A 144,179-nucleotide genomic window follows, 5' to 3' on the forward strand; every position below is an offset into this window, starting at 1 on the left:
CCTGCTGTTGCAGCCTGAAGGAGAAGGGTTAAATCCCCCCACCCCTATACACACACAAACAAACAACGCTCGTGCAAACGTCCGCTTGCATACTCACACACTCCCGCCCCCCCCCAACCCCAGTCCTACACCATCAGTTGTTAGTTAGGGGGAGGGGGTGTGAAGGGGAGAGGCTAGCGGAGGTCTTTGTGAGAGAGAGAGAGAGAGAGAGAGAGAGAGAGGAACAGAGCGTTCTATTTCTCATAGATGAGCAGCTGCTAGGCAGGACTGTCTTGAAAGCAGAGAGACAGTGAGAGAGACCATTTGGTGCCTGAATGTGAGAGAGCGAGGGAGAGCGAGAGAGAGAGAGAGAGAGAGAGAGAGAGAGACGCACACACTCAGCGTGAGCTTGTGGTTTAAGCAGACACTAGCCGTGCGTTTAGGGAAACCCACAGTCTCAGCTCCCTTGGATAAAGGAGTGTTGTTTCTGGCCCTGCTCTTTTCCCCCTTTTTATTCTGTTTTGTTTTATTCCCTCCATCCTTTCTCTTCTTCCTTTTTGCCTGCGGAAAGAGCTGGACTGCTGTTACCTCCCCGAAACACGCCGAGCCGGTAAGCGGGCACTCTAACTATTTCTGTTTCCTGCTTTTTTGTGTGTGTGTGTGTGTGTGTGTGTGTGTGTGTGTGTGTCAGCCCTGTTCTGTGTCTCATTTCTGCTTCATCCGTTCTAATTGCTTGGGTAGAGAGAGAGAGAACGGCTAGCGCGATACCTAGGTGATGCTGTGCCGGCATCCGTTTCAGCCGGCTGGGTGCGGAAGAAGAAAAAGCGAGGGATTGGAGGAGAGAGGGAAAGGGGTGTTCTACTTTCTCAACCCCACGATCGGTCAACTGGGGCTCGTCCTCTTTCACTGCAGCACATGGCAGCATACACACGCACACACACACATTAACACAACACTCCGGTAGCATCACACGTCCTGTAAAACCAACCGTCCGCTTTAGTATAGCTAATTAACGCACCTATTAGCCTAATCAATACACTTCCTCTCGCATTAACCGAGGCCAGTGGTGCATAAGGTGGCGTCATGGGCAAATAGTCAGGGGCGCTTTTGTAGGCGCACTGCATGAGCGTTTTCTTCCTCTTTAAGCGAAGTGATAGCTTGATCTTCATGGAAATGACAGTTTGTTCCCAGGTGGCATTTGCACAGGCATTCGGCGCAAACCAGAAACCTCACAGGGCTAATTAGGCTGCATGCGGTTGTATGTGTGCGTGCTTGTGCATTGTTGTAGCTAAAAACATGTAGCATGTCAAGGGGCTGAGAGAAATGAATGAAAGCATGAATGGAGAAAAGAACCACTCCTTTTTTCGATCCTCGCTCGCTCTCGTGTACATGGCAGAGGAAATTCACACCTGAGGGGGGAAGAGAGCAGGGATTGTATGAATGAAGCCCTAAAAAAATGTAAAGACTGGTCATACATGTCAGGATATGAACGCTTTTGGTTGCCAGACCTCTGACATGACTTGAAAAAAAAATTTAAAATCAGGGTAAGTGGCTACAATATCTGAATAAAATCACTGTCCCTTGCACAAGTACAAAAGACTCTAAGCGTGTATTAAAAGAACTTGAATAACACAAAATTTGACGTGTAACCTACTCAAAATGAATGCCGATAAATGCAGTTGACAGCTAATATATGAATGCATGTATTTTATGACTACTAGAAATGATCAAAATGCTTTTTCAACAAGAAACTTTTCAATTTGACCATTAAATTATTTTTAATTATTAACCATATACACTTTACAGTTGATCACAAATATATGCTTTACATTTATATATAATCAATCTGGGGCTGAAAAGGTATTTACTTGTCTGTTGCTAGGACACTCCCTTTGAACATTTTATACGAGGCCTCTGATTGGTTGCAGCCAATGATGCAAGTTTCTCACCCCAAATCTTTCCCCTTCGCCCATGGAAACATGCCTGTCTGCATTTCTTCCTTTCCATCTCTCTACCTCCGTGTCAGAGACCGCCTGAACCTCATCTCCATCTCGCATCTCTCCATCTCTTCTTTGCTGCAATCAGATGGATAGCGCTGACCGGTTCCTTTGTTGCCTTCCTATTTCAGATAAATTGTGTAATAAAATCTGCTGCCAGTAAGAAAGAAAAATCATTAAAGTTTAATACAGTAGCTGTTCATTCTCGGCGTTCTGCTCTGTGCTGATTTGTGATTTCTGGTCCTGCGCTGGTGGCAGTGACTCTGACCCCCACCTTCCAAATGAACATTATATATGTGCTATACTGTAAGTGGGTCAGGGCAGAGAGTGTGGCATGTCATGTGTGTCTCAGGGAAGTGGCCTGAAGCTGGACAGTCACAGAGCGTGGGAATCAGGAGAGGAGGGGGCTGAAATGTCTCTGCTAACCTTGGGACAAGCTTCCACCATCACCGCTGCAGCTTCACCCATACGTGCATTATAATGCATATGTGTCAAGCTCAAGGGCTGAACAATGTGCAGAACGCCGAGAACTTTCTTTTGTGGTACTTAAAGGGGCAGCTCACCCAAAAATGGAAATTGTGACCATTTATTTCGTTTACCCTCATGCCACTCAGGGGCGTTTCTAGCATTTCATCAGTAGTACTGTGGCACAGGCCCTCTCAAATGGGCAGAAAATGAAGTCTGACGATGCTTTCAAGATCTTATTAAAAGCTGTTTTGGATACAAATGGATACAAATGGTCTATTCCTGCAGTCGTTTGTGCTTCGTCATTGACATTTGCAAGTTTTGCTTTCTACAATGATTGTTTGACCAATTTGATCAACAGAGTGAATCATTTGGCATACTAGTTCTGATTCTGAATCACTAAACGCTATCAGAAAAATTCTCACGTCAGTGTACAATAATGTTCATTGACATATAAAGATATATTTTACTGGGGTACAGCAGTACTTTAAAAGTGTGTAGTGATGCCCCTTCTTGCATTTATTTTCTCCAAAACACAAGAGAAGATATTTAAAAAAATCATTTATAAAAACGCTGGAGCTCAGACAACCATTGACTTTCAATGGATGGACAAAAAAATAAAAAAATAAAAAAATCTTCTTCAGGTATATGAAATACATGACTTGAAAGGAACACCTCGCTCTGTGATCTTCAGCTTGGTGCCGTTTATCTCCATGAGAATGCTGACATCTTTTATAAAAGGCGTAATGGATTAAATTTGAAACCTCCGTAAAACGTAAGGCTAATTTTAAATGGCCTGATAATTCTAATGAATCAAATCTAACCAAATCCAGTCAGCTGATAACCTGTGTGCTATGAAATTGCTGGATTAATGTCTACACCACTAACTTAAGTTCAAAAGACATTTCGAATCAAAAGATGAGGGATTACAGAGGTATAGTAAAGTGTAAAGACGCACATGCTATTTTTAATAGCTTGTCTGATCCCCTCTTAAAATCCCACTATACTTTCACTTTAATGACTTACAGGTATAATATTGCAAATTTTGCCAATGGATCTTATGGCATATTAATGAAGTTTCAAAAGGAAGCTTAAAAATTTGTCTCGCTAAACGAGGTCAGGCTTTTTATCAAACTTTCTTTAACGCCTATAATTAATTGAACGAATTTACAACTTCATTTACCCTCAATGTGCTTAACTGTAAGGAACGTAATTGTGATTGATTTTGCCATTTTCACGATCAGTGTCTCGGTTCAAGTGCGTTTTGGCACTAATCCTTCAAATAAATTAACCTCCATTTTCTTACATGCAAAAAGTAGCTATACAATATGTACGCTGCTCAAAACGGCTGTCACAGGAAATGGTTATAGATACTAAATAGGGTCACGGTGACCTGTTTCCACATTTTGATTTCCTACAGGCCTGAGGCGAGACCAACGGCTGAGACAGCGCTATGTGAGACGGTATGTCTATCTGCATCCATAGCATGCAGACTCACAGATCTCTTTCAGAAGGGCATGATGTGTCTAGATGAAAGTGAATAGTCTCCGAGACCGTTTTTATGCTTTCGCGTGCATTTTATGATCTGTGCATCACCACATTTGGAAATATGAGATTCGCAGAGGTACTGTATGTCTGTCAAAATGTCTAATGTCCACAGAAACTGCATAAATACTAACACTGAAATGATTAGGCTTCAACTATGTAGCTTCACTTATCAAAGAGAATAGCAAAAATGACTGTTTTCAGACAGGTTTTTCCACAATGCTCTACTGGGACACTGAGAGCCGCTGTAGGATTAAAACAAGACTGAGGCTTTTTATTTGGCAGACGGACTTTATGAAGCAGAGGCAAATTGAGTGACGGTGGAGCTGATACCCGGGTTTCATCTCCTCTTATCTGTCTATCTGCCCTGCAAAAACAGACCAGCGAGAGCAGGAAAGTGGCTGCCAGATTCCGCACCAAACGCTTTGATGAGCAATCAGAAGCTTGAGGAGCAAGTTAACACAAACCCAAATATCCTCGCTCCAAAGACACAAGTTTTTAAACTGGGTCATGTTGAAATTTCCATTAGTTATGGGTATCAAAAGCCTCATTGTGACTGAGCTGTGCGTCCAACCACACTCTTTTCTGGTGTAAATTTTTTCGTCGCTTAGTAAAAGGCATGCACAGAGGCATACATCACATACACTCACTTTCGAAAAAAAACAAAACATGAACCAAACCTCCAAGATCAAAAGTATATGGCATAGGCGGCATGGAATTAGGATGAAACATTTGTTTTGCGCAGTACATTCGGCTTAATAAAAAGCAATTAATTAATAGAAGGAACAGGATAGAATAAATCAATGCTTGACTATGCATTATTAAAAAAAAATTGACAAGGCAATTTAGGTAAAGCTTTAGTTAATTACAACAGTTTACATGAACAATGAAAAATATAAAGCATTTATTAATCCTACCTGTAGTTAACATTTATTTCAACAGGAACTAGTGAACAGTTGCATTTATATACTGCAACAAAGGTATTGCTCATAGTTATTGTTAGGTAACGCATTAACCATTAACGTAAACTAACAAGAGAAATGCTCGAATTATGCATTTTGATGAGATATGCTACCCTGGTAAAAAGGACCCACATAATGGCTTGGAGCACTGGAAATTCATGTTAGTCTTTCCAGATGGTTCTGAACTAAGACATCACACAAACACGTGTGATTTGAGCTTTATTCCAAGGAGATTAGAAAGTGTTCTTGCTATATTTAGCACCTGGTTTTGCTCCCTGACCTTGAGCAGGTGTGTTCAACACGGGGAGTGAGAAATCCAGAGAAATAGGTGAAACAGACACAAACTGGCAGGTAAACCTCAGTGTAACGCGGTTTGCTTGATGACCTGCCAGAATGGCTCATTCACACCAATGGCAGTAGGGTCTTTTGTTTTTCCTATCAGAGGGAGACGGCAATACCACAGTGCATAGGGCACATGCCTTTGTGCAGGCGGTCACTTTCTTAATGATGTTTTCTGGTGTTTTGCTGACAACACTGCTACTAAACACATCATACACTCTCAGGGGATGTTCTGGGTTTTAAAAACAAGACAAAAATGAGCCTGAGGGTAGAATTCGGTCATCATGAATCTGGATATTGCTGCTGTATTTCTATTAAGGACACAATGGAGCAAAACAGCGGTATCAAAAATCTATTCACTCCAGACAGTTCGTTTGATGTTCGCTCATTGTTTGGCATTGTGTTTTGCTAATAAGGTCCTCGAAATGTAATGCATTGGAAAATTTCGAAATCTAAAGCTTCATTTTGTGCTATAATGAATTCCACTGATCAAAAGGAATGAGCAAAACGATGAGAGATTCTCCGCGATCAAGACTTTTGTCTCCTGTCAGCCCTTGAGCAAAGGCACACAATGCTAATTTGCAATTGCCCTGCGCGCCATTCTCCGGTCTCAGCCTTTTTTCTTCCAGCGCCGCGGATGGAGAGAGCATGGGGGAGGGGTGGCGGTGGAGAATTGCTCCCGTCGATCCCTCTCCTCTTCCCGCTTCCTGCGCTAGCATGTTTTGCTATTCTCTAATATTGGTGAAGGTGACAGGGGGCCGATGATGGCCGAGCATCCTCAACCCTGTCAGCTGTAGCATTGGATTTCCATTCGTTCGCTTCATCCGGCGCTGACGCTGCCGTCTCCCATCAAGCCCAGCGGCGAGCCCTCTGTCAATACCCATTTCTCTTTGAGGACCTGCCATGCTAGGCTAATGCTATCTCCACACACTGTAGAAGCTATAATGATGCTCATTAAAAAAGTTGGACATGTCAAAGACTGGAAGTGAGAAGGATAGGCAGAGTAAAAAAGAAAGAAGATATATCACTATTATTGTTCCCTGACTCCCTTGTGAAATGGAAGTACATTTAAGCATACAGTACTTTTAATGGGATGCTTTTGGACACTTGTATGTTTATCGTAATGAACCAATTCTAACTATTAAGTAGTTGCTTATTAGCATCCATGGCTGTTTATTAGAACTTATAAAGCACATATTCATATTCTACATCCCTAATCCTACCGGACTACCTTACTAACTACTAATTAGGAGTTTACTAAGGGCAAAAGTTACAGTTAATGGTTTGTTAATAGGGAGAACCGGATCTTAAAATAAAGTGTGTCCAAGATTTCTTACCGTTTAACTGCAAATTATATTCAATGCAATCAACCTTAGGGTGTTTTTTTCTCACACACTCTATTAGGATTTAAGTATATGTTTATATTTAATTTCATAATTCTACTGTATTTAAAATACGATTACGATGTTAACAGTTGAAGGCACTGACAAGGATTTATGGTATACTAAAATATACTTAATTTCCTTTTATTTCTTATATGTTTAGTTACATATATAAATGAAAATCATAAATAAAAGACCCCCCTACCGAAGGCATATTCCTGAGGTGCCTCATTCAAGGTTAATAATGTGTTGGCTCGGAGGCTTTTAGTGTAGTTTGCATCTAATTTGCTAACCTATTAAAACCTATTGACATTAAGCCTGAATGTTCATTGTGACAATATTTTGAATAGAAAAATTGGACATATTCACAAATTTACATTTAGTCATTTGGCAGATTGAAAGAGACTTAGAAATGAGGAACATCAGAGGCAATTTATAGAGCCTACAATATTTGCGATGCTCAACAAATGTGTTTTTTATGTGCATAAATTGTAGTTTTTTGAGTTCAACAGCTTGTCACTGGGGTGGTCCCCTTAAAGGGCAATGTTGTGTCTAATTTATCCCTAAAAATCTTTATCATCTTACCCTAAAAGTACAAAAATGCACCTTTAGTTGTTTTGCACATTCATTTTCTGAAAGTGCAGTTTGATTAAAAACGGAACAGTAAATGAGATTTCATTTCATGTTGGTGACTCTAAAACAGTGCTCTTTTAAACAGCACAGAGTCTATTCTTACTAATTTCCACTTCAAAAAACAGAAATAAATGCACCGTAAGTGCAAATGGAACTATAAATGGGCTTTAAACAGAGCAAAACAACTTTAAGAGCCTTCTGAATGCAGAAGAGAACATCTGCTCCAGTTTCTCAGAGAGCTCTTTATTGTAATGCAAGTCCTTTAGATAAAGTCCCTTTGAAGTGACCGTGTCTTGCCGCAGCATTGTTAGGATGTTGCTGGCAAAGGTCAAAGTTCATTAAGAAATGCTTGACCTTGTGTTTTGTTCACTGTGACATGAACATCAGTCAGACCTGTATTGTACAAATCATTACAACTTTATCCTTTGACATTTAAACAGTCTTTTTCTACTGGGGGTGGACAGGCGTGATCTATGCACTAGGTACGCTCTCAAAGACATTTCTCGGTCCCTGGTGACCCCGGATGACCCTCTCCTCTGCACGGTCAATAAGTCTGAAGTCTCTTAACGCTGCAGTGAATTCAATTGAAGGCCATGTTCTGCTGGACCATAGTGAAACTCCACAGCATGCGTTTTTAAAAATATATTTCAAAGAAATGTTGTTCTTTTGATTCACTCTGTTCATCTACCAATCGTCTACTTCTTTATCTCTGCACATTAAGCTGTGTATTTTAACGTCTAAAATGAACACACTTCGGTGGAACTACAGTAGAACTGATCCAGGGTCAGTTTACATGGCGTTAGCGTGCTAAATGATCCCCAGATGTTATTCTAGATGAAGGAGGATCATATCAGTCATAAAGTCACTGCAGTGAGCAGATCTCTTTGTGTGCTGCATGATGCTGCACGCTGCTTCAGATTTATGACGGACATTGCCGCATAATGCATTGAGCTAACTGTTTACATGCCTCCTTATTTGGAGGATGATATTGAGTGTGTGTGTGAGATGATGATAGATCGGTGGCTGGCCGTGCCATTCAAGAAATGAATCAGATTGTGTGACCTGTCGAGTGTATCCCATGAATCCCTCCCCAGAGGTTTATGACTATATGGTCTGCCGGACTTACTGCTGTAAAACAAGCCACCCAGTTTTCAGATTTGTAACTAAATGAATGTTTCTGTGGCTGATTACTTTCTTCATTCTGACAAATGTCTAAAAAAAGGACTTAATTAGTCCCATTATTCTTATTTCTGATTGATAATTTTTAAAATAGTTTCATCAGAGTTTATATATTTTTGCATTATCATTTGCATTGGTTTGTGCTAACCTTGTTCTCAGACATGGGAATACAATTTGTTTGTGCTTTTTTTAAATACAGTAAGGAGGATTTGATGAGGTCTGCATAGCTGTAATGAAAATAATGTCACTAAAAGAAAAAAAACAATCCTAAAAGGCTTAATTGTCTCTTAAGCAAAACATGAAGAGAGATTTTTTTGGCAGGCAAAATGCGATGCCGTGTTTGCATTCTGAGCCTTTTTTCTGAAATATGTTAATCTGACCATCTCTTTATTTCTGGTTCTTTCTTTCAGGTAGCGAAGGCTGATGCTGTGATACCGCAGGAGAAACATACAGGCTCTCATTTGATGCAGTGAAGTGCTCCTTGAGAAAAAACGCAAGCAAAGGTATGGAACAAAAGAAAAAAAGGCATCCCTGTTCGTCAAGCCATATGGCACCATGACTGAGAAAAACATGTGAAAATACAAGGGGGCAAAAAAAAGTGTCTGAAAGCAACTGCGTTCTGTCAGCCCACTTCGTGACGGCGTAGATTTTCTCATCGTTTTCAGCATAACCAGCAGAGTCACAACTCCAATCAAAAATAGCCTATGAACAGATGCCATGCAGAAACATTTATAGATATTAGTTTCCATCTTTGAAGCTGTGCTTATTTAATGCAGCCTGCTATTCATCTCTTTATACAGTAACGAAACCAACAGATATTTGAAACAAAAGCTTTAGTGTTAAAGTTAAGCAACATCCTGGATGTGGCATTACAATAAATATGCATTTCCTCGGTCAGGTCTGGGCTAGTCTGAGCGGATCAGAGAGGGACAGTGTGATATTGCTGTGTAAGCACAAGTTTTTGCTCTAGTTTCTGTCTCAGACAGAATCCGTTTTTGGTCAGCCCGTCAAGCTGCCACCAGGGTCACTTCCTTATAACTCAGTACACTGGGGCTCTCTTCTCAATATTTAGGTCTGCTTTAATGAATTTGCCTCTTTTCACTTTAGCCCAAACAAAAAAAACTAACATCACATATACGTTTTCAATCAGAAAATAGCAAAAACGACAAAAGATTAGGTACTTTCTTTTACTGCGGAGGACAGTGTTATACTAAACTCAGCAGAGTATAAGTTTTGCACACAGAAAACTGCAGCTAGAAAGCTCAAGCTATTGATAAACCCCTGCACTAGTGGAAGCCAGCAGCTCTTGAACCTCGCACCCCTTTCTAAATCAAGCATATATGCACAGTGGTATCATGTAGAAACGATCTCACCAGGTTCTTTTAAATTAAGCCCTGCCTTTAAATAGCTGTCAGAAAAAGAGAAGTGTGAAAAGAGCAGAGCGATGTTGAATGCAGAGCTGCAGAGGGGAGCGTTGGTAAGGCTGAGAGGGTTCCTGTGGGGCTGTACGGCACCAGCCCGCATTAAGACCGACTCTTCACAGCTGGGTTCAGGGACAGCTCTGGAGGTGGAGTACAGCGGAGGAACAGACTCGGATAGGAGCGGAAAACTGAAAGGGCTAGCGCAGTGAGGCTTTATTAAGGGAAGTCGGAAGAAGGAAGGCAAACATTTGTTGGTTGGTAAGTAAAGGACAGTCATATGCGTCAGGCTGTATGCTTTTTGTTGTCGCGACAGATAGGGCAGATTAATTATTGGTTGACAGTTTCAGGTTTTCTGTGAGCTTTGGAGAGGTGAAAAATTGAGGGGTCAGAGGTTTCAGTGAAATCTTCTGTTGGAATGAGGCACAAGGGAGGCACGAGGGATGACACTAGATAGATGGATAGATGGATAGATAGATGGATAAACTGACAGACAGGCAAATACAGAGACAGACAGGGACAGACAGACAGATAGATATATGGCAAATACTGCCCATAGAGCAATTTTGAATTGAACTAAATAGAGACAGACAGGTAGACAGACAGAAAGACAGAAACACAGGATCAGACAGATAGATAAAGACAGACAGACAGATAGATAGATAGATAGATAGATATAGACAAACAGATACAGATAGAGACAGACATATAGATAGATAGATAGATAGACAGAGACAGACAGATAGACAGAGACAGACAGACAGACAAAGACATATAGACAGACAGAAAGACCGTTATATACTTCAGACTAGGATTTGGCTGGTAGATGATGAAAGCCTGAGATAAAGTACATGCAGGAGAGGCAATGTGGTCCAGCCATGGAAACAGGGCTCTACTGGTGGTTGCCAGGAGACAGGCAGAGGGGGATATATTGCCTCTTAAGTGATAAACAGGATGAGAGGAGCCATCTTTGCGTTGTGTGCCATAAGCGAAGGATATGGCTTGATATGAAAGATTTAAAAGCCTAGATATGAAACAGCCCGATTCTTATTTCGAACACTGCCAATGTGAGCATTTGTGTCTCTTGGGAAATGCCATGATAGGTTTTTGTGTTATCATAAGTGCCACGATAATCCAGCTATTTTATTCCTTGAATGTTTTTATATACTTGTCAGTCCAGAATTATTTCTCTAATGCAAGCATTTGCTTGCACCGTTTGGTGTCCATACACCAACTGCAGTTGATATTTAGTGCATGCAAACTGATTTAACAAACAAACCGGTTATGTTCACGGTACAACATTACATTCTGACCAAATGCAATGCATTTTGTTTTGTCATTGAGTTTCCATTTATGTAACGTGAGGCTGATAAGCAAAGGCCATGGTGAAATCTTAATAGTCCAAAATTCCACTTCACGAAACTGATCATCTATAAACGTGTCAAGTCAAATAGCATTTTAGTCACATCTGGTTAGAACAGGCAGACCTCAGCTAAGAGTTCGTTTATTATTACCATGCTATTATAAGTTACCGAACATCTTAAGTCACACAATGCTAGATCACCCCCAGAAGGGGTTTATTCCTGCTTGTGCAGTTTGTGTCATGATTGTGGAGTTATTTCTGCTCTTTTCTTGTTTTGTATCAAATGCTGCATTGCAACAAACAGCATGGAGGAAAAAGACTAACATAATACTCACGTCTTTAAAGGCATGCATTCATTTTACCACGCTGCCATAACAAAGAGAAGTTGAATTATTTCAGACACAAACTGCTTTTATTACAGTCTATCAACCCTATGAAAAAAACTAGCAACATTTTCTAGCATTTCCCAGTCTTTTATCACATCGTATGACAACATCCAGTGTTTTTGCTGTGAAAATAAGCACTGACAGTCTAGGAGTCTTGCTAATGAGTATCATCTAGGTTGTATTTCTTTGTACTGTATGTATTTGTCTTCCTTGCCCAGGTTTGCCGGCCATGGGGAACCTCATTAAGGTCCTTGGCAAGGATTTAGAGAACTGTCCTCATTTTTTCCTGGATTTCGAAAGTAAGTTTTTCACCGGTGTACGGTGTGTGTACGTGTGCTCGGATGTGTGTATGTGTGTGTGATCGGAGATGGAGGTATCAGGGCTGGAGCAGGTGTAGACGCAACCTCTAGGTGGATTAAGACAGGCTCAAGTTTTTTGTTTTGCTTTCTTCACGGTTGTGTTGACTCGTTTCCATTCACGTATAGAAAGAGAGCAGGAAGAAGGAGTTTCAGTGTGATCATGTGACCCTATCAACATCACTCGAGAATCTCGACACCTAAAGCCCATCCCACACCCTATACGCCCCGACCCCCATCCCAGACTCCACGCACATTCACACGAACACACACCCCACACCAGACACACGTCTGCTACATCTCCCATGACCCACGCGCTTCTCCCTTCTCTCTGTTCCAGGGGGATCATGGGAAATCTCCTGAAACTGCTGGCTTGCACCGAACTTGAGCATGGCCCAATAGTTTTCCTTGACTTTGAACGTGAGACCATCAGCTTCTTATGTTTTGAGTTTGCTTTTCTTTCCCGTTTGATCACGGTTCCTCCTCATTCGCTGTCCTCTACATTTTCACTTCCTCCGCCATCCCTCTGTCTGTGCATCAATGCCTGGCATTCAAGGGTTTTTCGGTGACCTCGATTTGTGACGTGACTTTTTTGCGCTCCTCTCCAGGTCGGCTGCGATCCTCTGAACTAAAGGTCGTCGTACGAATGCCATGCTTTTTTTTTTTTAGCAGAGTGGGATGGAAAGCATAATCACATAACACTTAACTTAACTCCTCTTTTTCGTCCAAACCTTTGCAGACTTCCATAATCTGTTCCTGTGTGTCCTGTGCATCTGGATGTGTGTGTGTGTGTGTGTGTGTGTGTGTGAGTGTGTGTGAATGCATTATTAACCAGTCTGAAGATTTAAGGAAGTGGGAATGGAAGCTGCCTATTGAAAGGGGAGCCTCAATTTCCTTTTTCTCTGATGTCGTGTTCCCTTTTAACCCTTACCTAAGCACTTCTCTCCCTCCTGAGTAATCCTTCCTTTTATGACACCTCTAACAGCTACATGCCTAACATCTCCTTTTTTATGGAGGAAATAAAACTCCTGTCCCTCAAGTGTGAGAACCCGGAAGACTTGGAGCGGTTCTTGTCCAGTCTATAACATAAAATATAGGCTGTCCTTCCTCTAAGAATATTTCAGTGCTTTGGAGATGTTCTTGAAGTAATGCATTCATCTGTAACACATTATAGGGTCAATGACATAGGCTAATTTTTCTTTCAGTTATATTGATCTGAACACACCTCTTGTATATATGACGGACATATGTTCAGTTTCTAAATATTCTATGTATTTATTTTCAAAAAAGTACAATAATTATAATATTGTTTAATTGCTTCTTAAAAAGCAATAAGACAATTGTATTTAAAAAAAATGTACGCATATAACTATTTTAATTAACTGCTAACTTATTTTAAAAAATTAAATGATAATTATTACTTGGATTATTACTCGCATGTGTAACAAAAATATGTAAAAGTACTTTTCTTTATGGTTATACCACACATACTTATAGCATTTTTTTAAATGAAAATGGTATAACAGGCAGACAGACATAAGCTGACATGTGTGTGTTTTTAAGAGGTTGTTGTCATTGACACCTATAGTAGAATTTATTAAGAAGTGATATCAAAATATTGAACACAACATGCAAAAAAACCAAACAGGACAACAGCCGCTCTCCCGATCTGTATATAGTTATTTTGTGACAGTGAAACAATGATCACCTGTCTTACACCGCACTGGTTTACATTTCCTCACTTCTGAAATGGGGTTAGTGTGCCACTAATGGCATTCACGAAAATTCAGTAACTCAAATGCAAGACACAATGGCGCAGTCTTTAAAGCTCCAATACATGTGATTGACCAAAAGATGTGTGTGGTGCGCAATAAAAGTGTGCAGAAGGGAAAGCAAACTTTCCATTGCTACTGTAGCAGTGACGGCCGTCTCCGGACTCTGTTGTTTGAAGATCACAGGCAGGATGAGCAAACAGACCCGGAGGTGACACGACTGGGAGGAGCCACTGGCAATTACACCGAAGTGGAGAGCGTGTGTTTGTTTGTGCTGAAGTATGTTTGCTCAGCTGATGGCACAAACAGCTGTGTGTGTATTCAGTCAAACACTGACAGAGAAAACGCATCAAGGACCTTTGATAGGGTTAACTGCTTCTATTTACATTACAGCCCGTCTGTTTGGATGCAGGATAAAGAAGCATGCTTGTAAATCAGGCTGAGACGCCACTGCTTCACAGATCACTTACTGTACAGGGGCTTGAGAAATAGAAATCTGAGCTAGCAGTTAACATCGTTTCCCAAAATTCCTCCTGCTGCAGTTTTTACGCAATGCACACCATGCAGAGGTTATTTGTTGGCGTTTATGGTTCCATTAAGAACCTTTAACATACATGGAACCCTTCCATTCCACGAAGGGTTCTTTATAAGATTTTTGAAACATTCCTCACACTACATGATCAAATGCGTGTTTTTCTACAGCTACAGAATCTACAGCACAGTGACACAGAAGTCACTTTCAATCCAAGCAGAGTTCTGTTGGTCAGCGAGGCCAATCTGTGTGATTGTGTGATATCCGCTTAGCGATTTTTGCTAAATTTACGATCAAATAGATTTCGACTGAAATGGCCAGATTTCACCCAGAAAAATTGTGTGAGCCACTTAAAATAGGAATAGTTCAAATTTGGCGAACTTTTACTCATCCTAGGTGTAGATGAGTAACCAGAACAGATTAGTAATGTAGCATTCCATCACATGCTCACCAATAAGTAAATGGGTGCCGTCAGAATGAGAGTCCAAACAACATCACAAAAATCCACACTCCAGTCCATCATTAACATTTTGTGAAGAGAAAAGCAGCATTTATAAGACACAAATCCATCATTAAAATGATAAATAATCCACATAATCTTCCTTCAGTAAAAACGGCTACATTAAAATCCACTTATATATTTGCTTAGTACTCTTATGGGCTACTATCATTTGTAAACAGATCTTAATATGTCACTCTTGATTTAGACAAGCTGATTTTTTTTTTAAACAGGAGAAAACATCAATAACAGAATTATTTCTTACAAACAAACCTTTCAATTTATGGATTACTTATGAATTATTAGCTATTTGGTCCCCTTTTGTACGCATTGCATACCCTATGGTTAAAACCCAAACGCTACGTAGAGATGTCCAGCAGAAGATGATATTCTGTTTGCTTTCCTGACTGCTCTCATCAGCTTATTAATCAAATGCCTGATGCTTGAAAGCTGACACCACTCTTTAAACCCATCCCAGCCTTCGCCAGCAACTCCATATGGAGCTGCTTCTTTGGCCGTGGCCTTTCATCGACATTTCCCACCAGAGCTGTTAATATCAGCCCTAACAAATCCTGATACACACCGACACAACCCAAATCCTCCTCATGTACTTCTGACTCACAATAACACCATCATCATTACCAGATTAATCCATATGGATTTATGGTTCCTATCTTCCAAAGCTGGTTGGAAAGCGCTTTCCCCCTCTGGGTGCCAAAAGATGATGATAATCCAATGTTAGCACCAAATTAACTCACACCATGAAGCTTTCTTGTAATCATTGGTCCAGCTTTCTGATGTAACTCTGACCGGTTAAACGCAATCCAATTTATCCGAAACATAACCCATCGGGACAAGTAGAAATGATACCAGTGCGATAGTGTGATAAAGGTGATCTATAACTGAGTTTGTCCGCAGAATTGAAACAAAACTGTGTATGTTTTGAGCATTTATGTCTATCTCTGACGTTCTGACCGTCTTCATCTGACTTCTGCCCACAGATGCTCAGCCTACAGAGGCAGAGACAGCCGTGTGGAACCAGGTTAGCGCTGTGCTGGAAGAGGCCCATGGGATACTGGCGGAGTTACAGTCTTACAATGGAGCAGGACAAGAAATAAGAGAGGTAGGGCTATTTTTGCATGTATTAGTTGTGCTTACCTTTGCAAAACCTTCTGCTACTATGTTAGATTGCTCTGGGTGGTTGCTAGGGAGTTCTGACTTAGGTTGCTTACTCTTCTGAATCAAATACTGTATTTTTTTTGACTGTTTAATCATATATTGTAATATTGTAAGCCTGATTAGAAATAAAACCAGAACATGTCTCCTTTAAAAGTTGCATGTTTTGATATCATGCATGTATAGCGCCGTGGTTGTGGGCAGTGCAAATCACTAAAGAAAAAGTAGACAGACAAAACTACCATTGCCTTTTGTTCACAAAGGCTGAATTTCATAAATAAATACAGTAATATTAAAATATATATTACTTTAATTGTAAGATTTTTATGCAACCCAAAGGTTGGCATTTATATGACTTGAAAAACTGTGAAAACATTAATATGGCGAAATATTTTACAGTTTAAAACAGCAGTTTTCTATTTGAATATTTTAAAACGTAATTTATTCCTGTGATGCAGAGCTAAATTTTCAGCATCATTACCCCAGTCTTCAGTGTCACATGATCCTTCAGGAATCATTCTAATGATGATTTGCAGCCGAAACATTTCTTAGAACAATTGTGTTCCTTTTTATTTCCATTGAAAATGCGATTTAAAATAATTTTTCAGTCAATATGAAGATAAAAAAGAACAGCATTTATTTGAGATGGAAAGCATTTGTAACATTGACAATGCATTCTCACTCAAAGTAACTGCATTAACACTGCATATGAAATATCTCTCTGTAATAATTCAGCAATGCAATTGAGTGATCACATATTTTTGTGTAATGACTGCTGAACTGAATATTACATGCTGATATGATGTTACTCTCATGCACGGTGATCATAAAATGACTAGAAGCTCAGAAGCAAGAAAACAAACACTGCGGCCGAAAACTAATCCAAAGTAACTTTTTTAAAAATTAAATTAAAAGACAAAAAAGCATTAATTTGAAGTAGCTTATGGTTTGAGCAGTATCCAATCTACACTCTTCCATAAACAGCAAATGTGCAGCACTTACTCAACTGCTGAATAAATCACGCAGCGTAACGTTTAAAGCCTACAGATGACCTTGAGTTTGCAGTCAGTGTAAATGAAGGTTGTGGATTGAGCTGCTCTCGCTCGTCCTTCTCTCCAGGCGATCCAGAACCCCAACGACCTCCAGCTGCAGGAGAAAGCCTGGAATGCAGTCTGCCCCCTAGTGGCCAAGCTCAAGAGATTCTACGAATTCTCTCTCAGGCTAGGTAAGTGGGTGGCCATTGTTTTCCAATTGTCTTATTTTATAGTCATGTAATGGGCCCTGCGTGCACGAGTCGTCCAACGCGCTGACCGTGTGTATAACGAGTGCTGCAAGCATCCGTTTCTGTCCTCCTCTGCAGCTGACCTCGTAAAGAGTTGGCATGGCAACCGCGGCAGCAGAGCGTAGAGGAGGCTGCGTTCCTGCCTCCCATGCGCGCTGACAATTCAGCGCACGGTTCGCAATAGTCGATCAGCTGCCTCTTTTTTCACAGCAGTGCTGACTAGTGAAAAACGCAGATCTCCGGCCAGACAGATAACATGCAGATAAGCTTCTCCCTGCCAAGGTATGGCAGTGACTCATGAGAAAAAGAGGCCCCACCCTCCTCAATCCTGCTATCCGCAATATCTGGTCCTTGGCTGATAGAGTCAGGTTTCTCGGTAGGCCTCCTGATAAAACGTATCAGCTTCTTATTTATAGTAGGGCTGCTGCATATTTAATGAGAGGAAAGGATAGTTCCTCTGGAGACACGCTTAGGCATACTAATGACATTCAGACATTGCTTAGCTCTGACGGCGAAGCTGTACCTCTTCTGGTCGCCAAACAAGAAAACAACTTTAAACAGCACAGCACAGACCCGCAGCATCAATTCACCATCATAACGCAAACTGCTGATGAAATGTCTCTCTGGTCTTATATTTCATGTATAATGATGATCAAACTAAATATTTCACTGTCACACGTGACCATATTCTGATGCTGCTTTCATATAGCTGTCATACACAGAACTTTAACATTTATTGCAATCTTTGATAGACGACTAGCTTTAGTATTTCTGAGATTCAAGAACACCAAACACTGAAACTTGGATGCACTTACAATGTATTAGGGATATATTAAAAAAAGAAAGAATACATTACACAATTATTTAAAGAGTAATTGTTAATATTTACCATTATTATAGAAGGCATATTCCTATGATTCAAAAATGAATTTTCGATAACGATATACAAAAAGGAAGTTAAAGAAGACTTCCAAGACTGAGTACTTTTAAATGTCTTCTGTGTAATGTTTTAACTTGTACTTGTAATTGTTTTTCGAGATCTGATTTTATTTACGAATTTTGGATGTGGAATTTGTGTTTTTGTGTGAAATTGTATGTGCTGCTGTCTTGATTAGGTGATTTCCTGCTTAAATAATTGGAATAATAATAATAATAGTAATAAAAAAAGGGGTAATCGCTTTCAATATTTCACAAATATTTATGAATTTGGTACAGCCAGCTGGTCATTTTATTCTCTATTAAAGCACTGGTTCGGTTATTAAAAGACTATTAAAAGCAGCCAGAAGCATGCATTAATAATCGGGGTCATATGCTGCAGTTGGAAGTCATTAACGCTTGCATCAGCTGCGGCTTCCAACGTTCTCCAGTATCCAGGCAACACTGACGGGATCACAGGTTCTTACGATAAATTGCAGCAATTACAAAAATACAAAAGAGAAGCATTAGAGGTAAACACAACGGTATCCGTCGAGCTGGTAACCATGGAGATCAAATACACACATTGCAGTACATTATGCAGGTATGCTGTAAGGTTGACAAATCAGATCAAAAGGCCAGAGGTGTGATGATACAAGTCTTTGGAAATCTTGAAGGGCGACAACAGCATTCACTTTGAATTCGTTTGAAAGAACAAAACTGTACGGGACAATGAAACGTGTGATCGATGCGTGTTTGCAGAGAACGCCCTGCGCAGTCTTTTGGAGGCCCTCACTAGCCCACCTTACGCTCCCATGCAGCATCTGGAGAGAGAGCAGGCGCTCGCCAAACAGTTCGCAGAGATCCTGCACTTCACCCTCAGCTTCGATGAGCTCAAGGTGAGCGTTTCTCATACGAGCTCAGCTGAAATATCTAGATCTGCACTCAGTTAAGACCCTCACACTTAAGTTCTCAGTAATGTTGGGTTAAAACGTCTGAACAGCAACACTGTTAGCTGCGTGGTCCGTCTCCAAAGTGCACCCTTGAGAATGGACATCTAGGAAATAAATCTTCACAGTTGGCTGTGTGATCCGCCTCAACATTTCTCTTATTCATTCCATATTAAAGTAGCAGTCAACAGTCTGCCCAGAGAGAGCCTTTGACATTTCTAAATCCTGTCTTCACTAGATGACAAACCCAGCCATACAAAACGACTTTAGTTACTATCGGAGGACCATCAGCAGGAATCGGCTGAACAACCAGCAGGTAAGTTCAGCTGAAATTGATATTTTTACACACTAAAAATATTTTTTTTCTCAGACAATGCTAGAGAGATTCACAGACAGCACAAGTTCACACGCTGAATTAAACATGAAATTCTGAAGTAGAAAATCTGACAAAAGATGTCATTCACTTTTGGTTAAAGTTGGTGACTTCGTTTGAATGATGAAGCTTGTTAAAACTCGCAGACAGTGAAGCTCGTGTGATCCGCCTCATGACACAGTTTTATAGTTTAATCCATGTGTTAGCAACCAGCAGTTTGAGCTAATCATCGTTAGTGTGAACGCCCCTGAAAGCATGTATAACCGTTATAACCGTTATTATAATTGTCTGAGCAGGGAGTGCATTTATAAGGGAAGGTCAATATGTCACTTAATTAGTTTAATCATCTGATGCAATATTTTACATTTGCATTGCAGTTAGAAGCTGAGAATGAAGTGAATAATGAAATGGCCAATCGGATGTCGCTCTTCTACGCCGAAGCCACACCCATGCTCAAAACTCTGAGCAATGCCACGACTAAGTTTGTGTCTGAGGTAATTCATCATTTTCACTCAATCTTCTGCTCATGTGGGATAGTTTTGTGAGCTTCTTTCTTCCGTCAAACACACAAGAGATTTTAAAGAATATCTGCACCAAAAGAAGTCAATGGCAAATGACGACAGAATTTTTGGGTAAACTATGCCTTCGTTGAAGAGTAGCCTATAACCAAACATGTCAGTGAGAAAATAGTTTGCATTGGTCTCAAGTTTTTACTTTTAGATATTACATCCAAATACATGTTAACGTCAGTTTTAATTTGTTCAACATCAGGTGTTTTTCTAACCATTTGACTTCCTATGAAATGGAAAAAACTGAAAAGTCGCCCTCTAGAGGCTCGTACGGGTGTTCATTTCTCTGCGTGTTGCAGAACAAGACTTTGCCAATCGAGGACACCACAGACTGCCTGAGCACTATGGCCTGCGTGTGCCGTGTCATGTTGGAGACTCCGTAAGTTCAGCAGATTCAAAAATAACAAGAAAAACTAATGTCTATTATCCAGAATACATGCACATTTTGCTTAAAGTGGTCACTATTTCCTGTCCAAAGGGAGTACCGGTGCCGTTTTACTAACACAGACACCATGCTGTTCTGCATGCGTGTGATGGTGGGCGTCATCATCCTTTATGACCATGTTCATCCAGTGGGTGCCTTTGCCAAGACCTCCAAGATTGATGTAAGAAATCACCTTATCAGTTTTACTGATAAAGAAACTGTGACATATATTCAATGCACCATGAGACTACTTGGTTTAGAGTCAAACTGCAAAACTGGAGAAGTTTAGTATAATTAATTGACATGTTTTTATCTGATAAAATCTAATGCAGTAAAAACACTGCGTTTTAAAAAAAAATTGAATGAGGCTGTTTTTGGAAATATATAAATGAACCACTTTCTTAAACGCAGTTCACCCTGACATAATTTACTCACTCTAATGTTGTTTCAAACCTGTATGACTTTATTCATTCTGTGGAAATAAATGATGTTAGACAGATTATCCACTCTTTTCCATATAATGAAAGTGAACAATGGCTAAAATGTTTACCTTTATCAAAAATGATTCTGAAAGAATGTCAATAGATGTATTATAGCTTTTGTGTGATATAGCAACAAGAAACAAGTCTCTTATGCTCCCCAAGACTGTATATATTTGCTATTATAATTGTATTACGGAAGGTGATTTTCAGCATCGTTATTCAATCCTTCAGTGTGTTACATGATCCTTCGGAAAACCTTCGGTCATTAATCACTTACCCTCATGTCGATCCAAACTCATAAAAAGCTTTGTTCATCTTCAGATCAGAAGTTAAGAGATTTAGGATAAATGGGAGGCTTGTGGTCGTCCCATAGACAGCAGAGCATACAAAAAATTATCTTGTCATTTCACGATGATACGTTTCAACCACTGACGGCGGATGGAGTACGCTGGTGATGAATATATTAAATTAGAAAACAGCTACTTGAATCGTATTAATATTTCACAATAGTACTAGTATTTTTTATTTACCAAATAAATGCAGCACTGGTGAGCAGAAGAGCCTTTTTTTTTAATCCAGCAGATAAATTTAATTCAGTTAATCACACAAAAGCTATTGTACGACTTACAGCCACAGGTCACGTCGCCTGCTTTTATGGTGTTTATTTGTGGCCTGCATGTTCATTTTATAGAAAAAAAAAAGCAGCCCCGAGTAATTCTACCTAGTATATCCACACACTGCAGTGCTTCTAAATCTAGAGCAGCGCTAGAGGGGTTTGTGGCGGATCACGTATGCTTTTTTTATTTTATTTTTTTTTTTGGATGTGTGGTGGGCGTCCGTGATCACAGTCAGGGGTGTGGGACAGAAAAGGGTGACCTTTCTTTTAAAGCTGCGTTTCTGCATGCGTGCGTTCGCAGATGAAGGGCTGCATCAAGGTGTTGAAAGAACAGCCTTCAAACAGCGTGGAGGGACTGTTGAATGCACTGAGGTGAGTGCGCCGCACAACACCTCCCAAATGTACAAGCGCGCAAGAACGTGCATTGACTAAAGACTTCTCCGTTTCATCCAGGTATACAACAAGACATTTAAATGATGACAGCACCTCTAAACAAATCAGGGCCCTGCTTCAATGAAAGCGAGAAAGAGCGACCCCAGAGAAAGAGACTTGACTGTCAGAGAACAAACGACGACGACTGGCAAACCTCTGAAACCTGTTTGTTTACAAGAGCATAATGCAACTTGATCTCAAATTAAATAAGATATTCTAGAAAAGAGAAAGGAATATGAAAATAAATAAATATATATATATATAGAGAGAGACTGTTGATGGTTCATCATGTTGTGTCATTTTATAAAAGCAGGAAAAAAAAAACCAAAAATAGAGATATATATGTATATTAAAATTCAGAAAGCAAACAAAACTACCCGATACAAATATACAGAAACGTATTAAGCTTTTAGGAACCGAATTAAACCCGCGATAGTTAAAAACCACCAACAAAATGGTTCACGTTCCAAGTTACTTCTGAGAGTATTTTTGCACACTTGAAAAAGGAAGCCCACTCCACAGGAAAGACTTTAACGTGGCTTGAATCAGTGTATAGTTCAGATCCACTTTCATGCGTTTTCGCCTCATCATCCTCGATTATTCCCAATCCGATGCATTCTAGGAATCGTGGGTTTCCTGATAAAACTGCAGTCCACGGCATTTCCTCTTCGGCACAAAGTCTGTTACAGAATAAACGTAAAGATCACCTACTTGAGACGCATCTCAAACGCATACTATACCCATCTAGCTGTATATATATATTCGGAAAGCACAGGATAGTTTTGTAAAGAAATTAAGCGTTTTTTGTTAGACTTCTTCACTAGTGCTGTACAGCAATACTCTACCGAGGCGACAACTGCGAACGCGATCATTTGAAATGCCTTCATGACAATGTAAGAGACGTCGGATGATGCTAACAGCTCTTTTGTGGAGGTTAAAGGCCAGTTGTACATATCATGAGACGAACAATCCTTTAAATAGCTCGATATTTTTTTTTTTTTCCTTTGCTCTTGTAAAGTTTGGATGCTAAACAGAGCGAGTAAGCCATGAAACCGTAATTCAGACGCAAACACACATTCTGCCCTGTGCCATAGCTGCTTCCCATTCAGAGTCCGCATATTACAAACGCCGTCTGCAGAAAGCGAGGAAGAAATGAGCCAAATCACACCATTGTGAACGACGACACAGCGATGTGGATTTGCTTTCCTCCGTATCCAAAAGCAAATCATTGCCAAACGAGACTGCGACATTGCCTTTTAGATAAATAGAAGTGGTGCGCTGTGTGACGTCCGAGTGATTCGTTTTGTCATGAACACAAATCTAAATCTTGAGATACGTTATGTACACTCACACACTCAGAAAACGACAGACTTGAAGCTGCAGAACACTTGGTGTAAATAAGAGGAGTTTTCTTGTGGAATCTTACGAGGCCTAAGCGGATGTTCAAGTAGAGATTCTTTCTGTTAGAATCGCAGAGTTAAAAAAAAAAACGAAAAAAAAAAAAAACTAAACGTACAAACAAAAAAAAAAAAAAAGATGTGGGTTGAAGAACAAAAGAATGAATCAAAGATTACCGCGAAAAAACGCAGTGCTGTATTTTGGGTGTCTCTCGCCATTAGTCGAACTTGATTTGATCTCCTAATACGTTTTCTATATGGAGTTCTGTTGCGAAACAAAAGCTCTGTATGAATATATAGATGGCATGCTGTAAAAGTTCAGACAAGACTGTAAATACGGTGTTTTTATTCATTTTTAATTGTTCGGTGAATCTGAATTGGGTATGTGTTGTCTCTAAGAAAACCATGCGTTTTGGCTTGGACCATCAGACTTGCCGTAGACATTTGTTCCAGAACTTCAACTTCATATCAGCGGGGAGTTCAAACAGGGCAGGGAGGAGGGTGGGGGGGAAGGGCTGTCCATTCGCTTGTTATTTTGTACATTTTGTGCAAGAAATAAACTTGTCATTTACTACATTCAACATGGTGTTTTGTCATTGACTCGAGCTGCTCTCTATTCTTCTCACTGAAGGTTATTTCACTTTCTGCATCAAATGAAGCACAGTATGTTTTTCTCGTTAGGTTAAACAAGGTTAGTCTTGTGGATAACGAAGCTTTGACCTGCACTGATTGAATGAGTTGCTGTCCATGGTGCTGTTTTCTGAGAACGCATCCCTGCAAAGATGGACGATTTCATTAACAGTTCAGGGAATTAATGCAATACACAATTATCAATGCAATAACGTCATGCATTTGCAAAAAACTAAACACGTAGGCATTATATTTTCATGCAGGCTCAGATACACATCATTAAATCATTAGCCATTACATTACGGGAAAACATGCGATGATTAAAAGTTTGGAGGTATCTTTTTTTCTTTAGTAAGGATGTAACTTATCCAAACTCAACAATCAAGACATTTTACGTAAATGTTACATGACTTCACAAATGCTGTTCATTTGAAGAATACTGAAAGCAGTATCATAGCAGGACGGCCGTTTTCAACATTTAGAAAAAAAAAACATTAACAATCAAATCGTCACATGAATGAGATTTCTGAAGAATCACGTGACACCAGTGACTTGAGTAATGATGCTGAAGATTCATCTTTGCCATTATTCAGCATAAAACACGCTGGAGAAACGCTGTAACTCATGTTAATGAAGTACTATTAAATGCCCCCCTGAGAGATGGAGGAAAAAAAATCTTAACAGCATTTGCATACTGAACGTTTTAAAATACATGCATAATATTTTCAGTGGAATTCAACAAACGAAAAATATTAGAAATAGGACCTAGGTGATCATTGTGCGCAGATTTGGGGAATTAACGCTAACGCTGGTGAATTTAAGAAAAAGAAACAAAGGGAAAAACCAAACACTGACACAATATTATTTTTTAAGTCGATGGATATTGCTAACGGTAATGTACACAGTTAACTCTTTAGGAGAAAACGCTAACCAGTTGCTTACTAGCATGCACATTACTGGCTGTTTACTATTAGCCTACTTATAAAAGCACATATGAATGCATTGACCATATTTTAGATGCCTTGTATGCCTGACCTAAACATAACCACTACGACAACTACCTTACTATAGTATGAGCAGAACAGTTATGGCGATGAACAACATCAAAGTGTTCAAACCTGGTTTTCAGTAGACAAAAAAAAAAAAAAAAAAAAAAAGCTTCACGTAAAAGGTATCGTTCTCCTTTCGGACTAACACTAGCATGTTGGTATTTCGGCAGTCTCACTTATTTAACCCGTTATGTTTCCAAAGACATGCCTTTTTAAATGCAGAACTAAACCTCAGCAAGCACGCGTTTAAGTCTCCCATCCAAACACAAGGGGGCAGCAAAGCACTAAAACTGAGCAGTCTGCATTCACAGCCCTACAGTGTCAGGGGGCCCTAAAATTTTTATAGCTTCATTTCGGCTCTTATTAAAACATTTACACCCACATATTTCATGCGTGCATAAACGTTACCGCGTCTTTACAAAAGCCCCAGCGAAGTCTGAGGAGGATCTGGTTGATATTAGAGCGGAGAAAGCTTTTTGCGATCTGGGACAAGAGAACAACAGGAGATGAGAGTCGATGTGCGTGCAGTTATTATTGGAAAGCTGTGAAAAGAGCTAAGACAAAGTGGACGCGTGTGAATCATACACGGGCCTTTGTAAAAAAAAAAAATAAAAAAAAAACTCAGAGAAAGATAGAGATGAATTCTCCGAAATGCTTTTTACCCTCACAGGGCACCAAGTAAGACGGCTCGTAAGTGTGCTGTTGCGACACGTCAACCAATTAGGTAATGACAAACGCAGCTAACGATTTAACCGCTTGGTTCTTGAACGCACCCTTAATGTAATTACAATCGAACAAACTAAAGCTCGCTACTCATCGGCTCCGCATTATTCATAAGTGGTTTAAATGTTTATGGCAGGCCTCGGTACCTTTGTGCGTCGAAGACTCATCCGTCTGTAAATGATCATTTTATCAGCGAGCGATTATCCTGTCATAAAGCGAGCTGACATGTCTAGACGCGCGTGTCCAGTGCTGACCCGGTACTGATGCAGGCGGTCCATCTTCTCATGTCCATTGAGACTCTCGGGATAGATCTGAGCTACGGGCCCAGGAGCTGCCTTGGGCCGTGTTTTTGACAGTTTTCCAGGTAAACTCAGAACGATCTAGTCCGAAGCGGGCCCGTACCCAACGAGAGGGAAGCAAAAGCGTGAGATTTTGTATCTGGAGGACACGGGCCCCGTGACAGTTACCGGCTGTGTTTTATCGCGGGGGCCCTTGGGAACGTGCGTCTGTGTCATTTAACTGCGTCTCGATTAGCCTGCTTTATCGATACACTCCTGCGACTCCCAGTCGAGGTAACGAACAATGCAGTTGTTGTACTTATCCTTTCTCTATTGTTGCAGGGAAATCTTGGCACGGGGCTATAATGAAGTGCGGTTATATTCCCCAACCGTCATCACCTCCACCTGCCCTGTCCACACCCACACCAACTGTAACAACGGATCGGTTACACAGCCCATCACAGCCAAAACATTCACTTTTACAAAAGGATACAAGGTTAACGTAACTTTAAATATAAAAACAATACAATAGACCACACACACACACTTCAACCTATATATAGTATAAAAGAGTATAAAATGCATGTATTGATTTATAATATTTAAACACATTTTGATGATTTTTGACATTGTGTAAAAAAAAAAAATAAAAATCAGCAAAATTATTTCCATGCAAAATTAGCTTATGTAATATGTTGTGTTTATTATGTATTTATAAACACACGCCGCATTGAAAATATTTACGTGCATCTACACATTCTATATTAATATATATATTTTTTTAAAAACATTGAAAAAGAGCAGCCTGTAAAAAGCAGCCGGTTCTTAAAAATCCCCTTTTGCATTCTATGAAAAGTAAATTACTTGAAAATGTTCGCTTTTGGGTGAAACGCTCTAATTCCTCTGCGTCTTTGACTCTTCAGATCTCATTCTAGTGTTAAAGCGCAGGAACTCGAACAGCAAACAGAAAAGACAGAGCTATCCCTGAGGTAACGCTGTAAAAACTTTGAGAAGTCTACAACAAAGACAGCCTCTCTCAGGTCCAACACAAAACATTCGCAAATCTATTTGTAAAGATCATTCGGTTTAAAACCCAGCGGACAAACTCACAACTATGAAAACCTTAAGAGCTCTGCATGCAAATTTCCTGCACTGATGTGCAATAAAGACCCAGAAGCAAGAACACGTCTGCAGACATGGCAAATGCTTTAACCTCACACCCAAGTTCTTTGTTACTTATATTAGAAGTTCACCGACACATACGTGCTGTGAGAGCTAGACTTTCATAAGTTACATAACATGGAACATAAGGGGAGACGGTGTGCTTATATAAGTCATCTTTATGAGCTGAGGGGTTACGCAGGCTCGGTTTCAGCACTGAAAGAGTTAACTGTGCTGCAAACGGCTCAGTGCCCCTCCCATCCGGGTTCATTTACATATGAGGCATTTGGCGGGAAATCTTCCTCTCCGCGCTGTCTTTGTGCCAAAGCCCCTCCCTCATGGCGGGATCTGATGGCGGGAAAGCGAGCGCGCTAAACTGCAGCTAGAGTGCAGCAGACCGGCTCTGGCCACGCCCATCCCTGTCTCCCGCGGCAACCGGTGACCAACGGCCCCGCCGTACCCAGGCAACAACTGAAAACATTTAGCCTTGATCTAACACACAGGCTCTAACGTACACGGCTTGAGGAAGGAGATAGTGTTGAACAAACACACCCATATAAAGACTCGTACAGTAGACAGCGGTGCCACACACACACACACACAGCGCTGTAGAGGTTAAAGGGAAATGTTCAAACGGGGTGAAAAATAAAAGGTCGTTTTAAAAGGAGGAGGAGAATAAGACGAGGCACAAAGGAGTGTGTGTGTGTGTGTGTGTGTGTGTAACGTCCGTCTTAAATAACAGCTCTGCACACACACACACAAAGTGTCTTTTACTGCATATTGACCCATATATTGACGAAACTAAACTTAGACGGTGGGGAAAAACTGTTCAGGTAAACAAAGACTCAGAAGAAACTGATCTATTCAACAAAGACCGCTAAAACCCGCCAATCCGCGCAGCCGAGAGATTTTTGGCGGGATTTTTGCCGGCTCGAGTCTGTGCTCGCGCGCAGTCTTTCACAAACGAGTCGTTCCAGTTGTGTTGTGCCGGTTTGGCCTGTGTGACTTTAAAATGTGGATGTGTTGTAATTTAAGGAAGTGCTTCTACAAAACGGTAGTTTCAGAAATATGATCTACTCTAGCTCAGCGTTTTTAATTATATCCCATTTACACAATAGCACGAGATGAGTTGATTGGCGGAGATCCTCTGTAACTGCCGTTCAACACAACGGTTTAAAAACTAGGGTAATAATGCAGGCTGATGGGTTTTAAACTATTGCATGGCTTATATCATCAGTTACAACAATAGTCAGTCGGTTTAAAGCGTTATAAATTATCGTTAAAAAAACTCATCCACTGAAAAAAAAAAATCTCTCCACTTGTTTAAAATTCCATAAAACTGTAAATATTTAAAATGCTTCAATAAGTCCTAAATAAAATATATAAATAGAAAATATTTAGAACAATACAGTTACAATACTGAAAAATATGTCATGCATTTCATTATACGCACTTGTGTATACATAATTACATATAAACGTGTAATGTTTTAATTTAAATTTTTATTTATGCTTATTGTTAATGTGTCACTTAAATATTTAAAAATAAATATTTAAACCTTTAATGATATAGAAGATATAGCTCACATACACATGTAAGCTCACAGTCAGGCTGTTTAAATGTTTACAAATTATTAATAAAACCAATTGACCTTCCGAAAAGATTTTGTTGAACTCTTACTGATGTGTGTGCTGTGATGGAACACATGAATTACATTAAAAAGCGGTTATCTTTTAAAGACACTGTTCACCTAAAATTACATTTCTGTCATTATTTAACATCCATTCACACCAAGATGATAAGTGATGCACGGGGTCTGTATCTTCATTGTTGGAGAAACAAGTGCAGAGTAATCTGCCGTTGAATTGGATTTACATACTGTAGAGTTGATAAATTACTATCATGAAAGTCACAACTGTCAAGATTTCAAAATGAGAATCATGCCGTGAAAATTAAAATGAAAACAATGAGTGCAGTGCTGAAAAGCTACATGTTCGCAGTTTTAAAATGTATTCTAAATTTAAAGGGACAGTAGAGTCCACGCACTACAATGATAGAGAAATTCATTGTAAACTTTCTATATGAAACCAAGATCTGTGCTTGCAAACCATTCTTCTTGCTCACTTGTAATCTCTTTCAGTTTAATGATCAAGAAAACCAATGATAGGATCAGAACTCATCCTGCTTCAGAGAACTTTATAATATGCACACGCCTGATGCTTCAGATGCTAAACAGTGCATTATTACATGGAAACTAATAGAGTTATTATCTTCATAGCCATTCTTAATAGCCATATTCTAATGTTCTAATTCTTCTATTATTACAACCCTTTTCAGCAGAACACAAGTGACACTTTGAAGAATTAATGTAAGGTGCGAACAATAAAAGTGGTTGGTGACTAAAAACATTAAGTCGTCCATATAATATCATGCCATTCTCGATCTGATTCCTGATCATGACGATATTCAGAGGAGACTTTAAACCGTTGTTGAGAGAAAATCCACTTTGCAAGTCATTCTCACCATTTGCTTACGCTATATGGAGAATAAAACCTTGGAAATTTCTCTTTTTGTGTTTCGCAGAAAAAAATAATAAAAGTGGTGTGGACCAGCTTTTTGTTAAATGCATAACACCTGCGGGACGTGGAAAAACATGCCTTCAAATCAAAGCGCTACAATTAATGAGATGAAAGAAAACTAATATACTTTTCATTTAGTAGGCTATAAAAATACATATACAATTGGGAACTGCAAACAAACTTTGTAGTAAAAATGACTTGGAGTTATGGTATAAAGTGATTGTTACTGGGCACAGAAAAGTGCTCCCATTCCTTCAGCTCTTTCCCACACTTTCTAGCCACAGGCCAACAATCACAACCAGACCGACCGCCACACCTGCCTTACCTCATCTAGTCCACATTCAACACAGACACACACTCTTACTATTACAAGTTCATACACTATGAAGCGGTTTTGGCAGTAATGCCAAAGAAGAACCATTTTTGTCTCCTGAAAGAGTCGCTTTGGTCAATGATTCTTAAGATTTCAATCTTGCAGAAAACCTTCATGGAATGGAAAGCTTCCATTTATGTTAAAGGTTCTTCATGGAACCATACATTCCAAGAAAGAAGCTTTTCTTTTCTTCTTTAAGTTATCCACCAAATATCAAATACCACTGGTCACAAGTGTCAATTTATATATATATATATATATATATATATATATATACATACATACATACATATATATATACATACATATATATATATATATATATATATATATATATATATATATTTATTTATATATATTAATATTTATGCATCACTAATAAATAAGTTTCCATTGATGTATTGTTTGATAGGATAGGACAATATTTGTCTTAAAAAAACCTGCAAGTTTTTAAAAAGTTAAAATTAAGTTAATGCATTTTACTGATCAAATTTGCATTAGGAAAATTTTTTCATCTTCACAAAATGTAAAAAACGATTTATCTTTTTGACCCATACAATGTATTTTTGGCTATTGCTACACATAGTAATAGTCTAGTAATGGACCATTCTGGTCCAGGGTCACAAATGTCATACTGATAATAAAATGCATGTTTGATTTAAAAGCCTGTATACAAGGACGGTGTGCAACCCTAAATATAAAGAATAACAACAGTGTTTCTCGCCTCAGCACTATATCACACAAAAAAAGAGAGCAGAATACAAAGCATAGGGCATATTCCGGTTATGATATCCTAAGTGTTTATGATGCAAATTATTTTTAATACATGCAGAAAGGCCGAGTAATACTCTGGGGAATTGGGGGAAAACCAGCTCTCTGTGAGTCATGGTGGGCGTTTCTTCCAGCTGAGCGCCTCTCATCCTGTCTCTGGGAAAGGGTTCAGTGGGCCACTGAGAAAACAGGAAGTTCTGGAAGAGAGGAGCTGCGCTGCTCAAGGAAGGAAAAAAAAAAAAAAAAAAAAAAAAAAAGTGCAGGAAAAAACCCACTGCCCTCGGATTACATAACACGGCAGGAAATCTGCAGAGCTGTAACAGTCTACAGCAAAGTCACACAAAACCCAGCATCTGGATGCACGCGCACGCTCTTACAGCACATTAATATGCAAATCGGCTTCCAAAAACTGTTTGGGTTCATACTGTTCCCCACCGAGACATTTTTTTAAGTGTGCAAACACAAGGTAATTAAGCTCACACAGAAAGGCGTTTAGTAAATGCGTCTAAACTGCACTCTTTGCCCTCGGTTTCCTCGTAATAGCGGCAGCATTCACACAAGGACAAACACGCACACATAAAGCAGACAGCAGAACCTCAGATGTCTCCCTGCAGGCCTCTCACATCAGATCAGCGGTATGCGTCCTCTCTGACCTAGCTGGAGAATGAAGTATTCCACTTCGCATTGCCAACACGCGTCTGCTTCACCCAATCAGAGAGCGGAACGCTCGGACACCTCCAGAAAAATAAAAACAAAAAACGCTTGCTTTTATTTACACGCGGCTTATTAAAGCGGGTTTGTGCACACCTCCGAGCCAATACACCGGCACAATAAGCAAAATTGCAACAGCACGAAAAAAGTTTTTAAAGAGCTGAATAAATGTCTCCGCTTGTTTGTGATTGGTCGATCGTAGCACTGTCAGACAGCTTTATGTAATGAAGGACTGCTAAAATCACTACGTGCTCTTATCACATGATCATTAAATAATTATATAAGTATATTTTCATAATATTTTGCAGACGCATTTGACCAAAAGTGACGTACAAATGAGGACAACAGAAGCAACAAAGAGCAATAATAACCAAGTGCTATGACAGGCTACATAGTTAATAATTGTAATTTTTGTGTGTGTGCATATATATGTATATACACACACACACACACACATACATACACATTATATATATGGAATATTGGAATGTACTACAAAATGATTATATTTTGATCATAAATTTTTAAAAATGCATCTATAGAACACTGATAAGTAGGTAGGAAGGTGTAAATAAATTACAATCAAATAAAAAAAAAAAAATTTCTATTGAAGTTTTGTAACACTACTTAAAATACACAGTACAGGCAAAATAATGTAAATGTTTATTCTGATGACAAATTTCTTAAAATCATCTTCCAGCCAGTGCAACTTCCTTCCTGCATAATTAACAGCAAAAACACAACAGAAAATGTGAAGCACTTGACGTAAAAGAGTTATGTGAGAATGCAAGTTGCTCATGAGGCGAAAATTATGAAAATCTGTGATGGAGGAGGGTGTTTTTTTTTTTGTTTTTTTTTTGATTATGAGAAAGAGAGACAGCAAGTGTGTGAGTGGGAGCTCGGGAAGAACAGAAGAGAAGACGCAGATTCAATCTCGCAAAGAAAAGAGCTAAGACGTTACTGAAACATCCAAGGCCAAGTTCAGTCTAGCATGGGTCTATTTACACCCACAGCTGCTGAACAGTCTCATCCTCCAATTCTCTAAAGGCAGGAAGGAAGTGGGGTTCGGTCTCAGTAACAGAGGGAGCAAGAGAGTGAGATGTTAGGGGTGGGGGGGACATATTCAAGTGCATCTTCAATGTGAGTTATCTCTAATGCCTAGCCAGCTGGCAGTAAGCATGGATGAAAACATATGAGTGCGGTGCATCCTGTCAAACTAAACCAGAGTGAGTCAGCAGCGTGTTTAACAGGTGGCTGCTTTCCGTAAGCTTGAGAGGGCTTCTCACAACAAACACAAGTCCACAGATATCCTGCATTAGACCAGCAGGCTTCCTCAACCGCATCGCCTGACCAAAGGACGCAAACAGTGGCCAGAAAAAGGAACGAGTCCAAATGGAAGTTGTGGGAGAGTGGCTGCGCTCGTAAAAAAAATAAAAATAAAAAAAGATTTTAACAGAGAACAGATACATAAACCAGCTTCTTGTTATTCTACTCCTGCCAAGGACTCCAAAAACAAAATGTGTTCAAACAAAGCTACTGTTCATAATCACTTAGCCACAGCTGCACGCAACCTAGTCCAGGGGTTATCAAACAGCTCCTGCCACAGGCGCCCAAATACCACGATCCTGTTCTTTATACACGAAAATATGTACGTTTTTGTGGAAAACGTCAATAAATGCATAAATAATTTTAAAAAAAACTAAACGAGGAAAGTTATATAAAATGCATAATGATGCGTTTACTTTTCTATAAAATTTTATAAATGATTTTACACATTACACAGCAAAAGTCTTCAATATTCATAAGAATAATAAAAGAAAATTTTACTCTAAATTTAAAATTTAATTTAACTAAAATTGCTTTCAAATTGTAAGAATATTTCACAGTATTAGTTTTTACAGTTTTTGTTCAACTAAAAATGTAGCCTTGGAGAACATAAGAGACTGCAGAAACACAAATCAAATATAATAAAATGTAGGTCTGTGATTATTTATTACTAATTATCACAATTTACATCGATATTTAGCAACCGCATGCCATATTTTAAGCTAAAAACTCAAAAACGTATGACTTTTCTATAGTAGTAAGCTTCAAATGTGAACTATACATCGGATTGTTTTTTTTCTTCCAATAAAAAACTAATATGCATAGTATTTTACCATATTAACCTAAAATCAAAATCCCTTAAGATTAAATGTAAAAAAGAAAAGGAACATCTCTTAAGCACACAGAATAACTTAAGTGGATTTTAAAAGGATTAATTGCTGCTTTGAAGACTATATAATTGCGGCATCCATAATTGTAATTGCGATTAAAAATTAGATTAAATGTGCAGTCCTAATAAAACTCAAAAACACTTTGTCTCGGTAGGCACATCTAGGCCAAAATAAGCTCCGATGTAGATCAAGTCTAGCTGCATGCAATTTTCCCCATTCATCTCTCATCTCATCAGATCATCTCAAACGTTTACAGGGTGTGTTCATTCCTGGGAAGTCAACTGTTGTTACTTTATGGTTGTAATGAGGTATATGCAAATCTGAGGCCTCCTGACCAGGGAAGCGCCAAAGGGAGTTTCACCAGGTTCAACAAACCACACGCTGCGGCCATAGGAACAAGACTGTAACGGTTTATGCTGAGGAAGTGCTGACGGAGGGAAAAACCACACCAGACAAGAGACAGAGGAAGAGAGAGAAAAACCACTAGGTGTTTAGAAGGGAACACGCTCCTCCGAAACGATGGGCAAGACTGTTCCCCGCGGTGCTGCTGGTAAAGGCTGTTATTGCAAACTGCTGGCTTCTTATCGAACGGGCCGTGTTAGGCCCCACCAGTGTGACCAATCCACTGTTATTGAGACATTACCAGGCAAGGTCCTTCCCTCACCACAGGAATGAGCTACAAGCTTCATAACTGAGTCTTTCTGCTTATTTTGAATGACATTCACGCTGAGAGATGTGTGGAATTCAAGCTCGGATAACAATACCCCCGAGGCTTTCCGATGAAGATACCACAGGTTGGGAAAACAGGATCCATAGAGCGTTTAGGGAATCGTAGAGTGCGTTACAGACGTAAATGTATTGTTAAGCGGCAGGACACCTATGGATCGAGGTCAAATGGGGGGCACAAAGTAGCAGACAGGCCGGCAGCCAACTCAAACAAGGAAACGGTTCGTCCCAACCACCCTGCCAGCATCTGACCACTGCATAGGCACAAAGAGGAGAGCTAAACAATGGTTTAAATGCATGCTTAATTGAGTTAAGTTGCAAAGTCCAGACAATACTGATGGGTTTCCCTCATTTCCGTCCAAACTGAACTCCAGACTCATTCGGCTGAGAAGCAACAACACGATAAACATTCAAACCAGACTAAATAGCCAACAGGAATCCAGCTGAGAAAAATGTGAAGAAATGCCACAAATTACAACCTTGAGCGCGCGAATGTGAAAAGATAGAAAAAAAAAAAAAAAAAAACCCCGGCCTTCGTTAAAGTGTGGCATTAGCCCTGTGTGTTTGGGTTAGGGCTAAATCTGAGAGATATCTCCTAGCTCTCTAATGAAGATAACGTGATGCCTTCTGCCAGGAAATAATGTGTTTTCCAGTTGACAGCACCGTTACGGTGTTAAAAACAAGCACTAGTGCTGAAGTCATGGATATTTTGAATGTCAACACTGTCCTGTATTACAGGTTCTTAATGGAGTTTATGGTGAAAACGAACATTACAAACTGCAATGTTTGTGTCAAAACCTTGCCACAGCTTCACTGCTACCCTTACTCTAATTTCTGGTAAATATTATTCACACCATCACACTACTCCGGGTAAGAACAAGGGCTGATCCACAGTGAGGGTTTACAGTCTGCCTCCACTATTTAACATTGGGAGTTACATCTAGCCAGTTAGCAGGAATTAAGCAGATGAAACAAATGCCTGTCTGTAGTCGTTGTGTTGGTTGCGTGTTAAGTTACTATCAGCGTCTGGCGTGGCGTGTATATTAGCTGCATTTGTCAGCCTAGCTCCAGATGGTCTGGTGTTTTGTCTAAGGGGATTAGGATTATCTTGTAGACTCGCAAGACGAGTTTAAGAGCGATCATACTGCCTCTGACTACGCAGGCCTAATCCAAACTACTCAGACAAAGAGGGAGATGTACAGAAGACTAGACCACAATTCAGGCAAAACTACAAAAAACGCTCTGTTCCCTACATAGACGTCAGTCTTCAAAAATTCAAAGTATACTTGGGCTTTACCTAGGGGTATAAAGGTGCACTTATGCATACCAAGTTTATCGGTATGGGCCTTTTGGTACAGTATCCATGTGTAACACATAAATGCAGCATTGTTTTAAATACTGCATGAGTGGAAATATATATATATAAATAAAAAGACATAGCTGTATAAACAGCTCTGTTAAAACAACATTGCAGGACGTAATCATCCGTTCCACTTTACTACTAGATTTAATACCAAAAAAACCCAAAAAAAACGTGAATGAACATCTCAGTGTTTACACTGTGGGAAAACGTTATGAAATGTACTATATACACTCTATAATTATAGAATATTTAGCTTTACCTGTTAGTGATATGCTAATTTAATGTATGTTTAAATAAAGCTGCCACTGTTAAATATATTTCAACAATAAATAGTTTTAAAAAAAAAATCTGTTTTGTGTGCAATTTAAAAAAAAAAAAACACGCTTTTACACCTGATTGCATAAATACAGAAATAAATCCAATAAAACCCATTCACACCTGTCATGAATAACTACCGAGTTACGGTTGAGATTGACAAACACAAACATTCTTTGACAATGCCCGCGCCACTGAACGCAAACAGACACGGTTCACTGTCAGGCCACAGTACAGCAGGTGAAAAGGCATGTTATCAGCGTTCCGGTTTATGCAGAACAATATATACACTTTAACTGGCGCTAATTCTCCACAGCGAGGGGAGCCGGCGAGCTTGAAGTGCAGTCTGCCGCATGGCTATTACTAACTCCATCACAAAGCTGACCTCTGGTAAGGACTGGGTGTACAGACTGTTCCAATGCACTCCAGAACAACATGATTCATTCTCTACGCTATCATTACTGCAAGAGAGAAAACGGGAGACAGATAGCGGAGGGAGAACGAGAAAAGAGAGAGAATATGAAGACGTGACCTCCCCATTTAAGTTGATATTCAGGTAATGGAGGAGAAAGGTAAGAGGAGAGGAGACAGGAGAAGGGGAATTGAGAAAGTGCCGGAGAGAGGGAGATAAGACAATGAACGGAAACCGAATCATGCATGTCGGTTGGGTTTAGGAGGTTACTGGACCTTGATAGGGGGCCAGTGAAGGGAATGGACTGTGTCTAACCATGACCCTCATTCACCGCACACAGATACACATCCTGATAAGCCCCGCAACAATACACAAACACATAGTATGTATTTGTACCTGCAAGAAGTACAAATAAAAACTATCATTCAAATGTTTTAGGTGAGTAAGGTTTGTTTTTTATAAATGTATATTTTTATTTAGCAAGGATGTATTAAATTGACCAAAAGCGAAGTAAACATTTTATAAATCTTAAACTATTTTTGTTTAAAATAACTGCTAATGAATTTTAAATTTGAAAGAATCCTGGAGAGATATATATATATATATATATATATATATATATATATATATATATATATATATATATATATATATATATATATATATATATATATATATATATATAATTAAAATAATTTCTGAAGGAACATGGTGATACTCAAGACTAGAGTAATGATGCTGTAAATTCATCTGTTTCACAGTAAATTATTTGAAAATGTTATTTTAAATTGTAGTTTACTGTATTTTTGATCAAATAAAGTCAACTTGGGTGAGCACAAGAGACATCTTTCAAAAAAACTAAAATCTTAGACTAAAACCTTTAAAGACACGTGTGAAGTAAACTAATATGCAAATTTTCTACTCAAATATGAAGTACTGAAACGTACAACTACCTCATGCACATTGTCAACCAATATAGCACCAGAAAACCAATTATTTTGCATACTGTAAGGGTGTTGTGAATTGTTTTTCAAAAATCCCATTCAAACCGCTACATTGTACCACATACAATGTGCTATCATCTGGGTCAAACTAACCGTAATCTAACAGATATGGCTTAGCTGATATAGACTTTTCAATGGTCTATATAGATACAGATATACTGAGATCAAAGCTGTAAATATTCCAATAATGCAATAACAAATGAGATCAAAATTAAACGAAAATAGATTTACATAACATTTGCAAGCTGGCACATATGCAGCAATTCAAAAAGGGGCTGATATGTTATATCGTAAGTAATATGAATTGAATACGAAAGTGGTCGGATTGAGCCTTATGATCAAGCACACTCGCAGTTCTTTTATAATCATGACTTTTTATGGGCTCTAAACACGACTGAACATAACAGGATAATTAAGCAAACAAACCTGACCCAATTCTCCAGTTCTCAGCGTGGCTTAACTTGTGCTATTTAAGTATTACATCAGCTGGTTTTTCTTTTATTCAAGGAATGAATCAGCAGTTGGGAGGGAAGGAGGGAAAGGGGGACGAATCTGTACTGCAGTACTAAACTGGCTAATCATCCCAGTGTGAGGTAAACAAATGTTCTTGCATAACAAACAAACTGCATATTAAATAAAACAAAAGCATGCCAAGCGTTCAAAACAAAGCACTATAGGGAACTTGTAATCACAATTGCATGTTTAAAAACAGATCACTCAATCTACCGTTTCGTGTTTTGTATCAATGTGAACCTGAACCACAAAAACAGTCATAAGGGTTGATTTTTTTAAAATATTTATTAATCTGAAAGTTGAATAAATCAACTTTCCACATATATATGATTTCTTAGGACAACTGTTTGAATGCCTGTAATCTGGGTGCAAAAAAAAAAAAAAAAAAAAAAAAATCTAAAATACTGAGAAAAACACCTTTAAAGTGGTCGAAGTGGTGATGTTTATAGCTATGCATTTTACTAATCGCATGTTTGGATATATTAACAGTAGGAAATGTACAAAGCATCTTCATAAAACATGATCTTTACTTAATCTCCTAATGATTTTTGGCATAAATGAAAAATCTATTTCAACATTTATGTATTTTTGGCTATTGCTATAAATATACCCCAGCGACCCCAAGAGCCAGTTAAGATCAGAGGTCACCTATGACTTCGGCTGTCCCTTTACAGGCAATTAAACTTCACGTAATTGATCGTTTCGGACACAAAGTGACTGTAGCATAAGCACTGAATCAAACAGACTTTCTGAAGTTTTTATATTCTTGATTGAAGACCGAAAGTCTTGGTTCTCTAATTTAGCGTCAACGCACGAAAATGAGCGACAAGCACGTAGTTCTTCAAAACACAGGCAACACGCTGGGTCACCAAACGCCAGCTGATTGCCGTTTGCCTTTGTTCTTCTTTCCATTCACTTCCATCCTTGAGAACTCCCTGATCTAAATGAGCCGTTGTCCTTCAAGAGGAAGCTCCGCTGACCCATTAAGACTTTCCCGCCAAGCCTTGGGCTCTCGCGGAGCTAAAATAAAACTCACAAGAAGGAGAGGGTGCCCGTCACCCCTTATACCGGAATCACCGGCACCCGCACAGCTCAAATCAGTGACCCACATCAGTGTAAATATGGGACAGCCACTTTCGTGCCCTCTATGTAAACACTCTCCCTTCCAGCTATTGTATGTGTGATGTATATTTAGCCTGTACAGTGAGGCTAATGAGTGTCATGCTGTGGACCACACTAGAAGCACATACATCGATGCAGAGCAGGGATCAAAAGAGAGGGAGAACGAAAAATGAGGTAGCTTGTGGCTCTCAGCCAGGGATTACGAAGTTGTGAGCCGGTATGAGCAGGTATTGATGGCTCACTGCCCAAGCAACCCTGATGACTTCATGCTAAAAGTTTTTCTGACTCAGTTGATTAGATAAGCAGAACTGTTCGTATAAATCACTATAAAAATTATAAAAAACTCTTTAATTACATTTACATAATATATGCAGTAAAAAGTCAAGAAATAAAAAACACCAACTAAAAATCAAATGCAGTTGAGTTTTAAAATGTAAAGCATCAAGTCAAAAAAATGAAGAATGTTCATGCTGCTCTTTTCCACACAAGCTCCAATGGGCCAAAACCCCTGTAAAGTAGCCAATAACATTTGTGTGTCAAGTCTTCCCACATTATAATTTTTTTATAATTATGGACATACATTTTTCAAAATCTCTTCTTTTGTGTTCCACGGAAGAATGAATGGCAAGAGAGTAAATAAAATAAGCTTTTGGACGTCAAAGTCAAAGGCACTGGGAATCCTGAGGAAAGAACGTCCACATCTGATCGAAGTCACATATGTTCTGACGCAAACTGATCAGACGATTACGTAAGTGTAAAACCTCCAAATAAAGTCCGGCATCAGTTTTAATATGCAAAAAAATAACCTTCCTTTCTTGATCAGCCGAGAAAAATGTGATCCAGTAATCCAACATCAGCAGTAATGTATTTTGAGTTCAGTCAGAGCAGCCAGAGGTTAGCGCAGCTCACCGCAGCGTGGTTTAAAAGAGCAGTAGACGCGGTTAGATGTGGTTAAAAAGTGACCGCTTAAGACAAAACAGCAGCAGGGAAGACATCTGTCCAGCGCAAGAATCCAAATCCAGACATTAGCCATACCCCTTGTTCTGTGGCAGATGGGTAAAAAAACATTCAAATCCTGGTGTCCAAAAAAAAAAAAAAAAAAAAAAATCACAGACCCTGAAGTGCATTCTGTTGCTCCACAGGGAGAGAGTTCACTGCTGCCCTATGCAAATCAATCACTCTGAAAGTACCTACTTGTGTTCATCTAAAATATACATTATTGGCACTTGATTGATTTGGTCCATCTGTGAGCTCGACCCCAAACAGACCTATAGCGCAGGTACCTGCCCGTCACTGACTTTTGGATGTTCGGTAGGCTTTGGGTCCTGATCTGAGGTTTGCTCTGCTTTTCTCCTCTTGCGGACTTGATAAAGATGGTTTTTGGACTTCTGGTGTGCTGGAGAACAGGATCGTTGAAATATTAAAGCCTGTCTTAAAACATAATTGAAAATGGATTGTTTGACTAAAGAAAAACTCACCATTCCATTCCAAGTCGCCAATGACCACCTTATCGCACAAATCGCACACGTGGTGACTCCTCTTGTTGCGAGGCTCCTCCCCCTCTGCTCTGATTGGCTGTGCAGGCGGCTGCACTCCCTGAAATGGTTTTTAAAGAAGAGATGCTTGATAAGTAATTGCTATAGGAAGGGGAATATATATATATATATTATATACACACACACACACACACATATACACACACACTATTAAAACAAATTTTGCCCTGATTTGTGCTTGATATTGTTCCTTTGTGCAGTGGCTTAGAAGATGAGGCTTTGCATCTGTTTAAAATGTCAATAAGCTTTTTTTTTTTTTTTTTAAGATAAGATAATCTTGTTAAAACTGATACCATTAAATTTGTAGCGATAAAAAGTTATCACTTAGCAACCGGTATCAAACTCAAGGTATCAGTATTGAAATGTTTTGACCGATATCCAGCCCTAGTTATTTAAAAGAGTACTTTTGTTGATCATCTTTTAAAAAAAAATGGGGGGAAAAAAATAAAATAATCACTGGCAGGAAATTAGCAACACAAACTATTAGGCAGAAACGCCATGGTTGGGTTCACAAGACAAATGAAAAAAAAAAAAAAAAAAAAAGGTTGAACCTTTTGGAGGCAGTCCAGGATCTCTAGAGCTGGAGTAAGTACAGTAGTCTCCCAATTGGTCACATCTGTCACATCCAGACCGTAAATCGGTGGCACATTGCTAGCAGGTCCTGGAGATTCAGAAGACAAATTGACAAAAAAAAACAGCACTGTTGAAAAAATATCTTGATTAAACTTGCAGAATAATCATGGTGCAATCTAAGAGTGTGAACACCATGTACCCATCTAATGTTCTTGACTAGACTAAATCTAATTGAGAAAAGTTAATGTTAAATCTTAGGCTAATGAATAAATTACTTTTCTTAACTTCCAGCTCAAGTGCACTGGGGAAAAGCTAACAAAAAATAAAATAAAATCGTGAATCGTAACATAAGATCTTTCATTCTTTTTGTTAATTACTTAAAAATGCTGAAGGTAAAAGGGAGGGAATGTACAGAATATATGGTGTTGTGGTTTGGTGCAGTGAATCAGTATGGAGAAGCGGGGAGGGCCTGCAGCAGCCTAAACGTGCTGAATCACTGCCGCTCGATAATCTCAAACAGCATTCGTCAGCAGAGACGTCCTCACTCTACCTCACTCAACGCTACTCATCCACGCAAAATACAGCAGACGTGCACAGATAATGGCCCATACGTTAAACACGCATACGTCTTGCACAAGTAAAACAGGAAATATTCAATTTAAGGGTGTTCTGGTCCCTAGATGATATTTGGGTTCTAGACAAAAGATTTTGGATCCCACAGTAACAGTCAATCTCTTCTCAGCAACACAAACGGTGCAGGGCAAGTTAGGTCTGAAAGTTCAACATTTAGGGTTATTGTTGACTGTACAATAACCCAACGCTTGGCTCAATAAGCAATGTGCTCCGAAGTTATAAAAACAATGAACAGGCATTCTGACAAACCTGTATTCTGAATTCTTTTAATACATGCCTTTGAGATACAGTCACACATTGTAAGAAAAAAAAAAAAAAAAAAAAAAAAAAAAGAAGCTGCCTGGAACACAGAAACTACCATGTCATAACTTAAAGCTCCATCTAATGGAAAAACTCCTTCTTCAAAAGAGAGGTCATGACCTTCTGTCAAGCTTTACTCAAATCCTTCAACTTCTCTAATTAGACACAATGGCCAGCAGTGTTGGGGAAGCTACTCTCAAACTGTAGCTTGACCAGCTATAAGCTACTTGTAGATGAAAGCAGTTAAGTTACATTCAATCTGCCCTCAGGGTTTCTCTTATGTTGATTAATTTGTGGCGGGCCACCACGATATCCAGATCGACCACAAAAAAAATAAAAGCTCACCACCAGCTTCCACGTCTTATACACACACACACACACAAGCATGACAATTTTTATCAACTTTCAGACCCATTTGGTGGCTTTTTTCCCCATCATAACAGGTACATAATGACAAAACTAGTGACTAGTAATAATTATTTGTAATTATTCTTCATTAATAATTACAAATAATTAATGAAGTTATAAGCAACACATTTGGTTAAAACAACATATTGTAATGTAATCATGATTTCATTAGGACAAATTTGTCAAGTCATTCCAAGACACAAAAAAATAAAATCTAGTTTCATAGTTACATTATCTCACACTGACTGTCGGAGTGGAAAAATTGCTACAAAAGTAACCAATGCAAGAACAATTAAATCAACAAATTGAATATGGAGGAGCTGTAAAATAAGCAGGTTAAACTCACAGCACATGCTGCATTTACTGACTTTGAACAGAGCTTGACAACATCCTTTAACAAATTATTTTATTTTCTCTTCGATTAGCATTCATTACAAAACTGTGGGGGGACAGATTATATTATGATGGTTCATAATTAGAAAACAGACATTTGATACAGCGCAATAAAGTATAGAAAAATCAGTTTAAAAAGCCCATTATTCTCCTCTTGTATGTGCTGCAAGGTTTCCACATAGACTGCATTTTTGCATATATCACAGTGCGTGCGAAATATCCACTCCTGTACATCCTTAGCAAAACATCCATCTCTCAATGGGTGGACAGACTGTTAAGCCACGAGATGCGTGATATCACAACAGATGGTGGCGATGAACAAATTTATGGGCCATTTACAACATTTTCAGCCAAAAAACTGGAAACTTTATTAACTTTGCATGTTCTTTATACGAAAATTGCATTTTGAGGACCGAAAAAGGACCATGAATCTTCGAAAACAGTGACAATGTACTGTCTCTGAGCTTGCTAAAGCTTCCTCAGCAAAGTGTCAATATCACAACCAACAGTGGAGACATATACATCATAAAGTTGTCACTTCTCTACAGGTATTGTTTACTAACAAGCAGGATTATGACAGTGAAGAAATTTCCTTGGTGCAGCTCCTAAAACATGGTATGTTATGGTAAAATTGCCACTGCCTTGGTGCATTGCTTGAGTTTCAATAAAGACAAGAATGCAAAAAGAGAGCAATTGTTGTACAAGTATTACAGCATCAGCTAAAAAGCAAATTGTGCATTTCTAGCCCTTTAAGTGGAGAAAACAACTTGCTCAGCAATTAACTAATGCAATTTGATTTGATCCAAGGAACTAACTTTGGTCATTGAAGTGTCACTATGACCAATTGCAGTGGTTTGGCTCAGGGAGGCTTAATTACATCCTGACGAAGACATGAGCAGTTAAAATTTTCCTGCTGTGATAACCAGTTTCAAAGCAGCATCTGTCTGCTGTGATATTATTAGAACAGCTATTTTCAATCGTTGTCTATTTGAACTGTCAAGCTACTTGAAATGACATCCTGTACTCACAAATGTTTGTTTTTCTTTGAGGAAATGTTAGCAAAGCTGACGAGCGCGCACATAATATAGAAGAGCTCTTAAGATGTGTAGCCTGTTTATTAATTCTTATTACTGGATTGCATAATGGTGCTATAAAAGTGTTTCAACTGTGATGGGTAGACACTGCTTTATATTTGAGGGTTTGTTTTTTTATGAGGAAGAGATTTTGAATGCATTTGGAGACACAAAATCAGCAAAGTAACACTAAGCCTGCTGTACAGTTAATACTGCTGTACAGTTACAACTGTACTATAATTTGTGCTTCAGCCTAAAAGAACAATAGCAGAATTTAGAGGAGCTGCCAATTCACAAAGATTCTGCTGATAATATCATCCAGCCTTCACGGCTGTTTACCTGAGGTGAATGTTGCACAAGTCCAGCACTGTCAAAAAAAAAAAAAAAAAAAACACTTCTTAAAAATGCAAGAAGGCTCATAGTGAAATAAGTACTATGCAAAAGCTTGAAAAAGATTTGCATAAAATGCAAAGTACACAAATGTTGAAGGTAGTTTGTAACCGTTTTTTTAAACGCTTATCACAGAAAATCAAATTCTTTGTCAAACAGTTCCTCAACGTCTGGCAAAAAAGGAACCAACAGTTTCTAATTTGACCCTTGGCCAACCACTGGACTGACTCCAAATGCAGTTTACTTCCTTATCACCCTGCGTTTGTTTACAATTAGAGCAGAGCCAGATGACACCAGTAAGTCTTGCATAATCCTGAAAGGCAACAATAGCAAAATCCATATTATCACAAACCTGAATGACATAAAATGTGGGCATAACATGATAAAATGCATTACAATGATGATTTAAATAAACCTCAAACACCTGGTGTTACACATTTATATATCACATAATTATATATATATAATTTATATAATAATTTTTAAACAAAATGCACTATTACATAGGCATAGTAGCTTAAAATGACCAAATATCTAAATATAAAATCCATTACTTTCTCCCAAAAAAGAACTGAAAGTATGGATAATAAAGATGTTCCAAATGAGATACAAACAGCTTTACAGGGATAAATCCTTTCCATTTGCCTGTACATGTTTTGCATTGGCATCAAACACACAGGTGTTCCTTTACACAAGCGACCCAGCATCCCATTTAGCTGATGTAAAGCATCTCTTGAGCCCAAACTAAACAGTGTTGCCTCTTGCTTGCAGTCGCTCATAATCAAAGAAAGTTCTGCAGTCTTTATATCTGCTATTGTGCTTATCAGAAAAGAGTGGCAGCAGGTGGGCCTGCACAGAGACACCTGGCCTACCTGAGCCATGTGGGGAGTGGAGGACTTTTTTTTTGTACCTTTATGTGCCTCTTTAAACCCCTCTCTCGGGGCAAAGAAATTAGAGGGAACAGGGCAACGATGGCCATCTGGGGGTAAACAGATGCTAAATGGAGGTCTCTCCCTCCCGCCCAAAATTAAAATCTCGGTGAAATCTAAGTCAAGTAATCTTGCTGGACCTGAATAGTGGAAAAGAGGAAAGAACAAGGGTCTCTAACCACAGAGATCTCAAATATCTGTTTCAATGAGGCGGCACCTCTCCAGTGCACCCACGGCAACCAGCCGCACGGCTGTGGACTTTTAAAATGTGAAAAGACCCCTCGCTCACCAACTGGCAGATCCTCTGGAGTCTCTGAAGACATGGGCATCAAAAAACACAGAGCAGTCCCACCTGCTGCTGTTTGTGTGATAAGAGAGCCTAGGGCAGGAAAGGACGAAGGAGTAGATATGGATTTCACAACAGGACACCTGTTGGACAGCTGTAGGACTTTGTCAGTCAATTTTGGTCATTCCGAACAGGAAGTGAGGGCTAACAGATTGAGTGGCCGACAGCTGTAACAATTAGACTTCCAGCTGTATCTTGCAAAACAATCTCAATTGCTTATACACCGTTACTGAGGTAAGGAAAAAGAGACTTCAAAACAGAGTCTTTCTCTGTACATCCTCTCACAAGCTCATCAAGTGCACAAAAAAAGTCACGTACGCAAGCCGCTGGCAGCAGTCTTCCAGCTGGAATGTATTTTGGGAGTGCGGGCGTAGTCCCGAGGTGTAAGAGGATACTTTTCTATGTCGCACCTGTCGCGCATCCCACTCAGGTTTCCCCTATCGTTGACAAAAGGCAGGAGATTGTTATTTAATGCTCATGTTGCCTCCCAGAGCCGTTGTCACAGTTACCCCCCACGCCGCTCAGGCCAATCTCTCTGGGGAAGCACAGACGGAAACAGCGCTCAGCGCCCTAATCCCAAATTTAGCTGTTACACTATCAACAGTAGGGTTCAAATGGCACAGTTCTACAAGGGAAGCATGCTGACTGTTTGAGCTGGCAACTGTCTGCAAGTTAATTGACTTTAATAAGGTTGGCATATCACAACTACGTCTTTTCCAAAAAAAATTGTGACTGTTCAAGAGTGATATTCCCTTCTTGGGCTAGCAAGATAATTATGCCAAACTGGCCCATATATATCAACTTAGAGCGTAATTCAAAAACAACCAACAAACAAAATGAAAAAAGAAAGGGAATTGATCGACTCATAGAGGCCAGGAGGACAATGAACCTAAGTTTGCCCTCAATGACCCCACACTCCTTATCCCCAAGAGGCCACACCAGACTCCAACCTCCTGCCACAAATCTGAATTCCTAGCAGTACACTAATGCCTGCAGGATTAGACCGGTCAGCTGAGGGCCCCATGAGGCTCTGGGATGCGTGGGGTGCGGAGGGAGGGATCAGTTAGGCCACTGACAGGCAGCCACAGGAGCTTAACCAGGCCAAAAGCAGGTCAGAGTCCAGCAAAAAGGGTGGGATAGTTGTGGGGATGGATGCAAGAAGTTCAACGAGGATGAAACAACCTTGAGTGGCAATGACTTGAGGCCCACTGGCCTGGTGAACCTTGTTAAGTAAGGCAACAGTAAAAGGTGACCCAAGAGTTTAGCTGCTGCTTAGAAATCTAACAGTAGTGTTGTAGCACTCTCACACCAGACAAGCCAAGACTCCAATCTGTCTCAAGTTCGAGTTCAATATATTTCCAGGAGCATTTGGACCTGGCATGAACATGAACTCTGAAGATCTGGTCTCAAGTAGTTGTAGAAAAAAATGGTCTTGAACTTGCTAGCAGAGCTGTTAAGAGGAACTGTAGAGAGAAATGTACGAAACTACAGGACTGATCACTGATCAAAGCACTAGACCATCTGGTGAAGAAGATGACCAAAAGGCTCCCCCTCATATAACTCAAGGGATGAAGAGAGGTTGTAGAGGAAGGCCACGTTCACAGACATCTCACCTAAAGCCAGCTGCCCTTGTGTTTAGGGTCTGGCCGCATATGGCGGGACGCAAAACTACTCTTAATGAGGGCTAGCCACTGTCTCTGCCTAATCTCATTAGGGCTAACAGGATTGCTGGTAGCCTCTGTAGGGAAGGGGAGCAAGGGGTAATCCAGTGCAGGATCCTCAGAAACAGGGGTCAGAGTCCAAAGGGAATGTCCTGGATAATGTTGTGAGGAGGCCTAAAGACTTTAGTAGAAAACCAATGTAAAACAAAGACACTGCTCCCTGTAAGCCTTTCACCAAACCAGAGTAAGAGACGCGAGTAACCTCTACTTGGCATGTTGATGAGAGTAAATCAGAAGTATCACTATCCAAGTTATGAACAAATCATTTTTAAGTCAAATCTAGTCAACAAACTGGATGGACCCATATACATATATATCTCTATATCTCTCTCTATCTCAAGTTTAAGTAAAGAAGACTGGGAGCTTAACAAATTATATTAAATAATAAAATTTATTTTAAGCTTTTATACACGAATATATACTCTCTCTTTTTTTTTTTTTTTTTTTTTTTTTTTACATTTTTCATCTATGTATATATGCATCAGTAAAACTGCTGTACAATGTCTCAATGTTTTTTCAACATCTCAAAATTGTTTAACTTTAAACACCTCTCCCTTGGGACCCTAATCCTAGCTGTTAGCGTATACACCAAGACAACCCATGTCACCTATGCCACAAGCATATACACCCTCCTTTTAACTTTACAGCTTTAATTATGTGATCAACAAACAGTGCTTGACTTGCACATTCTTCATTCTATAGAGCATCCTTCACTTCCTTTCCTTAGATAAACTTCACACCCTGACGTCACCAACACACACATACATACACAGCTGTTCATCCACTGAAGGGTTCACTGATTCAGGGTGCTGTCTGTTAGGAAATGAAAGTACAAACCGTTCAGACTGACCGTGTCTTGAAACACCCAAGCTTTACAAGCATTTGATCTTTTATCAACCCAAGGCCGGTAAACACTGAACCCTGAGCCCTTGGAATTTTGAGGCTGTCTGTGAGGGAGGGGTAGCCTTCAAACACACACATAGTATTTCTCCACAACCGTTTGTGTGTTTAATGGTCTGTGTGAAGTCCATCTCGTTAAAAACGGCTGTGATTACCTGACCATTGGACCGTACCAAAAAAAAAACTCTGAGGGCGTATGAAGCTAATATGCAATAGACAAACCACGGGTGAAGCCAACGTATAATGCGCACCAATGAATTCAGAACTTAAATGAGTGAACTACGGCTACAATTCCCTTGAGCGCAAGTGTGATCCAAATTAAAGCCAGTGGCTACGATGCACTTTGAACTAGCACAGCTGTGGTGCTACTTAGCATCCAGCAGCAGAGAACGTACCTCACAGACCATTAAACTCCCAAACACAAGCAACAGGATGGAAAGGGGAAGAGAACTGACATTAAAGGTTTCATGCATGAATTTATTCCAGGGACATATATTATGGCTGGAATACCCTGCAGTTCGGTAGCTTTTGGGGATCAAATAAGCTGCCTTCTGTACTTGACCACTACACCGCACCATCACCCAAACTAAGAAAAGAGTGTATTTAGTGAGACTTACTTTTGAGGAATCGGTTGCGGACCCATTTGTTCTGTTTTCGGGCGTAGCGGCGGGTCACCTGTTTGAGAGCCTCGATCCCTGTGAGAGGGGGAGAAAATCAAGACCAATAAACTGTGTGAGATGTTTGTGGAAGAAATCAAGTAAAAAGTAGTAATGCACGATGGGTTTACAGACACAATTTTAAGTGCTTAATAGCAAAACCTAGAGGTCAAGGGGAAGAGGAAGAGGCAGTTCCATTAAAACCCTCAGCCGCCCTCCCTCTCAAACCACTTCCCTCTTCAGTATATCCTCTTACCACTGGTGCCAGATTACATTGGAGTGTGTTTGTGTATTAAGAACAAATTTTGAACAAATATAGGGATTTGAATGTTTACATTTAAAAGGATTCAAGCAAATATATTCACTTATTTTTGTCCTTTTAAAAAAGCCAATGCCTTTTATGCACCAAAATGTACAAAAAGACACTGCAGAAGTAATCCATTTGAATCAAGTTGTTTAACCGCAAGTCTTCTGAAGAGACAATTGCTTTATTTGATAAACAGATGTATTAATTCACACATGAACACTGATCGGCGTACTTATGCAGAGCATGTTTCAGCCTTTGATACTTTTGAGGTTTTTGTACTTTTTGATGCATGAAAATGTGGTTGAATGTAAATGATTGCTTGTGAATCCTTTGAGTCTTTTGTGCAAATCTTTTCAAGTCATAAAGTTGTAAAAGGTTAAAAACAAAGACATAAAAGCACACGGAAATGCAGCTGTGCAGGTTGAGATCCAAAAAAAGTTACTACTAAAAAGTACTGTCATGCAATATTAATACATTTGTATCATTGCAAATAAATATCCACCTCCTCTTCTACACAACTATGGTGTAATCATGATATGGTAAATTTTACAGCAACCTGTGGCACCAAGAGCTGAAATGATTGCATCATGAGCCTCTCGTATGTTTGAAGTATGTGCAGTAGACAACAGAACTATACTTCTACTATAAAATATTGTAAAATGTGTTTTAAATTGTTACAATGCTGAAATTTCAGATTCATTACTCCATTCTGCAGTTTCAGATAATCCTTAAGAACGTATTCTAATAAACATTAATTTTTATTGTCGATGCTGAAAACAGCTGTTGCATAATATTTTTGTGAAAACCATGAGATTTCTCTCTTTTTTTTTTTTCTTCTTCCACCATAATCCAAATGCAGGTCCAAACGCTTCATCAGATCCCAAAGCAAACAAACACTGCTAACATACACTAACTGTGCACTGTTGTAAATCATCATAATTCTAACCTTTTTCTCTCCACATTCTTATTTGGCCAGACAGGGGTTTATCTTGAATCTAAACTCTTAAAATACTGATGTCAGGGATCACAGACAGCAGGATCCCTACAAAACATTAACACAATTCACAATCCATACCATAAAATCAAAGCAAACTAACAAAAATTCAAGAGCAGCATTGTTGACTTCATGGCCTATTGACAAGTCAGTAATGCTCAGCACTCAACAAGCAATCCGTACTTATGAGCTCTCAGCAGACAAGAGCACCGTTATGATTGCTGCAACTTTCATGCTTAGCGTGCCAGTAATTGATCTTGACACCAATCCAACTGACTGACAGAAAGCGAGAAAGAGAGAGAGAGACAGAGGCACGTTTTCCTCTCTACAGCCCCTCAGCAGCTGTTAACAGAGACTGAGAGCGTTCTGTCTTAAACGCTGAATGTTTTAGACATCTGATCAGACTCCAACATCACTGCAGCTGTCAATCCTCAACTGAAAATCACAAGACAATCCCTGCCTGTGGTAGCAAAATGGTTAATCAAATAAATTCACATATGAGTATTTAAAAAATAAAATGTTCCACAGTGAAGATAAGTCAAAGACATTGTGTGACCCCTTAATATTAATTTAATACGTTTGTTTGCACGTGTCAAACATGCTGGCATAATCACAAGCAATCATTATTATAATGAGAATTAATCACCAGCTCTTAATTATTGACATGTACAATAAACATGTCTGATGGTGGTAGTGATGTTTTTTCATTACAATTATAATTTTATTCCCTGATGGAAGTGGTTTTGTTACAAATGTTCATTTTCAAAACTAAAAAAAAAAATGCTTTCAGAATGAGTCTGTGTTTGCTCTCTTTTGTGTGAAGTCAGCAAAGATTTCATAACGGTTCTCATACAGAAAAATTTCAAGAACATCAACATTCTCACTTCAGTTCATACTCGAAGCCTGAAATGAAAGCTGTTTACAGTTTAACTACAAAAGACGAAAAGGAGGTGAATGACTCCTTACCTTTAATCTTCAGTTTATTACGTTCTTCCTGGCTGATGTCTTCACTTGCTGTCAGGTAGTCGTGAAACTCTTTAAAGCCAATAGACTGGAAGATGCCATGCTGATAGTCCTGACTGCAAATACAAAAGGACAAATATATATATATATATAAAAACAGCAATTCAGTTGAAAATGTAAAAATGAACCTAAATCTGAAGTATCACAAAAAATAATCCTCTGCTGTGCCATTTTTCTTTCATTTCCTTATCTATGCTATTGATTAATTACAGAATAATTTAAAGAGGAATATTATAATTATTAGGCCTTCTGGGCGAACTCAAGGGTGAAATCACATCCAGTGTATAATGGGACCCAATTTTAGATGGAAATGCGGTCACTGGGTGCATCAGAACACCAGCCCCTGGGGTAAAAATGAGTCATACAGCTCACAAAACAAAGATCAGCCGGTCACAGGGACACAGACAGTGCGGACGGAGAGAGGGGGAGGGGGTCTATTGACAGGACAGAGCAAGATAGACCGAGAGGGAATGGAAAGGAGAGACAGGCAGAGTCTGACCTTGCTGCCTTGTGACTGCTCCCTGTGTAAGGTGAGAGGGCCGGCGGAAGGGCGGCAGATGCAGACAAAAAGAGGAAAAGGGGGAGAAAGAGAGTGGGATGAACTGAGGAAAGAGGAGAAGAGCGCTCGGGTGGCAAGATTGCCAGCGAAGACGTCTGAGAGGGAGGCGGGGTGCGATCGGCTGGACGGAGCGTCGGGCGATTGGCCATCAATCAGAAGAAGCCACACCCAAAGCGGCCCAGACACTGCTGTGTCATCAACATCCATCCACACACACACACACACACCGCAGTGCAGTCTGCCTGCCAATATCCCTGCACAACAGAGCATGTGACAGCACTAACAATCAATAATTAATCACCTTTTCTAACAAATATTGTTAGTGCATCAGTAAATAAAGACTAAAGCACAGGACACGGCATCATGGGCTTTGCTGACGTTCTGATTGCTCCAAGACCCAAAGATTACAGCGTGAAGTGGTGTGTCATATCTATAGCCTGATCGGCAAAATGCACTGACAGACACTGCGCCATTGAACGATGCTTGTCGTCACAAAAATCACCGCTTCTAACCTACAGTCGTTAGTGGATCCTGGGGCAAGTCTGTGTGGTTGCTAGGGTGTTTTGGGTGGTTGCATTTTTATTTGATTCCTATGCCGTTATGAAGGGTTGCCAGGGCATTTTCATGTGATTGTTAGGGTGTTATGAGCAGTTGCATGAGCATATCTATGTAAAGGGGGTTATGATTGCTTGCTAGAATGCTACATTTACTTGTGATTCATAGGCTGCTATGAATGGTTGCCAGGGCATTTGCATGTGAATGTTAGGGTATTACAGTGTAAGTGATTGCATGGTCATATCTATGTGGAGATATTATGAGTGGTTGCCAGGGTGTTTCTATGTGCAGGGCTCTAGACTGCAACCAAAACGTGTCAATTTTTCATTAACGCACAAGTTAAAATTTTTCACGCACAGTTGTCATCTGCTGGAACATGTTCCTGTTAACCAATCAGGTTGACCAGCTTGTTTGTTTGTGCCGTTTTCAGATCATAGTTTACGTCGCTCCCATGAAAAATGAGAGTGTGCACATGGTTGCCAGATTATTTAAAATAAGCAAAACAACGAGCATAACGTGTATTAATGTATCAGCAATATAACTGAACTCTGATTCTGGGATTTTAACTTTGATATCTGGCACCCGCTCTCATAACATAGTAGAGCAGGTTACAATAACATTGTGTCTCCTTTTTTTGACTGATTTTTTAAAAATACATTTTAGTCTCCTCTTATTTTGTCAAAATTGCATGTTGATATAGTCATTAGTTATCGTTTGACCTTATCATCCTGTCTTCATCTTAATTATGGGAAAATGCTCAAATTAATATATAGTGTTAGAAGTAGTTGCATGGGCTTTTCAATGTCCTTTGGCTGTTAGGAGTATTCGCCAGTGTTTTCATGTGATTGTTAAAGTCAGGACACTCTAAGCAGACTTCAAAGATCTAGTGGCGACGAAAACTCACACTGATGTCACTTAGCGCCGGCAGCGTCTGAACCAAAAAGCTACATTTGAACACGCCTCACAAACTACAGCCAACTGCAAACTAAACGCATGTGTTCTGTGCCTGCATGAGAGGAATTCAATGTCTATATTAATAGCATATTTTCCTTATTTTACATGGTGGTTATTGCTTTCTATGAGTGGTTACCAAGATGTTTCTATGCACATGCCAGGGTGTCATGTCTCAAAGTCTAACACTGATGATTGTACAATCTTAACATAAGCAAAAGCAACAGTAATGGCAATGCTTGGCTTTGAGAAGCATAATAAAAAGGAAAGCACATCCATTTTCAGTTAATTTTAATACCATACATAAGTACCATACATAAGTTTATAAGTTAGTGTATGTGTGTTAATAACAATAACAACAATAATAATAAGACACATACATAATATAATTATTCTCTTTATAAATGAGAGATTTGATGAAATGTAAAAATCAATTCATTAGATAATAGGCCATGAATCTGTCTAATGCTAATGTCACGGTCCCATTAAATGTTATGCAGCAGTACAGACCAATAAATTTCCCTTTGAATTCAAAGTCATACACATTAATGCAACCTCTCATAACTCCATGTACTTTGACATTACTAAAAACACATCCGAGTCATTCCACCAGCTCAGTCTCTTTGCCAAAAACAACTGACATCTTCATGAGAGTTATTGAAAACATTTGATTTGTCAAAGCCCTGGTTTCCCACCATGACTAAACACAAGAACCCCTCCTGACAAGAACAGCAGGTGATAAACTTGCTAGAACTTGTTAACTTAAAAGGTCTGATCTGCAGAACAGGTTCAGCCAGTGAAACTTCACTTTCTTGTAATTCTTTGACAGTTGAAGAAAAGAAAAAACAGCTGTGCGGCTTGTGTGTCAGGCGGCTTGTGTGAGAAGTTTCACATGGTTCATTCAGAGGTAATACAAGGATTATGAATACAAAAAACTGACCTAGTTACAAAACTTAATAGAAGATCTTAAAAATAGAGGTGCACAACTGTTTGTTTACTGATATTTTTCACCAGTTACTAGTTAAACTATTATAGATACTGATGAATGCATAAAGTCAAAAACTAAAAACAGTCAATTTTTAAATACTTTATGGCACATTTGTATCATTGTTTTGTTCTGTGAAGTGCATGCAGGACAGTATTCAAGTTAGCATGTCCACGTGTCAATGTTCAGCTCATTGTGAATTTTTCTAAAAATGTTACACACCAGTGAATACTACCTGTTCTCTTTGATCTTCCTCTCATTAAAGCGTTGGTGAAAATCTTTAAGCTCTTCAATCACCCCAAGCGACAACATCTGATCCACACGCTTGTCCAACCGCTCATCTAGAGCTAGAGAGGAGGATGAGTGAGGAAATTAAATAAAGAAACTGCAAACATGTTACAGTACCAATTCACAACAAAGCTACCATTTGTTTTGCAATGCAGCCAGAAGATGCAAGGGTCCTTGAACCGCAAAGGCCCCCCAAGACAATCTCCTCCATCCTGTCCACGCTGCTCCTCCAAAAGCTGACTGTGTGGAACCCCAGTGTCCATGAACACCTGCAGACTCCTGCAAATCAACTGACCATCAACTCGTACTCAAGATACCATATAACCTTCAGGTAAATTAACAATGCATTTCTCAAAAACATTTGAAAGATTTCCGCATACAAAACCTCAACTGAACATATTACTTTGGAAAAAAAAACACACCGCATACCAAACAGGAACACGATGAACTACTGACAAACAACAATGGATGAACAATAAGGTTCGTCACACTGCAGAGGTGCATGGGATTTTGTCAAGCTTGTCAGTTCCTCAAAAGGAGCTGATATCAGGAGGAGACATCAGCACTGTGAACTGTGGGAGAGGAGCTCTTCCACCAAAGCAACAATGCAGACGCAGTGGCACACAGGCTGGCATCAATTAAGCATGCACACAGTGCTCAGAAGAGGTGCTAATCGGCCCCTTGATACCAATCAAACACCAATTGAGGCATGTGAAAACAGACATCAGCAGTTCTCCCACACAAGTGGAAAAAAAATAACCAAACAGATGCAAAAAGAGATGTCCAACAAATGCCAAAATTTACCATGGCGATATGATAAGGTTTCCACCCAAGTTCATGTCAACTCAACAGCATTCATTGAAAGAAGAATAAACAGTAAAGACGCAGCAAATAGGGTAACTGATATTTGAAAAGCCCAATTAACTATAACCATTGTGCATTTTAAGGACTTAACGTGATAGCTTGAATTTTAATGCTACATAATGGTTACAAATAAAAAAAATAGGTATGTTTATGTATACAGAGTTGGAGTCAAGACTAGATGTCTCATGACCAAGACCACAACCAGGCCCCCTAAAATCAACATCCAAAACGCAGACTTAATCAGCCAAGCCTGTGGGTCCGAGACTCAAGTGGTCAATTTTAATGAACTTAAACCCTGAATTTATTGCAGCATTACTTTCTAACGCTGGACTACTTCGTATACTATTTTCAGACCCACGGAATTCTAGCAAATACTTTTAAATTATACCATGTTGATCTGAGGTAGAGGTAGATAATCACAGGATTATTTTCCTGTGACTGGTAATTAACCTTTGCCTCAATGTTTTGTGCTACCACTGAAGTAATTACCTTGCAAGCTTGCGTGCATCATGAGGGTGCAATATGGCTGCCATGTCAGGATCCACCTCCTTCAACCGTCTGTGAAGTTCAAGAGCACCCAGTTTCTCGAGCTCCGTCTTTGATTCAAAGGCCACGCCCTTTTCTGACTCCGTGTCACTCCCCTGCTGTAGGTCAGACAGAGGAGGACTCTATTAGAATAGATCTACCAACAGATGCATAGAAAACCTTTTAACATTACTCAGATTTACTAGCGCTGGTTCAAAATGTAATGACTTTGGCACAGAGCAATTGTTTATAAAACATTAAAATTCACATTTACCCCAGTGACGAGGAGCACGTTCCATAAAATGGACTCAATGTAGTAGTTCGTGCCTCCAACAATGATGGGAAGTTTTTTCCGTCGATGCATATCCTCTATGTAAGACATTAAGGAACTCAAACTCCCATACAATGAATGAATTTTTCGAATGAATGACAGTATAGTTACAATCAATACATAAATTATGCACAATGATCATCATTGTGAAACCACACTGGGTTAGACTGCAAAGTGCTCGACTGAAATGCAATATCATATTTCTAGATCTATAGCTGCTCTAGCAATAATACATGTAATGTCCAGGCCTGGTGCCGTGAGAGGGCAGCCGGTTCAACATGACTGCTGGGATTCTGCTAAAGATTGTAATAAACGGCATCAAAGGCTTCCTCAGTGGAGCAATTCGATAACTGCTTCAATAAGAGAAGGCGCATCAGCACTCCCCTCGATCGAGATGGACAAACACACACACACACACACACACACACACACACACACACCCGGACACACTTCCAGGTCACATGCATCAAAATCAAAGCAGCCTGGCCACGCGCTGTCCACCCCACCCACATCACTCTGTGATCCCCCGAGATGGAGGTGGAGAAAACGAAAGAGGAGGAGAGAACAGCAAGCAGCAGGAAAGGGGTGGGGGACGAGAGCATTAAGGCATTTCTGAATGGTTATGACAGAATTTTGGGCAAAAGCAACTAAATTAACAACAAAACCTCGACTATTAATTTTGTAGGAGAAAATAGAGTGTGCTTTCTAGTAGTCATCACCGCTCTTCAGTGTGGAAGAGAGACTAGAAAGCACATCACCCGCCACTCCTCATTTCTTGTGCGAGGTGTCTGCGGCAGCGCTCCTCCAGACACTGCGAGAGCCGCCCCACCTCCTCGCAGCATCTCCCTCAGCTATTAATATCCTCCTCATCTCTCAGCAAACATCTGCAGCAGGCGGGCGGGCGGGGAAAAACGAGGACAGCGACGCGCCGTGCTCTCCGTCTCCGGTACACGCATTTCCAGTTATGCCCTTGCATTTACTGAAAGAGCATGCCGAGGGAGTACAACCCAGCGCCCACTCATAAAATGCCACAGCCATTCTTGCGGCTCGCTGGGAAATGCCATATTCCACAAAAGACGAGAAATTAAAAGATTGGGATTTGCATTCAAACAAGGCACAGTCTCACAAAAGCAGTGTCACTGATGTCAGGGAGGCGATGACATTTTAAAAGAACAATTACTCAGAATGATCATTAAGAAGTTTGCAGATGATATCTTAAAAGGCTGAGTAATGGTCCATTAATTTCATCTGCAGAGACAAAATAGAAAGCATTTATATTTAGATGGGTCCGTCAACTATACTTGTCAACTAAATGAATCCCTGCAGCCGTTAATTATGGGGAGTAAAGATTGGGCAAAAGTAGCCGACTAGTCATCCAGTTCCAGACTATGGAAGAGGCTAAAGAGCAAGTAGTCTCAGGTAGCCAGACCTTCAGACAACCAATAAAACAACTAGTCAAATTTTTTTTTGCAGGGCATCATGTATATAGGGCGTGGAAAAATCACCAAAATAACAATACAAATCTCTTGGGCACATTTTAAAGATTCTATGTTGCGAAATTAAAAGATCTCTCACATTTTGAAAATCCATCCAATTAAATGTAATTACTTTCTTACTTGTAAGTGCTTGCTTGTCTTCAGTGAGCTTGAGTTGTGTGGGATTTTTTTTTGTTTTAGTTTTATTTCAGCATTAGTTTGTGATAAAGTTATGAAATTTCTATGGAATCAAATTTTGATATCAAATCAAATTATTATTTATGTATAGCAAAAATAAATAGTTATACATAATATATAACAATTAGATAGAGTTATCGTCCTTAAGAGTGAACAAGCCTTTCGTTACAAGCAAAGTCTACAGTTGTGAGAATCTCATGACTGGCTTAAAAAAAAAAAAAAATAGTTTAAGAGTCACTTGCTCATGAATCAAGCAGAGACATGGAAAAATGCCTTAAATAATTTAATTTGACCAGGAGCAGTCTGGAATTTTACTATGAAGGGTCGGACCTTTCAGAAAGGATATGAGCGACAGAGCCTTGTTCCTGAAGTCCACCACGGTGTATCCACTAACCAATGGATCCAAAAAATTGATCATGTGATGGCGACACTGGGCTTGCTCCTCCTCTGTAACCTTATTGGTGATGATGTCCAGCCCTTTGTAAACCTGCAGTGAGAAACCAAAGAGATCATATAAACAACGATGCAGCAAGAAGACGTTTATGTACAGTAAGGTACAAAGGCAGGAAGTAAATGTTGCATACTTTATACACCACATGACAGTTTTCGCCTGATTTATCATAACATAACTACATGAATCCTTAAAGAGAATCCTTTCAAAAACTGTCCAGTGAGACAACTTTTTTGCTCCGTCCTACATAACTACAGCCACGATTCTTCATGAGGATTGTTGTGTCTGCCTGTCGTGTAGCAGCAAAAACGCATTTATGTGCACATCAACAGAAAGATCCATTATGTTTGACGAAACGCAATGAAAAAAATTATTCCAGTACACGAATGAACAAGAACCAGCTCTGAATTCAGCATCAGTCTATAAGTAGACAGCGTTGCGGTCATTCAAGGAACTTGTCAGGGGTGTCAGTAGGGTTTCAGGATCAAGGGCATGCGTGCACCACCACGGCTAAATTCAGAACAGCTTACCGTAACTCCTCTGCCCTTGCGTGCCAATTTGGGCAAGTTAGGAAGAAATGCTACTGAATTATTGAGATCTTTTCCCCTGTGCTCTCCACAGGACATCCCTGCCAGCGAAATCTTGGTGAGGTGAATGGGGAGAACGGCATATGAGGAGAGACAGGAATTCAGCCCATTCTCTCCAGAGCAGAATGGTAAACACCAATAAAGGGGCGCGATTAAGACATGCAGAAGGTCTTAATCGCCTCAGAACTTGGCATGGTACTGTCGTTCTGTTTTTTACTGCCCGAGTAAAACGCCTGCTTTTTAGAGCCAGCCCTCTTGAATGCAATACTTTGAATTTACAGGCCTCTAACTCTGTGAAAACTTGGAATCAATAACAGCTGTTTTTCAATCTTGAAATACAAATAAAACCGAGAGCTGGGTCACTATGCTTGTTAAGATAGACTAACAAAGCAGAGAGTTCACCAACAACCACATGAACTTTCATAAACACGGAGCCCGAGTACAAAATGCAACACTTTTGGTCACTGTAACACCGTTGCCAAAAACAATGCGGTAAAGCTAAAGTTCAGCAGGTTAAGACAAGTTGCTGAACAATGTTTAAATGTAAAAGTGGGTGTTCATTTGTTAATTTGCCTTGCTATTATCCATAAACTGCCGGTATGGACAATCAAATCCTCATGAGTTAACTACGAAAAGAGCATTTTAAAACCACTAGAAAAACAACAACTAAATGCTGAGACTGCCGATATGCCGCTAATAATGTTGCACTGTGAGGGATCGATTCAACAAAGCACATGGCCAGAGACACCAGCATCCTGGGAGCTCCACAGCTCTGTAGCGAGGTCAGGTGACAGACAAACAAATGAGGGTGGTGACAAGTTCTACAGATGGTGGAAACGGCACCTGCCATCTCAAAACAAAAAAGAAAAAATTATTAAAATGTAAAAAGACAGAAAAGAGCTACTGACAGAAGAAAAGTAATTATTAAATAAAGTAAATATTTTTATTTTCTTGTGCAAAAAAAGTATTCCTGCAGCCTGGCTGAACTGATGACATCATTAAAATAGTCCATGTGACCCTACATTTCTGCGTCCTATTCGTATCAGTTACGTTGCTGTCAGAGGAGGGTCAGAAAGCTCTGGGCTTTCATCAAAGACATTTTAATGTGTGTAAATTATCCCTTTTATGTAATGCATCAAAAATGAGGTATAGATATAAATCTAGCCCCAAGTGACATTTTAAAATCGGGTCGATCAAGTTGGAATAACTTAACACATATCTCCTTGCTTCAGCAAAAAAGCTACATTTTAGCATGAGTAAATTATACCAAATTATACAGTTTCAGAATGTAATTTTAACACTGTTGAAGCTGCAGTTAACACGAGAGTGAAACCAATCGGTTCGATTCAGTTTGGTCTATTGCCTCATTTAATCGTCTCTGACTGCATATTCTTTAAATCATTTTTTTTTTTCCACAACTTGAATTGTACTCTACTTTCTCACATTATTTTCTACAGTTTGAAATATAATTGTATTTAAAAAAAATACTGACAAGGACCTAAAGAACAGACGCAATAAAGTGGAGGGAGAATATGCATACAGGACGGCAACATGTTCCTTTAAGGTTAGATTTGAAAGAAAAACCATTACATTTTGATGACTAAAAACACCACATAACCAAAAACACCTTGCAACTATACCACTCGTTTTTTATATTTTTTTGCATGTGTTCATTCGTACATTTTAAGAGGTTGTATAGATCACGTATGAGCTAACCTCCAGATTGAGACTAAAATTACATAAAAGAGACACTACAAGAAAAAGGGGGTTTAGGGTGCATGTGTGTGGCAAAGGATGACAGAAGGCCCTGTGAATGCAGAGCCTGGTCATGTGGCTCTCATTTGGGGCCACGTTTCTTAGGTGCTGCAGGCATTAGCGGGTTTTGTTCCCTGCACCCGTTTGTTAGGCTCCGTACCAGCCTCTCAGTGACACAGAGCCCACCCTGTGCTTCAGGCTTCAAATGACCCGTGTGCCCCTTTACCACAGTGCATTTCATTTTTATTCGCTATACCTGATAGTAGTTTAATAGAAGGCATATTTAATCTGGCACAAATGCAGACGTGCCTGTGAGGGACGGACGTGTCAGGTTGGCATGCAACATGTTGTCAATCATTTTACAGATAAAATTGGAATATTTTGTCTCCTTAAAAATCTGTGCTATTTTAAATGTCAAGGCACAACATATAAAAGATACGGGGAAACATCTGTTACTGGCCATCTTTAATGAATACTGTCACAGTCTTGCTTGCTATAAATTGATGGCAGATTTCTTGCAAAAAAAAAAAAAATAATAATTCTAAAGGGTTTAACCCATTACATATTTTTTTTAATTATTTATTTTTCAAACAACATGTGTGTACAAAATTTGTCACAGTGTGTTGTTTTGTTGTGTACCTCGAGTACAATCATTTTACAGAAGGAATACTGGAACTGGAATATTCTGTTCACAAAATATGTGGAGAAACACTTGAGTATATTATGCAAGGAGAATATAAATTTAGCAAATAAAATTACTCCCCAGATTTAACAAACACTGGCACAAACTTTCTGACAAAATTTCCAGCTTGATCTAACAGCAATTCTTACATATTTTCATATGACCTCACTCTTTCAAATTCATAACGTTTTTGCTAAATTGCACATATTTTATGAGTTGCCAATACACATGTACATGTACGAGTGGCATATGCCTAACCCCACCACTAAACTTACCCATCACTGGGCTTTAATTGTATAAAATCGTACAAATGAGGCCACCTCATAAAATATATATGAGCAGTTCATGAGACGTTGTTGAAATTTCTCACGAACAAACATTTCAAACTGGATGAGAAAGATTTAATGGTTTCACTGCACGACATAGTGAACAATTTGCACTCCTGTTCCTCTCAGGCTCATTTTTTGTTCGCATTAAATGTTAACCATCTAGTTTTCTGACTTTCATCTCACAGACATGTTTCGTTTGACTGATTAAGCCATTGAATATTCTTTTTATTTTTTCCCGATAGCCTTTGTTGCGCTTGCCTCGTTTTGTCTGGTTGACGTCGCAGTGCTGAAGTCCTGCTGTTTGGTCTCATGCCCTTCCATGACTTGAATGGCAGGCATCTAATCCCATGCAGCTGCCAGTGTCTCTGTGTGTGTGTGTGTCTGTGTGTGTGTGTGTGTGTGTGTGTGGATATGTTCTAGAGAGCCAGAGTGTCTAATTGAAACTCATTATTAATGAGGACAACTGGTCCACAGAGGGGGGATTGAAAGAGAGGAGTGGAAACGGGAACAGAACAAACGTGGACTCCATATTTCACACACACACAATTTCACATTTTCCAATTGTAAAAAAATACAATAACAGCATTTATGAGGTAGTAACAGTCGCGGCAGGGTGAGAGAATCCCAGAGCTCAGCAAACACAAGAACAGAGCAAGAGACGGAAGACTCGGTCATCACAAGTCTGCGTGTCGACCACAGCCCAATGGGGTGGGGACTATTTTTCTTTGTGTGAGACTGTGTGAATGAGAGTGTGTATACATGAGACCCCAAGAAAAAGAAAAGACAGAAAGCAAAGGGAAAAGGGGGTGAATGAGCAAAAAGGGTATAGTGAATCCAGTGACCCAAACCGCAAACACTCAGACGAGTCCCCAGACAATGGCTTTAGTGTTGAGCTATTAGAGCCGGCCGCGGCTGATCCGCACAGCACCTCAGGCCACGCACGAGACAGCTGCTCCCCACTATTCAGACAGGGGGAGGGCACTGGAGTGGGAGGAACCAAGACAAGTGACAGTATGACCAACAGCAAGACTGACGCAAGTCATGACAACCGACTAGATGATGATGGTAAAAGCTGGAATCCAGAAATCACACGCTGCCTGAGCAAGTACTACATTCGATGAACACCGCAAAATAGCCTGCCATCTTCCCACATGTGGACATGAACTTCTCCAGAGCTGCTGTGTGCGCCACAGACCATTTCAATTGATACAAAATTGACATCTTATACTCCAAAAGAACATAGAAATTTTGTAAACTACTAAACTGCAAAAGCTGATATGGCACGCTATTCAATCATTAAAAACTGAATTGACCCATTAAAAATTGATAAATTCAAACAGAATTTGAGAAAGAAAAAAAAAATTCATAGAATCTTGGCAGTGCAAAAAAATGATTTTAAATTGTGTAAGTTTAATAGTTTTAGTTAATTAGGCATATTTACCTTTAAAAAGATATTTTGAGGGGAAAATGAATTTGGGACATGCTACATTCATCATGTTAATGACAGAATTGTTACGTGACCCAGTTAGTTGTTAGTTAGTTGGTCACTTCACAAATCCTCCCTCGTGGCACCATGGGAGTGTAAAGTGTCCTTTGGCTACGCATGTCATCTGAAGTCATATGGCATCAATTCATTTGAATTATATGTATTTAGTATCTGCTACTAAATGTATTACTAATGTGTCTGGTCTTTTTTTGCCATCAAATTCAGATGAAACAAAAGTAACATTTTTAAGTTGAATTGGAGTTGTCTAAAAGCCCAAGAGCTAGTGATTTGTTATGCCTAATGAAACAAAAGTTAGGCTAGCAGTCTAATCAGCAAACAGTGCACTGAGCTACTATGCAAAGCAGTTAAATACAAGCTACCGAAATAAACAAAAAGTGAGAAGTCTTTGGACTGTAACCTCTCATATACAAGGCTGGTAAACAGTCTGGGAAGCGCCATGTTTCACCTAGTTCATCTAGGCGAAAACTGTTCTAGGAAAGTATCTAGGAAAGTAATACCTCTCCTCAACAAGAGGTTTTTAATTTGTACGAATTTATGATGCATTGATAGAAATGGGAATAAATGAGTAGTCTCTCCTGCATCTTTCCAAACCACTCCTCCTCTCCTCCAGGAATGGCTCAGTGAAGCCAAGCTAATAAATCATTCATGATGTCGCTCTTGCTTTAGCGCTATCGTGCAGTCATCATTTGTGGAGGCTTTCTGAATCGCGCCACACTCAACACCACACCCACAACTAACCCATTTCCGCACCTCGTTTTAGGCGTTTTCTAGGTGGATAGAACTGGGCGCCAGAGGAGATGAGCAATGGAGAATAAATGAGAGACATCACTTCGCTTTAGTCTGCACCGAGAGAACGGCACGGGAGTTTAACTGGATATCAGGCCGATCTTGAGCTCCGTCAAGGTTTCTCAGACGCTGGGATGAATGCAGACGTCACAGCGGGCATGTGCTGTGCCGCCAGTCATAGGCGGCCAGACAGACTGACACAATTGGATTTTCATTCATTCAGCTCAAATTGAATTTAGCTGCTGGTGTGTTTGGCAAAAGGGGGGAAATGGCTCCTTCCAAAAGCATTTAGCGCCTGAGCAAACGCAGACAAACTGACTCGGCCCTTCAAAGCATAAAAGGCCACGTTAACCCTTCTCCTGTCATCTACATATTTAAATACATTCATAAATAATCTGACATATGTTTACAGTAATAGTTCTGCTAAAAATGACCTGTTATTTAGAGCTTTTTAAACCCAAATGCTGTTGATTTTTGGATGTGGAACCAACATTTTATTTTTTTATATTTCTTTGTTCCACAAAACAAAATAGCCTATAGAAATAACATGCCTATAAATATATAGCAGCTATAAGAGCTAATACCTAACGTAGAAAATCTTTTTTTTTTTTAAAAATAAATATAAATATATATATATATAAAAAAAAGTTTTACAAAATAAAACAAACCACTAACAAAGTAAAATGTTTATATATATATATATATATATATATATATATATATATATATATATATATATATATATATATATAATAAATGTATAAAATTACTAAAGCTGGAATGAAAATATTTATATTTAGAAATATTAAAAAAGATACATTAATACACAGAATAATCTAATTCCATTACTAAAACATTCAATTAATTCTGAATTTCAATAAACACTAGCAGCATACAAATAATACAACAGATTAATTTAAAAACACTGGTAATAATATACATTTCATCCTCACAGTTTTAAAAGGATATTATGTATGGAAATACATTTAAATGAAAATTATAATGCCTGGGTCAATTATTCTATTAAAAATGAATCTCATATTAATGCAAAATTAAAACCCATTAATCAATTGACAGATGAGGCACATTGTGGCAACTGTATGACTAAACCTCTGGGAATGGATTAATCTGCAGAGCAGCCTGATTGCAATAATTGCCGGGTACATTTACATGGCTTGGCCCCTGTGGGTTTCCAGTGCTGTCCATGCAGCTTTCAGACAGCAGGTTCTGTCTGCTTTGAGGTCTGATCCATTAATCCAGCATGCAGGGAGATGTTAGTGCGAACAAGTGCTCAGACAGGTGCTACACCTTATCAAAGAGCTCAGAAAAAAGGAGCAGAAATTAGACAAATGCTTTAAAGGACTGCGTCCAGCAGAGTATTTAAATCAGGTTGATAAATGTTTCCCTTTGAATTACGGTTATCCTGTGAAACAAGAGAGCACAGATGAGTCAAGGCCTGTCATTTGTCACGTGGGGAAAGATGGTGGAGCAGAGGGAGAGAGAGGAAGAAAATCCTCTGAGCAAATCTACCTTTCAAAGAGTCTTCACATCATGTCACAATGCTAAATCAAGTCCAGCTAAATAGTTATTGAGTATGTGAATAGACATTCAAGGCAAAGAGTTAAAACTGGTTTCCAGAGAAGACTGATAATCAAGAGACAGGAAATGCTTCACAGTCTGCATTTACTGAAGGGCAAATGTTTGGTGGATTCTAATGCTGATAAAATGTTCACAAGTCATGAGAAATTACTCATTACATTCTTTTCACAATTTACTTTTGACCAGTGGCCCCAAATACTGTACGTTTGATTTTAATGTCTCCGCTTGAGAAAGAAAATGAAATGCACCAATATCAAATTCATTTGGTTTAATTGGTTATTTGTGTAAATTACATTTAAGCCATTAATATTATTGTTCAAGTAATGTCAATGGAAAAAGTAGGCCTATAATACACTTATTGATATATAGTTTATTATAATTTTTTATTCACATGTTGATATATAATTCATATATAATTCAAAACATTCACATTCATCTTGACATTACTGCATCAAAAACATCTCATCTCAGAAAACACTTGGTGCTGAATGCTGAATGTGTGATGTCAATCGACTGAATAAGCTTGAGAGCTTTGCATTGTACCGATATATAATCTCCCTATTATTCACAGCTTTAAAGAGAGCCAACGGCAGCCCCGTGTTATTAGTTACCATTCATTATAACCGGGCTTCAGTCATTTAGCAGGTCACTGCCTCTCCAACATGATGGCGTGGGTGTTTGTACAGGTTTTTCTGGGGTGTCTCATTTCTCTGTAATCCATGTTACCATGATACCCTTAAACTCTCTGGATTGCTTTTACACTGATCAAAAGCTGACACCAGCAAAGAGGAGTACGAATTGGTTCCGCATCAGTGAACCCAAACACCCTAAAGTCCATTAATAACCATTTGCGTTAAGGTCTCCCGGTCCTTCGCTCATATGAATGGCTGATGAAAACGGCTGCTGGGATCTTGAAGACCTTGTGTGAAAGGCAGGATGCCCTAAGCATCTAAAATCCCTTCTTACTTTTCTTAGGTTACAGCCTTAGTGACCTCGGCCAGGGGTTCCCATGAGAGGTTCGACCCGAGGTCCATTGAATTCTGCCCTCTTTGACCTTTTAAGTCACTGCTCGCTCCAACAGCAAGTATTTGGGTACCAGACTTCAACAAACCATTATTTAAATATTCAATCCTAACCTGACCACAAGAACAATCGGTCGCTCTCTCGGCTTAGTCCCATTCTAACCCTCCGTACAGTACTGCCATTCAAAATGTAAATAGTGTCCTGTGTAAGCCGCATGGCCGTTGAATGTCCAATGAAAGCTACTGAGCATAATAGGCATGGAGGCACCAATTCAGCAAGTCAATAGCGGCTTCCCAGTAGTCTGCCTGCAATAGAACTCAACAAAAAAAAAAAAAAAAAAAAAAAGAAGCCTAACTCACTCTTGCACAAACATGCATTTACTATCTATGAACAAATGCAATACTTTTCAATATAGCCTACAGATACGGCAAGCACACATTTACTGCTGCTGGGGCAATCCAAAGCTCTCATTGTGTTTCTCGTGGAGCGTTACACCAGCGAGGGGTCTTGGAGGAGCCAGCTTGCAGCTCAGTGTGTGAGCAGTGGATGGGACTGCAGTGCAGCACAAGGGGAGGAATTTTATTAGCGTAACCCAATTAACTGCACCAGGTGACAGCCATGCCACTCTCAATAGAGCATTACATCCTCAAGGAGGCCGCATGAGCGAAGGACAACTAAAGGTTCGAATTTTCTGTGGAAAACATGAGGAGCTTGCCTTTACATAGGTCACCAAGGAGCATTGCTAGATTATTCTAGAGCATTTAAAATAAATGACTATCAAACAAAGGCTGAAAAATGTGTTGCATGTTTTAAAGTGAAGCACAGCACCGTGTTTATATGTTTAAGATCCAGTGTTTTCAGTATCTCAGAATGGCTTGGTTCAGAATAAAGGTCACTGCAGTCTGAAATTTTCTCATGCGTTTTCCTGTTTTTTCCTATTCTGCATCATTTCCTACCAAAATGCTGAACCTGAATTTTTTGTTGTTGTTGACAAAAACTTGTTGCAGTGTATTAATGTGATCGACAACATAAGGTTGTATTTATTTTATAACGTATGCAAATTTCAGACAAACGTTTTGGACTCGGTGTGCAATGGCCTTGACTTTTTTTCTTTTTTTTTATGTGTATTTGGCACCAACCATTTTTAGACTCATTTTAGATGTTTCCTGTGATATTTATCAAAAATGATGATGTATTAGAATTTTAATTTGAAAGCTGTGCTCTAAAATTAATTTTTTTAATATTATAGAATTGAAATACAATTTTTTACAGTATAATACTATTTTTATTTAGTAATTATCACTTTACACCAACCAGCCAAAAGCATAAATCAAAGCACATCTCTCTTCAACAAGCCACACAATATATACACCTACATGCCTCATTGGCGACTGTTTTTGTGCTGCAATATAATATCTTATTATAGCGTTCTCAACGTCATTCACCATAGTAATCACTTAATATACGAAAGATGCCACAATCCTGCACAGAATGGCTCTGTGCAAAGTATAGTGAATTACACCAAGTTCACCGTTTCAAAATGTCGGCCGCTTCTACGTGCCTGAAGCAGTACAACGGGGCAACTATATATGCATAAGGCAATAAAGGACTAGGGAAACAACTAATAAAGTAGTTATAGGATAGCTAAAAATAGGACTAGACAAAAATGCTAGTTACATTTTTTAAGCATAGACATCGAATGTCTAAAGGAAAGTAACAAAAGAGCAATCGACATAAAAATGCCTTGCCAATAATGTGCTGGATTTATAAAGATCATGCAATTAGCTGAGGAAATTATAACTTTAAACATGTACGTCAGAGTTCTTAAACTGCATGTCCTGACACACTTTTAAGCCATAAAATGCATGAACTACACCCAGTTCAGCTTTGGGAATGGGCCAAATTTCCACATCCTGAATGAGGCTTTAATGTACAATTAAACTGACCCAAATTCAACAGCAGAAAAGTCCCTTTCTACAGAGAATAATAGACAAGCCTATATGTAAATGCGGTACCAAACCTTCCCTAAGCCCACCCCCTGAGTTCCCAGGCCTAGCTTCCCGGGGCCCTGAGAGCACAAAAGAGCCCATGCAGCCAAAGCCTTTTCATCCGTTACTGACACGGAGTTCGTAGAGAATGCAGTACCTCAGATATTTCACCTGATCACGACTGCAAAGAGCTGGATGATCTGGTATTAAAACGAAAGTTGACAAACTGACAGAGTAAAGCCTCTTTCGAATTCTCAATGTTCGCAAGAACAATACACGACTCGAGGCAACCAGACAAGTCTGATTAAACCGAAATGGGTTTGCATACACAAAGTAAAGCTACAATGTGGAAGTAGTGCATGACCGACACGTTTGAAACAGCCATCGGCAGTGACCAATGAGCTTCTACTCACGCTGAGGAACTAACAAGATTTGAATAATACAAATGTAGATTGCTATCCTACACTAGTACACAGCAACTGCATGCGGTTCTGTATATTTTGTTCATTTTTGGAGCTCCATACAGTTCAGTGAGTGGATAGATGCACACAGGCATTTCTTGTTAAAGTGATTTTCTCACCAAACATACATACCCTAAGAACGGATGTCTGGGGGAAGAGCAAGGAAAAGAAACAGAAGCCATTCGCATTATTACAAGTCAAAATGATTCTCTGGTACGTCCATAAAATAAGTCTTTTTAATGCCATTTAATAGGGGGGTAAAGATATGAGTACTGTGTAATGAACAGTTCACCCGCATTTACCAAATCAGAGTAGTCATCCTTATCCCACTGTTAGCGGCGACTTTGAGCAGAGCATGCGAGTGTCGTTAAGTAGTTGTTTTGAATGACCTTGTCAAAGCGATAGATGCAATTTACTCATTATCTTTAGCTGGGATGTTCCCATGACAACGCAGCATGGCGTGCGTCAGATGTCGTCACCATTTTACTTAGTCATAAATGTCTTTTTCAATGTTGTTAGCATTGCCGTTGAAAATGTCAATAGATAAAAACTAATCTTATTTTTAATTTATTATAAAATGTTGCATGCGTGTATGTATACATATTTCATCAATACAAATGTATGCCGGTATCCCTTACGAACTTACAAATTCCCTTTCAAAAGGGAATAAGGATGATCTTTTTTGATTTAGAAAACGCCCGTAAACCGTTTGGTAACAATAAGCGCATTGTTACACCTCTACTATCCAAGCATAAGAAACAGCATTTATGGGGCAGTTACTGTCAGATTTTGTTGCTGATTTTAAACGCCCTGAGTGGGATTGAGAGTTTTCAATGTTTTTGTTTCTTCCTCACGTTTTCCTCATTCAAGTAGAGGTCTTGCATGCCTGAAACCGCCCAGAGGCACTGCAAATGTTTGCATGTATATTAATAGCAGCTCCCTGATGCCTACAATCTACAGTAGTATAATTACACCAACAATGTAACCGCGAGAGAACGTATTGAACTCATTTTTTCTCTCATCTTGTATTTATTCTATTCAGGGGTTAAGTAGTCTTATTCATTCATTTACTTGTAATTAGATTATATCACATTTTAAAGCGTTCATCATCAGATTGCAGTTACATCTCAATATGACACACAACAATCCCAAATTGGAAACTAGTTTAAAAGGTCTAAAGTACATTACTTAAAATATCCCAATATCCCAACAGATTGTGTAAAGCGTAATCAGCAGGACACTACAATTTGCAAGCAATCCAGTGCTAGCTACCTGTAATATGCTGAAACTAGTAGCCTATCTGTTTCTTTAAATGCAATAATGAGAGCTTTGAGATCTCATGAGATGGTAGTTTTAATCCTTTAACTTGCTGCTTTGACGACACTGTTGATTTTAGCAGGTCGACGTGTGCACCTCCCGGAAGAACAGCTTTTAATAACGCCTTAGTTAGATAACATCTACTTTCTACAGAAAATTACCAATACAAAAAAAAAATCTATCAAAAAAACTGTTAAACGTGAATGAAAAACATGTTCTCTCCACAGATTATAACTATCCATGTAATCTGAGTATTTCTTGCATGCAACATTCAAGTACATATTGAAATATATTGCTACTAACATATGACTTCTGGTCTTTTTTTGATGGCTCTAAAAATAAAAGACGGCGAACTGCACAATACACACTGGCAGCAGCACTGAACACACGCAACCAGCAAAGATGGCAGACTTTCAAACCGTGTGCTTTTCTAGGCATCTGCGTCAGTTAGTAGATGTCACTGGGATTCCCAGCAATTTAGAAATTCTGCTTTCTCCCAATTTTATATACACCTTGACATGGAGTTTGCGCAAGATGGTGGACAGGAATTTCATAAAGCACCATTTATACTGTTATGCAACATGCCCCATTGTGCTCATGCTGAAGATATCCATCTTTGCTCAGAAATATTCATACAGAGCCAAACAAACACTTAAGACTTACAAGTTAACTACTGGACATGGTGACTTCTATCTATTTAATGAAATCCATCAAAAATAAATTAAAACAAGTTAAAAAAAAAACTCAGCATTGATCATCTTTATGTTGTCTATGCATGCAAGGCCAATTATCAAATCAACAAAAATATGAAACAAGTTATTACACGATGCTCGTCACGAAGCTGGCAACAGTGGCAGACATCAGTAGACAATGCTTTAATCTTGGGTTTATGTCAAATTTATGAATTATAATCGCATGGAGCATTGTTAAAAATGGCGACCAGTGGTGGACACGAGGAAATAAAATGTAACTATAAAACCTCAAACATACACGATGCGCTACGCAAAACGTTTAAACAACGTTTACTCCAAAGTATTGTCGGGGGAAAGCTAATTACTAGTTATATTTTGGAGTCCGAATGCTTTGGGCCTACTAATGTTCTAGTTTAATGCGAAATAAAACTCGCTGCGTTTACTTCAACACCAAAACGAAGCTTCCTGACCAATCAGCCCGTTTCGGTATAAAACATTAAATGTTTAATTTCACAGCCCTGCCGTTTTAAAACGACCTGTCATTTATTAATCGCAATGCCCTTTGACGTGCTAGCCTGATTGACAGATGATGCAGCAGACCGCTCGACTCACCTGCATGGAATCGGCGCTTATAATTTCCCCGTTAAGCCTTTTCCCGATCTCGATGGCCAGTTTGGATTTGCCCGTTCCCGTCGCTCCTAAAACCACCACTAAAGACGGGCTGACGGCTTTCTGGAGCACACGCGTGGCGGCCGCCATGACAGAAGCCTCTCAGGGCTGTGGAGCGAACTGCGCACGCGCGGTGATTTCGTAACGGAGGCGGGAACTGTAGCCAAGCAACTAAAACCGTTTCCATAGGAACGGGATTGAAGGATTCAATTTTAGCAGGTACGGCGAGGCGAGAGCGTTTCATTCAGAAACAGGACAAAAGTTCAACAGTCGAACAAAAAGTGCTTGGAAAACAGGAGTTGTAATATACATTGACACTTTGACAATACAATGGAGCTGCTTGTTGCAAACAAGGAAGAATCTAGTTTAGAGATATTAATTTTCGTCGCTAATACATCGATACAAAAGTCTGTTAGCTTTTATAGCATATTTATTAGCCTACATAAAATTTCGATTACCTAATCAGATTCCCAAAATCAAGTAGGCATAATTAGAGTAGCCTTTTTTACATTTTATAGCTAATGCTCATACTCAGATTACAGTTACTTTTTAATGGATTACATGATTACATGTTATTCCCACAATAGCAGTATTTATAAATTGTTGACTGACCCCTGATTCTTCGTCTCTACAAATCATACCATTTAGCTTTCGCTATGCTCACAATATAAAACGGTTGCGTAAATGTAAATAAATTAGCAACCGATGCTATCTTTGGCATCTTTAAGATGACATATGTACTTAATATTTTAATAATTTAACAAAACATTTGCATGTTTACATTAGGCTGCTATTTAGGTAACTGGTCACATCAAATGTAAACAAATTAAGTAATTCTATTTTTGGTGTTCCAAGGTTTAAATCGTTTATTTGCCATTTTATGATTCAATTGATTATTAGCTTTTTATCAGCTCACAAAACAATTGAAATATGTTCAAAATAACAATATTAAAAGTCATCAGAACCAGCTAAAAAGTAACTACAGTTTTCATAACGCAATCTGTGATGGACTACAATTTGTAAGTAATCTACACAGCCCTGTTGGCACGGTTTTGAATCGTTCAGTTTGCTGCTTTGACAACACTGTTGACTTCAGCAGGTCGACTTGTGCACCTTCCGGAAGAACACGGGTATGAATAGCTCTCTTCCGTCTCCATGGCAACTGAGCGTTCTGCGCCAAGGAAAAGAGAGATGATCGTTGCCATGGCGAAGAAGGCCACTACGACGTGTCAACTAAAAGTGGCTCTCGCTAATGAAACGATCAAATCGAGTTCACACACACTTATACGGGTGTTGATGGAGTGAAACGGCTCTTATGCCTCGCATAGAGAAACCTTGCCCTATTTTCTGGTACAACTGAGTCAGGGTGATACTTTTTAAACAGTTATGGTGCATTTCATAACCGGTCACTGCCCCTCTAGTCCAGGCATTACTTAATAACTGTCAACCATTTTAAAGGGACAGTTCACCCAAATATATCATTGTTGACCAAAAGCAGACCAGTACAGCGCGACCTCTTGCTTAAAATTGAAGGAAAGTGGTTTTACGTTTTAGATGTATTATCTTATGTGCTGAAATTATAAAAAGATGCATATGAGGAAAATGTGTAAACTCAAAGAATAGTTAGACCATGGCCTCAGTCACTATTTACTTTCACTGCATCTGTTTTACACAGTTAAATGGGGACTGAAGCATCTCTACAGAAGTCAATCGTACTTGTTTGGGGAAAAAAATTGGGTGAGTAATGACAATACAAATTGATTTACTTAAAATAATTATCTTTTGTTCTGTTAAAACATTGAATTTGCAGATCTTCAGATGTATGTGGAAACAAACACCAATTAATAAAGACAAGCATGCTGTTATGATTTGAACTGAATTTATTGGTTTTTTTTTTTTTCAAATTTTGAGTTTATGTATATAGGCTTATGAGGTACAGAACACAAAGTGCTTAGACAACGCTGCTGCCATTCTCCCATTATGACACCCGACAACAAGGGACCAAAGTGGAAAAAAAAAGCAACAACAACGGGTTACTGATGGCTTATGCATATTTTGCTCTTTTGGCCAATTTCAAAGCCGAAGGTACAACATTACTTTTATTTATTTATTTTTTTTTAAATAATTGCATTAGTAGCGACCATGTGCATAAGCTTCAAACTACCACGGTCGTGATTGGAGAGGAGCAAGCATATGCCACCAGTACAACTTTATATTTAAATAGAAATCAAACAATGATACAATTAATTCTGTAAGAAAATATAATTAGTACAAAATTCTTTCCTGCCACAAAAGCAATAAGCCAAAGAAATTTCCGAACACAAAAGGAACAGGCAGTGAAAACAGCATAAAGTGGCTAGTGATGAAAATGAAATGTTGATAGTGTCGTTTTATTTAACTTTTTGATTTTTTTTTTTACTTTTCTTAACAAAAATATAAACTTTGAGATACTCTTAGGGAAGGCAGGTGGGCCAACCAAGTTTTAGGACAACTGACAGAAAAATAGAAAATAAAGTCTATTAACAGTGCTGATTTTCATATTCAAAACACGAGCAAGTATTTTTACACAATGTCCTGTACACCACTACAATTATATACATATGTCCAAAGAATATGCCGCAGTTAATATACACTGCAAGGCTGTGCTGGACACTGTCCTGAATGTTCAAGATAACAACAATAATATACAATAACAGACAAAAAAAAGAAAAAAAGAACACAATGTAACAAAAAGGAACAGTGATGCAACTTCCTGTCTGTTAAACTTACACCGTCATCGTGTGGCAATGGGGGCACACAGCTCTCCTTTAATTTAGGTGAATTTTCGATAAAGCACTATTAACGGAGAAGTCACATTGATCAAAGACCCTTAAATATATTTATTTACCCAGATAGATTCAAGATCCCGCCACGAAACGGGGGTTTGATGATTTAGAAAATCAGTTACACATGCATATAAATTGCTACATTTCAAATAATGCCTAAATTGGCATGCGAATTCAATGAAAAGGTACTTCCCCCGCCCCAAATACCGTAGCTTTCACGAATTTAAGGTAACGCGCATTCATGGTATAAATCTTCGATTTTCAAAATGGAAACCAGAAATAATGTCCCTCTTTGGAATATGTTTGAACCAGTTCCACAAGTACGTCTCCCCGTGTTGCGAAGGCAAGTGTGCAAAGAACAAAAACTGAAGAACTAATCTCAAAACACAGAGTCCGTTCCATTAAATATCCCACTTTAGAAAAAAAACCAAAACGAAACAAGGACTTCTACAGGGTTTCTATTGAAAATATGGCTGGACTATGAAGGATTATGCGCGTTTCATTTCAGCGAGTCTCCGCAGTAACTGCTGCTGCCTGTTTTTCAGCTGCTTCTTCTCCTGGGTCTTCTGTTTTTCGCTGACGTGAAGCGCACGCAGGTATTCTGTGGCCTTGGTCAAGATCACAACTTTGGGCGTCTTTGGACAGTCAACCAGGCCTGGGATCTCATCCCGCAGGGCCAGAAACCGGGAGCGTAGGTCGTTGCGTCTCTTCCGCTCCAAGAAGTTGTGTGTCTTCCGCTTGTCCGTGTCCTCGCAGTCCGAACTCTGAGGGCTGGACGGTTGGGATTTGAAGTGGTAGGACGTGTGTGTTGGAGAAGCGGAGGCAGTCTGAGACGGGGTGGGAGCCGAGGGGGAAGGTGAGGGCGTCTTTCTTTCGGGGGTTTGGGGCGTGGAGCACAGCCGTGGCTGTAAGGTCTCTTGCCTGATCTTCTTGCGGGGAGGCTCCTCCTCGGGATAGCTGTCGGGAGAGCGGGCGGCGTAGTTGTGCTGCTGCTGGTGAATGGAGATGTGGAAACGCTTCATGCAAGGGTCATAGGGGTCCGCGCGAACCGTGATGGTCACCGGTTTACGGGCGTTCACCAAACGCGCCTTGTTCTGCTTGTGCTCCACCGTCACAACGTCAATTTCTTCGTCATCTGAAAGAGCAACAGAAGAAATGTAGATTGACATATCGAGCGTAATGCCACATCCAGATCCAACACCATTCCATTCCCCCATTCTAAGAATGTTAGAAACTCCATTCAATCAAGATCTAAAAGAGCTAAAACTAAAAGATCAATCTGGGGTTTCTATTAGTTCCCTATTCTCAGCGAGAGGAAAGTAAACGAGGCTTTGAACCACAGCAATGAACCTGGAGTCACCTCTGATGTGCTTTTTGATAAGAGAAGCATTTGATCAGAGTTCCCTCTTCTCCGATTTCACTGTGAAATTACCTCAATTCATGTTAAACTACTGTTGTTTTGTACACCTTTAAGTTTCATCAACATTCTTCTGCATTCTGAAGAAGAAGAAGAGAAATCTAACAGGTTTGGAACGACACAAACAAACGATGCAGAAATTAAATTTGATGTAAAAGTTTCAAGTTCAAAGCCAATGCCAGCTTTGGATACCTAACTGCCCATTCATGGACAATTAAGTGGCCCTTAAGGCTTTAGGATTCAAGTCTCCTTATTGGTTTCTGCTGCTGGCACCGCCCACAAGTAAAACAATTCATCCTTTTCTTTCACTTGAGGAATGTGGAGGCTCAGCACACTATTGCATTCCACACATATTAAGTAGAAATCTAGAGGAAACGCTAACCTAAATCCCGTGGAACCAATGCAACTTTTCTATTCAGGTATATCGCGTTCTGGCTTAGTTCTAATCAACGCGCAAACGAAGGGTGACTACTGCACTGCGTGATCCTGCACATTAAGTCAGGTGTCAAAAGAAAGAGCCAGCACAGCGTGCAACGCGCGGTCGAGCGAGTCACTTACCGGAGGAGTCGGTGCGAGACTCTGACCCGGATGACACCTGTTTCTTGCAGCTGCTGCTCAGAGGGAAGGTAAGGACAGCTGCTGGGTCCACGCAATCTGTCGCCAAGCTGCTGTCCGCAGGGACGCACTGCGCCTTGCCGGAGAGTTTCGACTGCGCCGAGCAGGACAGGCGCTCGCTCACAACTTTCTCCAGCTGCTGGCCGGCGGAGAAACTGCTCCACATGCAGTCCTGAATGATGATGGAGCTCAAGTTCTCCAGAGTCTCCTCCGCGTTCAGCTCGCACTGCCCCTCCTGCTCGTCGTCCTGCCCCAAGAACTGGGACATCCACTCCAGCCTGTCCCCTGGAGATGGAGCGGTCCCTTCCAGCGTCCTGACGGGCGACATGGGCGGGGTTGGCACGAGCTCGAATTTCTTCCAAATGTCCTCGCTTGGTGCGGTCGATTTGAAAAAGAAGTCCTCGTCCAAGTTGAGGTCGTCGTAAAAATAGTGCTGATACTGGTCGTATTCCTCCATCTCCCACTTCTTATTTCGCGGTGCGTTTGCGCCGATTCCTGGCATTGGTGGCCACCTCGGAGATCAAGATCTGAAAACCACAATTGATCCGCTTTTAAAAACAATCCGATCTTATGGTGCTCTGCGAGGGATAATCAACTTAAAGCACTTCATTTTGATTTTCAACGAGCTTCGGCTAAATCGTTACAGGTTAACGCGCACGTTACAATCGCGTGCATTTTACTAAATAAGATATTAAAACATCCTAAACGGGGGAAATTATTAACAAAATCTGCATGCAGATCGGCTTACTAAAGACGCCCAGCAGATAACGCGATACTATGGAGCATTAGGTCTGCATGCACTTCCACTATACGGTAGAAAACTTGAAGTTTCGCAACATACTTCTATTACATAACACAACATGCCACATGTAAGTCCATATACTACTACGAGCGAGCGCTGCATCAAAGATTTGCTCTATTCGTCGTAAAACGCCTCACTCCCCCCAACCCCGAAAAAACCGATTAAGATAAATGCAAAAAATGTAGGCGCTCCTCGCGTAAGCGCTTACCGTAACGCAGAGCCGGGAGTCGGTGTGTCGCGTGTCATTTGAGACGCGAAAATAAGGTGTTGCGGTTCACCGGCGAGCTCCAGCGAAATGTTTTGCACGAAAAGCTCTCATGTCAACAAGTTGAGAAAGCGTCGTCAGCCGCGCGTTGGATAATCCGGTCTTGCGCTCGCGCTATCCGTTAAGTTGAGTTGCGAGGGTGTTCGTTAGTTTGCGGTCCGCTTCTTCGCGAGGAGTTCGCTTCTCTCTGCGTGTTTTATAGCTCCCGTGTTATCCCTGCTCAAGCCGCGGCTCGCGCTCACTATGGACACCTGAAACGAGTAGCGCGCGATATTACCCAGCCAAAGTAGTGGGAAGATTTGCATAGAGGGCGGGGCGTAGTGGCGTGGCCACGCCCACCGCTTAAAGCGACAGGGTCTGCTTCAGAGGTTCATTTGAGGTTTGGGCGTCTGGACACGTTTGGGTGGTGATTGTTGTATATGCTTTTGAGTTTCAGAGCGGGAGACAGTTTTAAAACGATGTTCTCTTCATCAACTCAACGGCCAATTGAAATACGCAAGAATTAAACGTAAAACTACATTGTATATGGAGAGAATTACTTTGTGCTCATGCAAACATGCCACATAAATTGATATAAATGTTCCAGATATTTAAAATATCAGTTATTTAAAACGTAGGTTGCTGTTTTATAATATACTACTCATTTTTTGATGAGCAAAATAATGTACAAAACAGTATCACCGAATATAAATATATACAAAACGTGATATTTAAAAAAAACGTCTTATACTGCAAACAAATACCAAAATACAATTACCAATACATTTAAATTATATTTTATAATGATAACTTGGTATTTAAGTATAAAACTGTTTGCCAGTAATAATGTAATAAATTAAATAATAATATAAAATATCTTGTTTTAAGAATGCTTATAAAATAATTTAACAAATGAATGAATGAATGACTGAATGAATGGATGGGAATTAGATTTTGACTTTTTGGTTGGAAACAAAAATTATAAAAAAGCCAAGGCAACTGTTTTGTCCAATAATAAAATGTTTATAATATTAATAATAATAATAACATTTTACAATTCAAAATCATTGTAATGCTGAGAAAAGTGAATCAAGATCCAAGATCCAAGATCTTGTTTTGTTTTCGTCTCACAAACAACAGCAAACCTATCATTCTGGTTATGCTGTGTTCATCTGAACTACACATTGTTGTATTATTATTGTGAGCGAAAGAGCGAGTCATATCCAGCCTATACGTCTTGTCTGTGTTAATTCAGCTCAAGATGATAATTAGTGCCAGACAGCTTAATGAATTGCTGGCAGTGCACAAGCTATATTGTGGCAGTACTGTTTCTTATGGCCGTACCACGTGTCCTCTTTTCTAACAATGTCCCATATGGCAAATCTGTGCATTAGGAAGTAGGTAATCGCTGACTGGTTTCTCAATTCAGTGTCTATATCCTCTCCTTTCTTTTCATCTTAATTTAAGACCTTGACCTTACGCAGAACAAAGCCTCTTCCCACAGTGATTGACGAATCTCCCAGGAGAGATGTATCTGTCTTTCTCTGGCTTTATATAAATTTGCTTTGCTTTTTTGACCCACCCTTTTTATCCAATTGTCCCATACAAATGATCAAGAGTTAGGAGGCAGTGACACCAGACTGAGTGGGTTTAATGGGTTTGTATTGATGTATATATAAAACACACACACACACACACACACACACACACACACACACACACACACACACACACACATATATATATATATATATATATATATATATACATGATGAACTGTAAGCAATGGAACTGGTGTTTGTGTGTCACAGGGGACAAAGACTTGAAGAGGTGTGTTGTTGTTGTGTGTGTGCGTGTGTGTGCATGTGTGTCTGTGTGTGTGTGTGTGTGTGTGTGTGTGTGTGTGTGTGTGTGTGTGTGTGTGTGCATGCATGTGTGTGTGTGTGTGCGTGTGTGTGTGTGTGTGTGTGTGTGTGTGTGTGTGTGTGTGTGTGTGTGTGTGTGTGTGTGTGTGTGTGTGTGTGTGTGTGTGTGTGTGTGTGTGTGTGTGTGTGTGTGTGTGTGTGTGTGTGTGTGTGTGTGTGTGTGTGTGTGTGCATGTGTGTGTGTGTGTGTGTGTGTGTGTGTGTGTGTGTGTGTGTGTGTGTGTGTGTGTGTGTGTGTGTGTGTGTGTGTATGTGTGTGTGAATTAGCATGCTGTTATCATATGCTAGAGGTGCTAATTAAGAAGTCTGGCCTTAAAGCTGAGCACAAGTAGAAAATTAGAAATAAAAGTTTTTGCGGCACTCAGTTTGTAGAATTCAAATGAGTTGAAGCGTCTTGTACAGCCAGTTTGATTACACTTTTACATTTAAAGCAGCAACTGCACCTTTGTTTTAAGTTGTTTTCATAGGCCCAGCGTAATTGCTCTCTCTTAGCTTCTTTTTGTTTCTTACAGCTGCTGTAGAATCTACATCATCAGCAGATGTCTTTGGTGTGAATGATGTGAGAATTTCCATTACTTCTCTTTTGTTTTTTCAGGTTATGAGGGTTTACTGGCATAAAAACTGAACTGAGAAGTAAAATAACAATGCTGTGGAGAGCAAACTGTGAGAAATGTGCCGGGTTATCAGAAGAGGGGTTGAATATGTTGAAAACGATGAGATAAATACATGAAATGCAATCCAGTCTTCCAGCATTCTCTGGATATCTAAACTCAGTTTGTTGATGTGCTTACTGAAGTGCATCTATCAAAGACCGGTGCGATGAAGCCTGACCCTTGAGTGAACAGGTTGAATAACACCTGATCTCTCTCTAATCAGATGTGGAAGGCAGCATCTATCTCTAAACGTCTAATGAAAGGTCAAGGTCCCGTGATCTTTTTGACCGCTACGCACAACACAGGGTGGAGACCTGCCACTTTGATCTATTAGCATCTTGCACGCTTTGCTCCACCCAGAACCCCCAAATTAAATCTGAACAACTGGCGGCAACACATAAGCCAAACAAAAAAAAAATGCTCTTGATGATAAAAATATATAGGCATATGACATATGCAAAGACACAAAAAACATAATATACAGAAATGCATATTAAAAGGGACTTTTGTTGATAAATATTTCAGCATAAATTTTAAGTTTACATAATATAATTTGTATAAATTTCAAAATATTATCAATTGTTTTCCTTACAAAAAATATAATTCTAGCATTATTTTAAAGTAGTTTAAATAGTTTTTTTAAATATTGATTATTTAAAATATCATACATTTTGTAAAATAATCATATAATTTAAAAAGCTTCTATAAATTATAAAATATTTTTATGTAATATAATTTTTAATATGATATATTGTTTTCAAAAGACACAAAAGACTCAATATATACAAATGTTTTAATCTTAAATTTGTTATTTCATATTTTTATTTTAGTTTTTAAATAATTCTTTAAACAGTTTTCTACATTTTAAAATTAAATAAATAATTACATTTAATATTTAAACAATTTCTATAAATAATATATATAAATAATTTTCAGTATTTGAATTACATTCAATATTGTACAATTTTCATGAAAAATAAAGGAAAACTTGTTTATTTTAAACATGTTTAAAAAAAAATGCACACAAAAGACTCAATATACATAAACTGTATAAGGTGTAAACAGGGGCTTTTGGAGCGTACATTTAATTGTTTTTGACTTTTTACTTATTTTTACAAAAGGAATTGCAAAATTATATATTTTTATAAATGTATTAGCATTTTATTTTTTATTACACTTTCTCTTCCCACTAAAAACTTTAGTTTGGTTTTGTTTTGTTTTTCAATCACTGAATGAACCTTGATTGCATTCAAATATGTCATTACACTGGTCTAGGCCTAAATCCCTCCTCCAGGAGGGGCCCACGGGGGAGTGTGTGAATTAGAGTTTGGGGTCAAATAGATCTCCTGGTGACTCTTTGTCTTTGCCCATTGGTTGGATTTTAAAAGATGCACAAGCCAGTCCCAGCTCATCCATCGCCTGCTGTGTGCATATGCCAATGAGGTGCTCGTGGGTGGGTTGACATCACTTTGAAATGTATGTGAGATTGATGTCAGAGCACAAGTGAGAGCCGAGACCAAGCGGACTTCTCTGCTTGAAAGCAGATTCTGGTAATAAACAGATAAACGTTTAAACACTCTTTATTTTTACAATATGTAAATGAAGCAGTTTTAATAGAAAGGTTCTAGTTCTTATACATTATGCATTCCACTGGAATTTTAAGTAGCCTATAATAAAGTTTAAGTAAATGAAGCTATATTTTTCCCACCCCGCGTTTGTGATGAATAGCTCTTATAATTTAATAGGTGCTAGTTGACTCAGAGGGTGATGCATGAAGATGAATGTGTGAGATACATATGGAAAAGATTGTTCGATTGTGTAGGCTTTTGAATTTCTCAGCTCTTTAAAGCAAATGCGCAGATGTTCATGGACATGTGCTTGCGTGAATAAAATCATTAAAGGGCTAGTTCACCCTTAAAAAGAACATTTGTTGAAAATATACTCGCACTCGGGCCACCGAAGATGTAAATGGGTTAATCATTTCGGTTTCTTCATTTAACAGATTTGGAGAAATTTTGCATTGCATAAGTTTTTCAGCAATGGATCCTCTTCAGTGAATGGGTGCCGTCGGAATGAGAGTCCAAACAGCTGATGAAAACACCATAATAATCCATGCAACATCGGTGAAGTGAAAAGAAACAAATCCATCATTAAACCACAGATAAGTTGTTTGGAAATTCATTCTGACGGCACCCATTCACTGCAGAGGATGCGTTGGCGAGCAAGGGTATCTTTTTTAAAATTAAGAAACATCTGCCTCTTGGATGGCCTGAGGATAAGTACACTTTCATTTTTTGGGTGAAGTATTCTTTTAAAGTGATTAGTGACTTGACAAAAAGTACAAAAAAACATCCAAGTAGCATCTGTATGTAAATGGCAAATATACCACAATTCCTTCTGCAAGCGTTCTTTTGTATTATAATATGTAATTTCTTCCCCCTAAATCCAAAGATCGAAATGCAGAAACGATCCCATGCTTCTCATGAATATATAAGCAGCGCACCGAGGTTTTGTCCAGCAGCAGCTATTGACCAGCAGGGATGAATGTGAGTGGGAGGGTCACGTGGCCCCTTTGATTGATAGATGCTCATTAATTGGAAAGGGTGTGGGGTTTTTTATTGCATTCTTCTGAGACTCAGCTCTGAGAGAAAGCCGGCTGTCAGCTCAGTTCTGGGTACAGCGTGTACTTGTTGCAAACTGCACCTTGGCAGCAGAAATCGGGTGAGAGAGAGACAGAAAAAGAGCTGGAGAGAGAGGATAGACGGAGAAGGAGAGAGAGGTGCTGTATTTCACAACAACAGCCACAGAGTGAAAAGATTTCATAACCACTATCTGGCAGCGAGAGAAACGCAAACGCTTCTAAATAAACAAAGTGAGCAGCAGCTATTTGACCGTTCATTGCAGTTTTGTGTGTTGTTCCACTGAAATGCGTATTTGTATATGAGCAGATGCTGTAAAGCTGCACTGCATCTTTCCGCTTGATGTCTGTTGTTAGTTCAAATGCATTTTTGCAAGCATGCATTTTCTGGGATACCTGAGACAAACTGCCTGGGTTTAGATCTGGTTGCAAATGTGATGGGATGGCTTTTAAACGGTTGAGACAGGAGTTGTGTCTGTTATGTTCAGTGTACACTTCTTCTTTAAAAAAAAAAAAAAAAAAAAAAAAGGAAACACAGCAACATATGCATAACCTTGTGTTTAACGTGCATGTTAATGGCTCAGGTTTGCATATGCCTTGCAGGTGAAATGTCCCCATAAGGATAGTAAAAACCTGCAGCACATTGTGGATACCAGAGTGTAAAAAAATAACAACATTTTAGATTTCACGGTTTTAATTTTAATTTACAATTAAATACTGTAATTGCATTAACTGATATAATGTTAATATACCAACCTATTAAAGTACTGTAATCTGTTTTGTACCTTTGAAATACGCCGCAAACCACTAAAAGAAGTGGTGATGAGAAAGTCACGGGATGAACCAAAGCCCATCACAAGCAGCTTTTAAATATGAACATAGAAGGTCATTCACACAAACACTAAACAATTAAACTGAAGCATGCAATAAACATTAATTTAACGACATTACATGTAACATACAACCCTAAGAAACATTAAAAAAAAAAAAAAAAATTAAAAGAAGAAAAAGTTATTTCAAAGAAAAATTTGAAATGCAAGAAATGCAAGCCAGTTTGTGTTTTTTCCATGTAAATTGTACAGGAATTTACCGTGTTAGTTCAGGTTTATTTACGGTGCATTAACTAATATAAACTAACACAAACTGTGATTTTAATAATGCATTAGTAAACGCAGAAATTAATGTTGACTCATTTTAATGACAAGTGTGAAGTATAAGTGAAGTATAAGTGAAGAAGTATCGTTAACTATTAGTTTGTGTTAACTAATGTTGTTATCTAATTTTAGTAATGAACCTTATTGTAAAGCGTTACCAAAAAATGTCAACACAAAGTGTGCACCTTGACAGAAAAGAGAACGTATTTGTGGCTTTTGTGGAATTGCTTATTTTGTGAATAAATGAAATACTGTTAAATTAAATATAAAACATTAAAAGTAAATGAATTAATGGATGAATGAATGAGTTGTGAGCGTTATAAAGACAAAAAATATGTGTTGGCAGGAGACAAATGTTCAGTGAATGCACACGGACATCCATTGTAAGTGACTTCTGTCAACACACATTTTGTTGTCGGTCTTTTAGTGCATTTTTGTTGTACTTGTATAATACATTTTTAATTTAAAGCCATTACACACGCGCAGCCTTTCCTTGTCCAGTCTTTTCTCGTATTTGTCTCTAGGCGTACTTTTTTTTTCCCCTTTTGTGTTTTGACTCTGTAGTCAACAACACCCACCATCTGCATTTGAATACAGCCTGCTCCTCAACACCGAGCTGCATCTGCGAGACTTCGCTCACACAACAACTTTCTAAGGTCGTGCGTGTTCGTGCCTGCAAAGCCTAGGATGCACTTTATATTCGCTCAGATTCTTGGTCTGGTTTACAGTCTAGAAAACTGATTCTAGCTGCAAAGATCTGAGCCAGCCTCGTAAGACTCGAGCTGACGGATTTCACCGATGGTGAACGACGGTCACAGACTCCAGCTTCATGATTCAATCCGGCCGGGGGGTATAAAACATTTTAATTTGTCACCTGTCTGACGTCTGGTAGTGTGTGATCCTCATTCATTCAGCGCATGACGCCAAGTTTTTCCTCTGCAGCTAAATCAGTAAATCTGTTTAGATTTTAAAAACTAGTGCAGCGTATCCCGGTCTTAAGCAATAGTATTATTTCTATGCGTAGTTGACTGTGCATGTGTGTTTATGTAACAGTATACAGTGTGGCATGATTCCAAAGCCATTTCCTCCATATCCTGGTGGAGGCTGGTCTTCAGGCTGATCCCCACCCACTCATCTCTGAGATCTTCTGCTGGCTCTGCAGTCTTGGTCTTTGCGTGCCAGACAGTTACCCACCCACCTGCTTACACGTACGGATTTACATGCACAAATTAAGCACTCGAACATACTCGCAGCATATTAGAGCCATAACGTGCGATTTGACTGCGAAATCACTTGTTTGAATCGAAAGGGTCAGTTCAGCCAAAAATATATGTTTTGTCAGTATTTACTTGCCCCCGTGTCATTCCTGACCTGTATGCTTTCAGTTTTGTTCTCTGCGGGAAACGAACGGGCAAAATGTGAAACACAAAACAAAAGAATGAATAAAAAGAATGATTATATTTCCTGATAAAATAACAATAAATAATTACTCACTTTCATTTTCTTTGAAAATATATATGCATTACAAGTTTATCATTAATTTTTATATGTCCAATTTTGATTTCCTTCAAGCCCAAACTTGATTATAATTTAAATTTGTCACATACGTTCTGTATTATATATTTGACACACTATATTTCTCTTCTTGTTTATGTACTTCCATTTTCCTTTTTCTTATCTTTTTTATTATTATTATTATTATATATGTGATTGTATATGACAAGGCTCTAAAAATACCAAAAAAAAGGACAGGAAGGAATCTGAGACAGAGATTAGGTTAAACGCCGTCCCCTGGTGCATCCGTACATGATAGGAATCTCTCCTCCTGATCACCTCTTCGGCATTCCTGGAAATCCACGCAGCAGCCAGAAAGAATAATCGCGTCATTGATTTGATGCCATCTTTGTTTGATCACACAGACCGCCGTTCATTTACAGATGGATTGCAGACATCCTCATGTGACCTGACAAAATTAATCAAACTGACACGCGAAGAGCCACAAAACCCACAAAGGTCAGAATAACTTTCATTAACAACCCTGATTCTGCATCCAGGAATCTCAAACTGGTAATACGAGTCACGGATATGATTATAAGAACTCAAACTGGTGGCCAGAGCCTCGCAATTTAACCTGCAAACATATTACTGAATCATAAAGGCTTCATAATCCCAGAAAAAAAGATGTGTGGTCATGTAATGGAGCTTTGCCTGCAAAAAATGAATATTGTCATCATTATTTACATTTACTCATTAAACAGACACTTAATATCCACTTAATAAGTAATGCACTTAATAAGTAATATTCAAATTCATCACACAATATTTGTATTCGTCTTATTTTCCATTGACTTCCGATCTCATGGCAGTTTGTACATATTGATGACATGGCAAATTTGTATGAATTCGTACAACCTTCAAACGACCTTGACAGGATTTTTGCGTATTTTACAAGTTGCCAACTTGTACGTTTTTGTACGAATGACTTACACCTAACCCTGCCCCTAAACCTACCCGTCACTGGGGGTTAGACAGATCGTACAAAATCACACAAGTGAGATCCTACAAATTCGTTGGAATCAGTCACCTCGTAAAATAAGTACGAGCTGGTCTTGAGACTGGGTTGTTTATTCCCAGGACATATGTGATCTTTTTATACAGCTAACTGGGAAGCTGTACGTCCCGGCCTGCAGTCTGCTCCAAATCAATATCAGCAGGCCTCCACAAAAAGTGGCGTTGAGTCCAAAAGAGCCAACACGTCCTGTAGACGGAGGCGCTCTCATCAAAGAGCAAGATCCTTGTATATCAACACTGCGCACAAAGGGAGAGGAATCCGGCCTCTGAATGAAAGAGTTCCAGCGGTGTCCAAACATTAGCTCTGTGTCTGTTTGTAACAAAACACTAGAGAAATGGTAACATTTAATAAAGAAGTGGATACACGCAGTCGTTCATTTACACCTCTCAAGGACGTCTAGAAAGTGTTTTCAAGCCAGTTTAAGCCCAACGTCTTTGTTCCCGTGTCCCAGCAGTTCTAATGATACATATACTTCACCAAACCGATGTTAGCTGGTTAAGTGTGATGAGGTTTTTATTCAAATAAATTAAATGTCTAAACTAATTACTAAACATAAATTAAACAAATCAATGATTTTGAGCTGTTATTGTAATTCATTTATTATTGAGTATTATTCACACAGCTGAATTTAATATTTATAACTTGAACATTGTGTTCATCCAGACGGCAATAAATATTTAAAAATCAAATCAAATAAATATATTACTTAATTTTACTAGTGATTGTACTGTACTGCATTTTTTTTTCTAATTAAAATGGTCTGCTGTTTTTTTTTTTTTTGTAGTATGTTTCATGGAATTAAGTAAGAGTTTATTTCCACAATTAATGCTAGCTGTTTATTGCTTTAGAATAATAAAACCATATTTTTCCCACTTTCTCAAGCTATGATTAGGTAAGTGAAAAATGTAAGAGCAGATAAAAACGTTGATACTTTATACTGACTTTATATAAGCAAGATCGATTCTTACAAAAAAAAGTGAATTTAGGGATTCTGTGTGTGAATATTTATGAACATTTTTTATTAGGTGTGATTTATACAGAATCATTACTGACTGATTTCACTGATTTGCAAGGTTGATCATAACACTATATCTACTCTTTTTCAATTTTCCATTGGGTTATATGACAAAGCTTTTTAGAGAGTGCAGTTTCTATAAACATCTGCTTTTAGTTTGGGAATGTTTTTAGCTGATCTTTAAACTCAATGAGACTTATATGCTTTTGTTCTGTAAGATTTCCCACAATCTTCGAGTACTGTAAATAAAAATCGTACAAAAGGAGGTCATAAAAGACAGTAAACTTGGCCTCTCGCACTAGTTCATGCCCTTAACAACAAGGGCACAAACAGTTTTACAGCTGAAAGAAACATCATGACATAATCTCCCTCTCAGTGTTTCACGAATTGATTTTTTCCCCTTCAAATTAGAATAAGAATACTTTCCACCTGATCCCTCCATTAGCTTAAGTTAGAGGGTTTCCTTCATTGTAATACGGTTCAAGCAGCTAGGCCAAAGAAAACAGCTGTTGCCTTGCCAGAAGACTATTGCTTCCTCTGTCTGTACTCACAGTGGGATAAAACAACTGTTTGGTTGCCAGAGACTCAATCCCTACATAGGAGAAATGTGTGTGTGTGTGTGTGTGTGTGTGTATGTGTGTGTGTGTGCACTCGTGTTTGCGTTTAAACAAGGAGGATCAAAGTCATGACAATAATCTACATCACACTAAAAATAGTTCCAAATTGCTGTGCTAAAAACATTTAGCAATGGGGGGGGGTCTTGACTGGAAGTGCCTTATCTTATAAATAGCTAAGAATAGCTCTACTATATGTAGTGTGGACAAATAACCTGTATCAGAACTTATGAAACAAAAAACATAGATACACTTCAAAGGGTTATTAATTGCAATGCCATAAGAGAACTATTTTTGATTCCGCAAAGAACCATTTAGTCAAAGGTTCTTTAAAGAACCATCTCTTTCTTACCTTTTTAAAACCTGAAGAACCTTCTTTGTGGAACAGAAAGGTTCTTCGGAAGTGGAACCATTAGACAAATAGGTTCTTCTACGGCAATGTAAAGAACCTTTATTTTTAAGAGTATCTATACATAGAGAGAGAGAGAGAGAGCAATAGATAGATAGATAGATAGATAGATAGATAGATAGATAGATAGATAGATAGATAGATAGATAGATAGATAGATAGACAGATAGAGATCATTCCTTAACACATCATTGTCCGATTAACATCATTTTAACATTCATGAGTGATGCAAGTCTCTAGAGGATGAATAAAACTCATGAATAGTGGAGTCAGTGAAGCTTTCTATACTGTGTTTTGTGCTCTTCTGTGACAATCTCAGTGTTTTGGAGACACCCCACAATCTGTTGCACTTATGTGATATTCATTATGGCCTGAAAGAATGACGGGCCCTTTGGCCTTTCAGACAACCAGGGGAGCTTCTCCTACTCCTCCCATGGCCTGCCTCCGCTTCAGAGTCCCAACATTCACTTCTGGGTCCCAACAATGGTTAACACTTACAACTCCGTCTTTCCCACCCAAGAGCCCTCCAGGTTAACTCAAGCTGAAGATACCTCGACTCATCCACGTCCCACCCTCCCACACAAACCCTCTCCATTGTCTCTGCAGCATATGTCTGTGAAACAGCGAGGAGCAGAGGGCATTGTTGGCTTTAGAGAGAAGTCAAGCAGGGCACATTAGCACATTAGCAGCCAGTCACCCCAGAGAGATGGGCCACCTCGGCAGGAGAGAGTGGGGCCATGGGGCAGACCACTCTACAGGAATTCAAGACATCCATACAATCCTCTGCATTGATCTATCGATCCCCGTCCCAGAATGCTCTCTCCATTCAAAGCCCTCCAATAGCCAATAGCCTCTTGACCCATAGCGAAGCACTCAAGCCTACAGCTCCTCCAAAAACTGACCAGTCTTTTCCAGGAACGTCGTTACAGACCATATAGGGAGGCCCTGTACATCAATGATGCAGGAGGACTGATGTCATGGTCTTGTGGGACACCAATCAATCACTCGGTAATAGCCCAATAAATGCACACGGTGTTGTAGAAAGGGGGATGGAGGGAACCTTCTTATGGTACTTGAGAAGATCAGGGCTTTTATACAAAGATCACACTTTATGTGAGGTGGCCTTAACACTATGCACTGCAATGTATTAAAAAATAGGTACAATGCACGTGCGGTGTTCATATTGTATTGTAAAACACTTTTGCTGCTATTGAGGTGGGATGCGGTAAGGTTAGGGCCAGGTTTGGTGGGATGGCTAGGTTTAAGGGTGGGTTAAGGTGTAAGGGACGGGTAAACAGTGTAATCATGAATGTAAGTACAGAAATTAACTACAGATGTAACTAGATATATTCTTAAAGAGTATTATGTAAAATACTTAAGTAGCAGTTAAGGCCACCTAATATAAAGTGGGACCTAAAAGAAACTTTCAGTTGATTTCCACTGTTGCTCACCAGTGTGTCTAAGTGAGGTCCTTAACCTCGGTTACTCCAGTGGGACGCAATTAATGTACTGATGAACCTAAGCTTGGGTGAAAAGGTCTTGTAAATGGTAGTGGACCATTTTTCTGTGACAGTGAAGTGTGTGTGTTTTCTGCTTTTAAACATATTTTTTTATATTTATGGCATTTTACGTGCTATTATCACTATTCTATGAAATACATGTAATCCCAAATACCAAGTAAAAATAATGGCTTGGTCTTTCTGACATAATAATTGAGGAAGTGACATCATTATGTACATTTTGACCAAAGACCAGTGTTTCATTATTCTCACTTATGTTGTTAATGTCAAAGTCTGTACTTTATTATGGGGTAGAAAAACTTGCAGAAAATTCAAGTGATACATAACTAAACAAATTAATCTCATAACTATAACTAACAGACAGATGGACAGACATATAGAAAGACAGACCGATAGATGGATGCATTCATTTAATGCAAAAAGTGACAGTAAAGAGATTTATAGTGTTACAAAATGCTGTTCTTTTGATTTCTCATCAAAGAATCCTGAAAACCGATTCCACAGCAAAACCACTTTCAACTTTGATAGCAACAAGAAATGTTCCTTTAGCAGCTTATCAGCATATTATTATGATTTCTGTAGGATCATGTGACACTGAATAACGAAGTAATAATGCTGAAAATTCATCATTGAAATAAATAAATTTTCAAAAGAAATTTAACAAATTTTTTCTAAATGGTAAAAAATATGGGTAAAAACGGTAAAAATATTTTAATCGAATAATTGTAGCCTTGCTGAGCATGAGACAATATTAAAATAAAAACTAAAATACCCACTCATCAATGAGGAAATGCACGCTTCAGCAACATGGCTCACTGCTTAATTACTTTAACATTCAGTAAACAGTTGTGTACTTGTGTGATTATCAATCACTGTGCAAAAAAGCAGCGCTCGCTCTATGAGTTCTTTATTGGCTGACGAAAAAGTCTTGATTCAGACAGACACTCATTGAAAGCAAATTATTATTGCGCTGCTAATGACTCCCAGGCCGCTGCAGAAAGCAGCTAGCATGATCAATCAGCTACATGCGGCCCCACCAGCTCTCGGCTCAATACTGATCAATGCTCTCTAATAAGCACCAATAAATCACAGACATGAAGGTTACTGGCTGAATCCAGTATCAATACCATTCAATTGACTCTAATGAATATCCATACACAGCAGCAGAGTGTTAAATGAAGAAACAATGAGCAGATGCTGAGTAAGCACTTAACAGAAACAGTCCTCACAAAGACAGTAAATCTTTCTTTGTTCAATCCATGTAGAACGCATGCCATAAAGCTAAGATAAGCGCACAAACCAATTAACCCAGTGGACTGGTTGTACATAAAGTACTTCAGATGAGTTGTTATTGCATGCTTTTAGATGTATTAAAAAGATGAGACATGAAGAATGTCGTCTTTTGTCTGCAAGGGTGCACACACACACACACACAGGAATCAATGTGCTGATGTTCATACTACTGTGTGTGTGTGTGTGGAGGTTTTCCTGTCTCTCCTCCCACTGTCTTGTGTAATAAAAGTGAAGCCCACAATTATGCTATAAAACATACTGTACAGAGATAAAGAGCTTAGCCATATTTTTGTTGTATCTGATAGATAGATTTATCTGTAACTTACAGTAATTGTGTAATGGAAAAAAATCTGTTCTCAGTGTATTTTTAGCATATTTGCAAAGAATGTTTAAAATAATGATCTTTCTAATAATAATAACTTCCTGATGTCCTATTTGAGGAAGTGACATCATTGTTCGATGTTCTCAGTTATACTGTCAATGTCAAAGTCAATGCTTTGTTTTGGGGTGGAAGGACTCACCAAAATGCAGTGATGCACAAACATTTAAAAAACGTTATGATTTTGTATAAATATATGATTTAATTCGTATGAAAGTGTACTTTCTATCAGAAAAAATAGACCCTGATGGTTCACTCTTAAACCCATCATACAAAAATATATGCATGAGATGATATGAATTCAAACTAACCGCAACTTGCTTTGAGTGTTAAAGCAAAAAGTTTAGTTTAGTAATCTTGCTAATGAAATAAAAAAGTTTAGTTTAGTAATCTTTTCTAATGAAATACAAAAAAAAAATTATAAATAAGAATAGACAGAAACACAGACAGACAGATAGATAGATAGATAGATAGATAGATAGATAGATAGATAGATAGATAGATAGATAGATAGATAGATAGATAGATAGATAGATAGATGATAGACAGGTAGATCGATAGACAGATAGATAGACAGACAGACAGAGAGACAGAGAGAGAGACAGAAGTGCAGATAGACGTGTGATATCCATGTCCGACAGATGGGGCGGTCACTGCATCCCATCAGCCCCTTCTGCCAGCAGCATGATGGACCACTGTATGAGTCCCTTGGGAATCCCCTGGTGATCCCCTCGTCCTCCACAAGAACTGTCAATGAATGTGATTGATCCTCACACACACATCAGGACAGTTCACAAAAAACTGCTCCTTTCTCTGCTCTCCTTCTGCCTCTATCAGTCACACCTCTCGAGCTGATCAAAGCATTATTCATCACAGGAAGAGAGCCGGGGTGAGGTGGAGAAGAAGACCTTCTGTCCACTACAACTACACAAGCAGACCTCCCACAGCTGTAACGGCAGAAGGACAGATCCTCTGCTCGTTACATTTACACTTAGGCTAAAAGAATACTTCGGTGGCGTAAAAAAGTCTGAAAATGAAACGCTCAGAGAATGTCATCCCTGAAGATTTTAAGAAGAAATGTTTTTAAGCCTGTCTTCTAATTGCAGACTTGAGTATCTTCCGAAATCTGAGCCCGTTTTGAGGAACTAATGAGATCTCACTCGCAACAAGGAATCAGTAGACCTTTCTGTGAAGAGAAAGTTGAGTTCAGACAGTAGAGGTCAGGAGAAACACTACCAAAACATCCCTGAAGTTCGTACTAGTCCCAGGATGTTTGGCAGGCGACTCGAATTTTTTTCGACAGCTGAGGCATTTAAGCGCTACAGAATAACAGTATTACGACATTCAGCCGTCGGGTCTGGCACCAGGCGGAGGCCCCCCGAGGAGGAGAGAGAATCAGCTGTTTCAGCACGCAGGCCTTCGTTTGAGTGTCTGCGTGCTTTTACTGCCCTGCCATTCTGACAGAAAAGCAATAAAACAAAGCGATGCTGCATGGAGAAGGAACACTTTGTTCTAAGATTTGTGTGTGCATGTACGCCCAGCTGCATGAAAGCGTTGAGGACGCTACGTGCCATATCGTATGGTAAAGGGTAAGGCGGTGGGTCCATTTGCTCCGGGATCTCTTGGGGAGGCACTTAGGTTGCTGTAAACTGATGCCGGGGCAGCTCCGGACAGCTGGTCTTGCTCATCTGTCTATAGGCTTTCATCAAAGAACTGCTTCTTCTGCCTCGGCCCCTGAGGATTTCCTTACGACCAGCCTATACTCTCTATACTCTCTGTGCTCCGCGTGGGGTCCGACACGATCACGTAATCAACACTTATTAAACATTGATGTAACATTTATGAGGCGCATCATTTAACAGAACTTTTTAGTTAAGTATGAATACAATCGGATGATCAGCACAAAATCTTAATGATCAAGCGCCGAGCGCGTGGGATCTTGGGAGGCTTGTTTTGTGATGATGACGGCTTCAGATTAGCACACTTATGAAATATGTTTTTAATTGTGATTACTTTATTATGTGAGTCAAAAGAGACTTCAAAGTGAAGGAAAAGTCATAAAACCGGCACAAAACTGGTCAACTGCAGTATGGTTCAGTGGTCTTATGTTCAGCCAACACTACAAAAAATGCTTTTCAAGACTAGATTTTTTCGTCTTGTTTCCAGCCAAAATATCCAAAGATTATTAAATCAAGAAGGATGGCTTTTTGCTTAGAACGAGCGAAATAATCTGCTAAAAAAAATCTTATTTCAAGCAGAAAACAGGATTATTTAGCTTACCCCATCGGCAGATTATTTCGCTTGTTTCATTAAAACCTTTTCTGAAAACAAGACAATACGTTTTCTTGTGTGGTAAATCCTTCTTGATTTAAGATCGTTGCTAGATGCTTTGGCTGAAAAGCATTTTTTGCTGCGAACCAGCTGTTATTGCAAAATAAAAAAAAAAAAAGTAAATTTTGAGACAAAATATTGATTTGAGGTAAAGATATAAAAAAAAAAAATTATTAGTTCATCGAACGCAAAAATTATGCCTGTAAACCTAGACAAAGAAAGTCAAACAAGAGCATGTAAGCATTTAAAGGATAATGCAGTTGTCTTGCTTATTATATAGCTTTTAATAATGACGGCAGCATCATTTATTGATCTGACAAGAATAGGTTTTAAAATATTGCCCGTTTATTAGCTTGTAATCCATTACAATGTACAAAACAATCATTCTAACAAGTGCTGAATCCTGAAATCCCCTGGTTTCATTTTATTATAAATACAGTGTGTGTGTGTGTGTGTGTGTATGTGTGTGTATGTAGTCTACTTACAGTCTGTACAGTATACTGTATACACACACACTGTATAAACGTCTCAGATCATGCAATGTTTTATGGAGTTTTATTTGGAAAGCGGTTTGATCGGCTCAACTGGCATGATGTTAAAAAATAGTACAATCCAGTGAGCGCACTGTACCTCTATGCTTCAAAACCTCATTTTCATTCCTGTCAGAAATAAAAAAAACCATGAAATATGGCGTTACCCTGGCCAAGGTCTATCGATCAAAACCAAAACAAGTGCAGTTTTTCAGTTCTTGACAAAAGTCTTTTCTGAAAGTTGATTTCCTGGATATGTTGTGTAAGATCCATCTGTGCTGCTAGCACTGATCTCTCCAGCAATGAGACGTGTGAAGGGTCTGGAGTGGGTGGCCTGGAAGCCATTTAAGAAGACGCACTTCAAGCAGGGACTGCATTATTCTTACTGCTGCGACGTTTCTCACGACTAGATACTGTTCATGTATCAGGAGAAGTAGGACAAGGTCACAGGTAACAGGTGTGATGGTCGCAAACAGCTCCAACAAGCGACCGGTTCAACCGCGAGTTAGCAGATTGCCGAGCTGGTTACTACTGTAATAGAGATTTCTTAGTTTGTGAGGACAAGCATTCACCTGGTCACAATAGAAATGTGTTGAGCGCGCGCCGGAGATGACCAATGCGGTCACTTTAGATCAGGAAAGAAACCTTTGTGGTCAAATCGCGCCACCTGCTGGTGAGACAAGGGGGTATTTTTTATAAATGTCATGCGAAATCTGAATAAATACATTTTCCATGGTATGGTTTGTTAAGATAGGGCTTAGCAATGCATTTTACTAATAACATTTTTTTTAATTTCATTATATTTATAGTAGGACATTTACTAAATATCACAATGGAACATGAGATTTAAGTAATATCCTAATGATTTTGCTCATAACATCATCATTTTACCCATGTACTGCTGGATATTGCTACAAATACACTCTTTCTACTTTCGAACATTTTTTTTTGTATTTATTGCATTTATTTTTTTAATGTCTGTCTCTACACACGCCTACATTAAAGTTAGACCCGTTTTGAAGAGCAGTTGATGGTAGCTACTGACCTCCACGGTGTTTTAAGGAAGTCTTTGGCTCCTTTAGGTGCACTGTCCCTTTAAAGCTTTCCGCCAGTGATTGATTTCGGTATGTCTGCAGTGATTAATATCAGATGATTACAGTAACAAATCCACAGGGACTGCATGAACAGAAAACTTCATCCAGGGATCTCTCACACTCAAAGCAAGAAATTACAACAGGTCATTTGAAAAGTAACAAGCACAGGAACAACAGTGTTGTATTAATAATAATAATAATAATAATAATATAATAATAATAATAATAATAATAATTTTATTGAAAAGAATGAATAACCCATCCATTGAACTGGATCAGAATTGCAGTAATTCTAGTAATAAATATAGTCTGATGTTAACTGGGATTAGTAAATTATAGCACTATGATACTACAAATATGTTCCTGGTAAATTGCACGTTTAAAGTATTTCCTTTATATTTGAACGAGAACTGTAGTGATAATGACCACTAGATGGCAGCACAATCTAATTCTTCCTATGTCGCTAATACAGTTGGATTTCGCCTGAACAGGATCCTAAACAGGATTAGATCGTATCTTCTTTTTAAGATGAATTAATTCTTCAAATCTGGCCCAGCCAAAGCTGATTATTACAGTAGCATATTACTGATCCAGGGACGGTAATTAAAAAATAATATAATGATGTTTTATAATCTATAATACAATAGACACAGCCGGGTTTGCTCATTGAAATAAGTATTGATGATTATAAAACAAGTCATAATTGCATTGGAGTGCACACATGCTATAGTTAATCTGAGGCGTGCATTCATTATGAGGGGTGACAGATATTATGGGAGTGGCTTGATGGAGAGCAGGAGACCAGGACAACATGAGCTTGACCCTTGAGAAATCAACGCATTTGTTTCAAAGAGAAAATTCAATTAATTACCGATCGCAACTTTAAAAATAAAAACGCAAAGCGTGTACGAATACTAGAAATTCTGAAGATCAATAATTGCGAATCAAAAACATTTAAATGAAATAAAAAACAGTGCACAGAGAGCCAGAGAGCTCTTATCAGGATGAGAAGAACGTACCGTTCGTCCCCGTGGACTCATTTGTTTATGTAGGGCGACTTACCTTCGTGTATCAGGAATTGGACGTTGCATCAGCAAAATAACCCAGATTAGTACAAAATTACTAAAACAATGCTTAATTAGCGTAAAGTCTGGGCCACATTTTCCTAAACAACTTATAGCCTAATAAATAAACTATGCATGAGATCTGATGATACTGTCAGATTAGCATGGGCTTCTTACACATATTTATAGATTTTAAACGAGGTATTAACAGCAGGTATCACGGCACACCATTCAGTTAACATGATTAGAGTTTTAACAGTAAATGAACACTACTGCATTTAGTGTCCCACAGCAACCCCATAAATGTATTTTATTCAATAGAAAGTTTATTGAACATTTAAATTAAACAGTGCCATTAAAAATGAACTGGCCGAGTTGTATAGGTGTGTGTTTCTGTGCTTTGGTGTCTCTTATATGTGTATTTCCTTAAAGACCATTACGGATACGTGTTTAGATAAACCTATTGTCACCCTCCATTTCTGTCTTAATTAAAATTAAACTTTTTAATTGAAAAAGCATGTCAAAACATTGTTCATAAACCTTTTACTTGTTGTGAAGTTTACAAGAATATATATATATATATATATATATATATATATATATATATATATATATATATATATATATAGATTAATGAAATAAAAATATATATATTTAAAAATTCTGTCAAGTTTGTCAGCAAATTCTGTGGAATAACACGCACTGATGACAGTTTACGATAAAAGTTACACAGAAACGGATGCAAGGTATGACCTACTCACACAATCATTACTTTTCAGTAGTAATATGTGTCTACTGGACGTACTGGTTTCATGAGAAGGAAACAATGACAGTGTGGCACATGTACTGCACAGAAAGAAATGTACAGTACAGTGTAATCTTCCTGTGGAAACCGCCAGTGCTTGACTAACAGAGCGTTTGGGTGAAGCTGCTGGGAGGGAGGGGTTAGTCCAGATAGGGAGGATATTAGGCCATATGTGTAGGCTATGTCAGATGGATTATTCATCTTGTTTTTTCCACCTATTCATGTAAAAATAGCTAATTATTTTTAAATTATTGTTAAATCACAAGCTCGCATTTTCGCTTTTCCGTTCCCCACAGCGGTTTGTTAATGATGGACCCCAAGTGTGAAAATAACAACAGTTACATGCCAAACAAGTCAGCGTTCGGTGCCGTCCCCGACACCTTTAAACACTCTCAGGGTCAGGATGGAAAATTCATGACGGAGGCAGAGGGCTGCTATGAATGTCAATGGCATGTCCGAACACTGCAGAGTTAAAATAGACAGGAAGCTGTCAGTTGGACATTGAGTAATGTTCCCACTCAGCGTCATGAATCCTAATAGGGCTTTGATGAAGCTGCTTCTAAAACAGAGAGGGAACGACTGCCTTACCTTATGACACATGATACGGTATATGCACTTGTGAAACACTGCTGTTTGTACACAATTCAACCTACTGAGCTTTCTCATCAACATTTATAATAAAACATTATTCATAAAAACGTATATATATATATATAAACTAATATATATATATATATATATATATATATATATATATATATATATATATATATATATATATATATATATAAATTGCATATATATATAAATATAAATAGTTTTTATTAATTCATTATTAATTATTAATTCATTATTAATTATATATATATAAATTGCATATATATATATATATATATATATATATATATATATATATATATATATATATATATATATATATATAAATAGTTTTTTTATTAATTCATTATTAATTATTTTTTCCTTCACATTTCATATTCTGGGTTACAGCTGTCAGCACATCTGACAAAATATATAAATATTTATGCATTTATTTACGTATTTAATGATGTGTTTAACGATTTATATATTTTAAAAAATATAAAATTTTGAGTTTAATTTTCTCTCCATACCTTTGTGATATTGTATGTGTATCTTTGATATCACATGTTTCAGGTAATGCACTCTCTAAAAAGTTGGTTTAACTGTTTGACCCAGAATACTGGGTTGTTTATATGACCCAATATGTTATATGTTGCTGGGTTAAATATTACCTAAACACTGGGTTATTTATTGTCTTATTGCCTTGCCACATTCATATTGACCAATATTACCAATAATAAATACATAATGTTTATAAAAGGAATGTAAAATTATCTGTAATACAACACAAAAAAAATGCAATTGTAAATATCAATTTAATGTGCTTTCACGTTTATTTTTAAAGCAATTGAGTGCTGTCACACTTACACACACAATTAAAAGTTTTTGTACATCAGTGTGTAAGCAAGCATCAATATGATGTACTGCATGCTGGAGAAATTCTGCTCAGGGAGAAAAGCACCGCTTAGTGTAGTTATTATAAAGGACAAAAAACTTGAAGACTTGAAACAAAGATCAACAGAAAAAATATTTGACACAAAGATCAACAGCCTGAAGTAATGAGTTCATTTCAACGGCCCAAAGGTCTGGCATGTCGCTGTCTTGTCTCCTCAAGCACAAAATGTGCAGGAATGCATCGCTGGTCTCTGCTTGTTGCTCCCCTCCTGTTAATTACACTGCACTTAGTCTTGCAACAAAACAAATTAAGCGTATGTTATGGAAATCACATAAAATCATTTACAGTTGACGTCAATCCCCGTTTCAGAATCTGCAAAATGTTCATATAAATCATACAAAATGCATGCTGTTTTTTATTTAGCACTGACTTGAATAAGATATTTCACGTAAACGATGTAAACATGTAGTCCACAAGAGAAAATAATAGTTATTTATAACCGTTCAAAGGTTTAGATTTCCATGATAAAAGTTATAGATGTGTGTGTGTGTGTGTGTGTGTGCGCGGTCGACAGTGTGCATGTGTTTGAGCGTGAAAAGCTTTATATGTCCCTTAACGTCTCATGGAAATGTAACGAAATACCAGGGTAAGTTCAGTTACTGAGAAGTGTGTACTGTGGCTTTGTAATGTTTTGCAAAACCATTTCGTACTAACATTTATCTTATGTTTGTGACGAATCAGACGATAGGTCCATCATATATATATATATATATATATATATATATATATATATGTGTGTGTGTGTGTGTGTTACACACACTCACTAAAATAGAGGAAGAGTAAAGGACCCTAATACGCCATGATCTTAAGTCTAATTTATACTGCAGGTTAGACAACATGACATTTAGGTAACAAATAATATTACAGACCAGTAATGTCGTGGTTTAACCTCATGCGGTAAAACACAGCGTTTTAGCTAACTTATAGTTTAACTGAGTAAGTCACTAAACTAAGTTGTTAACGCCTTTTTAAATGATTATTTGCAGTCCAAGAAATATATCTCCTGCAGGCATATAAATTGCCCGTTCTGAATCTCTTGCTTTAATGTGATGTTTTTATCTGAACAAATACCGATGTGAGCGCAGTGCTCTATTCCACACGGAAAAGCTCTCTAAACCATGACGTGCTCCTCACCAACGTGGCCATGAGTTATTACAGTTCATGTCCACCTCAGACCGTCTGAGGTCATGCTATTTGACAGATTAAACAGAACCAGCATGGCCCAACATTTTGTATTTCTGCCCCAGAGCCACATAGACAGTTTTATCGGACTTTGAGACTATCAGCAGAGATTCTTTAATAGCGTGTGTACGTGGACTGTTAGACATCCAGTGGGTGTGTTTTTTTTTTTAATAATGTTTGCAGTTCACATCCAAGTGGAGGTTTCAAGTGTGCAAAATGTTGAAACTGAAAGGTAGTTTTAGCCTATAGGCGAGGGTCTCGGACAGGGGGCATGGGCTGGCGTGAGAAGAGTGCACCTGCAGAGAAAGAAATAGCATAGTAAAACTGCCAGAGAGAAATGCATAATTGTTATTCAAGAATACATAAGTCACGTCTTTGGACTCTTTTTGTCTTGCGCCATGTGCTCTGTGTGCTCTACCTTCGTTCGTGTTAATTGTGTCGTTGTCTTCACCTGTGTCTGGTTCATTTAGTGGTTTCCCGTTTGTATTCAAGTTCTAGTTTGATCCTGCGTAATCGTCGCTTCTCATCTTTAATATGCGTGTGGTTTTTGTCCTGCCTGCCTGTAAAGATATTGATTATAACGTTCTGAGAAGATTAAAGTGTTCCCATTTACCTTGCGTGCTCTCTTGCTAACCACACCGTGACAACATAAAATATGCTCTGCAACACTCTTCTTTGCTATGTGGTTGGTTATTGTTCTGAGTTATTATAAATCTTTGTCAGGTACACCGGTTGCAGGGTGTGATCTATTTGTGAAATGCACCTCCCAAGTCTGGACTTGACGTTTCTAGCAGAACAAATAAAGCGATTAAAACGTCTTTTATTTGTGTTTTCCGTTCGGTCTTGGGAACCACTGAACCTCTCTTTGTCTAAAGGCCGTACTAAACAGCCCTTTGCAGTTTTTCTCTGCCGCTGCGGTACATTTCTCACACCAGAATTAGATTTTTCAAAACTACCAGTTCAATCTTCACATCATCGAAAAAGCACTTTCTCATTTCTTTGAAAAGTTGCGTGTGCTTTGACGCATCCGTGCGAATGCCTCAGCTCCCACAACATTTAGGCACTAGTTCAAATCATAAGTCTTTACATGCAAATTGGTTGAACAAGTTCTCATAAAATGTCAAGCATTCTGTACATTTCCATTAGACTTTTTTTAGACAGGAAGACTGCACTGTAATTCCTACAGCGCTGCATGTAAAGAGCTTTTTCAAACTCCTGTTTTTACTTATACAATGAAAAAAAAAAATAGGGTAATGATTCACATCTATATTTTATAACTTGAGCCAACGAAAACTAAATAACTTGCACTAAACACTATTTTCTGTGTCTGTTATTTCAGAAAACCCGGCACAAATTGTATTTTCCTCGTTGAAGAAACTCCTTTAATTTAAATTCTAGTTTTGATCTAAACAACAGGATTTAATCAAAACAAAAATTCTCATTTAAGAAATGCATCACCAGTTTCACGAGTCGCTAGCGTTGACTTCATTTATGTCCCATGTCTTTTTTTTAGACCTTGAGTGTTTTGTTTAAAGTGATTGCTTTAGTTTAGCTCTTGTCATTGTAATACTGTTGTTTTCTCCAGCTCCTCGAACTCTGTTCGCAAAGCTCAGCAGTGTAAGAAAAAGTGCAGAGGACGTTGAAGGTCTTTTATTTAAAATAACTTTTATTTACCGCTCAGCAGTAACGAAGTACACCCAGTACTTTGGGTTCGGTGGAATCAGCTTCCTGCTCTCAAGCATTTCATACTGTTTTGCGTTCATATTCCTGCTAGACATGTAAACAAAGTTTCTTTTCACGTGTAAATTGCGGATAGCAATGAAAGTGATGTGGTGACAGTGTTATGTTGATGGGATTATCTACAATCCCTAGCATCTATTCATGTGCCCTTTTGGTCAGCAGATGGTTCTTGATGGCCTATTGTCGATCCCGCTCTAAAGGTGATGAAGTAACACTCCTGTGATCGTATTTGCATATTATTTTTCTCTATGATAAATAAGTTCTTTGTATTGAAAGGAGACTAGTTTTCTTGGAATGAGAATCCGGTCGAGGCAGACTACAATTCTTACAGTAGTTATGCTAAAAAAAAACGCCCAAAGACAACAGGATCAGTTGGTTTTGGCTGGTTTGTCGTGTGATGGCCTGGTACACTGATCTCATACGGAGTCAAAATATATTATTGTGAACTGATTCGTATGTTATTGATGAAAGTGATGATAACGAGATGCATAATCAAAAATCAGCATATGAATCTCAACAGTGGTGACAATAAATAAGAAGATTCAAAAAGCACCAATCAAAATTCATCCATGGTTGCATCAGTTATGCATCTTCTCTAAGTATTTTACTTAGATCTTATTCTTTGCTTTTTGCTATTTGCTTTGTAACTTTTATAGCGTTGCAACTAAGTGACCAACTAAAGTAAATACTAGTCACTAAAATGTTAACTCTCAAATGGAATATATATATATATATATATATATATATATATATATATATATATATATATATATATATATATATATGTGTGTGTGTGTGTGTGTGTTTGTGTGGGTCAAAAAACCTCTGTTAATTCTCATTGGGAGCTTCTGTATGACAAATAAAGTCAAACTTTGGTTTGTTTCCCAAAAAAATCATCATTAGCCAGCTATGGTCACAAGTTCGGTTGAACTCTGTTGGTCATGACAGAAAGTACCGTAGTTGCTTTTGGGAAACACATCCCTGCTTAGTATTTCAAAAATGTAATTTCGGCTGATTTCATCTGAGGCTGTAACTGGAAGTCAGTTGTATTCATTGTTAATAATTTGGTAAAATAAAAAAGGTTTTTTTTGTTAAATCAATATCTTTTTGTTTACATAAAAATAGAATTTAATTTAAATGACTTTCTTTAACAAGAAAAATATAATTTGTGTCAGGTTGGATGTGCCTGGTTCATTGCTAGTTTTTTTTTCATAGTTTTTTTTATTTCAAGTGATAAAATATAGATGTGAATCATTAACCTGAATGCTTTTATGAAATTAAAATATTTTTTCAGTGTGTGTGCAAAGAGGGTGTTTTATTCAGTCATTTTTTTTTCTTCCTTAAGATTTCTTATATTTTAGATAAAATAGCCTCCCTTTGTCAAGAACACAGCTCTGTACATCTTGGCATTGTGTCAAGCAGCTTCGTGAGCTAACAGTCTGGGAGGTGACTTGTGTGCCTTATTAGCTTCTTTCTTCCAGTCAATTTCAAATAAAATTAATATTAAAAAATAATGAAAATACATACATGTGTCAAAGACGAAAAAAAACATTAAATGTAATACTCTACTATTGAATTAATTGCAAATCATTTTTTTTTTACAATGTAAAATGATTTAAACCAAATTTTGACATTTTAAATAGAATTTTCTCTTGATGCATACAGCTTGACTTCTTTGACCCACATACATACATACATACAAAATATAGTTTTTAAGCAGCAGTGAGTGTATAGTTCACCCAAAATGAAAATGACTCCATGATTTACTGATCCTCAAGCCGTTGTAAGTTTTTGGTTACACTTAATTTTAAGGTGTCCTTGTTACTGTAATTATACATTTAAATACTTATTAGCTACATTAATTAATTATATGTACTTACTATACAGTTAGGGTTAGGAGAAATTATTGTTATTATGTGCATAACTTGATACCAAGGATATCTTTAAAATAAATAAATACAGTCTGGGTTATGCATATTACAAACATCCTGGATTTTACACATTTTATAATGGCATGATTTTAAAACTTTATGTAATTTATGTCTTTTTTTTAAAAATAAGATTAGCTTATTCTCATTGGAGCTTATTCTACGTCTGCGTCCTCCATCATACACTCTTTTGTGAGAGTGCGTATGAAAATCTGCGGAGGATGGAGATATGGTTTATAAAGTTTTTAATATGTATATTTTCGTACAAAGCCACATTGATCCACTTTCGTAAGTCTTTGTTCACCCAACAGAGCCACGCAAAGCCCTTTTCCGGGTGAATTTATGCAGTTTATTAGACTTCATGTACTACCATTATAAAGCTTGGATAAACCACAACATTGTTTTTAACATGAATCCATTTTTATTTGTCAAGAAAAAGAAAGCCATGTCTATCTATTGTTTGATGGTCAGTAAATCGTAGCGGACATTTTCATTTCTGGTTGAACTGCCCCTTTAAGCCTTTCACTCCAGTCACTACCAAACTCAAATAAATAAATGCATATTAGTGCTGTCAAACTTTTAAATCGCATGTTTTTGCTCACATATGTGTACGGTGCATATATCTATATCTATATATATATATATATCTATATATATATCTATATATATCTATATATCTTTATATATAAGTATATACAGTACACATATATTCTGTACATAAACGAATGCAGAATCTGTGAAGCGGTAGCAAGCCTTCAGTTTAAAAGGTCGAACAGTCAGGTGCGTCCAGAATTTTGACCGGTATATCACATCCCGTTTTAATTAAAAATAGCCTACATTCATACGCTGTGCACCAGATAAACAGAACTGACAAGGGTACAGAAGGTGCCTGTGCTTCAGAGCTGTTGCAGTAATGGGAACAATTCTCACATACTCTACACACACACACACATAAACCCCACTCGCTCGTGACTTTCCATAACACCTGTGGCTATGCATAGAGCAGCACAGCGCTCAGGATTTCAGCGCCATTACACACCCGCATCTTACATGCGTTTGACAACACACTCGTGTGAGCCGATTAAAACAAAGAAAGCTAGAGAGTGTTTGTTCATGAATGACCCCCCCTAACAAAAAAACCGTGGGATAATGGTCACAGCAAGGTCACTGCTCCTCCGACTCCTCGAACGTTCGACATGATTACAACAGTAGGCTACAAAAGGCCATTGTGGCTCGATGCTGGAACAGAAAGTGAAGGAGAAGGAGCGAGTCGAGGCCAGAGATTCTGCTCACGCCGTCCATGTGAAAGAAATAGGGTCCCCATGTAATCAGGTGCAGGAGAGCAGTAAAACTTCAAGGCTCCATATGTGAAATACCAATAACTAATCCGTGCCATGTTGGCATTCGTTCCATGTGGTTGTGCAAACAAGAGCGAAATGATCTCTGGACAGACTGAAAATTTTGTCATTTTGTCCCAGACAAGTAAATAAGAGTCAGGACTGTATCTTTCAGCCAAATGGCAAACCGACACGCCTCCATTACATTTTAAAGGGAATATTAACAAATTGTTGCACTTTTTCACAATTCCATTTGTTAACGTTAGTGAACGGTCCGAGGGTTACAGTAGGTTGGAAGATGTATATGTATGAAGAGGCGTGGCTTTGGAGAGTGATTTGCAGAAAGGGTGGGATCTTATGCTTTCAAAGCTAGCTTGCTATTGCTAGCCTCCCTCGCTTTGCCCGCCTGTCCTTTAACGTAGCGTAGCACATTTGAAGGCAACAAGAGTGACTTGTTTTGGCTTCTTTTGTTTATTTGTCCAGCAGTTCACAGATCTGTGGAAAGCTCTGTGCAACACGACACGATACGACATGAATCACGAGATGATTGTCTCATCAAACATCTCGTGAACTATTGCTAACGCTTCTTCTCTTTTCCGTTTTAGTTTCTGCCACCCACTGGACACCCGTCACCCTGCGAAAAATGTATGCATACGCTGAAAATGCAAGAAACAATTAAGAACAATTGAATGGATGAAACAAATTATAGGGGCCTATATATATAAACAAATTGATTTATATATATATATATATATATCTCTCTCTCTCTCTCTCTCTCTCTCTCTCTCTATATATATATATATATATATATATATATATATATATATATATATATATATATTCTACATTTCTCTACACACAAGAACTTAGGAACATATTTTTTTTTCAAATGCTGTATTTTAAATAAAAAAAACCTTTTTAATTGATCTTAGCTAATGTTAATTTCAACATTATTCAAATCAAAAGCTGTTTCCGTTAAGATCTTATAAAGATTCATTTACTAATTCATTTATTTAATGGATGAGAGCATTAACTGACAATGAAACAATGTTTAAAGATGTTTTTTTTTTTTTGTAGTTAAATTTACCAATAAATAAAGTTTTTGAACAATATATACATTTTGAAATGTTTAGTATGAATCTAAAACGTTACAACAGTTACAAATAAAGTGTTAAAAATACATTTCTACAGGCTATTTATATACAAACCGCCCCTTTACGCTGAAGAAAGCCTTTAAAAATCCGCTTGGTAGGTCAAAATAACCCAAAACATATTACACACACATGACACATTAATGTCAGTTTCTAAACTTAACATTAACAGTAATACACTACTGCATTGCCCAACGACCACTGATGCCTTCCCACACACACGCCTGAGGCTGACTCTTATCTTATCTTCTGTTGACACACATTGATTAGTGCGTGAACCTGAATTCTGTGCACACTGTGTATATTATTTTGGTGGACGCCCCTCAGTATGTGTGTGAGTAAACAGTAACGTTACAGTCTCCACGTGGCTCCTGCACGACCCCTATATGACACCTATTTCTCCGAGCCTGCTGCTGAGCGGAAAGCGCCTTTCAGGGCCTTAGACAGACGATACGCATACGTGAGCATGATGCAGTGGTCTAGCAAGCCTTTCCGATGCACTTCCATCCATTAGAGCCAGCGCGTCCGGTCCAGAGCCCTGCGTCAGCGCGTTGACGTCATGCCTGTTCCAGCCCCGCCCCTAAAATAGCGTGAAAAATCATACGAGCTCGAAGAAGGCGGGGTTTGTATCAGAATGAATGACTCCTTGGAAGGGGTGGAGTATCCAAGCCTTCAATTACTACTACAGCCGGCTGAGATAGGGAGCGGTAGAAACACAGGTTGATTCCAAAGAAAACACACAGTGCTGTTGTCATTGTTTTATCGAGCCGGTTCACCCCCCCTCTCTGTTATTTCACATCTTTTGACAACTGGATTCGTAGGTAACGCGTAAACGACTTTAAACGTACATCTTGAGGAACGCTATGGCAAGGGGTGAGGGCGCAGAGCAGTACTCCAATACCAGCCTCCTTCAAAAACCCAGCCCAGATGGAATCAAACTGGCAGCAAAGGTAAGAAGCTGGGAAAAACTCACGCTATACGTTTATCGGGGGCGTGCGCGCTTCGCGTTGCCCGATTGAACGAGCGCGTACGAGCGGCGAGAGCTGGTCTACGTGTCGTTTTCGTCCGGTTTAATTGAGCGCGCGCGCGCGCCCGCCTCTCGCGACGCGTGGAAGGTTACGCGCGACGCGAACCGATATCGGACCGGTTGCACGCGACGTCTCCCGCTGTTCGTTGAGCGCAACGCCAGAGTTGCGGTTTTGGACAAGTGTGACCGCTCGCTTCGCGTGCGCGGGAGCCCGGTGTCGGGGTCTGAACCGGAGCCGTCTGACTGTTTTATTACCAGACACGGGGTTTCATGTATGGGCGTGTGCATACAGCCAGTGCTCACGTTTTTCGTCGTTGAACTAAACGAAAGTATTTTAAATTAAATAAGGCGATATGCGAGATTTAGTGAAAGGAAAATGTTTGCGTGTGATTTTCCCCAAAACCTAGTATTTCAAATAACTAATATAGTGATATACTAATATAATTAAATATAGTGAAACCTACTAAACGAGCATAAAACATTTCAGTTAAATGATTTTATTTTTAGATGGATTTTTTTTAAATAATAATAAACATGACAACAATATAAATAAAATATGGAAAGCCCTGGCTCTGTTCAGTATGCGCATAAACCGACCAAACTTTCCAGTGGTTTGTAAATTATTTTAGATAAAATATGCACGTTTCCTCCCACTTTACTACTTAAGAGTGCGCATTGGTTTTCAGTAATGGCGTGGTCTGTTGTTAGTTCGTCCTTTTACATTTAAAATGTGTGGCAATTATTCTAACAACCACCCAGCGATTTTAGACTCCTGACATCTGGGTGTGTACCACAAAGCACAAATTAATTGATCCCCATCTGATCCGAGTCTAGATTCCACATGCCACATCATCAGAGCAGATAATCCATGCCACCTTAAATATAAACACAGTCATTTGATTTTATGAGGTTGATATCATGTGATATGGCTTTATTGCTGTAAAACGTGATACACATTTATTGCTGAGGCAGATAAACTTGTCATAGATTTTGCATCCCTAAAGTTTCCTGGTAGCCCTAGAAAACGCCATCCTCTAAACTGAGACCGGCTGGAGACTTAAGTTTCTCCTGACCGTTTCAAAGACGAATGGAAATCTGGCGTTTGAGGATACCATCACAATTCCTAGAAACGACCCACTGTCAAATGTCCTGCTCGACGGCGGCGTTTCACTGTTTAGTGTCATTACAAAAACCATTGAGCGTGTTCCTGTACTTGTGGTCGACGTCCGTATTTACTCCAAAACTGTGTATTTGAAATACAGGCGAAGTCAGTATGTGGTTCAGAATCCGTGAAAGCCTCACTCATACAACATGCCAACAATTCCTCTATTAACAGTCCTTCATGAAGCAGCTGCCAAAGAATTGTTCTCTGTTTCTGATATAATAGCTCTGTTGCACTGTATATCCCTGCCAGTTGGACGCTTCCATACAGTACTGTCTGTTACATAGCGTTGGAGTGTTGTCCAAGTGTCCTTTAACATGAGCAGGTGGCACCGAGGGAACACTATGAGCGTTTAAGCCAAAGGTAGTTACTTAATATCTTCACATTGCAACTTTATTTTTGGAAGATGCTTGTGGCACGCACTTGAGTAATGTATAAAGTCACCAAACTTACTGAAAATCACACCCACTCTCGAAAAAGTGAGAAAAGGAGTATCAAGCTCATGCGTGACCCTCCCCGTGCCTCTCAAAACGTGCTGATCTGTTGTGAGATGATGTACAGATGTTCGTCACAGAAGAATGCTGCCTGTCTCATCGGATTGTGTTGAGTTGGATTTCTTGCCTGAGGGCTTCCTGACCCAAATATCAGAAGCTACCCAGCTTTTGAGGAATGAGGTTACGTTTGGATTAGAACCCAACAGCAAGTCAAGCAGAAATGCATAGTGTTAGCATAATTAAAACCAGCGTTGGCTTGCTTTGAATGGAAACGTAAATCCTAGCTAGTCAACAACTTAATCCAAATTATAAGTGCGTCTAGCCACAGTGTGCTACAATTAGGTTAGTTTGAGTCCCAACTGAGTCATCGTGAACTCTGTATGACCTATATATTTCATCTATGTTCTTAATTGCTTGGCGTGTCTTTCATGAAAATCTCAAACCATATCTTTTTTCTTTTCGAATAGCGTGAATCAAGTGGTCGGTTGTCGATATGCAGCAAGTTGTGTTACGCCGTTGGGGGAGCACCGTACCAGATTACAGGATGCGCAATCGGCTTCTTCCTTCAGATCTACCTGCTGGACGTTGCTTTGGTGAGTGACACCATGTGATCATTTTTTACTAATAGCTTGTTAATCGTATGGAACGACCAACCGATTCATCATATCATTGATGAGTTGATTCATTTTGATGTAAATTAACTGATTAACTTTTTTATTGCAGTTTCCACGAAAGCTGCACATTGCACATCATAAAACTAACTCGGAAAGACACGAAAGCAGTATAAACACAAAATATCACAACACAAAATTTTATGATTTCACCTGTATCCAACAATTACAATCGCATGTTGTCATATTTTCTCTGAAGTATTAAAAAAACAAATAATAATAAACTATAAACTAATGTTAGGGACCGAATGCGCAGTGCTAAGATTTAAAGATGATGAAATAATTTTGCATTTTAGTAATATCGTTGCTTTGGCTGCATTCGTCAAGCCAACCTCATGAAAAATGGATATAAAGCGCAAACGGCTAATGTAATAATTATTTGGTTGAAATAATTTGGACCTTTGCAAAGAACCTTTTTTCTACTAAGCCTGTTTTTTTTCGTCCGGTGAAATCTTGCCCTATTTTAAATTCACGGAAAGTGCCTCATAAGAGAAGATCAGATTGACTTGTAGAATGTAGAATCTGATGGCGATCCTCAGGGGGCAGCGAGTTTCTTTATTCCCCTGATCTCATAGTCGAAGGCGACAAGTACAGTCACAAAGGGGGAATTGTACCGGAAAATGAATAGCTTTGCAAAGGCCTTTCATGCCATTAACTTTTGGGGAGCTACTGTAGTCTTGGCAGGCTGATTGGCCAGATTAAAGCGTCTGAATAGGATTGTTCTAATAGCCTTCAGTGTTTATCATGTAACCACTGACTACAGAAGACAGGTTCCCAGCGTGACTTCTTCTAATGTGTTTAATCCCATAATTAACAGTTATTCCTACAATACACAATGCCAGCATGAAGCACTCAATCTGTGCAGAGTCCTCCAGCAGTTTTACAAGTGTGTTGTACTGGATGTAAAACCGTTTCAACCGAGTAACTCCATTTGCCTGTCATGTGGTTTATGATCTCATGCATCTCAAGGTCACTGGGCAGGCCTCGTGTGCTCCTCTTGATGTCTGTAAGTTGTTGTGTACATGCTGCCTAGCCCTCCAAATGGTTATAAATATTTGTAGATTTATCGTGAGAAGTCATATCTGCAACTGATATGTAGTGGTGCATATCTTTTTCGGGTTGGTATTATATCTGTTAGTTATCGTTTAGGACTTTCTAACGCTGAATAAAAGTTATTGTAAAACTCTTAAAAAGGGATGTGTGATGATGACATGCTGGTCTTTCTCTTTTCTTCTTCACAGTTAGACCCATTTTATGCCTCAATCATCTTGTTCGTGGGTCGAGCATGGGATGCCATTACAGACCCTACGGTGGGCTTTCTAGTCAGCCGGAGTCCCTGGACCAGATTCGGGCGAATGATGCCCTGGTAAGTCTTTCTACACTGTTCACTGGTTCAGGTCCTTGATGTTCAGATCAAACTTTCACATCAAACGAGACTCAGAACCGTCTTGTTAAACGAGCGTGTTGCCTGCAGTGACTGTCTGTTACTACTGTTTGTTAGTTTTACAGTTCAACCCTCCTCTAACTCTGAGGCCTCCTCCATTGAGTTTAAAATACGTCCCTAATGAATCTCTCTGCTCCGCCACTTGCTTTGTCTTCTGACCCATTTTTGAAATGTCAGGAGTTGTTGTCGTAAAGCGAGAGAGCCAAGTGTATCTGGCGACGTTTCTAAGTCAGAGGACACTTTTGCGCTAAATGAATCCCCCTGAGGTCTGGTGGGGGGTTGAGGGGCGTGATGGGCGGGGGGCTTTGACTTCAGTCAATTTGCATTTTCAGCCAGCCGATCTGATTTCATTCTACATCACACGCATGACTAAACTGCTTGCCATTGAGCAACAAATTGTAAGCAATTCAAATGGTTCCCTTTCTTAACGTGTATTGCAGAATATGCTTAAGAAACCAACATTTGGTCAAAAACTAGAGTTAAAATTGAGCTCGAAAATTTAGCTATTACTTCTATCAAAAACAAAATCACGATATTTAGACCATATGCCCTGAATGTTGGTAACTTTTGTTGTGAAAATTGCTAATCTCATAGAAAGTCTTATTTATACTGTTTCATTTGACTTGAGGTTGGCAACCAATTTTTTTTTATGCACATCCTTTGATGAACAGCTTTTTCCCACAACTTTGCAACTAGTGACCTTCAACCCTGTGCTCACGCATGAATTAATTTATAGTTATAGTGATGTCTGTTTGTGGCAAATTAAGCAAAGTTTAGCATTTGTTAGCTGCTGTTCGTAATCTCGGAAAAGAGGCGGTCAGGGAAACATCAAAAGCACCGTGCGAGATTTACTTTCTCATTTTATTTTCCAAATGATTGTCGGTTTTGAAGAGCGCTGCGGTGGTTACGCTCCAAGTCTTCAGAAGTAGGCGGTCACTCATTGTATGAATGATTGGAAAACCACTCCGAGGAAGTGATGGGAATGGGGGGTTGGGGGTTGAGGAATGTGCGTCTGCTTTTTAACCGGACTCAGGACATGTAAAGGAATCCGGTAGGAAGCTGGTGAGAAAGTTCTGCCCTAATGAGCTCATTTCAGTGACATTGATGGTTGCTCTCAGGGTGGTGTGATTACAAGATCCCCAGTGACGCTAGATTTGTGCTGAAATGTCACTCGGGAGTACACCAGACAGGTTTGTCGGGGAAGTTATGGGTATATGTGGGGGAGCGAGGGGACTTTTTTCTTCTCCCCTAACTATCCCTGCGGAGGGTCATATGGACCGCAAGCCTGTATAATTAAATTTTCTCTATCCTTGATCACATGAATTATTAATAGTCACGAGCATGTGAGTTAAGCAGTCGTAATCCTGAAAGGGAATTCAATTGAAGTGGTATATGAAATGATATCAGCTGTGGAACTGTAAAGAAAATGTCAATATTTGAACGTGTGATTGTATCCCATAAACCGCAAATGATTTTCAAGGTACCATAAACCAGAACGGCTAAGAGCGTCTCTTCTGCTCCTTTATCCATGGGGGATTTTCTCTCTAAGTGACTCCTGTTGTGTGGACTGAATTATCTGAGGTGTAATTCTTCAAATGGAATAAATAACACATTTGTCTCGTGCTGTCGGTCTCCGAAGGAAGACATTCCTTTTTTTGTGCTGCATGCCTTGGGGGTTGGGAGGTTTATTCGAAATGTGGCCACTCTTGAGTGGTCCAACCCACAACACACCACCTCCATCGTCCAATCAGAGTGAGAGGGAGGCAGACCAACGCAGCTTCAAGTCTAAAGGCAGCATACTAGGGTTACTTTAGTTCAAATCTACCTAGCCTTACTGGTAGAGTCTAGATTGTTACTATTTTGAACTGTTAACTAGTCACATGTTTTTGATACATGTTACACTAGTCAGATATTTTTATGATACATGAGTTTATGCACACTAGAAATATTTTTTAAAAATAAAATCATGTTTAACATATATATTTATATATATTTATATATATATATATATATATATTATATATTTTTATATATAAATAAATATATGTTATATATATATATATTCTCTCATAACTTTTTTTTATGGATTAATGATATTATAATAGCATTGTGTTCTCGTAGAATGTAATATAGGTCAAAGCGGTTTTTGCTTTTAGTTCAAAAGATATTCCTGTCAGTAATTTCAAATGCACTTTGATATCCAGCAAACCCAGTTCTACTTTAATGTCCTATTAGGTTTGTGTAGACAAATATTAATTTGTTCAGTCCAGGCAAAGTTCAATATACAATCTAAATAACGCCAGAGTGAACTTTTTATAATATTCAGATTGTTTATTTTAATTATTTGTTTAACTGTTTTGTTTTAATTTTATAAAAAGGCTAAAGAGGTTTTTGAACAAAATATATGATAATAATAGTATACTAAAGGTCAGTGAAACTTCTGCCCTTATTTAAAAAAAAAAAGAAAAAATAAATTCTCTCTAATATCATTCTGCACACAATTTTGCATTAAATTCTCTTGAATAACATCAGGGCAGTACCTTTTTTTTAAATGGAAATGTAGCCCAGACCGGTTCATGCGAAACCTGCTTTCTGGGGAATAGTTTTAATGACAATAAGTACTGCTGTCTTAATGATAGATGAAAGCATTATGGAGTTAACCAAAATATTTGAGATACAAACAGAAGGGGAGAGGGGCGTGAGTCTAATGGCCGAATACAAATATTCACATTCTGCATGATTCAGTGAAATTCTGTGGGGTCCTTTAGATAGAAAAATGAGGTTTTCCCACAAAACCCTTTTTTTGTTTTTTGGAAATAATGCAAGATTTTACTACTTGGGATGACCAGAAAAACAAAACACCATTCAGTTGTATGACGTGTAATGCGTCTAAAATAGTACTTCCTTGTACAGATATAGCAGAATAAGAGCCAACAATGTATTTCCACTTTAGGATCCTGTTGGCCGCATGGGTTACTGAACAAAGACAGGAAGTTGCCAATTAATTCTTTCATCACTCAAAGGTGCAGGGGAACAAAATGACACGCTGCTTGACAAGGTTCAGTGACAGCTAGTAAACCTCATCTGTATGCATCTGATCCCAAACCTGTTTTTCATCATGGGGAAGCCGAACACCAATCTAGTTATACTTGATTTTCTTAACCTTTTGTACAATTCTTCTAATCGTATGTGTCTTTTGCTTGCAGGATAGTACTGTCTACCCCACTTGCCATGCTATGCTATTTCCTCATTTGGTACGTGCCATCTGTTGACCAACAAGGCAAGGTTGTTTGGTACCTGATCTTCTACTGCTCCTTCCAAACACTACAGACAGTGAGTAACCATCTTTATATGGCCATAAATTGTAGCCTGTTCTAGATAATTTCCTTCTTAACATTATGGCTTCTTGTTTTTCCTCAAAGTGCTTCCACGTACCGTATTCCGCACTTACTATGTTTATCAGCACTGAGCAGAAAGAGAGGGATTCAGCCACAGCCTACCGTGAGTTTTGAAACATTCACAGCTGGATACAGCCACTGTTTTCGGTTGCACAGCTAACCGCTAATCTTTTCTCTAAGGAATGACTGTTGAGGTTTTGGGCACGCTCATTGGCACTGCTGTTCAAGGTCAGATTGTGGGAATGGCTAACGCTCCTTGTATCAGCACCGGCGAGGTCCTGAACTCTACAGATCTGCAGTTGGCTCCCGAGGTCAACATCACTGAGCCTCATGTTTCATTGGATCATCTGGTGCGGATTTTTTTCCTTTTAAGTTTGACTAAATTAAGATTCTTGCTGTATTGGTTTTAAATGCCTGGTATCATGTGGTTCCCACAGAGAAATGCTTACATGATCGCATCTGGGGTCATCTGCTCCATTTATTTCATCTGCGCCATTGTCTTATTCTTTGGCGTGAAAGAACAAAAAGGTACGTGCTGCTACTACTACTACAAAGATGCATTATTACAAATAAAACTTTACTGTAATTAAAAAAAATGGTGATTGGTGTAAGATTTTACAAATGTTTTTTTTTTTCTTTAAAGAAAGTAGTTATTATTCTCACATAGGCTGCATTTATTTTGCCAGAAATAAAAAAAGGATAATATTGTGAAAAATCTATTTAAAATAACAGAATTTGAATATATTTTACATTATTTATTCCTGCGACGCAATGTTTAATCTTTTACCGTCATTACTCCAATCTCCAGGGTTAGATATGGGTAGATATGACTTTTGATCAATTGCATGCATCCAGATAGAATAAAAGTACAGATTGAACTTAATAACTTGTGATTGGTAGTACAGCTTCTTTCTTAAGACCTTCATAATTAATATCATAATTTAAGACTTAAAATGTTAGGCTTTCACGCTGTTATCTATGAGGTCTTGTAAATATTACCAGCATATTAAACGACTAATCTTTTCTAGACATAAACATTTATGAATGCTGGAAATGTATAAAAATTTTAATGACTCATGCTGCACAACACAGTCTATTTATTTCCAATCACCTCTAAAATATCCCTACTACTGAAACGGACTGTAAACATCAAATCGTAGTTTTTGGCTGTGATGTAGCTAAAGCCTATTGGCAGACTTAAAACAGGGAAATGGTCTGTTCAGCGGGTCTCGACCATATTTTCAGTTTCAGTGAGAAATGTGTGAATCCAATGAAGTTGCTTGCAGATGTATCCTGGTTTTTCCCCACTGCTCGGGTTTCTTTGAGTCAGTAGTTGGCCCACAAGCAGCGCTCAGCTGGTCGCAGGGAAATACCAGTGAATAAGCTTAGCAGGGTGATTAGCTTTCACAGCACATATAGGGCTGTCTAAATGGGGTGCGTGGTAAAGAGGGTTATTATTGCTGTTCTCTAGAGTAGTTTATTTTAAACTAAAATGCAGAGGAATGAAAATCAAGCACAGTCCTGGCTCGCATAATCACACCACATTTGAGGATTTATCACGCTCCGCACTTACAAATGAAAGCATATGAGCAATTAAACGGCGTATTTTGTGGTGGATTCCTTGTCATGCACTGCTGTGACTCATTTTGCCAGCTTATCAAAATGCATACGGTTGTGTGCACCAGTTTTCTTTATTTAGATTTAGACACCTAAGTATTGGTAAATCCTCAATGCTGTGTTATTCATTGAAGTTAATGTATTTATGATATTTGCCATTTGTTTCCATCGTCTCATCTCGTCTCTCTCTTCTTTCGACAGAGACCTGCAGGGTTAGGACTGAGCCCATGTCGTTCTTCCAGGGCATTCGTATGGTGATGGGTCACGGTCCGTATGCCAAGCTGGTCATGGGCTTCCTCTTCACCTCTCTGGCTTTTATGGTGAGTTCTTGTGAACGTTATACATTCGTTTCTTGTTGAGCTGTGGTCACCACCAGCCGTTTGGGTTGTTTAAGCTGTGACCGCTCCTGGACGGGCGCTGTTGCCTTTGGCGGTCGCTTTATTTGTTAGGTTTTGCTAATGTATCTTTACCGTGTATCTTATTATTTCTGTAAACATTTCTTGCAGTTTCTGGAGGGAAATTTTGCACTGTTCTGTAGCTACACCCTTGGCTTCAGAAACGACTTCCAAAACATCCTTCTCGTCATTATGGTAAGCAAACTAAATCTGTCTTCCGTTTTAAATTGCGAATGTGCTTTAATGGGCTTTTTGAATGCTAATGTCGCTGTATGTTCTGTAAAGATAGGTGGGGTGTTATTATGGAGTGAATGACAGTGACGTGTGACAGACAAATGCACAAAAGAAGAGCGCTTGTATTACATAACACATTTGCATAACGTATAAAGTACATTTTTTGATGACCATCTGAATACGCTAGTGTTTCCAGTAATGTATTAAATCTTATCCAGTCCACAACGTACTGCTTAAGCCATAAAAATGCTGCAGTTAGTGCAGCAAAGTTGTCAGTAACCAGAGTATCGACGATTAGTTTATATTTCAAGGAAGAAAAAAAATCTAGTTGCAAAGAACAAGAATGTCTTGTTCATGTGCTTTTGTCCAGTGTTCAAAACCCAGTTTCCTTTAAGAATCCATGTTCTATAAGAGAGTATTATTATAGTCATGTAAAACCCAATATGCTGACTTTTTTTGTTTTTATACTACAATAACCGTCCTTCAGGGAGCTGAATGCATGAATAGAACGTTTTCGTGCATTGTCCTAGTTATGAGTATTGTTGTCAGAAAGGTGTGTCAGGGCTTGAATACACTACACCAGAATATACTTTTCAAGGCTTTAAGAAGCAGTCATACTGACGGGAACCTGTGTGAACACATAGATCAGTGGTTCCCAACCGGTGTGCCGCGGCACTAAGGGGTGCCGTGAGATCTTTTGAGGGTGCCGCCAAAATTTCAACAAAATTTTTTTATTAAGGCAGAATCAGTGTAAACAGTATTCTCATATCATCTAGGACTAGGTATAAGGTGTTGTTGCATGCAAACTCTCGAAATGAAACAAATAAATAAATAATAATAAAAAAAGCTACAGAGATTTTAAATATCTATTTCTTAAACGGGAACTTTTGAAAGGCTTTCCAAGGGTGCCTCAAACAAGAAAAGGTTGGGAACCACTGGCCTAGATGGATGAATTCATTGCCAAAAACCTAATCTTAACTAATCTCTTGTTTGCAAACGTTATTAATCATGAAAACCATCTCGCAGTGCATTTACTGTATCCCAAACCTGTATCTCTATCAACATCAACAGTAATCAAAATTTCATATTTAAAAAATTACCATCTTGTGGTGCGACCAACATATAAGCACTCTTTCAGTAGCCGTCTTTGGGCCAATTCTATTTTCTCTTTTTCTATTTCAGCTCTCCGCCACACTTGCCATCCCATTTTGGCAATGGTTCCTCACGAAATTTGGCAAGAAGACTGCTGTGTATATTGGGACTACAGTAAGTTTTGGCAGCAGCATATAAATCTTCATTTAATTACACTAACCGACCAACAGCGGCTGCTTCTGATCTGTCATCTACTGGAATCGATGTTTTGGTTCCTGTTACTGATGGCTTATATTCTCTATGCAGTCTGTTGTGCCTTTCCTGGTTTCCGTCGTCTTTGTGCCCAGCAATCTAATTGTGACGTACATCGTGTCTTTCGCTGCTGGAGTCAGCGTTGCAGCAGCCTTTCTCCTGCCATGGTAAGTACCTGAGCATCGTACAAACGTGTGTGCACTTCCAGATTCAGTACGCTTTATTCACGGAGTGTGTCTTCCTGTACGTTTAGGTCCATGCTTCCTGACGTCGTGGATGATTTTAAAGTCCAAAATCCTGAATCTCAGGGCCACGAAGCCATCTTCTACTCCTTCTACGTGTTTTTCACCAAGTTTGCATCTGGAGTTTCTTTGGGAGTCTCAACTCTTAGCCTCGAGTAAGTTTCACAGCCATGCATATGAAATGCTGGCTTTTAAATTGGATTATGGTCTGCATGATCCTCTAAGCCCGGCTTTTTTTGTTGTACTGTATGAGAATCAGTCTGGCCTCCTGACATTTAGATGTAATGCGATTAGCGTCAGTTTTATGGGCCTTTTGAGTTTGGAGACATGACCGTATAGGTTAGTGTTTTTAGTGTGAGATTCAGTGATCAGTCACGAGGTTGGATTTATCTGGATGAACATGAATAAAATATTAATCTCTCGTTTCTCCTCTTTGAAAGTTTTGCAGGCTATGTGACGAGAGGTTGCACACAACCCGCCGAGGTGGATTTAACATTGAAGATCCTGGTGTCTGCTGCTCCGATCATCTTGATCATCATCGGGCTGCTAATATTCATTTCGTATCCAATCAACGAGGAAAAACGACAAGGCAACCGCAAACTACTTAATGAACAACGGTAAAGCCAACTATTGAAGTCTTTCAGTCACATGTTTTTCTTAAAGACGTTAATCCCGCTCAACATTCTCAATATATAAATTAACATGGTACTTTTAAACCTCTAAAGCTGATTAAATGGCATTCTTTAAATTATTTTGCCTAACTTTGTCCTGTGTCTTTTTTTTTTTTTTGTTCTTTCCAGAGAAAATGAGGTCGACTCAGAAACGGACTCCACTGAGCTCAATGTGGTTTAATCGCAGCAGAACACTACATAGAACGTCGTGCCAATTACGCCGGACCAACAGAGCCAAAACAAACCCGAGTGGATGCTTTGAAGCAACCGCGCTGCCTTGTGGCTCAAAACTTCTACCAGTATCACCCCTACACGACCGCAAATCTTGAAACGTAACCTTTGCCAGCTCAAGTTCAAAGTGCCTCGCCGTTTCCAGTTGCAAGTGCTTATGGACGCTAGAAACGTTTCCCTGCGTTGCACGAGGCTCGTGCGTCGCCAGTATTTGTGCTGCTCGCTGGTTTAGGATCTCAAAGCGGTGTCCAAAAAAAAAAAAGCCAGCTTTTGATAAGCACACATCTAAACTGCACTAGAAAATGATCTGAGGTGGGACAGTAAGAAGAAACTTGAAACATGTAAAAAAAGGTTTTTAGGTGCTAAAACCAAAAATGCATTTCAATCGTGATTGAAAGGTACATTTTGGGAGGAATATCTGTGAAACTGTACACAACCAAGTAATGTTTGTATGTAATTTAATATTTATAAGTTCTTTTGTGCATCTAACTGGATAAGCAGACTTGAACAGTTGAAACCTGAGTGGGGTTTGATTTTTATCTAACTTAATTATTGTGCACAGAAGGTTATTGTTTATTTCTTGTATTACTTTCCTTCACATAGCCCTTCTATTATGTTCCTTTTCCATCCGTGTCCGCTCTCTTGGGGCAAACGGAGCTCTTCTAGAGGGATGCGCCGAGGGATAAACTTACAAATTTACTCCCTCAATGCCTGCATAATATATCCTTCAGATCAGGATCTTGCTCGATTACATTCTGCGTGGGTCCACGAAAGGAGCTGCTGACAACTGAGGCTACGAGCTAGCAGGATGTCATCAGACTATGTGGGGTTAAAGTGTACGATCAGTTGCTCATGTTGTGAGGTGAACAAGATTATTTATTACTTTTGCTTTAGATCATATGTTGATTTGACTATGTCTCCCATCTTCCTTAATTTATCTCGTTTAAGGGCCTTAGTCACATGAAATAAGGGCAATTAGAGCTGTCACTGCTGTATTATGTCTAATGTGCCATTAATTCCTATGGAAAAGCCAATCAGTGTGTTTACAGGTGACACTGCTGTTTGTCTAGGTGTTAATCAGATTTCTGGTCTTTTTGTGTCAATGACTGTACAGTAGTTGTCTCAAAAGTGCTTTTATTATTGTATAGTTCTCTGCCTGTGACTTGTCAAAGATCTGAATGCCAAGTGTTTCTCTACCATCTGTAAGTGCTGTGAAATATGTACATAGACCATCTGAAAAGTGTCATATTTCATTTTTCTAATTGGGGGAAAATGGAATGCCTTGTAAATAATAGTTGTGTAAATGTTTGGTTTTATTTTATACATATGTACATACGATGCGCATTGAAGTCTCATCAGTGCATGTTTGGATTTAAGACTTTTTTTTTTTTTTTTTTTATGCATTTGTGACTCTTTTCTCCCCTCTGTTGTCATTAACACCGATTTTATTCTGATATCAAACATTACAGTTATTGTATATAACAGATGTGCCGATGTTTGTACATAAATGTGATATTTTTGAATGCCATTGTTGTACGTGTAAATGTGTGCAGTTATTTAAAAAGAAACGGCGTTACAAAAATGTTTGTTAATAAATACTAATTAATATTTAAGGATCTTTGTTTGCTTTTTTCCCTTCTGCACACTTAGCCTCTTGTATAATAAAATCTCAAAATATAAAAAAAATTCTACATCTATCTATATTTATCAGTATTGGTCTTTAAAAGGCCCTACCTATTACTATTCGAAGTGTTAGTCCATATGGCCCATTTTCTTTCTAAGTTATTCACTCATTTTTCTTACAGTGTAGGAGCGCCTCCTGGAGGAGACCTATAACAGCTCAGCGGGTCGACTTTGTTCACTCGATTACTCTTCCTACTGTTGAATAGCTGGACAATCGATTATTCAGAGCTGATGCAACACCCGTCTCAAAGCATCATTTCAAAAGCAAAATATTTTAAAATTAGCTTAATAATACACATTTAATTATATAAATCTAACATATTTCAGCGATATTTCAAAACATTTTTGTAAACTCGTGTACATGTATTTATTAAACTAACTTTCATTTAGTCAGGGACTTTTAAAGCATTTCAAAGCATTTCATTTCCACATAATTTCAAAGGAAAATATTTTAAAATTAGCTTAATAATACACATTTAATTATATAAATCTAACATATTTCAGCGATGTTTCAAAATATTTTTGTAAACTCGTGCACATGAATTTATAAAACTAACTTTCATCAAGTCAGAGACTTTTATTGTGAAAAACGTGATGAAATCTTTCAGCAGGAAGAGCCTGTCACCGGCACACACGTTTCTCGGATACCACCGGTGAGATTTAATGTGAATTTTTATAAAAAATCTGAGCTTTTGTCGTATATTATCACTGACATTTTATACGAATGGTATTGCATTTTATACTTAACTAGTATATAGCTTTGAAGCGTTTCTATCACTCCGTGAAATGAATAAATAAAGCTACTCATTCATATCAGACGTCATTTTAACTCAGGGCTGAATACCCGATCCTAAAAATAATACACATGACATGTTTTTATGACACAGTTTTGACATATGGCTTCTACCGGAACCGCAAATAGTTTTTTTTTTTTTAGTAATTTGTCATATAAGCCCGTGATTACTTGCATAATTCCTTCGCATAGAAGCAGCAAACATCATGGGAGAGCAGCTGAGTCCTGATGAGAAGTTCCAGCTCATCACCAGAAACCTTCAGGTGAGAAACAGCAGGGGTATTAAACCTTCCCCAAACTCATCGTAACAACTCCCATATTTAAAATATTCGTTTCTGTCAGTTACAGTAGACCGTTTGTTTTCTCAGGAGGTTCTTGGTGAGGAGAGGTTGAAGGAGATCCTTAAAGAGAGGGAGCTGAAGGTCTACTGGGGAACAGCAACCACCGGCAAACCCCATGTGGCCTACTTTGTCCCCATGTCAAAGATTGCGGACTTCCTGAAGGCGGGCTGCGAGGTTTGTCTCTGGTGTTCTGCATTGGTTCTTGCATAGACAATTAATCAGGGCGCTGTTGTGTGTAACAGTTGTTTCTGTTCTGTAGGTGACCATCCTCTTTGCCGATCTCCATGCCTATCTGGACAACATGAAGGCTCCCTGGGAGCTGCTGGAGCTTAGGGTGCAGTATTATGAGCAGATCATTAAAGCCATGTTGGAAAGCATCGGAGTTCCCCTTGACAAACTCAAATTTGTCAAAGGCACAGACTATCAGCTCAGCAGGTAACAGTTCATTTTATTTAAGTGCTGTAGCTATGAATTGCAATCAGTTACGTTACATAATTGACCGAGAACATGGGAACCGTGTCGTTAAACTCGTTTTTCTTACCGTGAATATAACAATGATGTTTGTGGGTGTTACTTCTTTAAGAAGGTGGTGAATGCTTTGTGTGGTTGATTTATTCTAGAGAGTACACTCTGGATGTTTATCGACTGTCATCCATGGTCACTGAGCACGATGCCAAGAAAGCAGGTGCTGAGGTAGTCAAACAGGTTGAGCATCCTCTTCTGAGCGGCCTGCTCTATCCTGGACTACAGGTATGTGCTCTTCTAGAGGGATCTGTTTTTTGTTTTTAATAATAGTGTGAACATGAAGTCAATTTTGCTTATTTTTTCTTTGGTACAAATGCAAATACATAACCCATTAAAACGCTGCTTATGTATTTCTATACTACTGTTCAAAAGTTTGGGAGCATTTAAAGTGTTTTAAAATGTTTTAAATAAATGCAGCCTTTGTGAGCCTGAAAAATCCTACTCATTCTAAACATTTACATGGAAGTGTATGGTCAAGCTTTGCATCTCATCAGTACATGAGTGGAATATTCTCTTATTTCAAACTTATATTTCTGGCCTGGATAATTTTTTTTTCTTAGTTTTTCTATTCTATATTCTAATGTGCTGCTTAGTCCAGACTCTGTGACATTGTTTTTCGTTTCTCTCAGGCACTGGATGAGGAGTACCTAAAAGTAGATGCTCAGTTTGGGGGTGTGGACCAAAGGAAGATCTTCACGTTAGCAGAGAAGGTACATTTTTACATATTTCCCATTCCAGTTGATGTTTTTAAACCGCACCCATGCAGTACTGAGCTTCAGAATAGATGCTTCTGAAAAGTGAATGAATGAAAAATGAATATGTGTTTAGGTATGTCATATGGATATATTTAGTTTTTCGTAAATTGTTGTTTTTTTTTTGTTTTTTTTGCAGTATCTGCCCTCTCTTGGGTACACCAAACGTATCCACATGATGAACCCAATGGTGCCTGGACTGACTGGGGGCAAGATGATGAGCTACGGTCCCGTATACACTACTGAGGATCTCGACAGATAAGCCGGTTTCGTGATTACTCCATCACCTGCTTTCAAACAAAGCGGCATTTAATACACTAGCAGCAATATCAAGATCATTATCGCAAATGAATCGCCTGTGCATTCGTGAATTCTCTGTGTAGTAAATGGCGCCAATCTGAAGGAGATAAATGCGCGGTTTACTAATAATCACAAAACCAGCTTTACCTAATCTGAGAACACTAAGATTTCAAGATTGTTGGAAGATAAAGATTTGATTCATGTAATCAAAAAATCCTATCGATTCGGCAGGATGGTATAATGGATTATGATGTTGTATTCCAGATGTCGAGTTGATACACTAAGATATTAGTTAGTCATTCCCAAACTTTCATATCTGCTACAGGAATCCAAAATTGACCTGCTGGATAGGAACCAAGAGGTGAAGAAGAAGTTAAAGAAAGCCTTCTGTGAGCCTGGAAATGTGGAGAATAATGGAGTTCTGTCGTTTGTCAAACATGTGCTTTTCCCTCTACACTCAGGTGATTTCACGCAAGAGAAAAAGGAAAAAAAAAGGAAATGTAAACATATAGTTAAGTGCTTATTGATGTGTTCTGTTTTCAGAGTTTGTGATCAAAAGAGATCCAAAGTGGGGAGGAGACAAAGTCTACACAGTCTATGAGGAAGTGGAGAAGGACTTTGCTGCAGAGGTATATACATAATGTTTATATTAACGGTTCTTGCAAACCGCTGAGACCTTTGTGATATCCAAGAGTTTTCTGACCCCGAATTGACAAGAAGAAAAACTGACATGTTCAGTTTACAGAAAGGTTGTGAGTACATCATTAAAATAGTCCATACTTCAGTCTGTATTGAATATGATGAAGAACCTGGATGCCCTGCAGCTTGTTTACAAGCAGAGGTATGTACGCATGCATTGTGACATGGAAGAGAAGTGATTTGAAGTATTTATTTTTGTTTTCATTGTGCACAAAAAAAATATTCTCATAGCTACACCCTTGATGTCACGACTATTTTAATGATTACGCTTCTGTGTCTTGATCATGCCAGTTGCATTGCTGTGTATGAAGGGTCAGAAAGCTCTAGGATTTCATCCAAAATATCTTAATTTGTGTTTTGAATATTACTGAAGGTCTTATGGCTTTGAATGACAAGAGGGTGTTTAATGACAGAATTTACATTTTTTTGGGGTGAACTATTCCTTTAATGTACAAATGACATATATATAACGTATATGACGTTCATATAAATTGAGTTGAGCATCATATGTTGACATGTGCACCGATTACCTGCAGCAAATCCATCCTGGTGACCTGAAGGCTTCGGTAGAGGTGGCTCTTAACAAACTGTTAGACCCTATCAGAAAGAAGTTTGAGACCCCGGAGTTGAAGAAACTGACAGCGTCAGCTTACCCAGAGCCCTCCAAAAACAGTGAGTGAAAATACACAATATCTAAAAACATTTTGGACATAATTACTGACGCTTACGGACATTAAACTGCATTAAATGGTCTGTACTGAGCTTTAGTACAAGCAAGAATTTGCAAATACATTTACACAAACTTTAAAAGTGTTATTGCTTCACAGAAGGAGGCGCGAAGGCAAACCCTAAACAAACCGTAGATGAAGAGGAGGTTATCCCATCTAGATTGGACATCAGAGTTGGCAAAGTCATCAGTGTAGAAAAGGTAGAGAAAGCCAGCTATTCTTTTTATTACATTTTTTTTTTTCTAGTAAAAGGATTTTTAACCTCGTCTCTTGACCTGTTAGCATCCAGATGCAGACTCGCTGTATTTAGAGAAGATTGATGTGGGTGAGGAACAACCACGGACTGTAGTGAGTGGACTGGTGGCCTACCTCTCACAGGAGCAGCTTCAGGATCGCCTTGTTGTGTTGTTATGCAACCTAAAGGCCCAGAAGATGAGGGGGATTGAATCTCAAGCCATGCTGCTCTGTGCTTCAATGTTAGTAGGGCTTTCAACAGCCTTTCAACCATTCAAGCATTTTATTAAATCTGCTAAGTTCTTAAAGTAAAAATCATCTTGATTGATTTGATCTTTCTGAATGTGATGGTCTTCAGTGAGGGAGAGCCCAGGAAAGTGGAGCCTTTGGATCCACCAGAAGGATCAGCACCAGGAGACCGTGTTTATATCGAAGGATATGAATCAGGAAAACCAGATGATGAATTGAAACCAAAGAAAAAGGTGTTTGAAAAGTTGCAGGTATGTCAGTTTTATATCTGTGTACTTAAAGATTTATATTAAAGTATCGCTATGTCTAATTTTTGGTTGTATATTTATTTGTCAGGTGGATCTGAAGATCTCAGGCGAGTGTGTTGCACAATGGAAAGAGCAAAATCTGATGACCAAACTAGGACAGATCACCTGTAAAACACTGAAGGGTGGAAATATTAGCTAGTTGTCTTCACTGATCGAAAAATTCTCTGATACATTTTCCATGACAGCCCAGTATCTCGTGACAAGTACACAGTGTCGGCTATTACTCATCATTGACATCCAAAAATATTTACTGACTCAATAGAGAAGCAAATGGCTTATAATGGCATTATTTAATTTTATTTGTCCCATTCAACCATGTCAACCTGTGAATAATCTAATAGCACATGATTACTGCAGCAAAATGCTTATGGGTATCGTCTGTGCTTTACCTTGCATGTATTGCTGTCCTTGAGGTTTTACATAAAGTACTGCAGTAAAAAATGTCATGCTTTTTTTTTGAATGACAGATGAAGACTCTTGCTGGAGTTCATCTGTTATTCTTTTAACTCAGGTCCTCCTGTTATGCCATGTCTGGAACTAGATCATTGCTTACAATGATCAGTCTCCAGTCTGACGATGTTTAAACTATTTAATCATTAGCGGAAACGGTTCAGGCATGGGCAGTCTCTATACTCAGTAAACCGCTGTTGCATACATATTTTAGCATTGTTTACTTCACAGAGAAAAACGTAGAACTCGTCTGACGCTATCAAAATTCATTAAAATAAACAGTGATTCATAACCATTTCCTATTTGTCTTGATGGAATGATGATGGAGATGCTTTTGAAAGTACCTTTACAGTTTGATCTGTTCAAAAGGGATGTCTAAATATGGGAACCTGACACTTCAAAACATTGCAACAACGTGAGTACAACATATGAAAACAACATATGAGTAATTATATGAATAATTAAATTGAATGGTTGATTTAAAGGTTATGGAAACTGTGCGTGTGGTAGTAGATTATGGAAGTTTTACCAGATAATATCCTTCAAAAATAAAAGGTGTGTGTGTGTAAATAAATAAGATGGTACAAATATATGGCAGTCAACAAACACACTGAAGTTAAAAACAGTCAAAACAAGGTAAATCTATAAATATCTTTAATGCATATTTATTTTTAAAACAGTGTAGTAATTCTGTTCACTTCTCCCTTAAAGTAAATAGCTACTAAAGTATTTGTTTATGTATATTTTTACATCAATTGTAGGGGGACCATCAGTGAATACGCTTACCTGTTTGCTGGTTTAAAAAGAAATGCAGCATTTAGCTTACAAAGTGCTTTAATCTAATGAAAAGTAAATACGTAAATGTATATATGTTCAGCTATAGTCACCATACTGCAAAATTCATAAAGGTAACAGATGGTTCTGTACATGTATAATTACACATTTGCTGAAAGCAAATTTTGAAAGTTGATTGCAGTAGCACTAAAACTTTCAAAACTGTTAGTAGAATTTCATTAAAAACTAGTAATCAATCTGTGTGCTTGGACATATTTGTATATGTCAAAAGGAAAAAAAATAACAGGCTTCGACTTTATTTTGCGGCAAGCAGTGATTACTACCACTAGTGACCACTAGATGTCAGTTCAATCTTGCAGTCATTAGCTTTTTTTTAAGTCCACAATAAACTAAAAGTGACTTTTCCCAGCGCAGACAAACTCATTTAGAAAAATACTTGAAAGCTGTAATAAAGCTATTGTATAAAACAGATTAGGGAAAAGCTTTTTGCATACAATTGAAGGCCATTTCTCCAGGCTAAGGCTTTTAAGACAGCTGTGGTATCCATGGATCCTTGAACACCTATCTTGGGCTTTCGTCACTTTCTTTGTCCTCTTGTTTATCCCGTGCTCTGACTATAAACAGTCCAATCAAAACTCAAGTCGTGTGTCCTTCAACATGCAGTCTCTGTACTTCCTGAAAAAGAAATGTAATTAAAATTATCATTGGCATGGTTCTGTCTGTCTTTCATGCACAGACTAAAATAACTAGAATGCTTCCTTACTTGGTTGCTTCTGGTTTCCTAATGTTTGTGCTCGCTGACCAGCAGGATGCACTTGATCATTTTGCCCATTAACTTCAACCATCATTATTTGTTTATTCGTCAAGATCTCAGTCTTATCCGGTGTTGCATTCTCTGTCTTATTAGGAGGATTTGTACCATGCACTGGTTTCTTAGCAACAGGTGGCGGCACCTTAATTGGCTTTTTTGTTCCATTTGTAACCATTGTCTTGGCTTGGCCAGAAACCTGTATTATCTCAGCTGCAAGACTTTGTTTGAGGTTTGCTTGGACCTCTGGAGAAGTAGGTGTTTCAATGACCACTTTCTTTGTGCTTTTTGAGAAGATAAAGCTAGCTGTAGATGCAGGGGACTTATGTAAGTCACAGCCGTCTGGTGTTTTAGGGGATGGCACAGGTGAGCTAGCACTGCTATTTGAGGAAAAGCGTAGATTGAGCATTGCAGGTACTCCACTGGAGGACATTGCAGCAGTCTTCATACGTATGGCCTCTTGAAGACGCATGGATGGGGCTGTGGCTGGAGTAGGAGGTGACTTAGCAGGTGAGTTGGACTTCAAGGACAAGGATTTGCGAATAGGCTTTTGTGGCGTTGCTTGACTTGTAATACTGTGATCCTCAGTTGTGGCCTCAACACTTGCTTTGGTATTATTGTTAACTTGATCTTCAGCTACATTTACAGATCGTAACCGAACCATCTGAAGCAAGGAAGGGGTGACAAGGGGAATGTTAGCATCCTCCTTTGGAGTAGATGTGCTTTTGTGACGACAAAGCAGGTCTTTGCTCCGGCTGTCCTTGTTTAGTAGGCTCAGTTGCCTTCGGAAGTTAATGGTGGATTGGTCTTCCGCTGGAAGTGGAGGTGCCAGGGGCACGTTAGTGGAATCTGCTTGGGTATCATGTGGTGTTTGCTCTAATGATTCTTGTGCTGACAAAGTTGGCGTTTCCTCCACTTGTACAAGTGCATCTGCTAAAAGATAGGACATTTTAGTAGGAGCTACAGTTTCCATGCCACCTTCGTCCACAGAGAGGTTTGAGGCATTGTTGACCTCCATATCATTTTGTAAGGTTCTTGTTGGCAGAATGCTCTGTTTTTTGGAGTCTTGTTTTGGACTGCTAGCCATATCTGAGGCATTAGATAACCTCAATTCTATATTGTCATGCTGTTCACAGGACTCTTTGTGGCAGTTTACAGATACTCCCGAAAGGGGTTCATGGATTAATGAGGGAGGTGGTGGGGGGAAATCAAGTTCATCTTGTTCCTCAAACAACAATTCAGTTGATTCTTCCATTGGTGGCGGTGGTGGAGGCCACGAAGTCTCCAGAAGAGTCACCTGTTCCTCTGTTTCTTGCTTCTGTTCCTCTTTATCAGATGGTGGTATACACCCTGAGGAAGCTGATGTCTTTTTAGTAGGTGGTGGTGGAGGGTGGTGTTCTGGAGGTGGAGAAGGAGGAGGAGAAATTCCATTCACCTCAGCTACTTCAATGTCAAGAGTTTGCACTTGTTTATAATTGAGAATGTCCTTAACAAGGCAGTTTCCTTTGTTGCCCTCCCCAGTTTCATCATTGCTTAATGTGCATGCTGTGATCACGATTTCAGGACTTGTTTTGACTGCACAGTTTGTCTGTAACAACATACTTTGATCAACTTTGATAGTTGGTACTTTCATTGTAGGGAGTATTTGGCTTCTTTTTTCCTTTTGGTCCTCTACAGTTGTCTGATCTTGTGTATGAATGTTCTGAATGACCTCTGTAGGGATTTTTGTACTTTCTACTTCATTTAGTGCTTTGTTTGATGTTGAGGTTTCATTATGCCTCAAATCTGGAGGTTCTGCCATCATTTCTTCAAGTACTTGTGATGACACCGACGCATTTTGTTCTTTTACAGCTTCTTTGTTCTCCAGTTGGTTACCTGACTTTATTTCTTCTGTTGTCTGTATCTTTGGGAGTATTTGTTCAGTGATTTGTATATAATTTGTGTTTTGATTTTTTATTAATGACTCTTTCTGCTGTTTCTGAAGTTGGTGTAACTTTTGGGGGTTTGGACCTGGGCCACACAATAGTTCAAGTGTGCGTTTATTGTGGATCCAGGTTTCAGGGGGTTGGGGAGATGGGGCTTTTACCTTGGGAGGAGGGGGGATGTTGAACAGTTCCCTAAGGGGAATAGTTGGGTGTGTCAGCGTCACCTTGTTTTTCACTGTTGTAACAGGTGGGGAACACTTGAATGGCTCTGATGGAGTGGTGTTGGTTTGAATGTCATGATGTGCCGTGTCTGATGTGACTGAAGATAGAGATGTCATTGATGAAGAGACTGAAACCACTGGCGATGTCCGTACACCTGTTCGCTCAGGCTTTGAAGGCTTAACTCTTCTTTTTCCAGGTGAGGATGGACTGACCTCTTTAGGGGAATGCGTAGGTGTCCCACTTTGGCTTGAGTATCCACTCGAAGGAGACAAAGTCCTATCAAATTTGTTTTCACTAGATTCTTCTCCAGTTTTCTGCGGGGATGAGTTACCTGATCTGACATGACATCTAGCAAAAGCTTGATCAGGACTAAGTGGGCTGCGTTCTCTTGATGAGTTGAGCACTGAAGAATGGACAGAACCTTTCTCATTATTGGTGGACTCATGGTCTTTTGTACCTTTAAGATCTCTACCTGTATGGCCATCATCTCGGGCAATATTTTTGAGACCTTTTATATCTACCTGTTCCCTTGATCTTCGCTTAAGTTTTTCATGGTGCAGGGAATAGGTTCTCTGAGGTGGTGCGGGTGGCAATTTTGTCTTCATTACAGAGAGACTACGAGAGAACGATTGGCTGTTTCTGACATTTTCCCCTACTTCACTCATCTCCCTGTGATCTAGTCTTTGATTTGTACCGTTACTATTAAAACTTTTACAACTGCTTGAGCTTGTAACACTTACATCCTTTGGGATTAAATCTGAAACTTCTTTGGTGCTGTCAGTAACGAATGTTGGTAGACACTTTGCTTTTGAGGAAATTGTGGAGGAGTTGGAGACAATAGTCTCAGATGATTGTGAATGGCTCCTGTTGGGGCTAGCGGTAGTTGGATTTTGATTTGTGCTACCTCCAGATCGTGAAGAAGCTGGACTAGCTGATGCTAAACTACTCTTGCTAACTGTACTTGTACTGCGCCGGCTGTGATCATGATTAATTTCAATTATGTCTATTGCAGCAGGCAGAATTGCGTTCGGAATAATCTTAGATAAATAAGTTGCCTGTGGTGAAATAGACATAACGGGACCTTGAGGCTCATGCAGGAAAGAGGAAGTGGTCATCCCTGGCACAGCAAGGGACTTTGGCCTCTGTGTAGAGCATGCTGCTATCCCAAGCTTTCGGTTCAACTCATCTTGGTAGACAGAATGAATGTGGTTTATAAGAAACTCCTCATCTCTTGATGTCTGAAGAACCTCAATGTTCTGCAGATGTACACGAGCCCCTTCATGATTTATTGAAGGAAGCTCTCCATCAATTGTTGGGATGACAACTCTGCCACAGGAATCATCTTCACTGTTGTGTTCTCCATTTGCATGCTGATGCAGTATAGTTCCTCTTGCCATATCTTTAACAAAAATAAAACCGTAATGTCATTTTTCTGTTTTAGGCAGAACAGTTTGTGTAATTTTTATTTATTTATTATTGCTGTTTTAGTCTTCTTTTTAAGGTATGTCAAACTGTTTTCTTTCTATTGTAAATTAACATAGTTTTACATGCCCAATTCTCTTTGGACTTGTTGTGGTATGCCCATTATAGTTGTTCTTCTACTTCTCCTCTTGGTCTTGTCCAGTCGTTTAACTGGGTTCAAGGGTTTAAATGTGGAACCTAAAGGGAGTGGTACAAAATACACAGATTAAATTAAAAGAAAATGTGTCATTCAGTTTCAAGATATCTCAAGATATACTTGGAGTAATACATACTTCACCCAGAAATGAAAATAATTTAATTCATTAATGATGTCACATCTTAGTTCCCTTGTTGTCTATGCTGTCTCAGAAAGGATTTCATCAAAAACACCTAAATCAGGGTTCCGAAGGTGAACAAAGGTCTTACAAGTTTGAAATGACAGTGATTAATGATAAAGAATTGATTTTTAAAATTTAATCTTAGCTGCTTTTTATATATATATATATATATATATATATATATATATATATATATATATATATATATATATATATATATATATATATATATAAAAAGCAGCAATATATAATTGTGACATTTTGTTTGCTTTGCCCCACTACAATGCAGAATATAAGGGTGGCAAATGAGATCACTGTTCAACCTGAAAATGCTTTAGAGGGAAAAAACAAAAGAGGTAGTATGTGCCACTAAGCACAGTTTATTTCTAGACCTTCTTAGTAAGTCAGCATTGTATACCTTGACGTGTAAGCACTGGGCGTGAGGAGACTGCTGAGACAGTTGACACTGAAATGATGGAGTGTCCAGCAGTGCTATCAGTCTCAAGTGATTCATCTCTTTCTTTTGAGCTTGTATCTTCCTCTGGCTGTGAAGAAATGGAGGTCATCAGTAAACTGTAAGTGATCCGTTAAAGCTTCTTTTAAAGACGTAAGTGTTTGAATGAATGTCATACAAGATAGAGCTTGCATTAATTTGCCAAAAAGAGAAAAGAAAAACTTTTAGTGGTAACTCCCTTAAAATTACAACTAAAGCTTATCCTCAGGGGTTTGGTGGAACCAAACTTTAAGTAATAAAAGTTTTATGACTCTGTTTTAATGATTTTATTTGTTAGATACAGTTGAAAGTTTAGGTTCCTTACCATGGTCTGATCATCCTGAAAGTCCACTCCATTTTTGTTCTCTGCACGAAAGAAAGACTGAGTGAGGTGCATCAGAAAACACAGTTGTATGTTAGAAGGCCAGACTGTGGGCAGTGCATTAAGGTGCGCGAAAGATGGGCATATGTCTCACCCTCCTGTTGTAGTATCTTCAATCCCTCTTGGGCCTCAGTATGCAGGTCTTCCAGATACTGTGGTCTGCTTCCCTCTATGAACACGTTCTCCTGGTAGTGCTGGGAGGCGGTGTAGTGTACAGTCAGCTTTCTTGGCTCATTCTGCTTTTGGCCTGCTAAAAATAGAGGAAAGGGAAAGGTATTGTTATTCTCATAAAAAATGGATATAGTCATTCACCCAAACAGAATGACAAAATACTGTATCAAACCACAGCTGGCTTTTTAGGGGAGTTTCTTCCAAAATAGTGATGCATAACCATGACATCTTTGTTTAGGCACAAAACAGTCAACATTTACAAATTACCTAGTTCAGTTTTTTCATTTCTGTAAGTAATTTGAAATATGACCGATTAAAGATTTCCGCACACCCGTTTTGTGAATGAAGTGTAGTGAAAGCTTAATAAATCTGGCTGTCAAACTATGCCCATTCTTTCTCTATCCAACAGCAACACCTGCTAAAGCTGGCAGCTAATTCTAGGCAGATTTTGATGGACGTTAGAGGCACATGTTGATTGCAGATTTCCAACATAGTAATGGACTTCACACTCCTGCTGTGACCAGGTAATCTCTTCTGATCTTTAATTCCTTGAAATACCAGATTACCCTTTTCTTGCCTCTGTTTAACATATGGCAGCACGAGAGCCTCTGGGTTCACAGGAAGAACTTGTCTTTCTTTTAAATCTTTAATCAGTATCATTCTGAAATCACCTGAAATATCCCAGTTGAGTATTTGTTTATACTCCATAGTCTAAGTTGAGGAACTGATATAAATCCTCTAAACAAGGGCATTTCAAACATTGATTATTAGCAAATGTATTCGTAAAACATGCAAATATTGCAAACATCAAAGCAATATAAATTACCTTAGTGGCCTTCGTGTCTGACTTGCACTGAGACTTACTGTTAACTTTACAATAGGGAGAAATGGGACACTTGAGGGTGGCCTGTCGTTAGACCAGGGCACTCTCAAAGGAACAGTGAGAAGCCTCATACTTGTACCCCTATCATCTTCCTTACGTACCTCCTGAGTGCCTTAAACTACTGGCCATGAGATAACAACAGTTTTGATGCTTCCGAAAAGCATTGCAAAATGGAGTTAATGAGAATGTTTTAGAACAGGGACTTTCCCTTAACAGAGATCTTCTCCTCTTAGCCATTTATGCAGATTTCTAACTGTTCACTCAGTATCAACTTTTAAGCTTCTTGTGGAGTACACCCCATGAGGGGTGTCAGGTGTCCTGGCACTGACTACAGGCATTGTGGCACAACAGAAAGTCAAAACACACACTGCCAGTGCACTGTTTAAGTCCTTTTTACAAATTATTCAAGTTAAAGGAATGTTCCGTGTTAAATACAAATCGTAAAAACTTTATTTTATACTAATAAAATATTCATTCCGATGCTATCTCATGGATAATTTGTGACTAATTCATATGAATTCGCAAGACCTCACTCATACTATTTTCTGCCATGGTTACGTTTGGCGTTGGTTTTAGATGTGGTCCTTTCGAATACCTACCTGCTACCTCCTAAAATCATTTTTTTCACAAATACATACAAATTAGCTTCCTTGTCAATTATGCATGAATTTGCTGTGAGTTCAGGTTGATTATTCAATAATTCAATAACAGAATTCCAGTTTTAAGTGGATTTCAGTCAACACATTTTATGGGGGTTCATTTTAAGTATCGTACCTGAAACATTCTGGTTCTTTTTAAGAGTACTAGATGAACTAGATGAAAACCCTAGTATAAGTGTATGCAAAGGATTGAACTGAACTCCTGACCTTGTTACTTAAGGTATGAACAGCAAAATGGACATAAAGGTAAAAGACTTATAACCTTAAAACCTTATGTTCTTATTTGTTTTTTTCTGCAATCGTCATAAGCTTTTATTGCGCATTCTTAAAGTCCCTCAGTGTTGCCAACATTTTCAGCAAAGAGAAGCCACCTGTTACATATACAGGTACAAGAACTTTACATCAACTTTTAATAAATACCTTTACAGCATTTGTAAACGCCAGTACTCCAGTCTAAAGAAAATTACTAGAATAATCAAGATTCACAATGGAAAAACATTATATTTTCTACACGTAAATTCTGTGTAGAACCAGCAAAAAATATGCATGTATGAAGGTGAATAATCTATAAATTCATGAATCTACTCACCCTTCTTCTTGAAGATTGACAACAGAGATAGAACGTTTTTACTAATAAAGACCACCATGTCTATCTTGAGATAACGGTCCAGACAGAGAGCATTGTAGTTTGAGTGTCTTGAGTGATAAGCGTTAATCTCTTTCACCAAGCAGCATCATGACTAACTCTCCATTTCTACGGCTGCAGACTAACGGATGTCAACTAGCTGTCTACCGTGAAGGATAATCAGGTTGGACACAATGAGATCTACTGTGTGCCACCAATCCTCCAGCTGCCCTGATCTTTCCCACCCCTCTTCATCTCTCCTCCCCCTTGCCCCGGCTTTTGTCAGCATCTTACTGAGTGGTGTCCCCCAACGTGTTGGCTGGTTTCCTCCATTGTGCCACCAACTGAATTTGGGATTCGCCTTGACAAGGCAGTCTGGCTAATCTGCCACCCTTAAAATCTGATTGGAAATTTGCCACATTCAGATTAGGGGCATCTGTTCCATGACTTTTTAATATGTATATTGGGACTGTGTCTAGAATCAAATACTTAGTCTAATGTTCCCCTTGATTCAAATTGCCAAGTCCCTGTGTCCCTGTTTTTGCAGGTGTGAAGGTGGTTATTTGTACTTTGTTTACCCAAAACAGAAATTTCTGATGCTTGTTTTTAAACTTAATTTAATCTGTTCTAACCTTTTAAGTACTAAAGAAGATGTTTAAAAAAAAATCATAAAAGTCCATGTCTCATGCACTATTTTCCAAGATTTTGAAGCCATATGATAGCATTCTGATTTTTGGAACTTGTACACTTCCATTCTTTGCAAAATAACTTCTAACTTCATATCTTGGAAAGATTCATTAGTTAATTAGAAAACAATACGCAATGAGAGGTCTATTACAACTTCAGAGAGGACATAAACAAGAACAGCAGATGTTAGAAGTGAAATAGATTTTTTCAGGTTTAGAGTAACATAGCTACAACTTGGTATGTTTCGTATAACTCTGCAGAGCTGCAGCAGTGCTTTATCATTAAACCATTTATCAGACGTCCCATGTCTACACTTGCTGCACAGTCACTGGTTTTGGCACTGAATAGAGACTCAAGTGGAGTTGGCTTAGAATTATGGGCGTTACTTCAAACCGAGATAGAAAGGTCACCATTTTGGCTGCCAAAATTCCCATTCTTAGCTTTGAACAGAGATTCACCACATCTGCATGCATGAATCATATCTCAACCCTTTCAGATGTAAGATGTGAGCTATTAAGTTTCTAAGCAGTAGATTTTTTGTTTGTTTGTTTCATCTTTTTTTTTTCTCAGATCATTCAGATTGCAGTCACTCTACCAACTGCCTGTTGTCCAATACCAGAAATCCCATTAATATTTATATGGAGAGCCAAAAGACACCATCTGGCACATGGTGTGAGATGAGGGTTTGATGCGTGCCTTTAAACCATCATTAGACCCTTGAGTTTCTTCACACTGAAGCCTTTGTATTCCTAGATGCACAGGAAACAAAGGACACAGGCCATTTTATGGTAAATTATTATTATTATTTTTTGGTTTAGCTTTTTTTTAGTTCAGATATAATTTTAGTTGCTAAGGCAAATTTTTTATCAAATATTTTATTTGACAAAATTATTTGATTTAATATTTTTATTGATCTTCAGTTTTTAGTTTTTTTATTTATATAAAACAAAAAGAATGCTCCATAAAGTCCACCAGGTGGTGGTACAGGATTCTCTGTTGTCTGTTAGACCTGATTCGCTAATAAACATTTCCCTTAAAGTTGCCCAAAACATGCCCAGATCCAGTAGAACTGACAGAGATGAGAATATATACATATATGAATTTGTTTTTAATTGAGGGCCAATGCACATTAATAATACATTCAATATGTAAAATGCATCAGATTAGTTTTCTGATCTATATAGTCCATGAAAACAGGTGGTGCAAAATCGTCTAGGGTCCTTAAAAAAAGTACCAAATCAGCAAATTGAATCAAATAGTCAACTCAAAACAGAAAAGGAATATGTTAATATGCTACAATGATGAAAACTGTTTTTTTTCCCCTTTAAAATTTGTTTATTTCAACTGGTTTAAGAAAAGACCTACTCCGTTACATTTGTGAAGTATAGTGTCCTGCACCCACTAATAGTATCTAAATGATATCTGGCTTGTTGCAACCCATAATAACATTTCCAAGACATTTTCCGACTGCAGATAGATAAAGAAACATTTTACTTCAGAAGTTGTTTCGGAGTTTCCCCAAAAGCAAGTCGCCTTGTTCTCATAACCCAGAACTATTCTTAACACTGTCTCAGATGGCTGTTCTCATATAAACTGAAAGTTTTTGTGTCTATATGTGTGCTTATATTGGTGCACATGCATATTCTATAACTTGCAGGTCTGAGAAAAATGATGATTTAAAACTACAATATGCTTTAAATATTTCTATCCACTACCTACTGAGACTTTGTGGTAGTTACTTATAAACTTGAGATAATTTTGTCTTGGGGCTTTCAAAGCAGGGCGTAGTCTTTAACATCTGATTTAATCTGGGGATAAAAACACATATAGAAGGTTAATGTACCTTGCATCTGTTTTAGCTTCTATTTTCCGCTTTTGTGTTTAATCACAGGTAAGTTTCGACCAAACAATGCCCGTTAGCCATGTGAAATCTTCCATAAAAGTTGTATAAATGTCTAGAAATTAGCATTCTTTGTTACTATTATACACCCAAAGAATTACAGTAGTACAATTGTTGACTTTATTTAATTATATGCTATAGTTGGTTAAGCGTGACAGAGTCCTGCCCCAGATATCAGACCCAAATCTCCCATTTTGACAATGGGTTGCTTTCATAAAAGTGCCTCTGCCTTGTTTTCAAGGAATCTAACCAAACGACTGTAGGAGATGAAACTGAGGTGCTAGGGCGTCTTCTCAATGTCTCAAGAGATGATGAGGCGTTTTTCCTGGGCTCTGCTTCCCTCCCCTCCTCTCCTGATCATCTGGTTAATTTTAGAGCGCCCTGCAGTGCACCACCTCAAGTCATTAGTGCCAGGAAGCCAAAGACAAGTTTATTTTCTTGTCTGTGATGGAGTTCTGCATCTATCAGTGTTTACAAGTCCCTTGAAGCATCTATAAATCTTCTGTACAAAAACAACACTGTGTGAAGTAATCCTTTCCCCTTGCCTGAAAGCTTCATCAATACTTACTAATAATAGCATGAGGGGTTGAGGAACACGCAGGGTTTATTCTGCAGGCATCACGAAGCTGAACAGTATTTATGTTTTTTTTGTTTTTTTTTTTACCTCTGATACACCACAATGTCCCGACTCATTCTCAACATCTAGCGTGTGGGGTGTCCACATGCTCTGGCACATATACATATCTATGTATATATACACATAGATGTATACGTAGATCCAGTTGCTAATGAGTCATGTGTGTGTGTGTATATATATATATATATATATATATATATATATATATATATATATATATATATATATATATATATATATATATATATTGAGAATGAGTTGGACATTGTGGTGCCCTATGCATCCCTAATATTCTACAATATTAATAAATCTAGGCTATTTTGAAAAATGTTTGCATAGCACAAAAATCTTACCTATTTGAACATTTCTCTGTAGTTTTCCAATTGAAATGAACACTGGTGGCAGTAAAACACCAACAAATTTTGTTCCTTTTCATATAAAATCTTAAATGCAGGTTAGATTATTAATAAAGCTTTATTTATCAGATGGTTCCACGCACAATGCTACAGTGTAAAAAATAAGTGTAAGTTTAACAGTAAAGTCTTGTAAAAATGCTACAAGAAAAAAACTGTTAATAGGTTAACAGTAAATTGTAAAACTAAACAAAATTAAATGTAAAATTTCTGTTAATTTTACAATTAAATGTTAATTAACAGTTTTTAGAAGTAAATATATATATATATATATATATATATATATATATATATATATATATATATATATATATATATATAATGAATGTTATTGCATTACTTAAGTGTCATGTGTTTTCATGATGGTGTGTTGTGTTTGTATGAATGACTGTGCTCATAAATATACTTCTGCTTGTGGCGGAGCTCCTTGTGACAAGCTTTGATTCTTCATGTGGCTTTCTCTTTTACCACCATTATTATGGTGGTTGTCAGTATGTTAAAGGTACAAAACAGATTCAAATAGCAGTGTGTTGGTTTACATTCAAATTATCTTGCTTGAAAATTCCAGTTTTATACTGTGACATTTACAGGTATTGACTGACCGTAAATGTGTTTCTGTTTCTGTGTCCAAAACATTTTTACTTGCATCATTTGTAAACTTAAATATTTTGATGATTGCATCACATAAGTAGCTTCACATATGTGGATTTTCTGATGTAGTAAACTTGCTTGGAAGCCCACCTGGTTCTTGCAGTATAGTGTGCTGAGTATGAATTGATCAAAGAGCTTTTATTGGCACTATTAGTGAGGTTCAGGATTAGTGATGGTGGTACTTTAGTTTCAAACACGATAGAGCTTTAATCTTTTACCAACAAGCAACATGACCATTTTGAAGAAATATTCCCACAGGCTGAGTTTATTAATAAACAAGAAGCTGGATTGACTTACTTGACTTATTAATACAACCTTGTAACTATTGTTTTGAAACTGATACTTTATTTTTGTGTCTATAGAGGTATTGAACCCTGTGGTGCTTAAACATAGAGGGCAAATTAGGCCATGCAAATAAAAGCATCTATTGTTTCTCTTAAAGTAATGTCAGTGTTTATGTGAGTGTGTATTGTGCTCATGCTCTTGTTATTTATATCCATTTGATCACAATCCAGCCACCGTTCTGTCCCTTTATGAGATATACGTATAATTTTTTTCTAATTTAACGCCTGATTTAAAATACATTTACAATTATGTGGTATATAGTCCATGCTGTAAGCTTTGAATCTAATGTATGCTAATGCAATATATTTACATGCTTTGCAGTCTACACATAGTTATGCACCACTTACATCCTCATTCCTAACTTTCTGAACTTAGTATGGCAGTTTTCAGAGTCGGGAGACTATTTGTCAGTTTTTAGTGTTTGTGTTTTAGTTTGAGTTGTTTTAGTGTTTGTTAGCAGAGTGTGACCCTGAGCAGGCTTTCTCTCTCTTTATCACATCTGACCATTCATTAGTGACAGCATCTCCAGGCAACAAGCCATTTCGACCAAAACAATGTAAATTACATTGTCACGACAAATACAGCGCAGGATCATACTGCACAGATCATCGTGTGGGTTTCCCGTAATGTATTTTCATTCATTCAAAACATTCTCATAACAACATTTTTATGAAGCGATTTCAGTATCCCTGCTAGGGATTCAATCTAGGATCTAGAAGTTGGGAATGCTGTGGCAATGCAGCCTGTGGTCAAAACTTCAATGCATTTCTAAGAAAGGCAGAGAAAGGGACATAGAAAGTAACCAAAAACATGTAAATATTCTAGTGAATATCCTTCCACTGTGGTTAAATCAAACACAGGCCGGATACAAGAATTCTGAAAGGGATTTGAGTTGAGTGGTATTTTTATACTTTAACACCACAGAAGGCTGTTGTGGACAGCGAGGGAGAGCCATCCAAGCCTTAACGCTCAAGCTCTGCGAGCTATATATTCACATAAACTTTCTAACATAGTCTGTGTGCCCTCTGATTTTCAGTGCATTTAAAGGCTTTGATGCTTTTATTATGGCCTGAAATGTATAAGTTGCACTGCTGCTTTTGTCCAAAAAATGTAACAGCTCATAATTAAACCCCAGTCATGTGAAAGTATACCCCCATTTCATCCGTGCTCGTTATATATTTAGAAAAGCCACGTTCCTCGCATACAGAAAAACAGGATGCAGGAACAGTGCATGGTACTGTGGGTAAAACATGATTCTTTCCATGATGTAATGATAACGGTAATTAAATTGAGTTCAAAGCATGGTAAGATGGAGAATGAGTTCCTTCAAAACCAGTCAGGTTTTTGCCCATGGGACTAAAAAACTGTCACTAAACCTGTAGGGCTTTTATAATACATTTATTACTTCATATCTGAGAAAAGTTGTGTTGGATAATAGAGCCGAGCAGTTTCTTAACCCAAGCCATATAACCATCATTTAACATTTGACCCCAGTGACTATAACAGACCAGAATATCACATCATGCTGAAAGCAGATTTCAAAATGATCTGAGACTTATTATTGTATAAATATTGATATATTGAGTATTAATGAAAGTAACACATTTTTCAGATTTTCAGTTGAATGTTAATTGCTAATAAATGAAAATGTATTATAGTTTTAATTTACATTAAATGCAATGTTTTTTTTTATAATTTGTAATTAGAAATGTGTCATTTTAAAGTTGCATTTTAGTACATTTGAAATATATTCCCTTTAATTGTTATATAGAATAACAATCTACAGTACAAATTATATTTATATACCTTACATAATATATCAGTAAACACATCAACATACGAGTTCCATTAAAAGCACCTCTAAGTTTGTTTTGTTTTGCTATTTAGAGATTTAAAAAAATAAATAAATCATAGTGACATTGGCTTTAGCATCATCGAGAACTTGAGCAGACCCACCACAGACAGAAGAGCTCAGTCAGGAGCTTTAGAAACACTGATGGGTGCGTCTTTACTGCTTTCAGTCCGTTAAAGAGTCTGTGAGTCTGTGAGTGCAGGATCCGACATGCTTCAACCAGATGTGCAACAACAACCCAGTAACCCCGAGTCTTCCTTCTGATATCCGCCGTTTGTCACAGTTCCCATCCACTTGAAACATGAGGTTATAATTTTTGCATATTAACTGGTCAGTAACACTTACTTTTTGGGATGCATGCTGACTATTATCTAGCTGCTAATGAACATGGATGTTACTAGCATATTTGCTGTTTATTAATACTTCTAAAGCACATATTAATGCCTTATTCTGCACGACCATATTTTAGATACATTAATCCCGCACTTTACTACCTTACTAACTATTAATAAGCAGCAAATTCGTAGTAAAAAAATTATAGTTTTAATCAAATGAAAAAAAAATTCGATCATCAAAACTGACGTTTTTAAAGTTTTAGGAAAATGGAAAACAGTCAGGAATGGGTAAAGTATGTATCTGCTTGCAACTTCTTTATCATTGTTTTGATGTTGGGCTGATACGGAGGACGTTTGCTATATGAGATCATTAAATACACTGAAAATGTTATCATCTTTTCCTAAAACAATGCAAACCCTGTTTAATAAGACCACACAAATGCACTTTCACTTGGTTTTAAGATGAAACGACTTCAAAACAATAGCAGTGGTGGCTTGTAATCGGCTGACACGGTCGGTACAGTTTTTCCTCTCAGTTGCTCAGTTACCTAAATTTGTCACAAGAAGCTGAAGCTGTAAATGTGAGTTGCTCATGCCTTGAGCCGTCTAATCTGTTAGACAAGATGACAGGCAAAGATGCCACCTGGATTACTGCTGTGACACAAACACGGCTGACTATGACAACAGAAGAGGAGCTTCATCAGCATTTAAGTGAACTGAAGGTTCTGTGAAGCTCATCACAAACTAAATTACATCAGAAGAGCCTTAGTTAATCATTTAGACATATTGACTTCATTAGTGAAATTAGGAAATAAGTGTAGAGCGTCTGGAGTCTGTCATAAGGTATATGTGCTCAGAACTGACAACATCAGTCCTGTGACTTTACATGAACTCTTGAGTCTTGTACAGAGCTGTCAAATTCATTTTTATTAAGCAAAAATTTGAGCAAGCTAATAACACAAAGAGCAGTTCTGTCTATGCTAATAAACACGGTGTGATTCTGATGCAGAACAGAAGTTTTCTGAAAAAAGACACTACCTGGTGTTACGTAAAGACAGAGTCAAATGCTAAATCTGTGTTTGCTGTTGTACAGTAAAAAGAAAACCCACCATGCAACGAGTTTGGATAGTCCACCCAAAAAACAAGAAAGTGATATATGATGGCAAAATCTCCATTTTTAGGTGAATGAACCATCAGGCAACTCTCAGCTGAATTCAACCCTAACCAACTGCAATTACCATGAACGGAGGAAACGGCCATCTAGAAAGGTATGACGGTGCAAAATGCAGGTAATGCAATTCTAACTATGCTATGAATAATGCTGCTTGGACAAGAGATGCTTCTGATTTTATATGCCGCAGTAATCTTCCTTTGATGACTGTAGCTTACTTTGTGCATTAAGATAAATGCATCAAAAAACACTTTACTTCATTCTCATTGTAACACACACGCTCTATTCTATAACTAAAACAATAAATTCTAAATGCTTTCTACGACCTTGAGAATTTATTGCAGACCTCTGCATCAGACAACGTTCAAGCCTTAGGTCTGCTAAATTAGTTTGCAGTATGTGAATATTTAATACACTTTAATTCATATCTGAATCAAAAGCCAAAGCAGAAAAACGGCAGGACAAGTTTGCCCTTGGTTTATTAATCCGAGTCT

At 38.6% G+C, this 144,179-nt stretch overlaps 6 protein-coding genes across 16 annotated transcripts in view; 3 read left to right on the plus strand and 3 right to left on the minus strand.

The window, feature by feature from the left end:
* The first annotated feature begins 224 nt into the window (after positions 1–224).
* On the plus strand, positions 225–24,004 carry fam49al (family with sequence similarity 49 member A, like). Of its 3 annotated transcripts, XM_043218117.1 has the most exons (12): positions 225–589; positions 8,892–8,984; positions 11,867–11,947; positions 15,809–15,930; positions 17,103–17,208; positions 18,943–19,079; positions 19,369–19,446; positions 19,881–19,997; positions 20,372–20,451; positions 20,551–20,677; positions 21,896–21,966; positions 22,048–24,004. In XM_043218117.1, exons 3-12 carry the CDS (start codon positions 11,878–11,880, stop codon positions 22,109–22,111), a joined length of 972 nt encoding a protein of 323 aa, XP_043074052.1. In that variant the 5' UTR covers positions 225–589; positions 8,892–8,984; positions 11,867–11,877; the 3' UTR covers positions 22,112–24,004. The 3 variants fall into 3 exon arrangements, with proteins under 3 accessions (XP_043074052.1, XP_043074053.1, XP_043074051.1); XM_043218118.1 differs by lacking the exons at positions 225–589; positions 8,892–8,984 and adding an exon at positions 9,938–10,160; XM_043218116.1 differs by lacking the exons at positions 225–589; positions 8,892–8,984 and adding an exon at positions 12,345–12,424.
* A 14,502-nt stretch (positions 24,005–38,506) lies between these two features.
* On the minus strand, positions 38,507–72,263 carry trit1 (tRNA isopentenyltransferase 1). Of its 4 annotated transcripts, none has more exons than XM_043218007.1 (11): positions 72,092–72,263; positions 58,649–58,789; positions 56,573–56,671; positions 56,263–56,414; positions 55,046–55,188; positions 54,857–54,968; positions 51,515–51,627; positions 49,209–49,286; positions 41,477–41,586; positions 40,848–40,965; positions 38,512–40,765 (listed from the first exon to the last, which is right to left on the minus strand). In XM_043218007.1, the coding sequence occupies exons 1-11, from the start codon at positions 72,236–72,238 to the stop codon at positions 40,638–40,640; spliced, it is 1,341 nt and encodes a 446-aa protein (XP_043073942.1). In that variant the 5' UTR covers positions 72,239–72,263; the 3' UTR covers positions 38,512–40,637. The 4 variants fall into 4 exon arrangements, 3 of the variants coding, with proteins under 3 accessions (XP_043073943.1, XP_043073942.1, XP_043073941.1); XM_043218006.1 differs by having other exon boundaries at positions 38,514–40,765; positions 56,263–56,417; XR_006247071.1 differs by lacking the exon at positions 38,512–40,765 and adding an exon at positions 44,645–44,672 and having other exon boundaries at positions 40,950–40,965; positions 56,263–56,417.
* Positions 72,264–74,010: 1,747 nt separating this feature from the next.
* myclb (MYCL proto-oncogene, bHLH transcription factor b) lies at positions 74,011–78,333 on the minus strand. The gene is made up of 3 exons (XM_043218206.1): positions 78,016–78,333; positions 76,949–77,532; positions 74,011–76,108 (listed from the first exon to the last, which is right to left on the minus strand). The coding sequence occupies exons 2-3, from the start codon at positions 77,505–77,507 to the stop codon at positions 75,462–75,464; spliced, it is 1,206 nt and encodes a 401-aa protein (XP_043074141.1). The 5' UTR covers positions 77,508–77,532; positions 78,016–78,333; the 3' UTR covers positions 74,011–75,461.
* A 29,241-nt stretch (positions 78,334–107,574) lies between these two features.
* Positions 107,575–121,483, plus strand: mfsd2ab (major facilitator superfamily domain containing 2ab). The gene is made up of 14 exons (XM_043217893.1): positions 107,575–107,890; positions 110,091–110,216; positions 111,536–111,660; positions 114,945–115,071; positions 115,161–115,239; positions 115,317–115,486; positions 115,574–115,664; positions 116,955–117,073; positions 117,260–117,343; positions 118,565–118,648; positions 118,781–118,893; positions 118,980–119,123; positions 119,409–119,585; positions 119,769–121,483. Exons 1-14 carry the CDS (start codon positions 107,804–107,806, stop codon positions 119,818–119,820), a joined length of 1,578 nt encoding a protein of 525 aa, XP_043073828.1. The 5' UTR covers positions 107,575–107,803; the 3' UTR covers positions 119,821–121,483.
* A 584-nt stretch (positions 121,484–122,067) lies between these two features.
* yars1 (tyrosyl-tRNA synthetase 1) lies at positions 122,068–127,229 on the plus strand. Its single transcript, XM_043217436.1, has 14 exons — positions 122,068–122,206; positions 122,539–122,609; positions 122,715–122,861; positions 122,947–123,122; positions 123,308–123,437; positions 123,842–123,922; positions 124,104–124,196; positions 124,590–124,725; positions 124,808–124,893; positions 125,500–125,635; positions 125,791–125,891; positions 125,974–126,167; positions 126,284–126,425; positions 126,511–127,229. The coding sequence occupies exons 2-14, from the start codon at positions 122,553–122,555 to the stop codon at positions 126,619–126,621; spliced, it is 1,590 nt and encodes a 529-aa protein (XP_043073371.1). The 5' UTR covers positions 122,068–122,206; positions 122,539–122,552; the 3' UTR covers positions 126,622–127,229.
* A 340-nt stretch (positions 127,230–127,569) lies between these two features.
* The window catches only part of kiaa1522 (KIAA1522 ortholog), a 36,627-nt gene continuing 20,017 nt past the window's right edge, over positions 127,570–144,179 (minus strand). For 3 of the 6 annotated variants that reach the window (XM_043217431.1, XM_043217430.1, XM_043217434.1), the window contains 6 exons: positions 133,451–133,606; positions 133,300–133,340; positions 132,900–133,026; positions 132,234–132,341; positions 128,491–132,081; positions 127,570–128,402 (listed from right to left, as the gene is read on the minus strand). In XM_043217431.1, coding sequence (XP_043073366.1) covers positions 128,380–128,402; positions 128,491–132,081; positions 132,234–132,341; positions 132,900–133,026; positions 133,300–133,340; positions 133,451–133,606 — 4,046 coding nt within the window. In that variant the 3' untranslated portion in view covers positions 127,570–128,379. Of the gene's footprint in view, positions 128,403–128,458; positions 132,082–132,233; positions 132,342–132,436; positions 132,534–132,899; positions 133,027–133,299; positions 133,341–133,450; positions 133,607–144,179 lie in introns of those variants that run through there. The other 3 variants (XM_043217432.1, XM_043217433.1, XM_043217435.1) reach the window with 3 other exon arrangements.

Source organism: Puntigrus tetrazona, chromosome 19 (genome assembly GCF_018831695.1).
Source record: "Puntigrus tetrazona isolate hp1 chromosome 19, ASM1883169v1, whole genome shotgun sequence".
Lineage (NCBI taxonomy): Eukaryota > Metazoa > Chordata > Actinopteri > Cypriniformes > Cyprinidae > Puntigrus > Puntigrus tetrazona.

Bases quoted from the DNA above. Each gene is read 5' to 3' on its own strand.
- fam49al (XM_043218116.1), top strand. From the start codon at position 12,352: ATGGGAAATCTCCTGAAACTGCTGGCTTGCACCGAACTTGAGCATGGC. The intron at 12,425-15,808 runs GTGAGACCATCA...TTCTGCCCACAG, and splicing joins AGTTTTCCTTGACTTTGAAC to ATGCTCAGCCTACAGAGGCA. The intron at 19,447-19,880 runs GTAAGTTCAGCT...TTTGCATTGCAG, and splicing joins ATCGGCTGAACAACCAGCAG to TTAGAAGCTGAGAATGAAGT.
- mfsd2ab (XM_043217893.1), top strand. From the start codon at position 107,804: ATGGCAAGGGGTGAGGGCGCAGAGCAGTACTCCAATACCAGCCTCCTT. The intron at 115,072-115,160 runs GTGAGTAACCAT...TTTTCCTCAAAG, and splicing joins CCTTCCAAACACTACAGACA to TGCTTCCACGTACCGTATTC. The intron at 119,586-119,768 runs GTAAAGCCAACT...TGTTCTTTCCAG, and splicing joins AAACTACTTAATGAACAACG to AGAAAATGAGGTCGACTCAG.
- myclb (XM_043218206.1), bottom strand. From the start codon at position 77,507: ATGCCAGGAATCGGCGCAAACGCACCGCGAAATAAGAAGTGGGAGATG. The intron at 76,109-76,948 runs GTAAGTGACTCG...TTGCTCTTTCAG, and splicing joins GTCTCGCACCGACTCCTCCG to ATGACGAAGAAATTGACGTT.
- yars1 (XM_043217436.1), top strand. From the start codon at position 122,553: ATGGGAGAGCAGCTGAGTCCTGATGAGAAGTTCCAGCTCATCACCAGA. The intron at 123,923-124,103 runs GTACATTTTTAC...TTTTTTTTGCAG, and splicing joins TCTTCACGTTAGCAGAGAAG to TATCTGCCCTCTCTTGGGTA. The intron at 126,426-126,510 runs GTATGTCAGTTT...TTTATTTGTCAG, and splicing joins AGGTGTTTGAAAAGTTGCAG to GTGGATCTGAAGATCTCAGG.
- trit1 (XM_043218006.1), bottom strand. From the start codon at position 72,238: ATGGCGGCCGCCACGCGTGTGCTCCAGAAAGCCGTCAGCCCGTCTTTA. The intron at 58,790-72,091 runs GTGAGTCGAGCG...TTCTCACTGCAG, and splicing joins TAAGCGCCGATTCCATGCAG to GTTTACAAAGGGCTGGACAT. The intron at 51,628-54,856 runs GTAGTATTCACT...TTGTATTTGCAG, and splicing joins AGGAAGATCAAAGAGAACAG to TCAGGACTATCAGCATGGCA.